The 115,118-nt window shown below is 44.5% G+C and overlaps 3 protein-coding genes across 5 annotated transcripts; all 3 read right to left on the reverse strand.

Moving 5' to 3' along the window:
- Positions 1 to 3,916: 3,916 nt before the first annotated feature.
- On the reverse strand, positions 3,917 to 55,004 carry CACNG2 (calcium voltage-gated channel auxiliary subunit gamma 2). The gene is made up of 4 exons (XM_041481641.1): positions 54,794 to 55,004; positions 8,707 to 8,790; positions 4,856 to 4,996; positions 3,917 to 4,452 (listed from the first exon to the last, which is right to left on the reverse strand). Exons 1-4 carry the CDS (start codon positions 55,002 to 55,004, stop codon positions 3,917 to 3,919), a joined length of 972 nt encoding a protein of 323 aa, XP_041337575.1.
- A 16,753-nt stretch (positions 55,005 to 71,757) lies between these two features.
- Positions 71,758 to 80,030, reverse strand: IFT27 (intraflagellar transport 27). Of its 2 annotated transcripts, none has more exons than XM_041481753.1 (8): positions 79,908 to 80,030; positions 76,247 to 76,326; positions 75,127 to 75,186; positions 74,418 to 74,477; positions 73,349 to 73,466; positions 72,925 to 73,034; positions 72,627 to 72,728; positions 71,758 to 72,007 (listed from the first exon to the last, which is right to left on the reverse strand). In XM_041481753.1, exons 1-7 carry the CDS (start codon positions 79,939 to 79,941, stop codon positions 72,630 to 72,632), a joined length of 561 nt encoding a protein of 186 aa, XP_041337687.1. In that variant the 5' UTR covers positions 79,942 to 80,030; the 3' UTR covers positions 71,758 to 72,007; positions 72,627 to 72,629. The 2 variants fall into 2 exon arrangements, with proteins under 2 accessions (XP_041337687.1, XP_041337688.1); XM_041481754.1 differs by lacking the exon at positions 79,908 to 80,030 and adding an exon at positions 79,531 to 79,648.
- An 11,027-nt stretch (positions 80,031 to 91,057) lies between these two features.
- PVALB (parvalbumin) lies at positions 91,058 to 114,639 on the reverse strand. 2 transcript variants are annotated; one of them, XM_041481482.1, is made up of 6 exons: positions 114,526 to 114,639; positions 113,453 to 113,697; positions 99,177 to 99,244; positions 97,039 to 97,171; positions 96,474 to 96,583; positions 91,058 to 91,276 (listed from the first exon to the last, which is right to left on the reverse strand). In XM_041481482.1, the coding sequence occupies exons 3-6, from the start codon at positions 99,235 to 99,237 to the stop codon at positions 91,248 to 91,250; spliced, it is 333 nt and encodes a 110-aa protein (XP_041337416.1). In that variant the 5' UTR covers positions 99,238 to 99,244; positions 113,453 to 113,697; positions 114,526 to 114,639; the 3' UTR covers positions 91,058 to 91,247. The 2 variants fall into 2 exon arrangements, with proteins under 2 accessions (XP_041337416.1, XP_041337418.1); XM_041481484.1 differs by lacking the exons at positions 113,453 to 113,697; positions 114,526 to 114,639 and adding an exon at positions 102,838 to 102,905.
- Between the last annotated feature and the right edge of the window lie 479 nt (positions 114,640 to 115,118).

The raw sequence follows: 115,118 nt of genomic DNA on the forward strand, positions 1-115,118 counted from the left end.
AGACAGGCTCCTGTCCTGCTTTGCTGCCTCTCCCCTCCCTGTGCCCTCCTTCTTGGAGAGGACGCTGCTGGGAGGGGTCCCTGGAGGAGGAGCAGAAATGGGTCGGCAGGTGCCCCCAATTACCTTGGCAGTGAAGCATCCTGCCAGCTGGAATGCTGGGGTGGCTGTTAGGTGCTACCAGGGGCCCAAAGAAGAGGGATGAGCTGGAGGAGGCTGTGCTAGAGGGGGTGCAGTGAGGGCCAGAGTGGGGAGCCACTGGTGCTGGCCAGGGGGTAGAGATGCTGTGCACAGGTATCAGCATGTATGAGGTGCAGGGACTGCAGTGCTGCGATTGCAGTGTGACCCAGCAGTGTCTGCTGGGACTCCTGGAGCCAGCTGTGCCTCCTTGCTGCTGCCAAATGAACTGCCCTGCTCTGACCTGCTCATTCAGCTCGAGGTCTCACTTGTCTGCTGTGGGTCACACACAGAAAAGCTTTGTCACTTAGGTGGCTGTCCTTCCACGTCATCCCTCTGAGCTAGAGGTCATGGAGTCTGATGGGGATTCTGGTCTGCTTCAGAAAGCCATGGAGGGTCTCACGGGAAGTGAGAACCCAGTGCAGGGTGAAGGGAAGCTCATTGGTGACACCCTTGCTGCCAATGGTGAGTGGGAGGTGAGGGGATGTGCCTGGTCCCCTTTGTGGGGATCTCGCCTCCCTGCTCTGCTGCCACCTTACCTGTTTCTGGGTCTGCATCTCCAGCTGTAAGTTATTCCCCCTCTCCAAGCTCCTACCTGAGCATTTCTACCAGGCACCCACTGCTAACCCAGCTACTGAGGAAATTGCCATGAATGGCTGAACAAAACCCCAAAACAATGCTGGAGTCTCTTTCTTTTTCCTTTTTGAGCCCTCCAGTGTGTATGAATTCTGACTTTGCTGGCAATTCTTGGCTTACCATGAAAGCCACTGTTTCCAGTAGGAATTGGAGCATCGGCCTTTGTGGTATCTTCACCCCAGGAAGAATGGAACAGGAGGGGAGATGCTGGAATCTAAAGAGGCTGGAGCAGGTGTTTTGGAGGGCAGCAGAGAAAGCCCACATATGTCTCGAGTTTACCCACACTTACTTAAAATAAAAAGTTGTGGCAAAACAGTCTCCTCTTGCCTCATCCATTCCTGTATCTTGAAGCAAGACCATCCTCTGAATTTCCAATGAGGACGAAATTGTCCACAGCAGTAGATTCTCTTGCTGGGTTTTGAGGTACTCTTCTGGCACTACAAATACCCCCCAATAAATCCACATAAACGAGGACCAAGTTATAAAAAAAAAATCTTTATTTCATGTACCAGGATTTTTTTTTTGTCATTTTCTCTTTTTAAAATTTTTTTCTTTTTAACAGTCTGAAAAAAACCCACAAAATAAAGAAAATGGAGGTTGGTTTCTTGTACTGGTTTGAGCTGGACATGAGCAACACCCTGGGGAAAATTCTTCCCTTCCAGCCCTTGCCTCCCGCCCACGCTCTCCCGGCGCCCTCCCGCACTCTGTCTCCCCTTCCCTCCAGGCCCCGGGGCGCGCTCAGCCCTGTGAATGCTCCCCAGCTCCGAGCAGTGTTGGGTGGGGATGGAAACCCCAACGCCACCTTCCCTCTACGCTGGAATCTGGGGAGCTGGCTTTAACTCATTCCTCGGGGGCACTGAAAAGGGGTGGATGTCCCCTGTGAAACCTTCTGAAAGGGCTGGGGGGCCACGGGCGGGGACGTCAGCAGTAGGGTGAGGGCTGAACACCCAGCCGAGGCGCTCGCATCCGCCTCTTGCCCCGTGATGCCGTTTCTGGGGGTGACCCCGTCCCTCTGCTGCCCCCCGCCCTACCCCAGAGCGGGGAAGGGGGGTGAGGTAGCAGCGGGTCGGGGGGAGCGGGGAGGATCTGGCTGCTTTAAAGCAGAACCCCCGCTGGGACCTGGAGCGGGGACTGCGCAGCTCCTAAAACTGGAGCAGCAGGAATGGGGACGGAAAAAAAGTCGAAAAGTGGGTCTGAGCTGCCGAAGGGCTCAGCGGCCCCATCCTGCGAACTCTCGGCTCTGTGCCTGCCCCGGGCGCTCCTGCTTTCGGGGGCAGCCCCGAAGGGGTCCTGTCCTCGCCCGGGGCCGGCCGGTGTCTGTGGGTGTCACAGAGGCACCCCATCACCCCTGCTGCCACCTCCCCTCCCGCCTCCATCGCCAGCGGCTCCCGTGGAGGCAGCTGCAGGATAAAGCTGGCACCCCGGTGCCCCTTCCCCGGTGCCAGCGAGGGAGGGGGCGGCAGCCAGGCCAGGGGGTCCGGGGGGCTGGGGGGACCCAGCTGGCCTGGCCTTGCTGCTGTGGAGGGGACCGCGGCAGTCGGGGGCCACCAGGAGAGGGCTGGGGAGGAGGACACAACGCGGTGGGCGTGGGGACACCCGCTAGCTTGGCGCCCTCCCCGGCAGAGCTCGGGCTCGGGGGTCGCTGCCATGGGGACTGGCGGTCAAGACCAGGCAGCTGTGGCCGGCTTTGGCTCACGGCCTGCTCGCTGTGCCCAGGCGAGGACGGCAGCGATTTCAGGGGGCAGCTGGGTGGCCTCACCGTGCCCCTGCATGGCTGCAGCCCTACTGATGTGATCTGGGCAGATTTGAGGGGTGCGTGGCCACCCTGGGGAGCCTCTGGAGCATTCACAGGGGAGCATGCGCCCGCCAGGGCAAGAGTGTGTGAGCATGGGCACACGTGTGCGTGAGTGCTGTCCCCCCCACAGCATCCCGTGTGTGTCCCCCCCACAGCATCATCACCCTGAAAGGATGGGAGCCCCAGCTGCCCTCTGCCAGCCCCCCTCACCCTCTGCCTGTGCCTCCCACACAGCTCCCTGCTGCCTCTTTCCTTTTTTTTTTTCACAGTTTAAAGCTGAAGAAAACAAAAATTAAAAGAAAAAAATACTATCTGTTCTTCTTGCAAGTAAATCCACTTATTATATTTACATTTATTTATAGCTGTTGATTTATTAAAAAATTGCCACTTTATTTTTTTATGAAACCTCTTTTGTCCTTTTTTTTTTTTTTTTTTTTTTTTTTTTTGTCTCTGCGTGTGTGTCTTTATTTACTGTGTCTGTTTGTTTTTTGCACTGTCACCGTTAACCCCAGGGTCCCCAGGGCTGGGGAAGTGGGGACCCCCCTGGGGACACTGTGGAGGGGTGACTCAGCATCAGCTCCTGCACTCCCTAGGGTCACTTGAAACCCCTATGGATCTGTGGAGGATGAGCGGATCCCCACGGATCCCAGGGGATGGAGTGGATCCCCATGAGTCTCGGGGGAACAGAGTGGGTCATGGCTAACTCCAGCACCCAGGATCCTCCATAACTGGCCCAAGGACACCGAAGTCACTGGCAGCCAAACCCCCATCCCCTGTCCCCCAAGAAGCCTGTGCTGGGTTAGAGGTAAGTGGGAAAGAAATTGTAAAATAAAAGAATAAAACCTCCCAAAATTAAAAAAGCTGCCTCCTCCTCCTCTTCCTCCCATTTGATTTATTGTCATTTGTTATTTCTTTGTTCCCTTTTATTTTTTTAATCTGTTTTTATTAAATGTTAAAATAATGGTACATGGGAAATCATGCATTTTCTTTTAAATTTATTTCTATTTTTTAAATCTCTTTCTCTCAGTTTTAAGGATTTTCTTTTTTTTCTTTTTTCTTTTGCTTTTTTTTTTTAAAGAATTTTTTTCACTGTTGTCTCTTTCCTCATGTTTCCTTTTCGTTTGTTTGTTTTTTTGTTCACTCGCTTGTTTGTCTGCTTATCTGCTTGTTCCTTCGTTGTTGTTGTTTTTTTTTTTTTTTTTTCAGTTTTCCCCCTGCTGCCCCCTGCCCCCTTCCACCCTCCCCACCCTTCAGCCCACCCCCGTCTCCTCCTGCCCGTTCCTGCCCCATTTTCAGCTCCTGGCGACGGCTTCATACCGGGGTGGTCCGGCGGTTGGCTGTGTTGGTGTGGATAGAGTCCTTGTTCTCTTTCTGGATACAGTTGTGAACCTGGAGGAAACTGTTATCCCTGTCAGAGTTGTAGGTGGCGGTGGGGGTGGTGGTTGCCTTCAGCGGGTCCCTGGTCAGGGTGTACATCGAGATCTCTGTTGATGGCAGGGTGTTGAACCCTTTGATCCCGACGGGAGAGGCATCCCTGGAGTGTGAAGGCTCGGTGGAGCGGGAGCTGGAGCGACTGCGTCTCTGATAGCGGTACCGGTAGCTGGGGATGCGGGTGATGGCGGAGGACTGGAGGTAGTCCGTGGCACGAGCGTTGGCACGCAGCTGTTTGTGCCGGTCTATGAACATGTGGACAGCCAGCACTCCCACCATCTCGGCTATAATGAAGGACAGGGCCCCGAAATAGAAGGACCAGCCGTAGGAGTAGCTGTTCTTCTTGGAGTCACTCTTGGAGGGGTCTCCAGCGTTGGCTGATATGTATACGATGATGCCAATTATATTACTCAGACCTGCAAGCCATCCGGCAGGGGAGAGAGAAGGAGATGTCAGGAAGGTCACAGATGGCAGTGGTGGGGGCTGTGGGGTTGCCTTGGGAAACTCAGGCAAAACCCTCCTTATGTGCCTGCCACTTCCCTGGACTGCATTCTTGGTCCCTGAGAGATGTCAGATGTTAGGGAAACTCTCCCACTGTCAGCTCCCAAGCAGGAGGAAAGCCCCTGCCTGCCTGCCTCTGCTGGGCGAGCAGGCAGGATGGAGAGGCATCCTTGTGATGCTGCTTTCAGCCCGAATAAGACTTATCAGGGCTGGGAAATGCACACACTCTTGCCTAGACAACCGTACCCCAATGTCCTGGCTAGGCAGCCCCCCAAACCCTGGAGCACGCGGGGCATCAGGCCCTGTGCACCCCTTTACCTGCAGACACGAAGAAGATGCCGGCACTAAGGATGATGTTGTGTCGGGTTTTGTAGAACTCGCTGGCTGCAATGCAGAGTCCACCCATGAAAAGCAGAATCACACTCAGGATCGGGAAAATACTAGAGGCTCTAACAGCCCCTGCAGAGGAGAGAAGGAGGGCGGGACAGAAAGAACAACAGAGGTGTGAGAGAAAGGAAAAAGGGGCATGGAAACGGCACCAGAGTGAGGGGACGGAGGCACGCGAGTACGTTTAGTGGGTGGGGGTGAAGGGGAGAGACAGAGGGCAGTGTGCAATAGGGGAGTAATTTAGGGAGAGATAAAGGCATTGGGGGATGGAGGGAAGGAGGGAGGGAGGGAGGGAGGGAGGGAGAGAGGGAGAGAGAAACAAAGTGTGTCAGAAAAAGAGAGTGGTCCAAAGCAACTCTCCCATGCCCTGGCCACTGCTGTTGCCGCAAAGCTGGTGGTTCAGTACGGGGAGGCAGAGGGGGATGTGGGGCTGGTGGCTGGGCTGGGAGTCTGCCTGCATTGTCTGTGCCCCCTCACACTGTTTTTTCCTCTGTTTTTGGAGGGACTGTGGGCTGGAGGGGGAGCCCAGGCACCATTCAGCTTCTCCTTCTGCAGAGCTCTGCCGCTCAAGCCTGCACTTCAAAGAACAGCAACCCAAATGCTTCCTGCAGAGCTGCTCAATCTTGAATCCTCCCAAAAGGGCATGAGCATCTCAAGGAGATTTTTTTTTTTTTTTTTAGGGCTGAGAAGGAGCTCGTGGTGCCATGCACTGCTCTGCAGCTGCAGTGAGGACTGAGAAGAAACAGTCCCAGCCCTGTGTGCTGAAATGTGGGGCTTAACCTAGTGATTAAATGACTGGGCTGCTTCCAGAGGGCAGTGATGGTTCGGATGTGCCAGCTCCCACACACGCACACTCTCCATCGGTCGATATGGGGAGAGCTCAGCCAGCAGAGGGCAATGGCATAGATGCACAGATGCACGTATATGCTCGTATGTGCATGCAAAACATACCCCAAAGCTTCTGGGGGCCTGACTCGCGTTCCCGCAGCGAAAGGCCAAGTCTGTGTGTACGCACACCCACACACACAGGCACGCACGCACACACCGCTCGTGGGCGGCTCGGTGGGAGCCAGCGCTCTGCCTGAGTCTGCGTTGCGAATATTCCTATTTTTTTTTTTAACTAGGAAGGCCTCTCTCCTCCCTTCACAAGAGAAAATAAGCTGTTAAAGTGTGAAATGAAGCCTTGCTTGATAAAGAAAGGTATCAGACGGGCTGGTGCAATTCTGCTTGTGGAGCAAAGATCTGGAAGGGGGGATGAAAGCTAATCCTTCCTTGCCTGCAAGAATGAACCCAATGAAGCAAATGCAGGGCTTTTTCCGAAGTGAGCAGAGTCCCCGCTTCAAAGACACTGTTGGCCTCTGGATCCTGCTAGGCACAAGCAATGAGCTCTTTGAAGGGGGCCTAGCCCACTGCTTGTGCATGGGGAATGCAGAAGGCAGGGAGGAACCACTCTTTCTTGCTTTCCAGCTCTGCCTGGCTGTGTTTCAGGGAACAGGATAACACTAATAAGCATCTTAATAGCTTCTGGAAAACAAAGTGGCATTTGACGATGGGAAGCTTAAATGGCAGGAAGCAAACGTCAAGCAGACACCCACTGTTGAGAGGCTTTCTAGGGGGATGCTTGGTCAGTCCTGCAACCTGGTCCTGACTACATCAGTTTTATCTGTGTCTTAATTCTGAAATTCATGTCTGTGGGGAAAACAAATTTGCTGACTGACATGGGAAGCTGCAGGTGTCATGTGATGGAGAAGGACAGCAGCCTTCCTCAGCCTTTCAGGAGGACCATGCCAGCATGAGAGGAGGAAAATATCATCCAGCCTTCCTGGCTCCAGAGCCTATGGCCTAAAGAAAAAGGGCTGGTGGCATATGATCCTTAAACTCACCTGTGTCTGCTAGCAAGGAAACACAGGAATGCTTCTGCTTCCTCTCTGATAACAGGCATTTGATTTCAAAAATCCTAAGACACCTTATGTGGATGGCTAGCAGAAATAATGGCTAAACCCTTCTAGCCAGGTCATGTACACTGCCCCATCACTGTCCTTGTCCCCTGAGGCATGAGGGAATTGCCTACTCTGATACAGATAAACAACTTCCTAGCTGTTCCTGATGGCATTGCCCATGCAGAGCACCCAGGGACTCCGGTTTGACAGAAGTCCTGGCAAGAAACTGTTCAGTGGGGTCCTTCTCCAGGCAGGTCTAAGCCAGCAGAAATCCCAGTTCCCTCAGGAATGACCCAAATAATCCTTTATTGACTTGCCAAATCCCTCTTTGAACCTGATTCTTTCTTAAAAAGGGCTCCACCCTGGGGACACTGTCAGGTCCTGACATTGGGCCAATTTTTGTCTTCAGATCTTGTTCTCTCTGAGGGAACAAACCCATCCTTCTTGTGATGTTTGGCCCCTTCCCCAGACTCTTTTTTCTGAAGTGCAATTGATGCTGCAAGCAGCCTCTTTGCTCCCAAGCAGCTCTGCAAAGGCTGATTTGCCCTCGGAGGCAGCCTGCAAACCTTTGGCATCCCGGTGCCAAACTGGATCAAACCTCTGTGTTCGGCTCTGCTGTTCAGGGGCCATGCAGCAATTAAGAGACCGGTGCTGCAGAAAGGCAGCTGAAAGAAGCAATCTCCCTCGGTTATTTACAATTTACAGTGGATGAAGGACTGTTTGAGAAACCAAGAGGAAGCAGCATAAGATCTGCCTCTTTTCACATACAAATGAGCCTCACAGATCCGAAATTATCTCTCTCATCCCTGCCGCAGGGCTGGGTTTCCACATCTGGCTTGGAGCACACCCGGATGACAAGGAGCTATTCTGAAAGACTCCCGGTCTTTGGAAGCCTCTGATGATTAACCTTGGAAGGTCAAAAGCACTTATCTCTAATTTCTGTTGGGAGAAGATCTCATGATGTCAAAAGATGTTGGGCTTGTGGAGGGAGGGCAGGATAGCAAGGTGGAGACCTAAGAGGAGTGTTCCCTGTTCAGCTGTGCTAAATGAAGAGTAAGCACCTGCCTCTGGGGTGGAAATGCTGGCTGGGGAGGGCAACCAGGCAGGGTAATGCATGATGTAGATCTGTCCTGCTGGCCAGGGTGCTTCTGTGCAAAGCAGTGTGAGCTTCACTCACGCATCTCAGGCTGGACTTGAAGCTCAGGCTAGGTTTCATTACAGACATGCCTTGTGCCTAGGGTTCAGCACCTCTCCTAGGGGCTCTGGCTGAGCACCAGTCTTTCCTTCAAAGGGCTCTGGCTGTCCTTATTCCTGCTGCCTGCTCCCATCACTAAAGCCAGCAAAGATCAGACCTGTAGGGTCCTCTGTAGGGAAGCGGTGTTTGGGGAAAGGTGAAGACAGCAATAAGAGCTCCTCAGACAAAATACAGCTAATTTCTTAAGTCTGGTGCCACTGGAGTATCAGATAAGGAAATATAAACTTTCTCTGCTTTAGGAGGACATGCACTCTCACACACACATGCTGCCCCAGCTAGGCCAGACTGACCTTAGGCCCAATCAGCAGCTTTTCAGTGGATTTGAATTAAGACTCTGATTTTATATCACAATTAATCGCTGCTAATAAAAAGAATGCCATTAGTTGTTACTGTGAGCTCAAATTTGCACTGTCTCATGGGTAGAGCCCCTGGGAGGTGAGACTGGAGTAATTTTTAGGGGGTGATGGGGCTCTGGGGTTTCCACTGAGCCTCACAGGTCCCACTGTCTCACCACCCTGTATTCAGAAAACAAAAGGTGCCCGACGCTAGCACCTATGAGCCATTGCACAAAGAGCCTGCGGACTTACGGAGGAAATATTCTGCTGTATCGGCTTCATAATCTGCATCCTCAGGGAAGTGATCGATTTGCTTACACAGACCTTTAAAATTCCCTAGGGAACAAGAGAAAAAAAGAACAAATGAGAACACCAAAACCTGCCTTGCAGGAACAGCTGCCCTCTGCATCACCTTTTGTGCCCGCCTGCCTTCCTGCCAGGCAGCATTCCCACTCGTGTGTGCATGCCCGGGAATGCCCGGGCCTCTCCTTGCACACTCGCACATGTATTTGCACAGGAATGTGGGTTTGCTGTCAGGACCCAGCCTGACGCCCAGCCAGCCCAGCACGCCTCCCTCCGCAGAGGAGAGCCCCAGAAGCTCCATGACTCCTGCCGCAGACAAGGGCAGAGCGCTGCCCGCCTCGGAGGGAGGCGGGATGGGAACGGGAGCCAGGCCAAGCACAGGTGTCAGCGTCCCCTCCCTCAGCATCGACAGGCGTAGCTGTGAGTTACATCATCAGACCTCAGTGTTTCCCCTGGCGTGGCCTGCCTGGATCCCAGCAGTGAGGGGATCAGGGCAGGATGATTAGGTGTGGGTTGCAAAAGTGTTTCTCTCAGCTGTGAATTTGCTGCCCTCTAACTCCGTGGGCAGGATACATCCTTTTGTTCTGGTTCGGTGTTAGAACAAAAGCCCTTAATGTACTTTCTCCGTATGACTGCTTGTTTCTGCGTACCTTTGTCAGGCCTGCTCTTGTGTCCTCTCACAGACTGAGGCTACAAGAAGCTCGGTGCAAGTGTGTGTATGCAGCTCGACAGCAAAACACCCTGGTGCTGGGGGAGCAAAATCTTCCACCATAAGTGAGGGAAGCTGGGCTGGACACATTTCCATCAGGCTGGTGTATGTACAGGGCCTTCTGCCAGTTTCAGTCATGGGGCACCCTTTTTCACACACTCCATGACCACCAAGACCATCCCAGCAGGGGGCCAGTGACACCTTCCAAGTCTTTTGTTAGCTGGGATATCTACCAGGCTCTTATTTTCATCACTCATATCTCCTCTTGACATCAGGAATACCACTCCAGAGAGGTACTCCTCAAGCTACATCATAATTTTCACCATGACCACTGATTAATTTGTATCTCAAATGATCAGGTTGTCCATTCTTGTACAGGGTTGACCATGTGACAGACAATTTCATTATGTCTCCTGGGGTTCCCACAAATTTTTTCTCCTACCCTCCATTCCATTTCCCTCTGGACACTTGCACTGACTAGCCATTAGCACAGAACTGATGGACACAGTCTATCCAGAAAGGAGAAATACATTGTCTGCATGAGGTGCGTGGGTAGGCATGGTCATCCCCTGGGCCTCCTCACCAGATGTCAGCAAACAAAGTGGCTCAGGCTCACTGATTCCTCAGCAGAAGCATTTGTAGCCCAAGTCTGAAAAGTGACAAATGCTGTGGCAACCTGGGTAAGCCTCCTGCCACCCTGACCCTGAACCCAGCTTCTGGACCAGCTGGGCATGAAGGGCAAGGGGAAAATGAAGCCACCACCCTTGCGGTTGTTGCCTCTGGGAAGAGCAAGAGAGCTCTTCCAGACCAAACCTACCCAGGCTGAGACCTGCAGTCACCATGTCGGGTCCCCAGGTCATGTTTAGAAGGTCCATTCCAGATGAACTTGAATGATCTTTCAGATATTTGTGAACACATGGAAGAAGGCCCAAGCTCAAAGGATTCTCCGTGAGTTGCTTCTTGAGGCCAGCCCTTGACGGATTTACCTTTGGGATGCTTTGGGAGGCAGTCCTGAGTAAATATCTGAGTAAATGGAAGGCAGGTAGGTGGGTTCCTTTAGGTCTACCCCCAAGTTTGGCTTCTTCTGCATCCATCTGGCTTGTGTCTGATGCCTCCAAGGTACCTATTGCATTTAGCTACTCATTCAAAGAGCTTGCATGAAGAGACTGGAGACAGCAGAGAGGAGTGTGTGTGCACATTAAGAGGTAAGTAATAGGATAATAAAGTAGGAACAAAGCCTCTCTGTGTAGCTCTGACATACTATTCCCACACTGAAACTGTGGTTTATGAAAGGTTATTAATCACCCCTCCTCAATCCAGTTACCTTGTTCAAAAAGTGTCTGCTTCTCAGCCATGGCTCTTCTGGAAGGAAAGCTTCATAGCCAAGTAAATTGCCTTGGCACACTTCCACCCTGCTACTTGCCCACTAAAATCCCTATGAGGCAGGCAGATACAGCATGAAGGGGGTCCTTTCCCTTGCTTGCCCCTCACTGCCTGGGGCCATCTGCCTGTGACAGATGAGCAGCTCCTCATCCTGATCCTTTGGCTGCTGTCGCTGCTGTACAGTGCATGTGAACACTGGCACACTCCGGGGCACTGGGGAGGTCTCCAGCTTCAGATTTCAGTTCCTTGCCCAGCAGATCCTGAACACTGAGTTCCTCCTGCCCGTACATGCTGGGGGAGCAGGTAGAACCTGCATACACCTCCCAGGTGATGTTCCTGGCACACAGCCGGAGCCTCCCAGTTGGAATCAGCCAGGGAGGGAAGACGCAGTGCATCTGGAAACCCCCTCACTGTGTGACATCCTTTCCCTGCTTCCTTTTTTCTCCCTCTCCCCCGCTCTGTTTCTTGCTGAATTTGAGGCTGATTAATTCCTATGTAAAGAATTGAGCTGCCTGGGAAGATGCTGCATCTGGTGCAGGCTGTCTTTTATATGGACTTGCGTGGGATAGCTGGTTAGAGGTTCAGCCGCTTAGGCAGGCTGAGGGGCTATGCAGGCTCTTTGAAAATCTGCTCCTGGTGCTCAGTGTCCCAAAGGCTTTGCTGACCTGGCTCCGCAGGGTACTTGGCCATTGGAGTGTCCAGCCTTGGCTTGCTTAAAATGCTGTGACATTGTGGAGCTGCCCTTCTCCACAGGCTCATATGCTGTGCCAGGTTGATTCCCCTCCCTGGATCAACCCTGCCAGGGTTCATGAGGGCAGTGTTGGTCCCACTTTAGCCCCTGCTTTGTCTGTGCTCAGCAGAGTGCTGTGGGTTTGGATGCTGACTGTTTGCCTGTGCTACCACACCCTCTCCTCCAATGCCTCTTAGCTCCTCTGGGCGATGGATGGGGAAAGGATGCAGAATTTAGGTCATTAATGCGCTAACTGGGAACATAAGAGAACAAGATTCAGTTTTTGCTCTGCCACAGGCGTGCTGTTCAAACCGCTTCTCTCTGCCTCAGAGTCCCACCCTGTAAAATGGGGGTGACAGCACTCCTCTGCCTGGTGCCGTACGGGGACGTGTTAAACAGGGCATGGTGTGGGTGTGCTGGTGCCAGCGGCTCCCAAAGTGCACAGAGTGAGTGAGTGATGGATGGCAGCGGTTCAGAACCTGCCTGGTGTGGGGAAGGCCTTGATGTCACTTCTTGTGCCAAGGTCACTCGGCAATTCTCTGACGGACATCTGTGGCCTGCTGAGATGGTACAGCAGCTTCCCTGGCACCTGTGCCGGTGGAAGCACAGAGGGGGGATGGAGCAGCTCAGCAGTGCTGCTGAGGTCTGACACAACAGCCTTTTCTTGTGCTGCACGTGTGGTCTGTGGAGCCAGAGATGGTGAGAGCTGTGTGCCACCCTACAGTTAATAGTCCTGAATGCCTGAGCAAGATCAAATCATTATGTGGGAGGGCATGTAGGGTCTGAGAACCCCCCAAGGAGGTAACAACAACATCTCCTCTCTACTTGAGTCCCTTTGTCCTTCACATTCTTCCCAACTCAAGGTATTTCATGCTGTGACCCCTGAAACAGGGCATGCATCTCTCTCTTCTCCTATATGCCTCTCTGAGACACTTAAACCACATGCTTCCACCTCCTCCCTGTAGCTCTCCCACTGCAGTTTGGGCACTCCCCTCATCCTTGCTCATGTTGACCCATCAGTTCTCCTATTTCTCAGTCCCTCTTATTCATGACAGCCACCTCCCTCTCTCTGATGTATTAGTGTGGGCATCCACTGAACAGCCTGCTTTGGGGTGTGCAGGCTGCAAAGAAGGCAGGGATGAGCATCAGCCTGTCTCAGGAAAGGAAGGCTGCAGATGCCCAGGTCCATGGAAAAGCACAGAGCAGTCTTCACATCCCTTGTGTGTTACTGGGAGTCATTAGGCAAGATCACCACTGTTTGCTTGTTGCCTGCCCCAGATTTGTAAAATGTAGTTTAGAAGAGCCAGGATTGGTGCAGTAGGCACCCCTCCAGTGCCTGGCCAAGGACAGAAGTTGCCCAGTGGGGTCATTAAGAGGAATCTCTCATACTGCCAAGAGGGACTAAATGTCTAAGATGAAATTCAACGTCAACTGTGTGTTCATCTCTGAGAGAGACCTCCTCCAGTGTGGCAGGACCATTGTTTGGGTATAAGCTGTCTATCCAGGACAGCTGGCAGCCGCCAGCCCTGCTGCAGCAATACTCAGACTGAGCTACCCCCAATGAGAACCTGGCTCCGTATTGTTGGTGATACAGTTTATTTTCGTGCCGCTTTGTGCAGCCCTCTCTCTTTCAGAAGTCTTGCTTGCCTGCAGAGTGCAATCCACTGCAAAATAGTAAGTTCCAAAGAATGAAAAGCTACTCCCTTCCTGCGAGGTAGGAACACTTTTAAATGGTCAGGACCATACATCTGAAAACTGCGAGCCAGAGGCAGAGGAAAAGACATCCAAAAGGAGAGAAGCAGACAAAGAGGGATGAGAACAGAAAGACCTGTTTTCCCAGAATGATTTGTGATATTTCCATTTATGGAGAAAAGCAATCCACTGAAAGCTTTCCTTCAGTCCCACTCTCTAATTTAGCAGAGGTTTTGGCATGATGGCTTAGAGAAATAAATAAAGGGGGCTGGATATAGCTGTTGCCTCTAAAAGCTGAGAAAGATGGTTTGGTGTTGGCCAAGGATTCAGTATCACTTTCTGTCACACGCTCCCCATATCATTTTAGGCAAGCCACTTACTCTACGCCCCACCCCCCCCCCCCCCCCCCCCCCCTCTTTATCCCATACTTCGGAAAAGAATCCCCCATCTCCTTTTTCTTTAACTCAGAATGGGATAATGTATTTCCCTGCCTCAGGAGAGTAGGCTGAGGATATTTGTATTCAAAATATGAAAGTGATCAGACACTGGATCATTTGGGCCAGATAATTCTTCCCACCATCTAGTTCAAATGTAACATGCTCATTTTTGATGTGACCTTCTGTGCATGAAGGCTGTGCAAACATGACAGTTCTTGGAAGTTCCCACTTGTGCTGCCTGCCCTAGGAGTAAACTTTGGTGCAGATTGAACTGTTTTTTATCTGCCCATGAAAGAGATATGAGAAATGGCACACAATGGGCAGGTAGTCAGACACAAACACAAACGTTTCTGCTCCAGGATTCTGTTTCTGAGCAGTGTCCCTTTGGTACCAGGTGGTGAAGTGGGGCTCAGAGCCAGCCTCTGGGCTACACAGACAAATTCCACAGCTACATAGCAAACTGCTGGCATGCCTTTCTTACTCACAAAAGGCTTCCAAACCAGGAGAAGAGATCTGCCATCCCTGTCAAAAATTGACACCAATGACACTGAGTTGTTAATGTCCAACCTGACATGACTGCAAGAGGAAGGAGTGAGGTTCATGGAGTGACAAAGAGCGCAGGAAAAGCCTTTTGAAGGCATTTTGATTGCTCTCCTCCCTTCCAAGAATGAAGCACTTGAGAGCACACATAATTTTGGGGGATTTGGAGCTGATGAAAAGTGTGGTGGCAGGGAAGACAGACAGTGCTTGTGGGCATCTGCTTTTACCCCCCTGTGCTGACACTCCCAAAAGAAATGGCCCTTTAAAAGGGCTCATTATCCCTCTCTGGGAATCTCTCCATAGATAGCACCTTACAAAAATTAGGCCATCTTTTCACCTGCCTCAGTATGCAGGTTACAGGGTGTAGGGCTAAACCAGCAAACAGAGCACAAGGGATGGTCATTCTGGGGCTGGAGCAGGTGCTGCTCTTGCAGCTCTGACCCTGCCCATTGGCAGGGGATGCTGTGCCAGGGTCAGACCTTTCTACCCAGCTGGGTAATTTTAAGACTGAAGAGTGCTCAGCTGTCACTGGGGACAAAGGGATTTTCCACTACAAGGTGAAGGTGAGTGGGGCAGTAAATGTGGTCTGCAGAGTTGACCCTGGGACAATAGCAGAGATCCCATGAGAACTACAGGACTACAGGCCATCAAAAATCTTGCCACCTTTCAGTCCAAATGCAATGCACCTGCTTTGATGTGGTCTTCTTCAATGCAAACATGCAGCAATGCATATGTTAAAAATCCCAAACAAAACCCTAGCAACATAACCAGTACGTGGCATACATAATTCTCTCCCTGGGGAGAGGATAAAAGAACAAACCACATGTGACTGATATCAAGCTCCATCACTTAATGTGCCAATGGAATTCATTCAGATATTGTGCTGAAGAAGCCTGTAAAAGAACTGGTGCAAAATAGAAATTGATCTTATAGTTATGAAAGCATATCTGCCCCTGCCTATGAGGTAGAACCATTATACCAGCTCTCCTCACCTTATTATTAATAATCATGTTTATTACAGCTGTTGCCAAGGATCAGATGACAAAGGGAGTTGCAGTAAAATGTTACAAACACTGTCTTACAGACCGCTGCTGCCTTGATGAGCATGGAGGAAGAGGTGTATCACAGCACATTAGCAATGACCAAAGCCACAGCAGTAGAACGGCCTAAAACAAACTGGTTCTGAGGAGATTAATTTATTCAGGAGGTGGCTGATAAATAGGGAAAGAAATGCAGACATAGATGGCAGAAATAAGTGGGAGAAGCCAGTATGGGGTAGCATTGAGGAGGAGATGAGATGGAAGGAGAGGGGTATAGAGAGCTGCCAGTGAGCACCAGGGAGATTAGTCCCATCCAAAACAATACCAGGCTCCTGTTCCACCTTTTTCAGCTTTTCTCCTCACTTACTCTCTGCAGCCATCCCTGAAAATCACCTGGCAAAGGAGAGGGGGCTAAGGACAGAAGGATCGTAGAATCATTTACATTGGAAAAGATGTCCAAGATCATCGAGTCCATCCTTTGACTGATCACCATTGTGCCAACTTAACCAAAGCACTAAGTGCCATGTCCAGTTGTTTTATGAACTCTTCCAAGGATGGGGACTCCACCACTTCCCTGGGCAGCCCCTTCCAACACTCAACCACCCTTTAGTGTGACGACCACACGTGCTGCTGGAGGTGGCTCAGGTCCCTCCTGCAGAGCCCCAGCCGTGTGGGAGTGCAGGAGAGCCCATCCCACCCTGGCATTGCCCGCATGGTGCCTTGCAGAGCTCTCCTGCAGCAGCCAAGGGGGCCTACGCTGTGCTAGGGCTGGACTCTGCAGTGCTGTCAGCCTGGAACCGCTTTGCATTTTTCCTTGGAGGTGGCAGCCTCCCCTCCTTCCCACCCTGCTCGATGCTGCTGCTGCTGCATGCTGCTAAGTAGCCCATAGACTCTGCCTCAGAGCTGGCTACAGCTATTCCATCGACGTGGGTGGAGATGCAGTGGTAGCAAAACCTATTATTAAGATTATATGAAGATTTCCATTTATAAACACCCTCTTTTTACAGGGTTGTAACTTTCAAAAATATCCTTGCTGTGGCTTGAAATTTCCTGTGCTTTGTCACAGGCAGAGAAGTGAGATTGGCTGGGAAAATTGGGCAAAGGCTCTTGAATGTGTTTTGGTGCAAACGCAAATCCAGCATGTTTGAGCTTTACAAACTGAAACATTGCAGGTGGCTGGATTTCAGGGTCTGCTAGAAATCTGTCCTAATAATAAAGGAAAAATCTCAACATAGCAATAATAAAAATCATTCAAAAAATCCTTTTTTGCAGACGCCCAGTACAAATGTCTCCCATGGTAGACAAATGCCTCTGTTTCCTAGACTTCACCAGAATCAAACCTGAACTGAATTTCTTCTGAAAATAGTACTTAAGACAAAAATGTATTAGGCCCATCTAAATCATTGAAAACTGTAAAACTGTGCTACTCCTAAAGTTTTATTTCTCACATTTGCCTTTGGCACTGACATTGAAAATAATTTTACATATACATATGTAACAAATGTGTGATTTCATTTATGTGTCAATGAAATAATTTAGTTTTTCTAATAATATTTGCCTGTGTGATTCAATAAATGAGTAAAGCATGAACAATATCTCTGGTTCCTCAGCAGAGAGATCAGAAACTATTTCTACTGCTGTTAGAGTGACTAGTGTCACTCTAGGAAGGAAAAATATATGTATCAGTTTTCAAGGTATATTAGCTGAGTTAGTAGAAGTACTGCCTTTGCCTTGCAAGAAGAGACAGAACTAGATTTGAAATGAGCTGGGAACCAGAAATAGAATTGAGGAAAAGGCTTGTAAGTGGTTGTGCTCAGATGTGGTAGCATGATGTTGGGTTTCAAATTCGAAGAACATAACTTTAGTGCTGGACCTGCTGTGGCAAAGAATGGAGAAATAAAAGCAGAAGCTGATCAGGATATGGAGAAAAGTCCAAGCAAAACAGGAAGGGCAAGTGAGAGAAATCAAGAAATTACAGATGATTAAAAAAAAATCTATCAATTTGTAACAAAACCATTTATATATATGTGTGTGTGTGTGTGTGTGTGTGTGTTTAACGAGTCAAATGTGACACTACAACTGTGAGTCGAATGAAAGGAAGGGTGATGCAATTATCTGCAGTGAGAGAGAAGTGATGTGCATAAGGTGTGGGAGGAGAGGAGATGCTCCATAGCTACCACAGGCAATCCCAATCCACGGCTGCACATCCAGGTGTGAGAGGAAGGAAGACACTAATGTAAGCCTGGATGGAAAGGGGTGAATGGGATGGAGGAAGTATTTAAGAGCTGGTTCTTCTGCTTTTTTTTTTTTCCCCTTTTCCCTATCATGGCAACAATATTGTAACTAGGACAGTTTTTGCATATAGGGTTACAACATCAAACTCTCAGAAATCAGAGCATGTAAACAACATCCTAGCTGGATGAGGACATAGGGACTGAACCATCTCGAATTTGGACTCAAAGACCCAGAGCTCAAATGGATTAATCTTTCCCCAGAAATATGTAGAGGAAAACCACAGGCTAGAAAATTTCTCGTTTAGTTCATCCTATTGTGTTGCATTTTTCTCCTCAGATGTAACCGTGTTGCTGATCTATGAGTGCATCAGAGGCCAGAGCCAGGCTCACCTTGTACAGTAAGTCACATTTTGGATCAGTGATGAGACTGTAACTCCAGTGGTCACTGGAAGTAACTGAGCACAGACATGGATTTATCGGCAAGAAAAGAGGGCAAACCAGCCCTCCTTACAGGTGAAAGGTGTCCTGCACAGCCTGGGATGAGCCACAAGCTGTGCATGCCTTGGTACAGTTATGAGCTGAGCCCCTAACTCAGCAGGAACCAGGGCTTAGCTATCCCCAAACTCCAAATCTTGAATCTTGCAATTGTAATGCTGTGTTCACAAGGCTTTTTGAATGCAATTTCCTTAGTCATTTTTAAATTATGAAGGAGGAGAAAAGGCACTTCAAATCTTTCATCTCCAACTCCACATTGCATTTGTCTCTGACATATCCAGCTGGATCTATAGGGAGACACTGTCCTCAGTTAAACTGGTGCAAATCTAGTGTGACTCTGAGCTGTTCCTTCAGCATTTAGGGCCACAACCAAGAGAGGAATCAGGCTTACAGCTGTTAATTAGCTTATGAAGTATGTGGTGTGCTTTAGGGTCCTTCAGAATGCAAAGCACTATATAGAAATTATTATTAGTTATTAATAACAAAAATACCCAAGAACCCCAGGGAAATAAGCCAAAGAATGGAACAAGTCAATGACAGAGGCAGCTTTTAATCCATCCTCCCTCTTCTGTGCCACTTAAGCTCTCCTCCCCCATCCCCTCGGAGGCTCAGACACATGGAGGAAGGGAGAGCCCACCATCACACATGTTTAGCAATTTGGCAGTCTCAGCAAGTCTCCTGTGTTCTCCCACACAACATCATCAGCCTGCAGTAGGAATTGTGAAATCTGTAGCAAAATTGACATTCAGCAGTAGAAATTTTGGGGAATAACAGTGTGTGGGAATTCCTCAGCTTGCCTCTCATGGAAAATTGCAATCCTGCCCAGTGGTCTTCAGGGCTTTTCATTTCATTTCATTGCCCTCCCTTCCTCTGGGAAAACGAAGGTAGGCACTGCTTGCTTTCTTTGAAGGTGAGAGATGAGACCCCCCTAGATGAGAACTGGGGGCCCATTTGCTGTTGCCTGAGTTGGAGCGAGTGGTTCCACCATAAATTCACAACCTCTTCTAGCCCTTCCAGCCCAGGAGATGATTGTGAAGTCTATTTCAGGTAAGGAAATAGAACAAGGGAAGGGCTGGACTTTCTCTAGTACTTTTTCACCCCAGGGAACCCAAAGCCCTTCGTGCAGCGCCGACAGAGGCCCCGCAGCGCGGTGGCTCTGCGGACGAGTGTGGCGGCCATTACGCGCTCACTGAGCGCGCACACTTGCCCTTGGAGAGCGCAGGCAGCTTTGCCCAGGCAGGGGATATTGGTTATCCCTGAGTCTGTTCAGGAAGTGCGCTGGGATTTTTGCTGTCCTTTCAGGCAGCCCACCAGAGATGGCCAGGAGGGAACTGGGCGTAGGATTTCCTTGGCAGAAAGCCCTGCTGACTGCAGCGCTTCAGGTTGAGCTGCAACGTGCAGGGCCGTGCACTCACGGAGCTTTTCTGCCCTGTGTCCTTTATGCCCTGGAACGCACCACCTACAAATTAGAAAATGAAAGCCCTGGGGAAGAGGTCAGGACTTTCCAATTTTGCAATTTCCTCTGGCAGTCACTACACTTCACCCTCCAGCACTGGTGTTTTGGGAGAAGCCTGACCCAGAACAGATACCCCGCTGTGCTCAGGGGAGCATGCTGGGATGAAGAGGATGTGAGTGTGCTGAAGGTCTTCAGGATGTTCACTCCTGATGAATCTAGTCCTGACCTGGACCTCACTCACAAAATTATCCAAAGCCTCCCAAATGTTCCTAAATCAAAAAGGAATAAGAAACGTGAGGGAAAACAGAGCAGGAAGAGCAGAGGACTGATTTGATGTATAGCAAGCCTCTTCCTACTGAGAGCTGAGGAGGAAGCCACTGGTCCTGAGCTAGCCACTTGCAGAAAGGCTTAGTCATGTCTTCAAGATGGGGACAGCCTCCATTGCAGTCCCTCCCCAGTCAGCGTGAATGCTGAATCCAACCATGGCTTAATATTGTTTCTTGCATTTCCCAGCTATGCTAGGATTCGGGATTTGAAGAATTGTATGGATTTGCACATATGGGTTCCAAAGCATTTTAGGCTCATAGCTCCCTGTGCTTATTTAGGTGCAATTGCTGGCAAGGCAAATATCCACAGTAACAACCAGACTGGTCTGTGAAAGTTGTAGGAAAGCATTGCTCTCTGTGCTGAAAGAGCCAGGACACAGAGTTTGCTTTGTTACATACATTATGCTTATTTTTCACTTGGGTCACTGGAGTTCAGAAAATGTTGGTAAACACAGCTTATATCCCACAGGGCCATGCAGGGTAGCTGTGAGTCTGATCAAATTACTTTAGCACAGCTATGCCAAGGCTCCCAATGTCTCCAAACAAGCTACTGCTGTTCTAACTTGCTGCTTTACTCATAATCCACACCAAACACTGGGTGTTAAACTGGATATTGCACAGATTTGATTTTAGGTCCCTTTCTATGCAGCTGAGCAAAAAACAAATGCCAAGCCTAGCAAGCTTTGTTGTTAGCTTTTAGAGGCTGCTATTAGAACATTAATAATTTTATTATTGTTATTTCCTCAGGGTTGCGGGTACCCTGGTGATTTACAAGAAAACAAAGAGATCTGGCCCTCTCCTTAAGCTCTTAGAACAAAAGTTAGACTTAAGCACAGCACTGGGCTTATTTAACAAGCAAACAGCGACAGCAGGGTGTTTGGAAAAGAGAGGTTTATAGCAGCACAGGATCATGAGACATTTAAGATTGTGTGCATGTGTATATCCTGTTAGTTTATGCTGGCTTTTAGAAAGAAAACCATAGAGGGGAAAGGTGTCCTAGAGGTAGGGATAATGCCCACAAGAAAAACAAGTGGAGGTCAGCGAGGGAAGGATGATTTGGAAAGGGGAGGCTGAAGGGAAGGCTGCAAAGGAGGAGTGTGAATCTACCTGTGGCACAGCCAGGGAAGGCATACGGGGGAGCAGGTACTGCTGCTCAGTCATAATAACTCTTTTGAAGCTTGACTGCAAGTCGTGCTGCTCCACCAATATTTTTTCATCCACTGAGCACACTAATTTATTGCAGAAGAGTCTGTAGGTGTGAGCTATGTGCTAAGGCTAATCTCTGAAGCGTTTTCAGCTACTCTACACGTAACATTACTCTTGCGTCCCAGGGAGGAGGCTATTCATAATGGAATAAAATTTACTCACAATACTAGACTGGGGAATATTATTTTTAATGTGATCTGGTCCAGTTACACTCAGTTAGAAACCTGAAAGGCCGTTTCAGGGTTTTGAATCATGTCCAAGCAGGTACCAAACCACCTTCTATGTCCTGGATTGTACTACCTGGAGACATATCCATCAGAGCTTCTTTACCAAATTGTACCTCTGTACTCCCCACCTACACCACACATGGAATAACGTAGGTCTCAGAACTGAAACTTCCCTGTTTTAAAGTCTTTAACATGAGAACTTGTCTCCTAAGACTGCCAAAACCCAAATCCCTTTCAATCCTGCCCACTTTTCCTTGGAAAATATTATCAGTTCTCCACTGGAATCACTGGTCTGAAGTACCAGCCCCTTTTTCAGTTTCTAATTTACTGCTATAGCTGCAGCAGTCTGTGAAGTAACAACAAAAGTTGTGCTGCATCTTAGATCTTAACCTCATTCTCTTACCTTTGAACTCAATTGCCAGACAAGAAAAGTGCCAAGATCAAAGAACGGCAGCATCTCAGCCTCACTGTGTGTTTGTCTCTCCACGAGTAAATCCCTTTTTTCTGTCTGTGCCACAGCCACTGCTGAAAGTCTTTCTTTCTTGAAGATGGTCAGCATTTTTCAATGAAAATTTCTCAGAGGGATGCAGGGACTTTGACCTGGTCACCTGAATCCCAGGGGAATAAAGTGAATACCTGAACTATTGGCTTACTGACAATTTCAGTGCATCTAACTTATGATTTTGGTTTAAACAAAAATAAGGCATAAAAAACGATGTTTTTCCCACCCCACTGTAGAACAGAAAGTTTTGTAAATCCAGAGCTCTGTGGGATGGGAAAGTAGTTGTCCATATTTTTCCAGCCTGGTCTCTGCATCTGCTTGACTTCTTGTCAGCTCCCACGCACCTTACTCAGCATTATGTTTGCAGCTCCTCTTTGGGTCCTGCTGGGACAGCCGTGGCTACTGAAGACACAGCTGGCCAGCTGTTCCTTGGGCACCACTTGGCCACTTTACTTACACTTGCCACACCTCAGTCTACCAGTCTGCTCCTTCAAAACTGACCTCTGAAACCCATTGTGCACCGAGACCTCTTGACTGGCATGGCCTTGGAAGGTGCTGGCCTTGGTTTTGCTGAGCCAACACTTAGAGTCATGTCAGCCGCAAACATGGAATTCAGTCTGTGCATTAGTCTCTGGTCCAAACATCCCTCATGGAGCCCCTTTAATTGAATGTCTAAATGAGTTTTGACCAAGCCGGAACCAAAACCATGCAGGTTTTCCTCTTGTTTCCTGTGTAACCTGACATAACAAATGGATTGTGCAAATGCCTCTTGAGAGCTGTCCTCCGCTCCTCCTGAAGGGCTCCTCTTTTTCTGTAGTGCACTTCACAGTGCACTGCAGAGCAGAGGCCATCGATACATCAAAGAGAGAATGAACAACTTTGCCTAACCCCGGGATCCTGTAACAGCCCCAGCACTGGAGATTCCCCTGCAGGGGGTGGGAGGGGTGTGGGTGTGGAGAGAAGAGAGAGCATATCCTGACAAGCTGGAAGCCTTGTGTATAGAATACCTGTGGAGACTGGCAGGGAAAGCAAGCAAGCAGGGACTGGATGCCTTCCAAGCATCAGAGCAAAACTGAGTCTCTCAGTGGAGGATGCTAAATTTTGACAACGGGAAAGAAACAGATAGACAAGGGGTGAGTGGGAGGGGAAAGCCTTTCCCTGATAATGCCGTCTGCTTGTAGCTTTAAGCATTATTATATATTTCCACATGCCATCATATGTACACAGCATTTTACTGGCAGCTAAACAGGCAGAATTTTGTCCCCAGGATTTTGCAATACAAAGATCCCAGCATGTGGGGCACTTGCAAGTGAGGATACCCAGCTCTTCAGAAGAGGCTCTCAGCAGCCATTAGGCAGCAGCTACAAGGCCTGGATCCTGCTCCTGATGAGGTCAGTGGGAAACAGTGGGGACAAGATTGGGCTTGAGACTTGCAGGATGAAATGAGGGAAGGAAGTGCCTGAGAAAGGTCACAGGCTGAGTTAACGGCATGTTCATATCTTGTTTGCTCCTGGCTTTAGCTGCGTGTCTCTGAATCATTCCTCATTCCAAAGATGTAATATAGTAAACAAAGTTAATAGTCAGAAGGGGCAAAGCTTGCCAAGGGCATAGGAGAAGTGGAAGTCATTAACACAGGGAGACTAACTGCAGTAAATGAGTCCTGAGGGCAGGCACGAGGGAGGTGAATAAGGTTGTGCGGTGGAAGGAGGGGAGAGGACAGCAGGGGAGGAGGAGCAGAGTCATTGCTGCAGGGCAGTGGAGGGGCTGGGGAGGGGCAGATGTGCTGAGTGAGCACCGAGTAGCATGGGAGAGGAGACAGGGAGCAAGCTCCAAGAGAGCCACGTGAGGCCTTGAAGATGAAATGAAAACTGAACTTTGATGTAGAAGGAGTCTGGAAGTCAGCACAGAGATTCAAGAAGAGGGAATGACACAAGTGGAACAGCAGGTAAGGAAAAGATAATGTCACTGCTGCATGCTGGGTGTTCTAGTGTGAGTATTAAACCTCCCCTACAGTCCTGCTGGGCCTCTCTGGCTCTGAGAATCGAGCGGGTTTGTGCTTTCATGATCTGGTCTAAACAGCTGGGTGAAACATTTTCCCTTTATTGCTTTTGCCTAATCAATCATCCGCACATCAGGAGTGTTCATTTGTAAGGGAGGCAGTGGCAGGGAGAGGGGTGTCTGAGTGGTGGGGTGGGTGCCACCGGAGCAGCAGAACAGTGCCACTGAGGGGCTGAGGATCTCCCATCACAGCCCACAAGCTGTGGGGTGCAGAGCATTTCTACAGAGAGAAAAGTTGTGGGATTTCCTCCAGTCTTATGACTTCCCCAAAAGTTGATCAAGGGGATAATACCAGCAGTAGAACATTTCCCACACTCTGCGGGTTCCAAAGATCAATACCACTGAGTCTGTTTTTTATTGCATCTCCCTAGGTCATGTCTTGTCAAGGGTGTTTCCTGCAGGACATAACGGCCAGAATATGCAAGAAACATTCCTGTTCCTGTGGCTTCTTCTGGGACAAGCTTCATCTCCCACCTCTGAAACATTGAGAAGGTTCTATGTGTTTTTTTTTAAAAAGAACACAGCTCATCTCTCCATTCTTTTTTGAAACAATTTTCTACATGTGAATTTGTTCTATTTTCTTACCTTCCATGATCTTTTAGACTTCTTAGTTTTTAGCTTATTGTTCCAACTCTGGTTACTTTCTTCCTGCTGTCCCTTCCTCTTTCTTCTCCTTCCCTCTTAACTAGTGGCATGCAGTTTCTCAACTGCAGTTTCCTGATCTCTGGGACTCAGTCCTAATAAGATCAACTTTTCCCACCCTACCCAGTGCTGCCTTGCTTAATTTGCACCAATCCCTGTTGTCTTAATTTCAGAATTACACTAAACCTTCGATTCCCTTCAAGCATTTTCCTCATATGCCTATTAGTGCTCATCTGCAGTTTGACTGGCTCCCTCCTTTCATCTCTCTGCCCATTATGGCAATACCTGCAATACCTGCAGTGCAGAATCTCCATTTCTGTCCAACACCATCTGCATTAAAAACCAAACCCAAACTTAAACAAAATCCATTACTTCAGGATCTTCTTCAGGATGCTTTAGCAAGTCTCTGATTCTCAATTGTTTGGGTTATACTTTCAGGACCAACAGTGTGAATCTGTCCTTCATATCTACCAGGAGGCTTAGAGCAGCTTATCAAGGATAGTCTTGCTATTCCTTCTCTGCCCTTCCTCCCTGTTCCTCTGACACCACTATTATTACCAGCACATCCATGTTGTCTTCACTTCCTAGCTCTTTTCCAGACAATATACTTTTCTCATCTTTCAATCACAGATTTCCCTGATTTATATAGTTCAGACTTAACAGCCCCCTTTCCTTAGCCTTTCTCATGCCTTTCCTCCTACTCTCTTTGCAGCCCTGAAAGCGTCTGACATAATTCAGTCGCTCAAGAAAACAACTACTTCTCTTGACCCTGGTACCTCTCATCATTTAGGCCTATCTCTTTACTCTGTCTTTTTACTTTACTCCAGTGTGTGTTTCCAGTAATTCCATAGCTTCTGGTACTCTGCTCAGCTCTTTGAAAAGAAGCCATTATCTGCTGTGTCCTCAGGCTCCTCCATCGACACCGCCGTTCCACTTAACAAGCACCCAGAGCCTTCTTATTCTTCATAGAGCACTTAAGAGAGTCACTCCCTGCTATCTCTCCTACACGACTGTCCTCATCCATTTTCACTCTAGGTTCATGCAGACTGCAGTGCAGGAATCTAATGATCTCCTCTTTGCTAATGATGCCTGGTCCCATTTCTTTTTTTACCTCTTGGCAGCCTTGTGAAATGGTTGCCCACTCCATCCGTCTCGAGGTATTCATTGTGATGAAGGTACTGTCGTTTCTTAGCAACTGCTCAACTTTCAAGTGGTTCTTCGGATGGGGATGCCTCTTCCGTGCTGGGATCCCTTCCCCAGGGATAAATGATGCTTTTAGTATTTCTTTTCTTATAAAAATTATAATCATACCTAACATTCATACTGCTTTTCACTCATAGAGCTCAAAGTATTTTGCAAAATCAGTAAGCATTGTTTTCTCCATTGTAAAGACAGAAAAGCTGAGTCACAGAGACACTAGGGCCAATATTTTCATGTGTTCATTCATTTTATGCATCTTCATTTCTGGGAACCCAGTCTGAAATAACTTAACCTAATTGCTTTGCTGTAGGACATGAAAGGGAGCAGTAGGTCTTGAGCACCTTTGAAAAATACAGAATAGAACAGTAGGGGCAAAATATCTCCGATGAGGCACAGAGAACTGAGTACCTATGAAAATGTAGTTGTATACCATCTGATCAAGACCACAAAGAGCTCCCTTACTTCTGACATCAGAGCCAGCGACCTCCATTCATGAGCCTACTGCTGCTTCAGGGTCTTCTTTCTGCCTTAAGTGGTGGAGAGATGTGATGGTGCAAAGCATCAGGGTATTTTAGAAGTTTCAGAGTAACTCTTCATGCTGTGACATATTCATACCTCCTCAGTTGTTTTTTTATTTTTTTTTTCTGCGAGGAAGGTAGAAAACAACCTTGTCCTAGAAGAACTGGTGGACTAGTAACTAGACTTAATATTGAAATGGTGGAAGCTGGTTCAAAATTCTTATCACCTAGCAAAAATTTCACCCTGAACTTCCCATATTCTAGATGGGTTCATTAAATATTTGGTTCTTCTGACTGCTTCTTCTCTCCTTCTGGCCAGCGAGTCCATTTCAGATCTAAGCAACCTTTTCCACTGAGACTAGAAAGTATGTTCCTGCAGAGTGTCAGCTTCAACAAACTGCCATTCACAGACAAAAAATGTGTTTCAGTAAAAAAATTCTGTGAGCTCTATTGGCCACGTTAATGTCAATAGTACTCAAATACTCAGTTTTATAACTGCATTGGCTTGTCTCTGCTTACCTGCAGCCTCTCTTGCCTAAGGAAGTTTCTGGATTCATATCAGCTTTTCTCAGTTAACTTGTTCATGGGTAGAATAGTTCCTCTTAATCTAAAATGCTTCAAATAATCAATATAACTTTTCTGTCCCTGTTTGAAACACATTCTGCGTTATGTTGTGTGATGGCTGATGAAGAACTCAACATGAGCCAACAGTGTGTGCTCTCAGCACAGAAAGCCAAAGGAATCCTGGGCTGCATCAACAGGAATGTGGCCAGCAGGGCAAGGGAGGGGATAGTTCCCCTCTAGTCTGCTCTTGTGACCCCACACCTGGAGTGCTGTGTAGGTTCTTGTGTCCCCAGCATAGGAAGAACACGGAACTTTTGGAGCAAGTCCAGAAGGTGGCCATGAAGTTGATGAAAGGACTGGAGCACTTTTCCTACAAAGACAGGCTGTGGAAGTTGAGGCTGTTCAGCCTGGAGAAGTTTGTGTGAAGACCTCATTCATTTTTTCAAATCTTTTTCCTTTATTTTCCAATCTGGTTTGTTCCAGTCTGTGCCATTACTCAAATTTCTCTGCTAGCAGGGGCTTTCTTAGTGTCCCACACTTCCAGTTGTTGACATGTCTTTTTCCAATACTGCTTCCTTTGCCTGGACTAACATTTCTCTCTCTGCTTTTTAAACTCTCTCTCTCTCTCTCTCTCTCTCTCTCTCTCTCTCTCTCCCTCTCTCTCCCCTTTCTTGATTTCAATTGATAACAGATTTGTTTTGCAATTGTTTTTTTAAACTTTTGTTCTGGGCTTTTCCACTGTGGACCCAAGCCAGACTGCACTTTTATAGCACTCAGTACAAAAGTTACAAAATATAGGATTGGTAAGTAATGTAAAACTGCAATTCCATGCATGATCAACAGAAAGTTGAATTTCTTTTGAAGAGCCTGGGAGATACCCACTTCCTCAAAACCATTAACAGTATCTCCCATGTGTTTAAAAATAATTATTGAAGGAACATAATAGCTTCCCTTAATTTGTTTGTTGATTGACTTTTTTTTGACAGCGCAAGGGCAATTCAACCTCTGACTTGTTTGCTAATCTGTTTCTGTCAGCATGGCTTTAAGTATATGAGATGTGAATTCTAGTTATTCTCTAACTGGAGACTTGTACTCAATGACTTTTATCCTATGCCATCAGCTGAAAATGGAAAATATTTGGGTTTCCAGTTCCCCCACAAAAGAAAGAATGTAACAAAAATGTGCCCAAAAACCCAGATGCTTTTGAAGCTTTTCCCTCCTACAAAAATTTCAAGTAACAATTTGGTAGTTGGTTATCTTTTTAGTAGTAGTGTCTCATCAGAGTGCATACTTTTTGGTTATAGAATCAACATTTGCTTTTTACAAACATGTTTGTGTAAACACTGCCATTTGAGGGAAAATCCATGCCGGTAAATATGTTTCTGGAACAGTCACAGAAGGCAGACAAATGGAGTGGGAGCACAATTGAAGCTAATTTGTTTAAAGTAAACTGAGTGATCGTACACAAATGTTTTGTGTGATATTTATTAAAACCTATGTTCTTGCCCATCAGATGACAACTATGTAATTTTTGCAAAGTAAAACAAGCATATGAGAGCCTAACCTGTCCCTTCAAATGGTAGGAGTTAACCAGCACTGGGAGATGTACCAGGCTGAGTTTTTGTTTAAAGGGAGTCTCAGAGGTTAGTCTTAAAATTCAGGTCTCACACACTTTTCACTCCAAATGCATGTATACACTCAGCCAAAGTTTGACTGCATCCACAGAATCCTTTTTTGATGAAGAAAATGTGACTGCAGAATCAATACTTTAAGGTTAATGACTGCTAGAGGGTATGAAAAACTCCCTTCTTTTGGTGGAAATATATCAGCTTTCTTAATTATTGGTCTGTCCAGCTATGTTTCTGTCCTTGGCTGCTACAGGAATGCTGCTGTTGTAACACAGGATAATCTTACAGGTGCTATTAAGGAGCACCACATCTCTGTCCTGTTTATTGGACAGCAAGGTGGAGGAGTCCAGCAGAAGTTAAGGTGGTTTAAACTGTGTGAGTTACATGCTGGCAGGACAGGGAGAAAGCTACATTACAGCAGCTCACACTGCTTTGGATTCACTCAGTTCAAGCTCTGAACGCAACCAAATATATACATTTTGCTGGCATTTTTATTAGTTATAGGCTTCCATCTTTTCCATCCAAGCTAGTGAAACAGCTTAGGTAGCTTGCTGGGTGAAAAGCCTTTGCTCCTGAGTGGGGAAGTCCTGGAATTATACCCTAGGTGTTTTATGCAGTGAAATGGCTGCAGCACAAAGTAGTGGCTGTGGATAAATAAAGCTGGTATTAGAAATTTATGTTGCAAATATCTGATGAACTGTTCAAAAGAGAGATGACAGAGATGACAGTGTTGTCACATCTAGCTCTGGATCAGTCATGCCACTGTACACCATTACATGCCTAACATAAAGATTGTAAGCCAGCTATGAACTGATGAGCAGCCCTGGGAATCACACGTATTCCAAAAGGAGCAAACCACCAAGCACTCATCGTGATGCATGCTGGTGAATATGAGCAAACAAATCTGGGCCTGTTTGCAGAGCCACATGACTGGGTTCCTCTGCCACACAGCATCAGGTTTGGAATACAGCATCTCTCTCTAACATGGCCCCATTTCCTGGCTGGCCTGAGAAGCCAGCTCCAGGCAAGTGGGATTAGCGACAGGCTGATACACACGCGTGCAACAAATCAAGGGAGGTGGCAGTAAAGAGGAGATGCTTGTGACCAATGCAGCCACTTCTGTGTCAAAGGGGGAAGCTTCTGATCATACAAGAGGCTCAGGCTGTTACCAGGGGTCTGTACAAAGCTGTTTGCAGCTTCTTGTCTGCAGCATCACTGTGCAGTACCCAGAGGTGCAGCCTTGCCGGGAGCTTGGAGTTTGGAATGGCTCCTCTGGCTGCAGGTGTGACTGCCCTGACCAGGCTGATCCAGTGGGCAGCCTAAAGCCTGTTTTGTGTGTTTGTCTAACGTGTATCACAGTAGGAGGTACTGCTTTATGAAATACAGTTTCTAATTGCAACCCAGGGTTTTCCAGACCAGTGGCATTGGCTGACAGACGTTCACGTGGTCCCAGATTGCCTTTTACTGTGTTTCTCATCCTCCCATTTATCCAATAGACCATTGAACTATTGAGCAGCTCTGGCTGACACATTTTTGCAGCTCTGAGACCTGCAGCACATGATCCTCAGTATATGGAAACTATGATCTCTTGTCACATTAAGGGAAAAAAAAGGATAGTTTTTGTGTGAAAACAGCTGAATTGGTTGGTGTTGCTCTTAAAACTTTCTGCCTACTTGTCAATGCATGATGAGTGTTGTATGATCCTTGAGCTGCTGTGCAATTTCCCAAGTAAAGGAGCCAAATAAATGGGATTTCAGAGGAATATTTTTTCTTTGTTCCTCCTGACAGGACATTATACCTCAGTGGAGGAGTTCAAATCTGGTAGCATCCATGCTGACCAGAGACAACTTCACTGCCCCTGTTCCAGGACTCTGGATGTGCTATGATATGGTGATTTATCCAGCCTAACCCTTTGCCAACAGTAAGCAGTAAGTTTCTGTTTCATGCTCAGAAGCCTCTAAGAGTTAGCTCACAAAGAGAAGTCCACCCATCCCCAGGACAGAGGGGAGTCCCCTGTGCATTTGACTTCAGGGACTAGAAACAGGGTGCGTGGGATTTCCCCAACTGGTGCAGAGAGGCATCAGACATGTTCCCATGGGTTCAGAGCCTTCAACTGGCACACAGTGAGCTCCCAAAGAGCTTAATTCTGCCGAGCACAATTTCCTACATCTCTTACACTCTGGCTACTCTCTTGTTGCTGCGGCAAGGTAGATGAAACACTGCTATCTGTTTTCTTGTGTGCACAACCTAGGAAAAGCCATACAAGGTACTTCCTCTGGCTTTCTTACAAGCATGTAAGCCCAAGTGGGGCTTACAATTTTTATTGATTTGAGATCCAGGATGGGCTATTTTCAGTTCTTGATCTGTACCTACTGAGAATTGCCAGAGTGAGGAGATGGGACAAGTCTCAAAGGTGTGATGCACAAACCACTAAGATGGAAGAATAAATTTTTAAAAACCCATATGTCTCTGGAACTTTGGGTATAGCTGTTCTTCAGTGATACATCACATTCACTCGGAGTTCTGCTGGGATGTGATATCCATGAAACCTGGCTGCAGCTGAGTAAAGCCCTGAACAAACTGGCCTGGCCTCACAGCTGACCTGGCTTTGAGCAGTAGCTTGGACTAGAGAACTTGTGAGGCTCCTTCCCACTTGAATGTTCCAATTATCCTATGATTCAAACTCAAACATCACACACAGATGTCTGACCAACCTTTTCTTTATCGATATCCCTTGCGCTGTGTCTGGAGAGTGTATATAAACAAGCACAACTGGAGGTGAAAGGCCATTGCAAAGCCTGTAAATAGAGTGATTCAATACATACACAACATGGTAATGACCAGACTACAAACACCTGTGGAACAACTCTAAAATTTCATTCTACCACAGGATCCAGCTGCTGAAATTTGTGTTATAACTAGAACTTACAAGGAGAAAAGGAATTGGATTGAAAAAAAAATACAGAGAAAACCAGACTTTCTCAAATCGGCAACATGTTGACAGAGTTCTGTCAGTGCAACATATATTAAAGTAAAAGAAGCTTCCATGCTAGTCTAAACAGAGGAAATGGGTAAGTGCCCCAGCAGATCCACCCCATTGGCTGATGGTGATGTTCTTCAAAACTGATTAAGTCTTTGAGAACATTTTAGGACAGAAGCCCAAGCTTACAGGCTAACCTAAGATTTATGATGCATTATTATTATTATTATTATTATTATTATTATTATTATTATTATTATTATTTCAAACTTAACAGGGAAACCAAATCAGAAAAAAACAACTGAAACGGAATTCTAACTCAGGCCAGGGATGTTTTATTCAGCTTGGGTTGACCATGGATCTCACCACATTTGAGAAGAGCAGGAAAACTGGAATCCCAGAATCCCAGTGAAGCAATCTCAACAGCCAAAAACCAATGCACTTCACTGCATGTTACTGTGTTCTGATGGGAAGTAAAAGAAACAGCTTGTAGCTTACATGAAAGTGCAGCAAGAATCCAGAATCTATAGACTTCTAAAACCACCATTAAGCCCCAGTTCTTCACCTATCCAGCCTGGGGCATAAACTTCCCTCAGAGGCATATTTCTGTGCATGCACTTGCTGTAGAGGACAGAATTGGGATTATCAGTTTTGTCCCTTCTCCAGTGGGGCTTGTACAAGTTCATTCCATTACTGCACTGATGAGACTGGTGCAAGCAATGAGGTCATGACTGCAGTTACCTTGGACCTTCAAGGGTCTCTGGGGAATCATAGCCCTTTTCTCCAGGAATGCAGCTGCACGCTTTCAACCTGCATTTATCTTACAAAGCAGCGTGTCTCCATTTGAAGTTCTGCACAACAGGATTCTTCATAATGGACTTGACAAATCTGGGGCAGTGCACAGAAACTCTCCCTTCAAGGGAACAGGTTCAGGTGCACTGACACTGATTTTCACTCTTCAGCAGATGGAAGGCTATTTAGAGGTGGAACACTGAAGATGGCATTATTTGCCAAGAGTTGCATTCTAGAGTTTAAAGGAAAGGATTTGTCAAAGAGAGAGGTTGTGCTGGTAAGAAGCTCCCAGACCACCCCAACTCCATTGCAATGGGAGGACTGAATGATCAGTGACCTTGAGCAGATGCTCCTCTAATGGGAGTAGACACCATTAGGAAGAATTTTTGTAGCTGTGGAATGTGTCCAATGAGAGATACGAGGTGTGTATAAGGAAATAATCTAAGACAAAACAAGGAAGTGTACAGCCATCCCAGCATCTGGAAAGAGGTAGCACTGGCTGACCTGACAGACTTGTTTGTATGTGCATGGCGAAACCTGAAGATGAGCTGCCAGGGATGGCTGAGCACATTCTCTCCCTGAGGATTTCTGGATGGGATTCTCAGACTGGGACCTGTCTCCCTGTGAACTCACTGAAGCATACACCAGTTCCAGACTGTGTTGTCATGCTCAGTAGCTTGTGGGAGAGGAATAGTGTAAAGACAGTTCTTGCCACGCTGGACTTAAGAGGTTACTCTGAGAAGTGGGGGCATGTCAGGATCTTCACTCCTCTGCTGCAGTGAGGGAAATGTCCCAGGCAGGAGCAGAGTCCCAGGGACAGGGGTGTATGACATACAGAATAAAGCTAAGGTGCTAAGATGACCGTATTTCAACTTCTGATGAATGGTGAAAGGAGAAGGATGAACAGGCTCTTCCTTTTTTTGTCCTATCATGCTGTCCTGTCCTCTAAGGCTGCTGAGGTATTGCTAACTCACTGTGTTTGAATCTGCTTGTTAACACTCCATGGAGTTAACAAGAGGAGTGAGAGCACATTTGGGAAAAGGTAGAAAGAGAGAGAGTATGGAAAAGATCTTGGAAGGAAAGCCAAGGACAAGCAGATACAGTCATGATGCTTTGGCTGGGACATATATTGAATAATACATCCGAGTTGCCCATAAAGTCAAGATTCTGGCAGAGGCTGGATCTGGATGCTAACTCAGCATTTGTGTGCCATGAAGAGAATACCATGGGGACTCAGTCCATTTTCCTCATTGAAATGATCAACTCAAGTGAATTAACTTGGTTTCCAACTCATCCAACCCTAATCATCTTCCTTTGAAGTTCTCCTTCCTAATTCATGCTGTAATTGTGCCCTATATAAAAACCCCAATGTGTCTCAAAGGCAGCTGGAATACAAACCACGGAAGGGATGTGGAGGCCTTTTATCCAAGACAAACCTACACTGAAAATTAATCCTGGTTTTGGACACAGTAATAGCTCTCAGATTAGAGAGACAGAAGAAGGTAGCATGGCTGGACTGCTGACTATGCCTCTGCTTGATGCCCTTGAAAGGGACTGATTCAGGGGACTTTGTTCACCCAGACTAAAATACTTGTTGAGTTGGAGGAAGGTAGAAGACCTTGTTCTGATGTTACATAAGCACATCATGTAAATTAAACTGAAGGATCAGTTGAACTCTGTAACTCTGAGCAAGCATAACTGTAGTGAAATAAAATTGTTACAAGAAGGAGTGAGAAGGGGTTTAGAGACTGACTTTTCTGTCATATCTCTTGGGAAGAAAATCTCAATGAAAGCCACCAGTATTAATGAAAGCCAATTGGAACTTGATAGGAATTATTTTGCTATTTTGTCAGCGTTGGTTGGAACACAGGGATTTAGGAAGATTTCCTTTGTAGAAGCACATCTAGGAACATTGTGCTGTCTCCTCTGAGCTGTGAGATGCACAAGCTTTGGGAATTTGTATTTCTCTCAGGATCTAGTTTGTATGCAGCTTTTCAGATTTTCATGGAAGACCAACAAACCCACATTACTGGCATCTGTTAACTGAATGAGAACACACAAGCCCAGACCCAAATCCTACCTACATGCCATGAAGGAACTAGGAGGATAGAAGGGGAATTCAGGTTGCCTGGAACTGCTGTGCCTCTTCTAAAAATTGTCCCCATAAACAAATACTTTATCACAGTGGGGTAAACTGCCAAATCCCAAAGAATGGGCTTCGAGAAATTCCTTCTCAGATTATTAAACAGGTCCTATCAAAGAAATGGCAAATGAGAAAGTGGCCTTTATTTTCCACAGTCATGATTGGTCTAGGGACTGGAGTGGTAAGGGGGCATGGTTAGTGGGGACCAGCACAACATAAATGGGGCCCAGAGAATGGAGCGTGCTACAGTTGAGTCATTTCCTAACTCTATTTACTGGTATTGCACTTGGCTCTGACCAGAGCACTTCATTGCTTTTTACTGGAAGCACACAAACATTCTGTCCCATTTGAAAGGAAGGAGAGGGAAGAGCTCAGCTGCAGCAAAGAATAGAGAAATCAGAGAGTGAGGGAGGGAGCTGCAAAGAAAAGAGCAGGTATAGTGCATGTCCGATGAGGTCCATCTGTTCCTCATTAACCAGATGTCTCCCACCCACCTCCTGAAGTGCCATTGACTGCGTATTGTCAGGACAAGAAGGGGATAACAATGCCACCATGGTGCAGACATTCATACACCAACAGGAGTCCTGCCATGCAGCCATCCCTCAGCCTCTGCTACCCTTCCAGATTGGATGCCAAGTTCCTCTTCTTCATAATCAGCTTTTAAACAGTTACATCCTCATAAAGCTTTTGCATTATAATTGCCATTTGTTTCATCCTGCTCTGAAAATGGCAAGTTATTTCAGCCCACTTTACCAGAATCAGACTGTACTTCCTGTAAGCGTGTCACGACTTCCTGCAGCATTTAAAAGAGAGAGCAGTGAATACTTCTTTAAAAAGTGGTTTCTACTTGCCAAACTTCATCATTTTAAGAGTCAGAGAGTCCTTGGATTCACACCTGTATCCAAAGTACAGCAGTAGATTTATGGACAATTCAACGTACTAAAGATTATTTAGAAATGCAGGAAGAAGTATAAATTACTTTCTCTATGTTGTTAGCCAAGGTTCATTTATAATAAGAGCCCATTGAATCATCCTTACTCCAAGGGTGATCTGTGCAGTGGTCCGTGTGTGGGCATGTCAGCCCACACAGGAAAACTCGGTCTTATTCTCTAGGCTGTATTCACAGCCTGCTCATGGCAAATCTTCCTTTACCTCCATATCCCTGATGAAAGCAAAGCACTCTGTCCTCAACCCTCTAAATCATTCCACAGCACAGCTCATAAATTGTAGTGTGCAAATGGAGCATCTGCTGAGCTGCAGCCACAGATAATGTGATGCTTCCACCTATTTTCCTTTGTAAAAGCATGCAGGCTATGCTGTGCACTGGGCCCCTGACTACGTATCAGCTAGAAAATAGCCGGTGTCTTAATCTTGTCATTTTGGTCCGAGCTCCTGCGCACCGAACTTGAATGGCTGGAGGAGATCTGGGTGTCCTCCAAAAGCAGTAGCTCTGAGCACTTGCCAGATGAGCAGCTGAAGGCCTCAAGAGCTTGTTGAGATAAATATCTGTACCTCTTTCAGAGTCATTTTACTTAGTGAGCCTGCAACACTGCTAGAATAGCACTAGGTTTAAATGCCTGTTGAACAGCTGGTGCTGAGCCTCATGTTGATGTGAGACCTCTGCATGAGCTGTGCACTCTCCTTGATGTCACGGTGTTATTACATTGCTGTCACTACGAGAGTAACTCCAGTGTGGATTCCTGCTCACTGTGAGGCAGAAGAGTCCTTCATACATCGACAGCAGTTGGTCCTTGAACCCTGGTGGGTGAAGACTGAGACTGCACGCAGGGGCGGTGGCATTGCTGAGCCCTGTGCATGTTGCAAAAAGCTGAACAAAGCCAGGTAAAGATGGAAAGGAATAAAGAAAGACTTGGTTGAGCAACAAAACAGGAAACTTCATCAAGAGACAAGAGAGAATGGATGGCAGAGAGGGGAGTGAATGTTTTTTTTTAAAGAGAAAAGGCTCATTTATTGAGGGGAATAACCACGAGAAGAAAAGACAAATTATGAGCTGGCATTGAAGGCAGGAGATCTTCCATTGAGTTAAAAGGAGAGAGAGCTGTTGGGGGGGACATTGTTTTTATTGTTTTTTTCATGATCTATTTTTCCTGAGAGGTGATGGGTTCAGACGTTATATGCAGATTTCACCTTTATCACAGATGTGTTACATCCAGCAGTGACCATAAGTGAAAGGGTGAGCTCATGCCTCATGGTAGGTTTCTGTGAAAGGCTGTACTTAAGCTACCTGGGGAAGTTGTGTGAGCCTGCAGGGAGAGGCAACTGCAGTAGGAGGTCAAGTTCTCAAGAAGGAATGGTCGATAGAGCTCTGTGCCCCTCAAACATCCCTGGAGATGCACAGTCAGGTGTAGTGCTTTTGTCTCTCTCTACGTTCCAGAGGCTAAAAGCACGCTGGAAACTCAGCAGCTGGATTCTGCAGCAGCAATCTGATTAGTGTCCAACAAATGGCTCCTAGCCAGGTTTGTGACAACCTGATCAATCAAATTCAGAAAATCCCTTTTTAGCTTCACAGCCGACATTGGGAAAGATCTGGGAACATGTTTGGGAATTGAAGGCACCTGCTGAATGTGAATGAGAAAGAAAAAAAACAGACAGGTGGATGGAGAAAGAAATGAATGGAGGTTCATGTGATGATTCCATGTGCTGGTGTTTGGAAGAAAGCAAGCCGCCTTAGATGCCAAATTATGCCCTTGCCTGCATCATGTGGCAAACATGAGACTGTGCTGTGATGGCAACTTAATGTGGATGCATTTCCATGTCTTGCTTTTGCAATAGGAAAACACACCTGAAAGTTTCTCCAGGTGAGTTACAACTGACATGGAAAGCCTGAAGAGAAAGCTGGGATCTAGCAAGACATGGGAAAACATACCCAGAGCGCCTGTTGTTGCTATTAAACACCATCTGTCATGGACCTACGCAGGAATTCAGTATTGGATTCTTCTTCCATCGCTTCTTCCATCCATTATTAAATGAAATAATCTACATCTTAGCCTCACATGCATCATTGCTGAATGTAAGAATTAGTAGTTCATGCTCACTTTTAGTAGCCATGGACTGGACCCAATGTGTCAACTTCATGACTTATTTTCCTGACACTGCCCAAGACTTAAACAACATTGATTTTATTTTTCTTTTTCTCCCTTACTGTTTTCTTCTCACTCAAAGCATTGCAGAATTGGTTTGTTTTTTTAATAAAACCTTTTTTAGGTGCCAAGTAAGCCTGCAACTGCAGCAAGAACAATACCCCAATGTTCTCTCTCTCCCCTTTGGTTCTAACAACCTCTGAGTATCCATCGAGCACTGCTTTGCAGAGGGAAAAAAGATAATAATGAATGACTTAAAATATCTCTGCTGAGGAAAATATGAGCTTGATTTCAGTTTCAGAGGGAATTACCTTTTTCCTGGCTCACTCACTGACTCTAATAGAAGACCAGCAGAGACCTCCTATGTTCAAAGTGTCTGGGAGCTTGAAAGAAGTACCGCAGAGTTTGAATTGGCTCTAATATGCTACTGATTGCTATCCATGACGTTTCCCTGGAGCTTTAGAGAACATCTGTGTACTTCACACTTGGAAAACAGTCAATATCCTTCCATGGTGTGATAGGCATTGGGGCCAGGTAAACAGCACTTTGGAAGGAAGGCGGAGTGATCTAATAGGGACTTATGGCTTGGTGAAAAGTGAGTTCAGCTCTGCTGCAGTCTTTGTGTATACTTGGCTAACCACTTGACCTTCCCATTTCTGAAATTTTCCACAAGTAGAATAGGCATGGGAGCATTTTCTTGTGCTCCAGACACACTGGGTGATGGAAAGCATCAAGGGGTGAAAAACACGTACTACCAGAATGGCTTCCATTGCTTTGAGCAGAGGACAGCAATTGCATGCATAGAAAGCACAAGTTGAAACCTCACCCAGCAGCACTGGTTTTGCTGCTGCAAACTGGGACCTTGCCTTCAGTAATTTATCTGCTAGCCTTTGTTTACCTGACCAGTGATGGCACTAGTGGGTTTGGAATGTCATCTTGATTCGCACCAGTAAAACTTTCATACCATGACCTGCCATTCCCTGTTCTAGAGGGACATGTGTGTCATGGAAAATAAATTTATTTTGAGGAGTTTAAAAATGTTATCGAGACAATTCTTACATTGCTTTTCTGCAAAAGTAAGCATCAATTACTTCTCAAATAACCACACACACCTCACATGAGGCCATAATGGTCCTTATAAAAATGCTAAAATAGTCTCTCTATGCATTAAAATGCCAACATTTTAAACTCATGCCATTCAAAGTGACTTCTGGAGGGAAGCTGTGGATTTCCAGCTTTCTCAGTGGTGTCTGAAGCAGGATGGTTTGTATGGGGGTTAAAGGTGGCTTTGTGCTGCATTTCTGTTTTTCTGATCACCAGACCAGAAGAGATTGGCTTAGTCTCTGATACAAACTGGAGTACCTCAAGGCTGTTGTAACATACACCTGACCAAATCCTAACTGAAAACAAGGGACCACTGTAGCAGGGGACTCCGGGAATGTGATGTCTTGTTCTGTTCATCCTTTTGCCACATCCCCTCACTGAGGGAAAGCTTTTGCATTTCTTGGCTGTGTGGGAGTTCCTGATAACAGGAATTTAAACGGCCAATGTGCAGCAATGTTAGCAAAGGGCAGGATCTGACTCCATGGAGTCAGGCAGCAACAGAATTAACTGAAACAGCATGATGCTTTCTGTCTGAAAAAAGGAAACCACTGCCTCAAGACTAGATCTTATTCGCTTTGGGCCTTGGGCAGGTGTTGTTTTGGAAGGCAAAATCACAAATGTCACAGTGTCTGCTTAAACTAATAAATGAGAAAAATGCACGTTTTCCAGGGAAGAGATACTTCAGCCATGAGAAGTGGCTTTAACCCAGTGCAGTAGAAGGCTACATAGCAAACCCTTCTCATCATTCCCCTGATGCACTCCAACAGGGCTCCCAATGAGTTCAAGAGATGGTATCTGAAGAACCCAGCATGACCTTGAAAAAACCTGTGTGACACAGCAGTACCTGATAGAACCAGTGCAAAATCCCCACGATAACCTAGCATGACCCACAAGACTGACCCTGTGACAACATTTGATTTATGGCAAATGACATGGATTTAATCACTCACTGGAGAATGCTGAATGACGCAGCACAGCGTTGCTCACTGTGGCTCTACTGAACTGGCACGCTCCAATTGGCTTTGGGAACACACCCATTGGGTGATTCATACAATTAAAGAGCTGCCAATCCTCCCAACACTAATGAAATGCATCTCTATTTTACTGGTAGCACTTTCTAGCAACCCATTTAGGCTTTTCTGCTGCTTTCATCACCCTAAGCTATGAGCACATCACAATTGATGGACAGCTGGTTTGCAGTTGAGGTTAAAAGGAAAATCTGGTTCCAAATAGGATGGAATTGAATAATTCATGAGTTTATAAGCAGAGTACAAATATTCTGTCAGATAATTAATTGCTATACTGACTTAGCATGGGTTGGATGTGGTACCCCCACCTTGGGAGTGGGACACATTAACATTAATCTAGGAATGCTAAGAACTGTGTGTTCTAAGTAAACCAGCATTACAAAATTGTTGTAGTATATAAACTATATCTCAAATGTGGTTTGAGATTTCCTGCAGACCGTGAGAAAGACACTGTAGTTCTCCACTGGAAGGAAAAGTAAAGATAGCTTCAAGGTGCACAGCAGGCTGCCTACTAAGATCACTGATGTATGAGCATACATCAGCCAGAGCAGGTGCATAGGGGTCAGTCCTCAAATTCATTCTAGTTGATTCAGCCCATTTAATAGCACAAAACAACAAATATTTTTGCTTACATTCCATCTGAAGATGCTCTGTATATAGAGGAAATCCTGGATTACATTAATAAAGGGACATGTGGAGTCTGCTTAAGACTTTTTTCTCTTCCTCTGTCATTCTGGACCAAGTATGACCCAGACATGCTGGAAGATTTAGTCTATCTAGGACAGCCAGTCGAGTCTGTCATAAAATAAACTAGTTCAATAGTATTCCCTCAAACCTTACAACAGACCTAAATTTCCTATTAGCCTCAGTTTCCCTTACTTCCTTTGGTTTAACACCTATGAGGATCCAGCTCACTTCCTTCCCTGCATGAAAATGAAATCTTCCCTTGCCGTAGGGTCTATGCTGATTCCTCACACATGTTTTGCTGCTGTACAATTAAAAACCAGATTCTCCCTCATTCACTCTCCCCATCCTCCTAATCTAATGCCTTGGTGTTATCCTGATAACAGCATGTAGAGATGTGAAAGGATCTGCCTCCCATCTTGTCATCTTCTCTCACATACCCGACCCAGTTCCCAGGGTCTGATTTTGTACAACTATGAACATTTAGTCTTGAAAATTGATCACTGGCCCAGAGGCTAGATGTTTGTTACCCGGAAAAAAAAGATGACGTTACAGTTATTTTAGGTCCTGAAAAGGGCAGGAAGTCCTACTACATTAGCACTGAACAGATCAAGAGTGGCTCAAGAGGGTCTTGGCAGGTTCAAAAAGTCATAACATTTGAAACCATGGTCCACATTTGATCACCTATCACCAATTTATCAATAGCTCAGTGATTAAAAACAAAGCTCTTTCACTTCATTAAACACATTCAGTGCCATTTGCTCTACATTCCAAATGGCTGAACTGATGTTCCAGTGCAGCCTATTTTTAGTCTTTCTGATTAGTTCATTATTTAGGAAAAGCTAATGACTGTGTATCTGTTGCTGAGATCTAATTCTTCATGTGGATCCCAAGGAAAAGAAGAGTTTCATATAGGTCTTAAGAATTTATTTGAATGTGGGTTTGACCACTGTCTCTGCTGTGGTGCAGCTCAGTGAAGTGATGAGCATGGAACTTTCCTCTCCTTGAGTCTTCTCCTTCATTTTTGTTATGGGAAGAAGCCCTGTAATACGTTATAACCCTTTTTTTCCCCCGAGAAAACTAAGATGTAGATTGACAAAACTAGCAGTCTCAGTGAGAATTAAACAAGATACTCAAAATAAGTGATCTCTTGGGTGTCTGAGTAAATCACCACCTCCAGATCAGATTTTATTTATTTTGAGAACAAACTATTTCTTTGCTGGTAAATCCTGCAGTTTTGTCATGAATCCAATGAATTTTTTTCTGGTAAGTGACAACCCTAGAGACAGAAGTGGCCCTGTATCCCCAGGGCAGATACCACATGGGCAAAAGCATTCCAGCATTGCCTCTTCAGCAAGCTTCAACCCTCATGTGAAAGGACAGGATCTGCAGGTCACATGGAGATTAGTCTCTGTGTCCTTCAGCCCTGCCTCCTAAAACTGCAAAGGAGAAATCCAGCTGTGATGGCATCTTCTGGCTCACGATTTCTCAAGCACTTGCACACACGTCTGGGCCAACGTATTTGGGGTTCTCAATTTCAGAACCCCAAATAACACAATCCACCTCCCACAGGGACAGAATGAGATAGGATCATTCATTTATTTCAGACCACCTGTGGTTACCAAGCATGGGGGAAAACCCCCCCAGTCACTTAGGTATGCCTCTTTGGGGATATGGGAATTAGATTTGGACTGAGAACTGAGCGAGGCTCTTACTACAAGTCCCCATGGCACAATGGAATGTGACCTTGCATGGGTTTTGGAATCGCACACGTGAGTAAGCACTGCATCCTGATGGCTCTCAGATGCACAGCTAATTTGCCTGTGCAGGCCACCATGCTTGAGTAGCCATTTGAACTTGAAATACCTAAGCTAGCTTGCTTAGAGTTATTTGGGAATCTCCTCCTGGCACTGCCTGGTGTTGGGCAGGTAGGGCCTGTTCTGCACTCTGCTCTGCCTGGAGAAGGAGATGAAGTTAGTTCTAGGTGTAATACCCTCTTAGTGATGTCAAAAGCAACAACACAGAAACAAGTTGTACACTTTTGCTGTCTTCTGCTTTGCTGCCTTTCATATGTCATTTGTCATCTTAGAGTGTCACTTTGATGTAGGGACAACAGTTTTGTGTGTGCACAGTGTCTAGCATAAAGGTGTTTCCACCCTATGTGAAGCATTTTTTGTGCAGCTTAATGGCACAATGGCAAAGAAAGGTAAAATTCTCAAATCTTCACCAAAGAACAGCAGCCAGAGAAGAGCTTTAAGTGTTAGTTCCTGTGCTTTACCAAAGATAATCTAGCCAGAACATGGGTTCTTTGCCATGAAAACTGTACCCAAAAACTCGAGAAGAAGGAAAAATTAATGTGCTTCCAGTATGAGACCAGCACAGAGCCTCAATATGTGAGGTGGCCATGCCTGCCTTTCTTGGCATCATGCAGTCAAGTCTAAAATGTCATGCTCCAACTAGTTTGTTTCTTCTTTTCTTTTTCAAACTTTACTGTATGGAGTCAAAACCACTGGTCACACTTTCCAAATTGCTGGAGGTCCAAGACTGGTTGGTGTATACAATTGATACTGCCCAGTCTTTCTATGTCTGAACCCTTCTTTCTCCCATGGACTGGGGCAGGAAGGAGCGAGAGGGAACGCTGTTAGAGGTGGTAGATGTTGGTATCAGCAGGTGAAAATCCATCCCATTCCAAAATTCAGAGAAGATGGATGAGGAGGTCTGTCTCTCCATCCATCAGCTCCAGCTGATACTCCTATTTCTCTCAGCAATTCAAACTTCTCCTACCTCTGAGTCCCAGGATTTCTTCTGACTCATCTTCCTCTTTCAGACCATGTATCCCAATTATCTCCTTCCAGCATGCACACTGCGTTCCTATTACCACCTTCCCTTGTCATGCTGTGGCCAAGTCCTGGGTCCTCTCTTGCCTAATGTTTCCTTCTGGCCAGCTGTGCTTTCCAGCTGTCACAGACCCTTCCAGCCCCAAACGTCCCTCCATTTCCAGGACACAGAGACGCTTTCCTCCACATCTGAGTCAGTTTATTCCCAGAAACAACCCATCCCTTCAGTTTCTGCAGAAGAATAAAAGTCCTCCCTGGTCCTGGTGCCTTTATATTGTCACAATGCTCTTTCTCACAGTCTTGCTTTGCTCTGAATGCTTTCCCCCTCACTGTTCCTGTAAATGTGGGCCAAGCTGTAATGATGCAGCACACAGAAAAACACCTTTCTCCTGTGATCTTAGACAGCCCCTGGAACTGATTCCTGGAAAGTCATTCTTGTCCTTTCTGAGTTGTTTTCCTGTGAACAGATGGACAAACTGATGGATGAAGAGGGGAAGAACAGAACAATGATTGAGAAAGAGTTGTGCAATGATTAGGTGCTCACCCAAAATTTAGAAAAATTGTCAGTCCCATGCATTTTCCTGTGCTGTGCTGCTGTTTGCATTGCAGTTCACTCATCAGGGTAGACATATTATTTTCTCTTTTGCTCCCTTTCCCAACAGCAAAGCAGCTGTGCTGCTCTGCTCTGCTCTTGGCAGTTGTTCCCTTTGAGGCTATTGAGTACAGTTCCAATGGAATCCTCAGCTAAAGGACACTGTGCAATGTTGAGCTCCAATTATCTCCAGCAGCAAGCCTGTTCACAGCTGCTCTGTTGCCCCAAACCCTTGCACTTCATGAGCGACCCTATCATCCTTCCAGGCTTCCTCCCAAATTCTCCTATTGAAATTTTTCCGTGTATTTTCTCTTCCTTGAAAGAAATACATGGCTCCTACTTTTGGAGACACATGGGCAGCAGGAGAAATTAAAACAACTCCATATCTGGAAGACTTAGTGGTCTAGCCCATTGTGCAATCCCCCCAAGCCTGGAAGATATGAAGGAACCAAAGCCTGGTTATTTCTTTAGGGAGCAGCTACATGTCTCCACTTCTGTTATTTCACAGGTCAACTTACAATTTCTCTCTGTGCTGCATACACTGAGATCATAGGGCTCCAGGCAGGCATTTTGAGGAATATCTGGGACAGAAGCTTCTACACCAAACTGTAGCATCCCCCATACCAAAAGCATGCACTGCAGTAGTGCTCGGAAGCAATTGGAGGAGAAAGGAGCCTGGAGATAGCTATTCCTGGACCTTTCCTCACTCCTGCCCAACCGCATTTCCACAGTGCACTGGGGATCTCAGTCTTTCACTCAACTGTTTCCACTGGACACCGGCTCCTCTTGCTGTCCCCAAAATACACTAAACCAGCTCTTCATCTTGTCTAAAATGTTCCTACTGTCTGTGGCCAATTAGGAATTCCCAAACACAGGGAAACCATCCATCCTGTGGTTGTTCAGTAAAACTTCATAGTGGCTCCAACCTATTCCCTGTACTTTTTGTCTCTGAATATTTGATTTTTGTCTCCCTCCCCCCTGCCGTCAGGCAGGATGACATTCTTTTCTGCTCAAGTCCTTTCAGGCGCTACTGATCTTGAAGCTCCCCAATTACAACCACTTTTCTTGCGATGGTGACACCTTAAGAGACAACAGCAGCTGCCTATAAAGGGCCTCTGCCATCTGTTTCCTCTGCTACTTCTTTGAGACAGCTCTAGTTATACACAGAAAAATATTTATCACAGTTCATTCACTCCTCACTCAAAAATGAGCAAGACAAAAATGCCTCCTTTCATGCTGCCCTTCAAAAACCCATGACCCTCAGCCAAAGGAAAAGGACAATGCTTGAATCTGAAACAAAGCAGCAGAAATTCTTGATGATCGATCCCTTGAGACCCTGTGCTCTGAAGGCAATTCTGGGGGGCATCTACATTTGGGAATGGCTCCTCATGGCTGTCTGAAAGGCAAAAGTCAAAATCAAACCACTTCATTTCAACCACCAATCTTTCATATCAATCATATCTGAAAGGAGATGCACGTGTGCACATGTGCACACATGCACATTTGAACAGACCTAGTTGTGAGTCCTTTTCCACCACCTCTCCAAAGAGGCTGAATGGGATGGCATCAAGGGAACTAGTTCCTACCCAGGAGGACTATGGGCTAGAAATGTAAAGGGAAACGTGGAAACATAATCAGGGGTTAGGACTGTGGGAGAAAAATGCAGACATGAGAGATGATGTGGAAAAAAGGGAAGAGATGAAGAAACTGTGAATTCTGAAGAAGAATGAAAAAGAGAATGAAGAAAAATGAAAACCAAGGGTGAAAAAAAAAATTGAACTAAGAAAGAAAAATATTATGCAACATCCTTAGGAGGAGATAAAGCTCCAGGAACAGGTTCTCAGAAATTTACTGTTTACAATGGACAGGTCACAGTAAAGTTGCAGAAGTCAGCAAATAGGGTTGGATGAAAAGTCATTTGATTCACAGTGATCTGTGATACTGAATTAATACAGCCATAAACCTGGGAAAAATTCAGTGTTCAAGCATGATCCATCTCACTGCAGTTACACTGGTGATATAAACAAGACCTGAAGAAAGAGAGAAGTTCCCTGAGTGATAGCAAATTTAAGAATGAAATGTTGTTATGAAGGAGTGGGAGGAGAAAAATAAAACCAGCACTAAAAAAAAATTATCATGTTCAGAAGGAGAATGAAAACTGAGAAATAGGAAGAGAAAAATCAGAAAGGGATAGAAAATCCAAGGAACGGAGGCGGATAGTGTTATTCTTTATTTGACAGAATGTATTCTTTATACAACAAGCTAAATCAGAAATTTATAGGTGTTTGCTTCTAGCAAAAACACACATCAGAAAAATCCCTACCCATGAATAGGATGACATTGCATTCTCAAGTTTTTGTATACCATCCTCATTTTCTGTTTTTCACAGCTAGAAGATAGGAGTATATGCTCTGGGGGAATAGGAAGTGCAGGATAAAGTCCATATGCTTCTCTGGGGAGTTATAGATTTGGTAGGAAGCTAGTATAAATACTTTAGTCGCCTGTGCCACAGAAACAGAAGTGGCTTTCACCTGTCCTGCAGGGCTTGGTATGAAAACTCTGACTGAGTAGTTTGGAATTTTATGGGAGAGCTTTTCTGTAACACAAGGAGAATAAATCAGTCTGGGAGACAGAAAGCTGTCAATAAAAAAGAGAGATTCAGATAAAGATAAAAATGCAGAAAGAAGAGAAAGAGAAATGTGAATGCCAGCAAGTTCATGGTCACCTCTGCCATTTTACACACTCACCCATTCAAGGTAAGGAATCTGTATGAGAATTTTTGCCCCACAGGAAGAGCAGCCAAGCTGAATTTTCCTAATGAGGGTGAAAGATGATGTAAATGGGAATAGTTAAAAAAGGAACTGCTGGACTTGGTGAACAGCTGGCATAAATAAATGCAGAATCTCATTACCTTTGGGGCTGTCGCACCCGTTCACGCTAGAAGTGAATTTAGCCCCTGGTTTGTTGGGTACATCACTGGCAGAGCGGGGACACGCGGTGACCTTGGGGGCATGGATGTTGAAAGCACTCACAGCCCTTCCTCAGCCTCGCTCTCCCTTTGCCCACACAGGCAGCGTAAGCAGCGTGCCTCCATCCGAGTCACCGAGGTTACATCAGAGCAACGAGGGGAGAATTGGGCTCCATCTCTTGTGCATAGAAACACTCCAGTATTGTACGTCATCAGATGCTAGTGCAGTAATCATTTCCACAGATACAAGAGGAAAGAGACAACCTTGTTTCTAATTTAGTTGTGATAGCATCAAAGAGACCCAAAGCCTATTGCTTTCTGGGAAGCAGGGACTTCAACAATAATAATTCTTTGCACATATATAGCACCTTCATTGCCAGCTACTTACTTTATACCCTGGGGTGTGAAGAAAAAAGACTCCACTTAATTCCATATGCTCTTAATTGCTCTCTATCCCAGATCCTTCCTAGCAAAATATGATAGAAATACCTAAACTCACTGTTAATTTGTCAAATTAGGGCAGTCATTCACACCAGCAGAAATGCAGGCCTAGTTTGCATCTTACATTGCAACTGCACAGCATAGCATCTAGAAACAAAAGAAATGCCAGACTAAGTAAATCTGAGTTCTGTTTAATCCCTGACAAATGTTTCAGGGAAGAGGCAAGAACCACATGGCAGTCAGATAGGGGATAGACTGCCCTTGTGAAACGTTATCCTCGTTTTTATGGCGACTGGCTTAATTGCTGAATTACAAAACACCCAAAATGCTGTTCACATCCATTAGGAGGATGCTTAATTTTCGTGAACTCTGTCGTAAATGCCCACTTGCTTGCTAAATGTTGTTAAAATCTTGGCCATGAGAGCTCCAGTGGCAGTGAGCTCCACAGCCCTGATATGCATCAAATGAGAAAGCTTTAACTGGGTCTCCTGTGACTCATGTCAGGTCCTCTTGTCTGTGTGTTACAAAATGGGGAAATCAAGAGCTACTGATCCACCTTCTCTACTCCATTCATTATTCAACACAATCCAGTCACTTTCCCTCTTGTTCACCTCCTTTTCCAGGCAAACATGCCTAGCCTTCATACACAACCTTCCTACTCTTCCTTGTCCCTGTCCCCCTTTTATGAACCCTATTCTGACTATGCAACACCCCACCCTTAGCTAGCCCTTGCTTCTGCACTCTCTGCTGTCCCCTTTGCTTTACTCCTTATGCTTGGGGACTTGCTCGTGGTGGGTTTTCTGTCTGCAGCCATGTGCTGCAATAGACCATTAACGGCAGTGTCCCCATTTCTAGCACCCAGTGAGTCGCCATGGTTCATGTAGAGCCCTGCATGGTACACAGTCCCCCTTTTCTCACCAGCCAGTGATATCCTCTGCCCCTGAGGTTCATTCAGGCAACCATGGGGCTTGGAGCCCCCAGCCCCATTCACCTCCCCACCTTAAGTATTCCTAAGAATCTCAGAGAAAACCATTCCCCTGAAGACAGTTCAAAAAGGACCACTGCTCGCTGAGACTCTTCTCCCTGACAACCAGAGATCCTTCACTGTAGTGCACAACAACTGCCCCAGGGTTATGGCTTGAGAGACCCTTATTTTTCATTTGGATCCTGGCCTGATCCATGTCTGAGGGTTGCCAGGGAGGGCATTTAGGGCTGCCATGAGCTCCTTCCAGCCCAGTTGCTGGCTGCACACAGATGAGCCAGCTCATCAGCTGAGCTGCCAGTGAGCCCTCCGGCCATGGGAGGTTGGAGGCAGCAAAGTGGAGGGAGGTTGGCTTGACCACAGGCAGTGAGCAATGAGGGGAGCAGAGGGAGGGGCTCCGCTCTCACCCCCCTCAGAGGTAGCTGGGCTGCTACTAAGGGGAGACAGTGACAGCAACTGGTGTCATACACTGCTTTGAGGAGGGGGCACTGACTGGAGAAAGGAGGAGGGGGACAGCCAGAAAGAGGCTGGAAAAGTGTTTATTTAGAGCACACAGGCAGCACAGCTCCAAAAGAATGGGGTCCTTTAGCTGGAGAGAAAGACAGGAGGAAATGATGGCAGGGAGAAGAGGAAAGAGGATAGAGAAATGTGACAGCAGGAGCAAAGGGGATGGAGAGGAGCAAGGACAAGATATTATAACAGAGGATAGGATAATATAAGATAGGATAATATAGGAGAGCAAGGGGGATGGGCCTCAGAGAACTTGGAGACAAACAGGGAGAAATAATGAAGGAGAAGATGCTTTTGAGAGAAAGCACAGAAGAGACATAAAGATGAAAGGGAAAAATAAAGAGGAAAAACAGGGGAGGGAAACGAGAACAAATTAAAATGGAGATGGATAGAATGAGTCAAAGATGGAGGGTGAGGAAAAAGCTGGGGTTATATAGGCAAGGGAAAAATAACTTTTAGGTGTATTGTATTTACATTACGTTCTGCATATATGTAACCAGTGGCTGCCTAACTGGGTGGCTGCTGCCTTGGATTGGGGGCTGAGCAGGGAGGGCATGAAGCAGGAACCCTGCTGTAACCCATTCCTCCGGCAGCAGCCCCCTGCTCTCCTTGAGAGCCCCCTTCCCCTGCAAGGGGGAAGGTTTCGTGCCTGCGAAAGGAAGGCAGCAGCACATCCCCTGACAACGAGTGCGATATGGAAGGGAGAAGCAGCGCAGAATGGAGCAGCGAGGGCTCCCCCTGGGATAAACCGGGTATGCTTGATTGGGAATCTGCTCTTAAAACAGGGGCAGGGGGCAGAGCCATCTGAGAGCCTGAAATGTTCCCTGCTCCCCCCAGCAACCGCCTCGCTACTGCTTTTAAATTAAATAAATATGGAGATTCTGCTGTCAAACCTCAGTGGTTCTCCTCCCCCAAAACTCTTGCTTAGATCATACCAAACCACAACCAAGTGAGACGGGGGCTCAGAGGGCTGCATGGGGAAAGGGATGGGTTAAAAGGAAAACATTAGATAGGAATAGCTCCTGGTCTCCCTGGCAAAGAGACATTTGTTCTATCTCTGTGTAATTTCTTTATACATTACTGCTGCCACACTGAACCTCCATGTCCCTCCCACTGCATTTCACTCTCACTCTTTTCGGCAAGGCAATTTCTGGTGCATTTCAGGACAGTATTAACCCTTTCCTCTTTCTCTGTCAGCAGCAAGATTCATAATTTAAAAGCAATTTAGAAGTCTGTTCTAGCAACTCACTAGTGAAGAACAGCATTTCCTTGTCAAATCTTATAAAGGAGCTGAGCTTGCAGGTTTCAGCCCCTCAAATCCCTGCCTTCTCTGTGACTTTGGTCAGGTGTGAATTAAGGTGAGAGGAGAACCAAACCCACCCAAGTCTGGGATCCTGAGTAATTCTTCCTCACCATCTGCCACCCCACTTTTTAAAATCCTTTGTCTTCTTCTTTACCCAAGGCCTGTCCAGCTCTGAATCCCGTTTTTCCCCGGCAGATGCAATGCCAGCAACAATCAGCTCTGTGCCTGGTCATTTCCTCCTGCTGCATCTCACAGCTGGGCTAGGATGCTCCTGGTGCTGAACTGTGAAGACATGGAGACCCTGATTTAATCTACTGCTACACCCACTGAATTTTCAGATAAGGCCTTGGATTAGGTCAGCAAGGATGAAAGGAAAAGACCCTTTGTAGATTTGTGGATCCTTAGAAGTAGGACAGCAGGCAATTCTGAGAGCGAAACTAGGGACACTGACAGGAAACAACGTCTGAAAGAAATAAAATCGTGAAAGGTAAGAGGGAAAACAGGGAAAAAAACCTACACATAAAAAGGATGTGAAAGGAAAGAGGTGCACCAGGAACAAACAGCAGTGGGAGAAGTCAGTGAGAGGAAGCGACGCAGCGCCAGAATCGTCTGGCAGAAGCTTGTCCACTCCTGTGCCCTGCCTCACTTTGCTGTCAGCTCTTCATTTTTGCAAACACTGAATCTGCACTTAGCTCTCATGCACTGTTCAGATATAACAAGCTGGAAAGGGAACAGATCAGCTCATTAATTCTCCTTGGGAAGGGTCTCTAGGCAGGAATTATTTTCTCCACCAACATCCATTCAATTACTTGCCTTCACACCAGTCAGATCTACAGGGATGTCTAATCCCATGTGCATCACTCATGCCTGCCTGCCCTGGACTCCTCTCTCCCGCCTTCTCAGTACAAAAGCCTCCCAGACCTATCAGTTTCTTAATAATAATGACAACATGACAAAACCAATAACCTACAGATACGAAATACATTTCATTTGCTTGCTTCATAAAACCCTGATAAGGCATCGTCCCTCACTTTTTGAGATCCTGTAGGAGATCTACAGGAGCTAATGAAAGAATTAGACAAGGCATCACTCATAATAAAAAGTGGTTTTAAAATATTCAGTGCCAAGAAGGAATTAGGCTGGAATATCTGCAGCCATTTCGAAGTTGTAAGAGGTGCAGCATCCATGTGGGGCATGAGCTTGCAGACCTCAATTGTTCAGTGTTCATGTGTGTTTTGTGCCTATACAGCTAAAGGGCTGAGAAAAAACATTTTTCTTGAAGGGCAGAGACTTTTGAATGGCCCAGAGACATATTTGGGCAACCCCAAAGTCTAAGAGAGAATCATCTGGAGGAAGATTAGGGAAAAAATCAGAAGCATGATCCACAGTAATGTGAACTGACACCACCTGTCTGCTTGAGTCCCACCATGGAGCAGGGGCTCACTGTAGGACACAAGAAAGGGGGGGAAGAAACCCCAGTAGAGGAAGAACTTCCCAAATTACACTCTTCTTTGAAGTAATTCAAAGATCTGAAAGTATTGACTGAAAGTCCATTGTAGGGAATTCAGACACAGGTTCTTACAGGGAATAGAATGACTGAAGAGAGGGAAACCCAGAAACTGAAAGCCTGGGAACCAAATTCTCCAAGAGGAGCTTGCAATTCTGACGACAATGTATCTGTGCATAGAGCCCAAGATAAGTACTCACATCCATTTTTGCTACTGGATCTCTTGGCCAAATAGAGAAAAGACAATTTAGTATGATAACTTGAACATGAGGTGTCCACCATCTCTGACAGCCTACAGTGTTGACTAATGCCAGCATTCCTCCACGTTTCTAGAAATGAAGACAACATTATCAGAGGCTTCCTACCAGTAGCAGATGGCAGTTTGAACTACTCCTTTGATTATTTTCTTGTTACAAAGCCTCCTGCCCTCCTCTTCACTACCTCCCCTCACTGTATAGACCTGCCCTGACATCTACCCCAGGGAGAAGAGTGTCTGCCCCACATCCTTTATCAGGTGCCTCTGCCACACCGTGGGCAGGCTGTGGGCAGTCCCAAGGTTTTTGTCCTTTTTACAGCCTCCTGAGACCAAGCTCTTCCCTCCATAAATCAACCCACTCTATGTATCATGGGGGAAAGGAGCCTTTGCTGCATCCTTCCCTTTCCTGTTCACCAGCAGAAATCTTTCACCAGGGAGAGGGAATCAACCAGGGACACTGTTCTGATTCCTTATGACAAGAAAGAAGATACCCCCTGACTAAGTTGATCAGACATGACAGTAAGAGCCCTGCCATTCAAGGGCTGGTGGGGATATTTGGCTGTGCTGTCCTGGGACCAAGGGAATGACAGCCACCACCCCAAGCAGGCTGTGGGGCTGTGGGAAGCCAAGCAAAGGCATCCCAGCAGTGGCAGAGCCAAACCTATGCTGTGCCATCTCACGAGGCAAATCCATGCTCAGGCCCTGCTCCCCTGCCCATGGGGATGGCTTTGCCTTCTGCTGAGAAGCTCTTGAAACCAAGTCTTATCCAAGTTTTAGTGCAACCTGTGCCTTCAGGCGAGGCACTCAGAGCTGGGCTCAGCTCCCCTGTGGTGCATTGCACCCTCCTACCCCACTTGCTGCTGCTGCCCAGCATTTGGGGGCTGGGGAATTGGGCCAGCCCGACCCTCATGCGTGTGGGGTGAGTGAGAGCACCCTGCCAGGGCCATGCAGGTTGTGCTCAGGCTGAATTTCATACTGTTCATGCAGGGCTATGGTTTTAGCCCACTGGAGAGAATCAGCAGGGAGGGCAGGGGACCTGGGCTGGCAGCGCAACATTGTGGGGGCTGGGGGCACTTCAAAGCTTTTAATTGGAAGCATCCTGGCACATTCTTTTGCCATGCAAGCCACTTCTCAACAGTGCCTGTGGGGTCCTGTCAGATGTAAAGGAGAAGGAGCCCTGAGCTCCTCCAATCTGACAAACCTCACCCGCCCCTTCCTCCTCCCCCTCAGACCGCGTCCCTCTGGGTACGGCTCTGTGGGCAGATAGACATGATCTGAATTCACTGCCTCTCCTGTCTGGGGTCCTCATACCTTCTATCTCAGCCCCAGCCTCCCTCCGCCCTCCAGCTTGGGGACATGGCTCAGGAAGGGAGTTCATCCCTGCAGCCTCTCTTCCCTGCATAGCTTTGCATTTGGGCTTTTTTTTTTCTCCCCCTCTCTCTCTCTCATTAATTTTTAATTAAGGAGATGTCTCCTTCCCTGGTTGTAATGAATATCTGTGTGAAAGGCTTTTCATTTTTTATTAATATATAACTCTATGTATTTATCTATTTGCAGGAAATCTGTGAGTGTATGTGAGCAAGTGTGTTTAAAACATCCCCCATTAATTTACTGCTATTGATTTTCTGGCGTGGATACAGCATATAGTATTCAGCATAGAGCTCCTCTGCAGGATATGTTAAAAGGCAGCAGTTTGGGTTGACAAAGGGCACTAAATGCAGTATGCGTCAAATAGACCATCGCTCAATGAAGTCACTTAGCTATTCAAAACATGTCCAGCCATCACTCAACCATTTGCACCAAGAACGGGGGGGAAATTCATGCTTCTTCCTGGATACAACCATTTCCAAACAGCAGCTTTAGCTTTCTTTGGTGAGAGACATCAAAACATACATAGTTTATATCCCCCTTCCCCCTGCCTTCCACCTCTCGGTGCCGGGTTAAGAAAATAATTTCTGCGCTACCCACTTGCCATTCTCTCCCAACAGGGAGCTCCAGGCACACCCAGCTCCGGTGGACACCGGCAGGCACCGATCTTATCCCTGGATGTCCATGAACCCCTGGCAGCCCACCGTCCAGCTGGGAGCTGATTCACAAACAGGGCTTTCACAACGGGCTGTAATGTGCGCTCCTGTTCTCTCACTCTCTCCTCACTATGTGTGTAACATAAACCGTGCATTTACATCGGTTGCCCCTCTCCCTCCAGCACAGGCTGAAGACCACCTCCCCAGCCCACACGTACGCCAATAGCAGTACTCAGCAACACATATTTAAAAGCGAATCACTGGCCCCTCTTTTCTTTCCCTCTCCCTTTAGAACGTCTGATTCCAGAAGTTGGCTGCAGTGGTGTCTCTTCTGTCATCAGACGTGTCACTGAGTTGCTGTTCAGTTTCACCACATCAGACTTCAGCTGATTTCTCCATTCAAAGACTTGTTTATTTTAAGCCTTTACCATAAACCTTAAATCCCCCCCCCCCCAAACAAAACCCACCTCCCAACAACAAACAAACTGGAGAAAAACCCCAGCCCCGAACCAAACCAATCAGTGGCCAACTAGACCCCTCTGCATCCAGCCCAGTGAGATGTGGTTGCCTACAGACATTACAAAATGCTCTGAACTCTGTTTGAGATGACTGGTATGTATGAGACATTTTGGACAGAACACGGTTGCTTCCCTTTCTCTCTTTTTCCTTCCTAAAGTGAACTAAATTGCATCCAAAGTGCTTTGCAATCACCTCCTCCCCACATTGCCCCTCACTCACAGTCTTGTCTTTGCAAATAACCCTTTTGCAAAGAGAGCAATTATTTCACTCTCTGATTGCAGCCGGAGCACAGCAATAACACAGCATTTTGGCATTGCTTACCCAGGCAATACAAACAAGCTGAAGACAGGCAGACTGCACAGTTGCTTTTTGAAAGGATCTCTCGGTGGTTTTGTAACACACACATTATTCTAGTTGGAGGGAGGAAGTGAATTTTTGGAGAAGGTGGGAGCGGGGAGGGTGGGAAAGAAGGAAAATGGAACAGAACAGTGAATGTTTTGCCTGTCTTCTTGCCTCTGTGCTCTGAGTAACTGAGCCCACCACTCTCAATCCACCGTGAAAGGAATGAAGTGAGAAAATGGTGGAATGTGGAGGGATTTATTGGGGGGAGGAGGGAGAAACGTGGGGTGGTGGGAGAGGAAGGGGTGTGGGGGGGTGTGGAGGTCCAGAATCAAATACCTTCTAGGCAGCAGGTTCTCCATAATCCAGAATGGGTCATGACTTCCTCGTTCTTTTTGCTGGTTTCGTTCTCACTGACAGTTTTAGTCTTGCAAACCCCTCTGGAGTAAAGCCAGTAGTCGGTCCCCACAGCTATGGTCATCAGGCTGAAGGCAGCGAAAGCACCAACGGTGGTTAAAAGCATCTGAACACCTCTGTCAAAGAGCCCCATAATTCTTCATTATACAAATACCCAACCGCCTTCTGATTCTTGGGGTGTGTGTGTTTAATAAAATAAAAGAATAATAATTCCGACTAATAATATAATGGGTATAGAGAGAGAGATAGATATCAAAAAAGGGAGGTAAGAAAGCCCACGGAAAAGAGTGTAAATTAGAAAGACCACACGGGAAGAGGCTTGCCTTTTAAATCGGAAACGTTCTGGTTGAAATATAAAAAAAGGAAAAAGGAAAAAGAAAAAAAGAAGAGAGAAAAGAACCAAGAAAAACCAAACAAATAAAGAGAGAACCCCCCCCAAAATGAGACGCCTTAATCCCTTTTTCTAAAATTCTGGTCTCCAGTTTCCATATGTAATGGCTAATTTGGAGATGGCTTCCACAGTGAACAGGGGAGCAGCAGCAGCATCCTCAACACAATCTCTCATTATCTGGACCTAGACAGTTAGAGACTGTAAGAGCAGAGATGCAACCTTCAGTCTTCTTGCTTAGCTCTGCAGCCTGCGCCATGAAAATCCTTTTCCTTCCCAGATATCTTCCTTGGGTTTTTATTTTTTTTTTTTCCCGGCAGCGGCAATCGCTCCAATCCTCTCTCACTTTTTCTTGCTTGCTTCTCCTTCCTTTTGCTCGCTCCTACCACCAAGCCAGAGTGCCCAGTATACTGTAAGCCCTTGATTTCAGCTGAACAGGTGCCGAGGTCTTGCCTCCCATGGCTTTTCCGCACAGCCGCGGCGCTCGCTCCCGGCGGAGGTGGGCGAGGACAGAGGGGGGCTCCTGGAAGGGGGGGTTGGGGAGGGGGAGGAGGGGGACAGGCGCGGCGCCCCTCCCGGGCGGGGGTCGCGAAGCGGAGCCCGGCTGCGGCACCCCCTGCCCCGCGGCGGCCCCCGGCGACTCCCGGGCCCCGCTACTGCATCAAGCCGGCGGCGGCGGCGTTGGCGGCGCGGCGCTGGACGGCTCCCCCGCGGCAGCGGCGCGCTCCCGGGCCGCCGGTGCTGCAGGACAGCTCCCCGGGCGGCGGTGCGGGCGGAGCGCTCCGCGGCCCGCGGTGCTGAAGGACAGCTCCCTGCCCGCGCCGCCCGCCCTGCCCGCGCCGCCCGCGCCCCAGCATCCGCGGGCGGCAGCCTCCCTCCTCCTCCGCCCCGCTCCGCTCTGCGCGGGCAGGCACAGGCAGCAGGCAGGCAGCGAGGGGCGGGGGGGCAGCCTGCCCCCGCCCTGCGCCTCGCCCGCCGCTGCCGGCACCGGCAAGGGTCGCTTCCCCGCGGCCGCCGCGGAGCCCCGGGGAAGACGGCGCTGGGTCTCTCCCTCGCTTACCGGCTTTTCCCCCCCACGGCCGCCCCCCAGCTCAGCCTCCTTCGCATCCCCGCCGTAGGTACCCGGAGCTGCGAGTGCGACCCGCACACCGCAGTTAGACCCGCACAAAACTTCAGTCAGCCGTTTCTCTCCCCAGGAGGCGGGTGAAATGTAACGTGGAAGGGTAATTTAAAAATAAGCATGTATTTATGCTCTTATTGCTGTTGTTATGATTTTTAAGTGCTTGCTCTTCACTCTTCTCGGGTTTGCTGCAAGTTGCATATGTCTTGGTGTTGCTCGTTTTCTGTCCCTCTGCCTCCCCCTGACCAGTGCTGTGTGGATCCCCGTGTTCTTACTTTGTCTTTGGGGATTTCACTGAAATCCCAATGCCTGCGCCAAGAAGCAGACATTTTGGGAAGATTCTTCATGAGAAAGGACGATTTATGATAATTAGTATCATTTTGTTAAGGAAAGACACCACCAAAATTGAATACCTCCACCCCCTCAGCCCTGGGAAAGCAATCCACCTTTCACATCCTCATTTTACACAGAAAGATGCATGAGCTGAATGGATGCAGACTGAAATCTATCACTGCTTAAGTTTTCTGTGTCAGACACAACCTGATAGTACAGGGAACACATACAAAATTGTGCAATACTGACATCTAAGTATGTCATAATCCTCTCTCTTTTCCTCAGCAGTATCATTACACCAGGTTAATTACATTAGTCACCTCCTGGTTCTATACATGTAGCTGCTCATTAATGCAACAATCATGAAGAAAAGAAATAATCTAATTCTTGATGCTACCGATTTTGTTTCTCTCTGATCAGATTCATTGTTCAGTGAAAAATTAGACCAGAAGATCTGCTTTAGGTTCACTGCTGCTCTATGCGGGGGAGCAGCGCTGGGGGAAGGGGGTGCTGGGAAGTTGAACCAGTTGGAGAGCTTCAGCCATGCTGCAATTTCATAACTCCAGTTACCTCTTCTCCCCTACTCCCTCTCTGGGTGCAGACTGGGACTGCCTTTCTGGGACAATCTGTCCCAGGACTCATAGACATAAAGGGCTCTATAGCAAGCAGTCAGGGGGCCACTGGCTGCCCTACAGACCCTGGGTCATTTCCCCCATTTGGAGGGCACAATTCAGGCTGCTCTCACAGCTGAGACTGAGGTAGAGGTGTTTACCAGCAAGGACTCATGGTGTCCAGCATCAGCCATATGCAAATCACCACTAGCAGGCAGAAGAGGCCCCAGGGAAGGCAGAAAAAGGGAGAGATCATAGAAGACAGTTCAGGTTGAGATCACTGAAATATTCCTTGTGGACAAACATAGTACCTAGTTTATCTGGGGGAATCCTAGCCTTGCCTTCTGCTACTGGAGCTGGTGGAGCTTTTGGTACCCTGGAGCTGCTGAACAGCTGGGGATGAACAAGGGAGCAGGTGCATATTGTACTCTGCATTTTTAGTACTCTGAGTACAGCCTGCTGCAAGAATGTGGAGGATGGTAGTTTGTGGACAGGTTCTCTGAACTGTTGTCCTTGCTGCAAAGGAACTTGAGAGGCAGAGGGATGTGGAGAGCCTCCACATCCCTCCATAATCTCCATCAGCTGGTGGGAGATTATGGCTCTATAAGGGATGGCCTGTGCAGAGGAGGCTCCATGAGGCTCTTAGCTTGGAAAGCTAGGGAAGATCATCCAAGGACCTCTCCTCCCCTTATATATCTCCTGAAAGAAGGAAGGGGCCTTGAAGAGGAAGGCATAAGTGAAGAATAAATAATTCTTGGGGCTCTGAGCATTTTGTTTTTGTGTTAGTGCCTGTTCCTTTCCAACCTCACCCCAATATTCGACTCTTCTCATTCTTCAAAGAAAGATAGAAAGCCTGAGTCAGGATTCTGAAAGATTCTGAAGAAGAAAAATCTTCATTTGGCTATTCTTGCACTTAAATCCGTCAGGCACAAACATCTCATGTGTGGACAAGAAAACCACTCTGGAAATCTGGACCTCATACTTCCAAGGAAGGCTGGCTCATCAATTACTCTGTACTCTCAAATAGCAACAAGAGAAGGCCATGTTCTCCCCAAAGAAATTGCCAGTGTAAGAAGGCCACATTTGCAGGGTGGCACTTTCTATAATTTCTGGCTAACAGAATTCAGACCTATGAGTGCTCAATACATCTCAGGCTCAGAATTAAACATGGCTTCCTGCCTCACACTTCCCAGTTTCCAGAAATAATTCTCTTCCTGCTACCCTACTTATATACTCTTAGACCATTCACAATAATCCCTCTACAGTTCTAAATGCCACAGGAGAAGAATGGAACAAAGGCAATGCAAATGCCAGACTGTCCTGTGTGACTGCTTGTGCTGTGGTTAGATGTTGTGCTGAGATTTTGTCTTTCCTACAAAGAAATCATTAAAAGTTATAATACAAAACAAGAATACAGAATAAAACCACTGTGGCAGATTTTTACAACAGTTGCATCTTCTGAATAGTGCAACACAGAATGACATCTATAGAAGAGTAAGGAGAGAGAAATTAATAGTCTGGAGGAAATAGAGAGATTTTAAATTACATTTTAAATTACTTGAAATGAGAAGCTGATGAGACAGGGAGCCACAGGAAGTCTGCTTCCAATGGCAAACCAAGAGTGCTGCTATTTGTGGAGAGAAGGGGCAGTGCTGTAGGAAAAAAAGGGGCACGAGAAAAATGCAGGAAGCGAGATGAAGGGCACAAAGTCGGAAGCAACTCCATGGGATGGTAATGAGACTGCATAGTGTTTGTGGATTGAGTGCTGCAGTGGAGCTCTTTGGCACATAGGATAAAATCAAACAGCAATAGTGTATAAAAATTGGATCTAGGAATCTTCATCCTGGGGAGGTCAACTGAGAAGGAGCTGTTGTAATGAGCTGTAAAAGAGATAGAGTTGGTGCAGCTGCATTTGCAGGCAGAGCAGAAGTGTTAATAGGGAAATGCACTAGCAGAGGAGATGTTAGAAAAAATAAACTGGGGTTAGGGTGATGATCATAGAACTGGAAGCCAATGGGGCTGAGAAGAGAGAAATGAGATATGGTGTATAAAGAGAATTAAAATGTAAGATATTTTACTGGGGAAGAAAAAAGTCATGAATCTGTATCATTAGAAAAGCAGAGGGGGTGATCAGAGCAGTCATTACTGCCATCCAAAGCAGAGGGTCCCAAAGCACTTAAGAAACATTATTCACACCATAGCTGCATACTGGTGGTTTTCTTAGACCAGTTCAACAAACTAGAAAGTCATGGAAAGAAGACTTGTGGGTTTTGCCAGAGACTTGCAGGTGAAGGAGCTAGAGATGGAGATGATAGACATAAGGAGATAAATGCAGATGGAAAAAGCCTTCCTGGGCTTCTCTTCTTATCTTCAGGTTCATGTAACTTAAAGATAAATAACACAGTTTAAACATCAGACAATCAGTACTACAGCAAAGTCATCTCTAATGTAGCCCTGTGACCAGAAATTAAAGAAGAAGGGAGATACAGGATATGGAGGTATATCAATTAAAATTAGCAGATTTCCATGCAAAATTGGTGTGGGTTCTGCCCTGAAAGTGCCTAAAAAAACTCTTGTGATAGACAGGAATGGACTCTGGCAGGCACCAAGTATGAGATTTTAAAGCTGCCATACAGAAGTGCCTCAGTTTCTCACTTATGTCCTCTCCCAAGCTACATCTTGTACAAACGGTTCATTTAGCCTCACAACACCCCCACAAAGTAACATGCTCATTAGTTTGCAGAGGCACTGAAAAATCCAGAACGTGTTCCTAAAGCACACCAAAGTGAAAGTGTTTGTGCTGATTTTGGTGGGATCTGGGTGCTGTTATGAATGAATTGGGTACCCAAGATAAGTGTTTCAGATTGAGTCTCGAAGCTACAACTCCTGTGCTTTCCATGTGAGACTCCTTTTTCCCTTTTTCTTACACACATTTTCTTCCATTGAGTGGTATATTTGAAGATGGTTGGGAAACAAAAAGTGTCCTCTCATGAGCTCTGAGGGTTGATTTCTGCAAAAAAGGAATGCCTTCCTTCTCTACTCAGAAGAGATAGTTGGAGAAGACAGAGATACCAGAATGAATTTTCCGCCATGATGAGTTGCTGCAATGTGAACTGTTTTGCCTCCCTTTCTCTTTCCATGCTGTGCTAAGGTTTGTATGTACAGCAGCCTCCTAATCAATAGAAATAGAAAAAAATCAATACCTGCAACCCATTAGCTCTAACAGAGGGCAGGCTGCTAACAAGTCATTCTAGCTGGAATTCTAGTATTTGGTAAAGCACTCTCAGTGAGCATATATGCATATGTATATATATATGTATATATATATATATATACACACACACACACAAACCGAATATGACGAGCAGAGAATATAAGTTGTGAGAACATTCCCCCTCCCACCAGCCCGTCTATCCCTATGTATTTACATAAGTATGCTAAACTAAAGACACTCTTCCCCACTCAGATGCTGTGCCTCATACTTATCCTCTCCAGAACACACACATTTCTACACTTAATCTATAATCCCAGACTACCTTCCTGTTGGACTATCTTGAGTATAAATAAATACATGCCTCTACACTCCCTTACACCTGCATTAACCATATACCATAGAAATCCAGCTTGAGACCCACTTATTCACAAGCATACAGCCACTGTTTCTCCTTTGCTGTATCCCTAGATCCTTCATGGAAATTCTCTTTTTAGTTCACATCCATATCCAAAGCCAGGCACAGACAGTTCCCACTGACATCTACATACATCCAACACTGAAAGCATATTTCAGGCAACAAAAAGTTTTTGGCACAGGTTTTGTAATCAGAATCTGCTCTAGGGCCTAAGTCACAGGAAAGAGTCTCCAGAATGGATCGGAGAGGCAAAGGGTTTCACTGCCCTTTGTGCCTGAAATATGGGCACCAATAACTGTGTTGCCCCCAGTAAAGCCTTTGTTCATTTATCCACTGACTGTAACTAGATTAGACCATCACTCCTGATTTGTCTCTCATGAAATGGGTGGTTTCTCCTGGTCAGCTTCAGAAAGTCCAAATTAAAAGCAGTCGTCATTTCTTGACAAACAGTTTTATGAAACTCCCCCGAGGAAATGTACATGGGCTGTGGTTTTGTTCTTAAAGAAAATAAAAAAAAAAAAAAAGCGCGTTTCCATACAAACACAGTAACCAGAGAATAAGTGAAAAAAGAGAAAGGCCTTACTTTTTTCTAAGGGTTTTCAGAATCTTCTTGGAAGCATCAGTGCAATGATAAATGCTGAGGTAAAGGTGAGGCATACAGTGAGGATGGTTTGTGTTGACACTGATCGATATCCTGGGATATCAGTCTTCCTTTCAGTGTAAAGGGCACAGGTGGGGACAGACAAGAGGATCTTGTGCAGCCACATCTATTCAGTATCATCAATTAAAGCCACAATCCAGCCCTAATATGAGCTTTTGCCATCTAGACCTCTGCAGCCACAGAGGTGTCACTGGGGCTTCCTCTATGGACAGACTTGGTCTCCTAGGTTTGGTGGTACTGACACAGAGGGTACTGCAAGACACCTATGCAAACTTTCCTTTTTTCTTCTGTCAGATAGTTTTGGGTATCGGGGCAGGAATATTGGTCATCTAACTTCTCTGGTGCTCAGTTAGTATATCAGGGTTAAAAGGATTCTTGAAGGAACATCCCAAGAAAAGGAAGAGAAATGATTAGTGTCTAGGATAGGCTATTTCGCCCCTCTGAATTTTCAGAGGGACAAATCAAGAGCAGCACATAGCACCTATTCAGGAGTTCAGTGAGTTGGCATTCTAAGACAATTTAGAATCAGCATATCCCACTGATGCCAGAAAGAGGCTACCAATTAATTTTAATGTGAGAAGGATTTACTTCTGTAGTCCCACATAGTCAGGGAGGCATCCCATGAGGTGTAAAAGTACCTAAGACACTGTTTCTGAGCAAGTCAGCTGATACATCGTGACCACAGAGCTCTTGTATTGTATGCATTCTTAGGATTTACCACTGTAATGGTTTAGGACCCCTTAAGTGAATTCCTATAGAGGAAGTAGGTTAAACACATCAGATTAAGCCAGTCAGATGCTAGACTGGAACATTATGGCGATGCATAGAAGAGTACTCCATGGATAGAAATTGTCAAGAGGTGGTATTCTCTGCCTTGGGAATAAAGGCCTACTTTAAAAAAAAGGAAGCAAAACACATAAGTCTATTTAGGCTTCTAACTCCATGTTTAGGCAGTGAGGAACTGTCCTGATTTTCAGTTGTGCTAAGGAGTCAGCATCTCATGTCAAATTTAGAGGGGCCCCAAACACCTCTGAAAGTCCAGATTTCTGTTTTGATATTTTAATGTCATTCAACATAATAGCTTTGATCTCATAAACCAACAAATTTCTTAATAGAAATTAAATCAAAAATTCCAAGGCCAAATGGTGGGTTCATCAGTATTTGATGCTTTCAGTCATTCACTGCAGCTACTGACCACTTTTGAAAATTTCTGGGCATGATCAGAAAGCAGCATTTATTTATATGGTGGAAAATCACGGGAAGTGAAAGCCTACTGCAGAGCAAAACAATTCCCAGCAGTGCACTTGGTTCATACAGCTTCCCCAGACCATGCTCAGGGCCTTGATGATGCCTCTCTGCCACTATGTGGGTTTCTCTGGCAGCTGACCCCAGCAGAGGCTGACCAAGCATCCAGCCCATCCTCCAAGGGTGTGGAATTATGGTTCTCCTTTGTGCTTCTCTAATTCATTTGCTTGGTTGTTGTCCTCTTTAACACAGTGAGCTAATCTGGCAGAGGACACACATGGAAGCATCTCTGAGCCATGCTCTGCAGTCCATGGCAGAGACATGGGAACATACACAGGAGTAGGCAGCTCAGAGCAGGAGAAAGGCTGTTTTTTCCCTGGGTAACGGGGGCGGCTGGGAGATGAGCAATCCCCTACGCAGAGCTGGTCCTCCTCCCATGCTCATCACTACTGCATTCTCTGACAGGACCCTTTTCCTGTGTCTGTTAGACAAAAATATTTATTTGCCATCTTTCCACTAGCCAGTCTGAAATGACAAAACACCTCTCTATTTCACAGACCACTGGGACTCTTCTCTGCAACTGACCTATATTGGTTATAAGCTTCATTTGTTCTGGCCTGCACTCCTCTCTCTTCTCTCACATGGAGCACATGCACTGCTCCTCCCCCTCAAACAAACACCTTTACACATCCAAGGACATTGTAAAAATAAAATTATCACAACCTGGCCCTCCGGGAACCTCGGTTTTACAGTTTGTCCCACTCTGATGCCAACAGAATTCACAACCCAGTTCAAGAGAGACAGACAGTGAGTGAGAGAAAGCAGGCAGACAGGCACAGACAGAAGGAGATGGAGGAATTGGGGAGAGAGAAAAGGAGCAGAAGGAAAGAAACAGGGCTGCTAGTCTAGAACACAATGGAGAAAGGGGAATGGAGTTATAGGGACAATAAAAAAATTAAAATTATAGAAAATTGAAGGAAGAGAGAAAGAAGTAGATGGAAGAAAAGCAGAGGAAAGTACAGAAGAGAAAAGAAATGGTCAGAGGGAAGAGGGGGAGGTCAAGCCAGGCAGCAAAGCAAAGTGGTGTCTGTGAAACAAGGCAGAAGGAATAAGAAGGTGCTTGTGAATCTGGGCACTACTTTTTCATGTCTCCTTTTCTATTATGAGCACACTGTGAGGAAAAGGGCAAGAGGAAAGGGAAAGGAGGATAAATAAATACCTGAGCTGCCATCTTAAACAGTTCATTCTAATAGTCAAGCAGATATGCTTGAAATAGGCAGTCCACAGGTTGCAAACACTCAGGTACCAAGTGCAGTTCAGCAGGTAGGAAACTGTCTGCACTAGCATAGTGGCATTTACATTCCTGGGTCCACTGGGTCTCTCTGTGCACTGGCAGCGAGCCCTGAATGCATAAAAATGCTTCTGTTTAGTATTGGGGAATTGTGCTCTGATGGCTGCCCTGCGTCCTCTTTCAGGTTCCAATAAGAAAACCTCAGCCCCAAACACAAGAATGCAGTTACTCTCCCTTCTTTTTATACAAATCCCTTCCTCCCCACTGCCTGATGCCAGCTCGTTTGCATGCCAAAGGTTCATATCTATCTAGCATTGTTCTTTTGCTGCTCTGCTTTCACTCTCCTCTTTCCTTATGGCTCCCCTTCCTCACTCCCATTCATTCAGCTCACCCTTACACAGCCCTGTATAAACACACACACACAGAATTTATCTCCACCTCTGTAGTTATCCACTTATCTATGAGTGTAGTACCTGGTTGGCATGCATCTCTCTCCCACAGACAATCCATTGATTTCCACACCACAACCCTGCTAAATCTGCCTGTCTTTCCTTCCTTCACAGCCTATCTCTTGCTGCACCCCAGCCACTCTGTTTCTTTGTCTCTCCCAGTTCTGTATGTTTTTCCCTCTCTTCAATCCATTCTTCCTTCTCCCCAACTCCACCCATCTGTCTGTCTGTCCCTCCTTCCCACAGTTCTCTCCAGCTGATACACGTACCCCAGTGTCTCTCTCCCTTTCTCCCCCTGCCACATTTCATTTCTTTGTGTCTCCTGCACACCCAGGCCCACACTTGCTCTCTCCCATACTGAGAGGAGGCAGCAGCAAAGAATTTGCTGCTGACCGCTGCATTGCTAGGAGGCAAACACATGGCCAGCCTTGTGCAGGCCAGTTTCTGCCTGAGTGCCCCAAGTCACATATCTCCAGCATCATCTCTAGCACTGGGAAAACAGATGGTAAAATAAATGAGCGCAGTCTGATAAAAGGAGGAAAGGGTGCCTGCCTCAGATGCTCCTCACCAGCACAGAGATACACATCCAACATAGGCACAGCCCTCTCATTCCTATACCAGTCCAGCTTTGTGCCAGAACTAACCAGCTGAACAGGGCACAAGCTCTTCCCTAGCACCAGATGGAGAGGGGTAGGAGAGGGTGGTACTAGAAAGAATGACCAGTGACTATTTTTCTGACCACAGCTTCTAATCCTGGAAAGCAAAGTACATGGGAGGAAATAAGCAGTCTTAAGATCATGGGGAGGGCTGGTATCATGGGAGTGTAGCAGAATTGTGGGGACATATAAGACCTCCACATGCAGAGACAGGAGGAAAAAAGCAAGAGGCATGGACAGGGAAAGGAATCGGGTATCAAAACATCTGTGGACCAAGATGGCATTCAGGGATCACTTTTATCTCAGTGAAGAGGGAAAGCCAACCTACTGGCTATCTTAGCTGTGAGAATCATCAAGAGCAACAACGTACTCTGCAGAAGGGAAATAGCTCCATACCTCAAAAGGGACAGAAACCAGAGGGCAGGGTTTGCATTACTCTGCTTTTGCTCGTACCAGAACCATCCTCCTGCTCTTATCCAGTTCCACAATACTGTCCAAGAATGCTCCTTTAGCTCCTCTACTACCTCCCCAGATACCTCCACCCAGTGACTTGCAGCATCCTTTCCTCTGCCTTTACCTGTTAGAAGAAACCCATACTTGTTACCATTTCCAAACCCACCAGAATTCCTTCCTAACATTTTCACATTCATTGCAGCTCCTCTTTGCTGACAACAGTACTGAAAAGCATTATCTTAACCCTGCAAGACATCTTTCCTAGATACTCTGTTCTGCTGTGCCTACAAGCTGATTTTATGCTTGATGCTTCAACTGTAACCTGAATCTCAACACTTCCAGTTTTACAGTCCTTAAACTGAAGCCACCCAACATCACAAAAATGAAGTCCTAGAATTGGCCCACAATGGCCACACATAACTGTTAGACTAAGAGAGAGCACTGCTTCCCAGGAATCAAAATGAATTAGCAAAAGCAGAGAAGGGAAACCAACACAGAAAATATTCCTTCCATCCCTTCTGCTGTATGAACTGATTGCGAAGTTCCTGTTGTGAGATATCGATGCTCGTGTAGTAGTGGGCATTTCTGCCTGGTCAGATGGAGGTGCAGGCTCTCTTTCCATTTCCTGAATGTATTCATGATGCAGCATCACAATTAAGCATAAATGTATGTGTTGTTGCCCATTTTCCCCCTCCTGCCCCTTCCCCTCCCCCNTCCCCCCCCCCCAAAAAAAAGGGTTTAAGCAGAAAGGTCATGATAATTTTTGACAAAGGAAAATAGAGATAGCAGATACAGCAGTGGAATTAATTTGTGTTTTAAATGTGTTTATGAAGATGTGTGGGTACCAATAGTAGATATCTATTTCCCTTCACTAAGAATGCCCTCAGAAGAGCTGTACTCAAATACGAATTTCCAACATCTCTTCACACTCTTCCATCCTGATAGTCTGATAGTGCCCTCAGCATACCTACTCTATTTTTTCTGCTCTCACCTAGGTACGCTGTCTCCAGCCACTGCTGCTCACAGCATCACAGCTTGCTGTGCTTATCTCCCCACACTACTCCTAGGTTTATCATTCTGGATCCTTGCTACTGCCCTTTCAAATTCCAGTGTCAACCCTGTCACACAGACTTTAACTCTTCCTGCCTTGTTCTAATGCAGGCCCTACATCTTAAACCTAAACTGAGGGCTACCAGTGGCTTTCCTCATCATGGCTCTGATTCCCCCTGTCTGCCCTTGGCCCTGAGAGCTTGGCCCTGAAAATCTCCTTTCAGTTATTTATTCTTACCACTTGCCCTTCCACCTGCAAAGTCATCCAGCTCTACCCTGTATCCTCATTTTCCCTCAGTGGCTCATGCAAAAATTACTTTTCCTCCCACTTTACTTCCATACAGCATTCTAAAAGACAGGAAAAGCCTCAGGTTTTCCCATCCCTAAATCCCACCCTCCCAATCTGCCTCAGCAAATCCCTTGGGTTCTTCATGAAGGAATACAGACCTACATATTTCCTACATATTCCTGTTCCCTTAGTGCTCCTGCATTTTCCCCTGTCTGGGACACAAAAGTCAGTCACTTCTGCATTTATATCCTTTTCCTCACAGTCCATAACTGGCAGCCCTCATATTGGCTATTTTTCTAGTACTTGTACAGAAAGATCACAGACTCCACATCTCTCCAATTGATGTATATCTGGCTGGAGGGAAACTCATCAAACTGACCCCATCCCTGACCCCAGCTTGACACGTAGGGTCTGTCACATTTCCTGTTTAAACATTTCCAGATTAAATTTCAGAGACCAGGAAAGGGAACAATTCTAGGCTTCTCTTGACAAACAGCCCTAGGGGAGGAAATACGTGAAGCCATGACAGATAAACCAAAGATCTCCAAGGAGTAAAAAAACCCTACCAAAAATTCCCACCAAAACCCCAGGTCAGATGGAGAACAGCCAGTGTCTGGCAAAGTTACACTGCAGCAAGCTCTGAAGAGCCCAGATGAGGCTCCCAGGACTCAGATGGTAGTCTCCTGCCAGGAAATGACACCCTAGACTGAGCAACATCCCCATCTCTCAGATGATTTCGACAGGGAGTCACAACAGCTGAAGAGCCCTGAAAAGATGCAAGACTTTCTTCTTCCTCCCTCCCCCAAGCATTGTTGTTCTGGGTCAACAGAACCAAGGGCAACCGGCACAGAAGACATTGTTCTCCAGGCAAAATGACAGCAGGAGGAGGAAATAGGACACAAGTAGAGAGATGATGTGCCCCTAGGCTGAAAGAGATGTTGTGGAGGCCAACATAGCCCTTGAAGTGCTCCTGCTCTCACTGCACCTTTGCTGCAGAAGGTCCGAGAAGTCCCTCAGCCCTAGGTTCCATAGAGTACCATCTGCAAGATGGAAAAATTACTTGTTAAGAGCAAGCAGAGGTGGATATTGTCCACCAAGGAGCAGATGCGAGATAGGAAAAGGACTGAGAATGCAAGGGGAGAGAGGCGTCCCATCACGCAGGTGCCAATAATAGGGATGTCTTCCTGCCACTTGCAAATAATCTGACATTGTGCTGCTGACTTTGTGTAGGCAGATGAGACCACAACTGCAAGCAACTGCCACCTGAACATCAGAGATACAGTAACTATTAAAAACAGAGCACAGCCTTGAGTTGCGTAAGGACCCCCACAGATCTGCATAAGCACCAGCAAAAGCAGTTGCTGCCTCCAGAAGAGAAATGCAGTGTTTTCCCTGCTGTCAGCACCTGCGTCAGGCTCCCAGTTTCTCTTGAGATACAGCTCTTAATTGGGATAGATTGTACGTTTTCTGCCCAGCTCCCAGTTTAATTGCTAGTTTATGACTTAGCCTGTTTTGTGCTTTCCACGCTACTTCTTTCCTCACTTAATCTAACAGAATTATAGAAAGTATTGCTGGGAGGACCTCAGGAGGCCACACAGTTTATCCTTCTGCCCCAAGGCAGTATTTCATTTTCAACAACATCATGTGTCTTTTGCTATCAGGTCAGATTGGTCCAAGATGTATAGTGGGTAAAGAAATGAAGCTTACCCAGGGGAGTCAATTGGCATAAAAGACTAAATCCAGCTCTTCAAGTCACTGAAGTTATATCAGAAATAACCCTAGTCCAAATGGTGTCATTTATCAGATCAGTCTTTTAAAAGATGCCCTTTCTTAGGTTTAAAGTCTTTAAAATGAACAAATCTCTAGAAGAAACTGTTTTGACAGTCCCATTTCAGTATATTTAATGCTTCATTATGAACAGCAGTGACCACTCCATTGTTAAGACTTAACAGATCTTATCACGGTGTGATCAGCTTTGAAACTCCTATTAATTCCCACAATAAAACCTGATCTTTCTCGAATTTTACATCCTGAATTTCACTCCGCAGTAGACTATGTCTGGCAAGACAAAACAAAACCATTAAAGCATCTTTAACATGACAACTTTACATAAATGAATTTCAGAATGTCAGACAGCTTCTTAAGGTATTTTATTTCAAGACAATTTGACTAAAAATTCCACTTTTGTTTCTTTTTGTCTATTAATCTAAGAAGAAATGTCTTGCAGCCTTGGGAATAGATAATGCAGAAATTAGAAGGATAAAAAAAAATCAGCTGGTGATGTATCAAGCTAGTAAAGCAGGGCACAAGTATAACAGAGATTCTGTCCAGACCCATGAGGACCAAAGGAAAGGTAAGGAGGGACTCCAGGGAGGAAAGAAATGGTTTTGTCTAATCAAACAAGCAAGCAGGAAAAAGGACTATTTATCTATTAAAACCAGTTAAAGGCCTGTTGGTTTCTTTCCTCTTCTTTTGATATTTCAGTTCTGGTTGAGCTGGGTCTTTCCTGTGTTGTAACACTCATGCTGAGCACCTGCAGCACTGCACAGCTGGACAAAGCAGGGGAGCTGTAAGAAGACAACAAGCTTCCTGGTCAGCAGACAGGCTTTCTGTCTTCCTCCCACTGTTCTCCACAGCATCTGTAATTCAGACTGATGCTAAGCCTATAAGCAGCAAATACTCATCCTCACTCTACAGATGTGACTGCCACAGTTAGAAAACAGGTAGGAGACACTTAATAATGGCTCCAGACTCTTACTCATCCTGCTGGTCCAGCTCACTTACTCACCACCCTGAACTCCTTCACAGAGACAAAACTATTTCCCACAACTTTCCCATGTTTGGCTCCCATGTTTTCTACCCCCTCTTCACTCCTAGTCCCTACAACCAAGGTCACAATTAAGCCAGGAAAATAGCAACAACCACCACTTGCATCAGGCTGGTATTATGCAGCACATTAGCCAGGAAGGACAATATATTATGCTGTTAAAATATATTTGAAAGGGTTGAGATTGTTATGGTCAAACACACTATTTTGAAGGACATTAAACTGTGTCCATACTAGTGCCTGAAATAGTCCTATAAAAAGCAAGTTGGACAACGTGCTTTAGACATGACTTCTTTTCTAATTGTGGTTGTGGCCTGTGGAAGAGGGAAAGGGGCAGTGGGTGAATCCCTACTGTTAGCTAATTAGATCATACATTTCCTCTCTCAGGCAATACATCTTTCTCTGCATGGGCTGCATTTTTCTTCACTGACTTCTCAAAAGCAGCTTCCCTATAAATCACAAATCGCCACTGCAAGCATTCCCTTAATGAGCTCCTCCAGCTTTTGCATTTATTTTATAAAACAGTCTTCACCAATCTTCATCTTACAGGCACATTTAGAGTGTTTATTTGAAGTTATGGGAGGTCCTTCAGGTGCAGAGAGATAGACTCCCTGGTTTAAGATTGCACAGAATTCATTTTATTACCTATTCCCAAGACATTCTTCCCCCTAGATACACCATGTCACAGGTGACATATACATCTGGTATGTTATTTTCAATATGAAAAAATACGTATCTTGTTTTGTGATCACATCATCAATAGAACCAAGGGGAAATGAGATACCAAATAAAAAAACCCCTTCTTTAGTTCTTTAACTGGATCAGCACAGCATCCAAAATAGCTTTTATTCTTACTAGTCAGAGTAAGAATAAAAGGTGTAGATACCAGCACCTGCAAGCGTGTATGCGGCCTATGTAAATCAACAGAAAACACCCAGGATTAACAAGACAACCCACGCAAGATATAAATGCCAGTAATGCTAATTGGGTTAAAAAAGAGTGAGCCTTCTAGTTACCCTAAGTCCATAGAGGACTCCTTCCTACTTTGGAGAAAACAGAAGCTTTCCCAGCTTGTTCTGTCATTTTTGAGTTGGCTTTTAGCAAAAGAACCTCTTGTTTTTACTTCTTATAGATTGAGCTCCTACTCATCCTCTTTAACTGGTATTCATGCTCCCTAGCGAGTTCTCAGCATCAACACACTGTTGCCAGTGAAATGAGGCCAGTGCTTCTCCAGATTCTTGAAGTGCTTCATAAAGGCTGCTACAACATCTGCAGCCATATTTCTTACGTTCAATTTAATGTACTTTTCCTAGCACTGGGCATAAAAATGATTATAAACCACATGTATAGAAGTCCTGAAACACAGATTCCTGAAAAGACTGCCTGAAAAATGCAGTGCTCAGTCTCTACAAAACTCAGCTTCCCTTGCCCAAGGGAGTCTACCATAATTGGGTAGATAATGGTTAAATTTTTGAAATTCTTGGTGTTAGGCTCAGTTACAAGGCAGCACCTTACCACAGATGCTTTTGCATACTGCATTAGCAAAGGGTCTTACACATGGAACATCAGTACTCCACACAATAGAGCAACTCTCTCCAGGCTTTCACCCTTTCTAATACGAAACTTCTAGCCAGACACAGCTGAGTCAGAGTAACTTAGCCAGGCTGTCTTTCATTTCCTTAGTCCTGTTTCCACTAGCAACATCAGAACCGTGGTCTTTTATCTGAAATTCAATGACAAGCAGAGAGACTTTAATAAGAGGACTCTGATTTTGAGATGGAGAACTGAACCTAATCAGAACGGTATTGCCAAATTCAGCTGACGAAAATGACACAACAATATGTAAGATGATAAAGACATGAAGAAGAAAAGGTAATTTTTTTGGTAAGTTTTAGATTAATCTTTAGAATAGAAAAGGTATTCTTGCAATTTCACTCCATTTTGCAGCTAAGCCAATTTGGATGTGCCTGCAGGAAGCCCTTCCTGCTCACTTCAAGGGAGGTGGCAGCCTCTGGAGAACTCCTGTGACCTGGGACCAGCAGAGGGCACTGCGTCACCAAGTGACAGCGGTTGGACGCGACACAGCTCCCACCAGGCAGGGACAGTGAGCCAGGCCGAAGGAAAGAAACAGATTCTGGAAATTAGAAACATGCATTAGTCACCAGCATATCAATCCTACAGCTGATAAAGGCAACACTTAAAACTGGCGTCCAGCTCTGGGCGCTCCTGGAAACACACCTAAATCCATCTCTGCCTCCACACACCTCATCTCCAGGTGTTGATTTTAAGGCAATAAGCCTCCTCCTGAAAATGCTTTTCAAGAGGTAGGGCCAAATCGGTCCTGACCTGCAGTGTATGTACCAAGGCTGGTTTAAGTCGAAAAACATCCTGTCAGCTTCCTCTCTCCTTTTCCAAACCTCTAAATCCCTGCTTGTAGCAGCAGGAAGTCTGTTCAGACAAAAAGATACTAAAGCAAAGAGCTGGCAATTTCCATTCTGTCCTCCCCTTTTACTCTCCGCCTCCCCCAACCTAGCAGACTTTCAATGAGCAGAGAACCAAGCTAGAGGACATGAAAGGAATGCTGAGGTAGCAGCTTCAGAAGAGTGTCTTTCTACTTGCCTATTTCTAGTTTATTTTGAATTACCAGAGGATGACCATGAAGTAGCAAATAGCTCATATTTTTTCTTCTCTCTGTATTCAGTCCAGCAGGATTCTCAGTACTAGAAGAAGCTTAGAGGATAAATAAATCATACCAGTCAGGCTAGTGAGTGAAAAGTTTCCACTTTCTCTTTGTACAGTTGGTGGAATAACTTTGCCAGGATGTGGAAAGGGGCCTCAAAATTTTTCATTTCCTTCTGCAAAGAAACAAGAAAGTTGTCAATTGCAGATGGAATAAGCATTTTACTATTTCTGCTCTGTTTCACCAAAGAAGGATTAAAACTGAGTTAGATGACAAACAAGGTGAAGAGAGTCCCCAGTTATCTTTCTCTGCCTGAAAGACAACTTTACAAGCACCCCCTTGAACAGATGGTGAAAGGAGCAGATACTCACCACTGACATCTCACAGTATTCCAGGCCATGTTTCTCAGCCCACTCCTGTGCTTGTTCCTGCTCCACAACTCGACGATCAGCTAGGTCTGTTTTATTCCCCACTAAGACACCTACAGAAAAAAAGACATGAAAGGAAAAAAAAAAACCCCAGCTCATCAATGCTGACTTGTAACCCATAAATACTGCACTATTTGTAGAAGTAACTGAAGAGGTTGTAGGCATGGTGAATAGTCTATAACTAACTAAAAAAGATTCCAAAAAGTAAACATATTCAAGCCTTATCTGCTTTTTGATAAAAGCAAAGGAGTTGGAAGAAGCCATGTCTGCCCCTGACTTAAAATAAGTGCTCTATTCCACAGCTCAGCAGAAACAACTGATGTCATACAAGAGGGGAGCAGATAACAAGAATCACACCCACTCTTACCTGGGATGTGCATCCCAACTGCTTGAGCCCTCAGCTTCTCCAACCATTTGTTACAGTTGTCGAAGGATTGCTCATTAGTGACATCATACACGAGGCACAGGACGTTGGGTTGCTCCCACTGCACAGCAAGAAAGGAACACTGTCAGCTCTAATGAAACTGATGCGGTCAACAGCCAGGCTGTAAATGTGGCAAACACAGCTGCTAGGATGAAAATAAAAAGCCTAACACCCAGGAATCTTATGCCCTGGCTAAGGTTTCACATTTCAATTGACCCAACTAAATCACTGACATTGGGAGAGGTGGTCTTTGCTTTCCTCCCTAGTCCTGCTTGTGCAGCCCTGCCCCTTTACTTGTATCAGCTCTGGCACTCATCTGATCCCCAGGGAAGCTGATTTTTCATGTTGAATCAGCACAAAATTAATCCTAGGAAAAAAGTAGAAAGGTTTTCTTCCAGTTCAAGAAGCTGAGCCAGCTTCTACAGAAGACCCTTGCAAACCAGATCTAGTGCAAGTGTAAAAGTGGAATTGCTTTTGTAGACTATGAACCATTAGGCTGACGTAGCCATCTTATGAAAGCTTATATCAATTAACTGATTCTGCTTCTCAAAATGAGATAACACAGTAGAGAACTGTACAGGGAAGGTCACAAATATTTGAAGGAAAAAACCCAAGGGCAGGATTATGCTCAAGGACAAGAATGAATCCTGTTGGATCAAACACATCACTGTAACACAAAAAAAAACCTCTCACTGTTGAAGTTGCAGCAAAACAGATGTTTTTCTAAGAAATAAAAAAAAAAAACTTTAAACAACAGTACACAGAAATTCTCAGTTAAAGTTTCCGATTTCTTTTGTAAGAAAACTGCCTATCTGCTTTCCTTTCTCTGGAAAGTATTTCTTCTAGTACTTACACAAGTTTTAGAGAGGTAGAACAGGATGCGTTGGCAACTGAGGTAATTGCTCCCATTTACACTAAAGACAAAGTTTGCTACATCTGCCAGACTGGGGAGCTCAGATCTTCAAAGCAAAAGCACTTCTTTGGAAGAAGAGGACTGTTACATAAGACTTACCAGTTTCTCCAGCATTTCAGAAAATAGATCTTTCCCTGCAGAGTCAAAAATGAAGAATTCCTGAAAGCGGAAACAAAAAGAAGGCTCTTGCCAAGAAAAATGCAGTGCAGGGAAAGGTTTTGGAAGTAAATACTGCAACTTGTAACTCCAACATTTTATTCAGTACAGCAGTGTCATGTCCCAAACTCCCTGCACTGAGAAAACTCCAGATAATATGAGAAAATAAGTAGCCATTTTTCAAGTATAAGCAGTAAAAGTGTTACTTCCAAGGCCTCAAGCCTAGTTTCCATCCCTACTGTAAAGAGAATATGTGGAGTGGGACAGTAACCTCTACTATCTATACCAAATTTTATATATTCCATTAATGGGAGTATAGGGCATTAAGGAGAAATAACAGATGAGCTTTGGCTTCTGTAGATCCAAGAACCACGAACTAAACCTGAGTGCCCTAAAGGACAGAACAGATTCTCAACAAAGCTGGCAATAACTTTGGTTTAAAATGTGTTGGATACAAATATATGAAAATTATATTTTTAAGACTAAACTAACCCTGGAGTATCAGCAGTTATACATGATCAGCCTCATTTCCTTAATGCAACTTAATCGTTCTATGAACATGAATAGTGATCTTCCACCAGAATGAGACTCATGTGGGGCTTGAGCTCTGGGTGTCTCTTTTTGACCCAATTTATGTCACAGAAAAACTCACCACACTATCACTTGTCTCTGGAACTGATACAGCTTTCACCAACAGTTCTATGCCCGCTGTCTGTCAAGAAGAATCAGGAAAATGAGGATCAGGAGAGTTTTTAAGAGCCTGTCCATCTGCATACCAACCGTGCATTGGATTGAGGCAATTCTTGTGAATCATTACAATTTCATCAAACACAGACCGCTGGAAACTCAGCAATACTCCTCCTAGCTCTGGTAACCTAATCTTACCAATATGTCAAAGACTCATAGATTTGCTCAGCTGGGGGAAAAAGGAGGAGAACCAAAGAGATTTGCTTATATACAGCTCAGAGTATTAGCTGAAGTCTGCAGGTCTACGTTCACTCTCACGCTGCTGCTCTAACACATGCCTTAGAACGTTTTGCACTAACCATGTGATGAGCTAACATATGGGACTGAGATTATTTGTGCTTCTTCCACCTTTTATCTCATTCTGCTTTGTAGCTCATTTGTTTGTTCTATTTCTATCCTTAAATTCTCGTTTCCATCTTTATTTCAATGAATAAACATATTTTAGGGGTTTTTTTCTCCACAATCATATTTTCCTTTTTTTACTTTACTTATATTTACTTTTATTTTTATCCTGCTTCTGATTAGTCATCACCATTGATTCTTACACTGAAAGACTGCAAACTGTATCCTCTTCATCTGGGAACAGTTTCTGCAGATTATAATTATCTTGGGGCTATGCAGCACATCTTGGTGTTTGCACAGTGATAAGCGCACTGTCCACATCCACATTTAATAGTTGGAATTAAAAGCTTTCTCCTTCAGCAGTGCTTTTTCATAGAGTAGTCCCTAAAGGCGGGAGTTCTCTAACACCACAAAACCTTGTGAAAACATTGGTTCAGTAGGAACATCACAAGATTAACTAAATTATTCTGCCTTAAGTTTCAACACCAGCACCTACATAATGCACACTTACAGAATGTTAAATGCTTTCTCTTCAGAATCTAGGGTGCAAGAAAGAAAACCCTCTAAGATCCCACCTTGAATGCCTCAACTTAAAATCATATTTATTTTGTTCTAGGCCTCTCAGTTTTCCTACTCATCTTAGAAAAAATTTAGACAGTGGTCTGAGCCTGTTGTATGCTTACCAGTGTGTAGTTCTTCTGAAAATGAGCCCCATCACTGCGAAACATCTGGGCTAAAGCACTCTTACCCACAGCTGGATCTCCTGCAAAACCAAAAGCATAAAATATTTTTGTTTCATACTAGAGAATCTTATATTTTCTCAGTTCTGATACTATCATATGTTGTAAGAGCCCGGATGCTCTAACTCTGAATACAGGCAATTTAACTGTCACATGAAGCACAAAACCATCTAAAAGGTAATACCCACATAAGGAAATGAATATTGCCATTATGCATACTGGTGGCTGACATGATTTCTGAACTATGCACAACAGCAAAGGACTGCCAGATTAGGCTTGAATTGCTGTTTGTTCTAAAATTCATTCTAAAGCCCTTACCTAAGATTAAAATTTCGTGGATATGTTATCATGTAGAGAAAATTGCAATGTGAAAAGGGACTGGGCTTCCTAGGAGCTTCTTCTCCTTAGGTTATCCATCTTCCCAGACTCAAATCCTTGTTATATACTGAGACAAAGCTGCTTAAGCTGGTAACATTCCTCAACAAACTCTTCTTGCTGACCCTGCTAAGAGAGCAACTCTTGCTGACTCAAAGCTGCTGGTGGCTCATTAGTGGCATCCTGGGCATAACAGAAGCAAACGTCAGAGAGAAAGCACATGGCTGGAGAGAAGAGCCTGCTGACTCATCCCTGTATGGAGGGAAAAGCAAGGGGCTTTGGTTTTTGCTCTTCTACAGCCAAGGCTTTCTGATATGGCTTGCATAATACTCCAGGCAAACCTGACAGGTGCCTGCTTTGGCCTGCTCTTACAAAACTGTGAGATCCAAAGCAATCACAGGATCACAGAACAGAATATGCTGAGTTGGAAGGGACCCACAAGGATCACTGGGTCCAACTCCTGGCCCTGCACAGGACCATCCCCAAGAGTCACACCATGTACCAAGAATATTGCCCAAATGCAACTCTGTCAGGCTTGGTGCTGCGACCACTTCCCTGGGGAGGTGTTATAGAGCCCAAACACCCTGTGGGTGAAGAACCTTTTTCTAATATCCAACCTAAACCTCCTCTGACACAACTTCAGGCCATTTCCTCAGGCTCTGCAGAACTCACATATGCCCATATTACTACATGAAAAAGATGATAAATCATAGCCCTTTATAAACAATGACTTAATGCTTCCAAAGAGCTTATAATTTCTCCACATAATGTCTTGCTAGCCTGGATAGTTAACAGGACAGGCGCCAGTAATTAAATACCTCAGTGGTTCAAGCTTTACCCTCAAAGGCACGCTCATAAACAACCGAGCCTGGAATACAAGTCTTTCACATTACGTTGTTAATAAATAAAGCCAGAAAGGAAGTATTTTACATTAAGTTGTTAATAAATAAACCAAGAAAGGGGTATATTTTTGACTCCATTACAGCTTCCTAATGGTGTTTTGAAGGAAATTGGTAAAGCTCTCTGCTCATATACTATTACAGTGCAGGAAGGGTGTTTTGGATAGTGACAATTACCCCTGGATGCATTAACCAAATGTAGTTCTTGTTTAAACATTTTTAGCATGCTTGCTTACTTTGAGCTGAGTTGGGCTCACAATATTTAGACAGGAAAATCTGGTAAGTCAGCTTGTTTGTTCTCTGATCAGTTCAAGCCTGTGCGGAAGACAACACTCTGTTCTGAGTGGAAGCTATTCTGTATTTCAATAGACAATTAGATCTGTCTTTGTAAAATGAGATAGAGAGGCACACATTGCTCCAAACTGTGCAGGCATCAGCCAGCACAAATTCTTAACTAATGCATCGCCTTTCTTTCACTTGACAGCCCCAGGTGTTCTTTCCCTCTTTTTATTCTTTGCCATCCTCTTTAGCCCATCACACCAGTACACTTCCTCAAAGTAAATTTCCTTGCCGTTTTCAGTTTAGTCTCATGTGCCAGTAGTGCATCTCACAGTATATATCCTATCCATATTTCAGTTATTCTGCCAGAATCTGCAGAGTCTTTCAAAAATGCCTGCTACTGCCAGCTGTCTCTCTACAATGAAAACCTTTGTGTAGTGTCTCCATAGTAAGCTCAGACAACAGATTTTTTTACTTTGTGCCTGTAAATGACCCTTGAGATAACACAGGAATCATCTTCTATTGTCAGTTCAACAGTCTCTGTTTTGCTAACAAGAGCCCTTTTCCCCTGTTCTCTTTGACCTTGGTGTAGCTCCCAGTTCTGTGTCACTGGCTCTTCATAACCATCTCCTTAGGTCCACAAGAGCTCCCAGTTCCATTTCTGATGGGTTTGTTCCTATCTATGTATTTGTATTTTCTTGTTCCCTTTAGGTTGTTGTGGTTACCTATATCTTAGGTCCCTTTCACTACAGGTTTTTTTTTTCTGCAACAGAGAATCTATTTTGCCTAATAGATTAGGTCTGCTTAATTAATTTATTATTTTTAATAATACATGGATATTACTGTAGCACATAGGGGAATGACACATAGGACAGGACATTCCTGTTCTTTGTGCTGTGAACAGAATTGAACAGACCACTCCAGAACCAATAAGGACATAAACAAGTCATCTAAAGAAAACCTATGTGATTTTTAAATGGTCATGGAATTGGCCTTTGGTAACACTAAACAACAAAACTGGATAGACTTCAGCAAAGCCAGTATATTGTGAGCAGGAAACTTCCAAACTGGAAATGATGCCTACGTTTCAAGTGTAGATGTCAGACAAGATGGTTGGTTCACAGCAGTAGAGCCACAAAGGAGATCAATTCTGTTGCCTTTGCCAAAGACCACATCTGGCTTTGTGTGAGTTGATGGTCAGCTACTTCTGAGGTCAAAAGGCAAACATTTTATTCTGGATGAAATATTTTGAAACAAAAATTAAACCTGGGAGTTGACTGCACACAAAGATTTGATGGATTTGTGCTTTAGGCTGAGGCTGCACAGAGCTTCAATGTAGAGGGAGGAGAAAAAATTAAAAGTTTTTTCACAAAGTGTTAACAGCCAGCTGTACTCACTTACAACATCTCCATAATCCATCCTGACTAGATAAACTGGTGTCTTCACCTCATTTTTTTCTCAGGTTAGCCTCTAAATTGTTTGGGGAAAAAGATGCCACTGTGAAGTGCTCATCCTTCTACTCTTTGTTTAGGCTTTACCTTTCTATCATACTCTCAGAATCATCCTCATTTCTGACAAGAAGTTTTCAGGTCAGCCCAAAGCAAGACTCCAAATGAGGCAGGACTCAGCTGCCCACCCTGCTCCTTTCACGCCTTCTCCAATCTCTGCGCCCACCTTTCCACGCTGCAGAAGTACTCTTTTTTTGGTTTGGGTTTTTTTTTTCCTCTTTTTCAGATCCTGTCCTTGGATTTCAGCCGATCCAAGCACACCTCCCAGCCTCGCTGGGCGCTGCTCGACTCCACGTGGCAGGCGGGGGCGGGTACCGCGTGCTAGTAACACACACGACTCCCACTGTTCCCGTCCCCAGGCAGCCGAGGTCTTCCCTCCTCTCCCATCGCCTCTTTCCCCACCTCTTCTCCGGCGGGGCGGCCCTCCACGAGGGGCTGTGGGAAGCCGGGCCGCCTGCGCTGCCGGCCTCGCCCGACCCCACGGCGCCCGCTCTACTCCCGTGTGGGCAGCGGGGCGGATGGGAGCGGGCGGGCCACACTCACCTGCCAGCAGGCACTTGGCAGCGAGCTTCACCATCGCGCGGGCCGGGGCAGGCGGCGGCGGCGGGGCAGCCACCGCGCCCAACCGAGGCCTTGGCAACCGCGTGGCCCTGGCAACCGAGAGACCACCCGCCCATCCCCATTGGCTGCGAGCCCCGCTCATCAAGGCCATCCACAGTTATTACTGGTTCTCTCGTTTCTCCCCGCCCACTAGCCGTGCTGTCAATCAAAGCAGACGCCCCGCCCCTCCCGGTGGCGCTGCGGCGGTACGGGAGCGGCGTAGGGGAATTCTACCTGGCAACTAAAGACGTCATCGAGAGCCGGCTTGTTATTGGGTAGAACATAGGCGGCCTGCACCACGGGGCTGAAATGACCCTCAGGGGGCACGGCAGAAAATGATAGAAGTTAGGGGCAAGGAACTGCGGCAGCCCCAAGGCGGGAAGAGGCGAGCGGGGGGAGACGCCTGCACTTCCTGCCCGTGAACCCGCGGAACGCGATGTTCCGTGCGGAAGGGCCCCGGCTCCGTGCGCCTTGCTGCGCATGCGCGCGGCGGGAGCGCGGCCTGGCCCCGGCCCGCGCGTTCCTCGCACCCGGCCCCGGTGTTTGGGCCCCGCTTCCCTCAGGGCTCGGGCGGAGCGGGAGCTGCCCCGGCGGCTTTAAAGTCGGCCACGAAGCCGGGTCAGCGCGGCGGGAACGGGCGGTCTGTGAGGCCGCTGTCGCCCTGTGGGAGTGGAGCTGCGCTCCGCTGGCCGCGTCAGCAGCTGATCCGCTCTCCTTTGCTCCGGTGCACACTTTTCCTTGTGTTTGGCCGTGTTAGTGTACTCACGGAGGAAGTTCTCTTGCTTGCTGATTTCTTAGTTGCTTTCTCCTTCCCCCCCCCCCCCCCCCCCGCCGTTTTTGTTAATTTTTGTAGCCTTTCACGCTGCAGTAGATTAATTTATTTGGGTTTTTTTCATATTTTAAAAATATTTCTACTAAGCTCTCCCTGGGCTGCTATTAAACTATTTCTATGCCCTATTATTAGTCTTTGAACTGATTTTCTCTCTTCCTTAAGCAGTCCAAGTGAGTGGATTTGGGTGGCAGCCGAAAAAGGAGACCACAAAGCTTCCTGGGTTTCCCCTCCTTGCAACCTCTTTGAAAGATCTGTGCCACCAGAAAGCATGCCATTAATAGCAATCCATACCTTTTTTAGGGTATAAACGTTGCTTGGCTGCACTTGGGATTATTTATTCTGGAACACAGAATGTGCCTACTGTGGGAAGCAGTGAGTAAGCTTGGGAAGAACAGAATAATCAGTAATGCATCTGAATTTGGGTTATAACACTGGACATTCCAAGGGTCGAAAATAAAGTTTTCCTAGTTTTATTTTAATGTCAACATTTTATTTTAATGTGACTGCTTAGAAGGCAGCTCTTGTACCTTTTCTGGGATAAATTGTCTTTGACATGTCTAGCCAGGCAAGCAAATAACATAAAATCAGTGAGAACCTATAGCTGAATCAAAGGACTCTTCTATATGCCCATAAAATAACATTGTTTCTGTGATAAAAACGTGAAGGGGACTTGACTAGCCTGAGTGGGCAGACTTCAATTGCAGATGATGACTTGTAAAACATAGTGATGGAGCCACTACTGTTCCTTTAAAAAGGGAAAGAAGAATTAATCCCAGGTCTCATTATTATTTTCCCTGTTTTCCATCCCCAAATCTTCCTTCACATAAAACAGATGTGGGATATTGATGTTCTCCATCTCTTATGTCTAAATAGCTTAACTCCTCTTTCATCTTTCCTGCCTTCCACTCCATCCTCTGAGAAATTCACTTGTCTCTGCGTCATTCCATTTTTGCAATCTTTGCATTATCCTTTGTTGTCTGTTTGTAATATTGCCCCAGTTTACAGACAGGTCTCCAAGCGAAGGCTTTGAGGCTCCATTATGATATGCTTGAGGTTTATTGGTCGTGGCTGCAGTGTGGTGGTATCCATCAGCAGTTACTGAGGTCACAAACATCCCTGGCATTTTACACTGGGATCACTGCAATGGAAAGCATGGATTATGTTGGAAGTGAGATTTTCATTGCTACTGAAAATTTTTGCTTGGAATCTGGATATCTCCTTCCTGCTTGCTGCTTTCATATTGGCACCCTGTTCCTTTATCCCATTCCCTCATTTCCTACCTCTGCATGCATGTGTGCACAGAACTCTTAATGGATTTGTATCCTCTCTATTTCTTCTGTCCTTTTACCCCACAATATATTTTTTTACCTAATCTATCTTTTCCTCTGCCTGACTTCTCACAGGTATAAGCTGTTCCCCTACCAGCGTTGACAGTGATAGATTAAGGATGGAATTACTTATCTGCACCTTGTAATCCAAACAGAATCGCAGTCTGCTGTTAGCAGTCCACAGGGGTTGCTGCTGAATAAATTGGAATGCTGGTAGCTGTGCTCGCTGAAGCTTCTCTCATCTTGAATACGTGAGAAAGAGGGGAAGAGGAACCCTGTGGATTTAAACAAAAGGAAAACACCAACAACAGAGGGTGATGCCCTTACCCTAGAGAAGTGTTTATTAGGTTCAATCCTGTATTTAGCAACTAAGGAGGTATAGAACACTCTTTTCATTCACCCATTTAATTTTTCCCTCAAATGAAACAAGATTATTTTGAATGGGAAGTGCCCGTTCTCTCTTGTGAGCTGGAAAAGTTTCCCTGACGGCCACAAGACCTTGAAATTTGAAGTCACATTCCCTTAGGTGGTGGTCACAAACCAGCAGCCAAACTGCACGTGTGTCTGTGTGTCGTGTGTGGCTTGCATTTCATCCTGCTGCAGAAGGCAGCTATGGTGGAACTGCATCTCCAGCAGGAGTGGCAAGGAATTTCAGACACCAGGTAAGGCTCTACAGTGGGAAGGGATTAAACTGAGGTCGTGTAGTTCTTTAGACTGAGATATGGTTGGTGTTCCAGATTCTGTCAGGCACTGCATAGGTCACTTCATTATCTTCTTCACAGAGCATACCTGTTAAAAAGTGATTTTTTTCTGAGGCAGAATTCACTAATATTACCAGGGCTCGTTTTCGCAGTTGTTCATCCATCGATGCAAACATTCTGGATGTGTTCAGAACTGAGCAGGTTACAGCCTGTAACTTGAACCTGCTGCCTGATGAAAGCTACTGAGGAAGAACTGTAGCTTTCTTTGGAGCAGGCAGTGCTTCTCAGGAAGGCATTAATGTTGAGGAAAGCGAATTAGTAGGTCTTTCTGTAAGAAATCTCTTAAATACAAAGTATTTCATCAGTTCTTTTTCAAATCTTATGTTACTAAAAAGAAACAGTATGACAAAATGGTTTCAGAAGTATCTTGTGAATGAATATTCAGAGTTTATGCAGCTATTTAAATCCGCATAGATTCTTATAGGATTGACTATGAATGTTTACTGGTATGTCTGGAGAGCTGTGAAAACTGCAAGAAAGGATGTGTAAATTTTATTGTAGATTTCCATTCTTTACACTTCCCCCAAGTGGTAGAATAAATAGATACTCCATCTATTTTGAGGGCTACTTCATTTGGCATCCCCCAAACCCAGCTTTTATTTCTCTTCAGAGTGGGGCTATTAGCACAGAAGTGAGAATTTGGATGCTTTCTCTAGCTCTGTTGATAACACCATTATAGTTCAGGTCTTCAGATTTTGCTCTTTTGTAGTGGGGGCTGACGCACAGATCTGAGGGCTTTTTGGCTGAGTCGGTGCACTGAAATGTAAGATGATTACAAAATGGTTGAATCAGCCAAAGGATTTGTTGGCAGCTACACAGCCCTTCTGACTGATCTGGCATATCTGCCATTTGTTTCTGATCTACTCCGTTGGGAGAGTGGAAGTTAGAAAGGGATGGCAGTTGTGGCATCAATGGAAAGTGGTAAATTACTAAATGTAGGGTAGGTACATCTACAACTCGGTTCGAGTATGCTAATTGTAACTGTTATGTCCTCTCTTCTGATGAATATGAAAGGAGGGAGAGATTTCTCAAGCATGCATTCAAATCCACAAGGATGAAGATAAAGAGAATTTCTGGAGAGTAATTATTCTGCATATGTCTGGAAAAATTCCAGCTCGAATCTTTATTTTCTTGTTCATGCACATGGGAGCTTGAAAAAGTGCTGGGAAGAAGCCCTGAAATCCTTATTTAATTTTTAATAATACTCCCCAAAGCAGTAGCTAGTGGGCTGTTGATCAGGTAGCCGGAACATCACACAGAAAGTTGTCTGGACCTCTGCACGGGGCGGTGTCTGTGCCAGGCTGAGGGCTTGCTGTGGCCGTGTGTGCAGCCCCAGCTGCGAGCGCTGTCACTGGAGCCATCGCCGTGCTCTCCTGCACAGCGGGATCGGATGCTGGGGAGGGAGCACCGACTGTGCTCCTGCATCCTAGGGAAGGGGTTAATCTGTCAAACAGAGAGCACATGAATATGTGACAGCTTTAAACGAGCTACCCACAATTCCAGCATGCCAGTCATTATGTGCTGATGATGACTATGATAGCAGCTGGGGATCTTTTTTTGGATCTTTAGCTGCTGTCTGCTTAGAAGGCAGATGCTAGGCTTTCACTAATGCTATACCTTATGCTAAAAACTGCAAGACAGATTGCATTCAAATAATGAGATTTATTAAAAAATATAAGTTAATATTTGGGTTTATATCCTGTTTTTTTAGGCTTTGAATGTTCAAAGTTTTTTCTGCAAGCATGACAGCTAGAATTTTTTTCCCTTTGCTGAAAACTAAGATTCAACCATGTGACTCCAGAACTTGGAGGTTTAATGGAGGAAGGAGAAGAGAAATATTTGAGACTCCTAATTAAAATTTCAAAAGTTTACAACATTCTGTTTTCTATTCTCTTCCCTTTGTAACAGGCTAAATTTTTGGGCACCAACTTTTTCACCTTAATGATGTCCTTTTTTTTCAAGGTCAATTTATTATAATGTATTTATATTATAATAAAATATCTTCCGCTCCAGGCTTTTCAAATCCTCTCTCTAATCATGTCAGTACTTCCTGCTCTGGATTTCCTTTTCCTGAGACCCTGAATTTCAATGTTGTTCACCCTCTGACCTCTGTCTCAGAGCTCTCTACCCATTTGCTTCCTGCTTCTGAAGAAAGGCTCCTGCTCCCACCTTCCCAGTAGCTGCTCACACCAACTACTTTCTTCCCATTTGTGGCTGAGCCTTGCTGGTCAAAATCTTTGTAGACTTTCTTCCTACAGATGTAGGGTCTTGATTCCTGCTTCTGATGAAGCCTTAAACTTCTGGGCTACGCAGTGAACTGATAAAAATTCTGAGGGAGAAGGATTCAGAGCTTGTAAAAATAGGATAAAAAATTACGTGGGAGCCTTTCATTGTTACTTGTTCAATGCTTTGTATTCAACAGACTAGATGGAATCTCAGGTTAATTTTGACCTATCAGACCTTCACTGCGAGATAATTTAAGTTCTATTGTATCAGTTACCTTTTGAGCATTCAAAATGAAGATGCTTTTGAACACTAGGATTCTCAACAGCCCAAAAAAGATAGAGACTCATGAAGTCTATGGTTGAATGTCTCTTAAGACTCGGCTTTGCTAAGAAGGCTCTCACGTGTGACCAAGGAAGTTAATATATGCAGAGAGAACAGAAAAACACTGGCTCTAGTAATGGAGGTTGTTACAGAACATAATTGAACACTGACTGCAGCAAAGCTAAAAGGAGACTTGCATTACAATGACAAAAAATCTTTATTTTTTCCCCTAACCTCTGATTTCAGCTGTCTGACTAAGAGCAGGTGCTGGGCAATAGCTCAATTTCAATAGCCCATTGCAGCTGAAAGAGTAGATGCAATTGTGCTGTATCCAGCAAAACTGAAAATTGCTTTAAAGGAGAGGAATGCAAATGTTTTTAAGACAGAAAATCTTCATTCATCTGCAGAACGAAGCATAAAATTAGCACAGCCTCATAATTTTTATTCCTCTTTATAAAGCAGTACTAACTGTGAGATAATTTGCTATTTCTTATGTACTTTAGTATCTTTCTAGTGATACATTTTTAAAAGTGCATTGCATTTTGAATGCACAGGGAGTAGAATTTGTTAACAATTAAAATGTTATAATTTAAAAATCCTACCAGACAATGTTTCCAAAACCTGAAAATGTCTCTGAACCATTTGGATTTTCAGCAATCCTTGGACCTTCCCCCCAGTAATCAATGGTTAAGCCTGTGACCTCTGGTCTTGCACCCCTCATGACCTGTCTGGAGTCATAGAATGGTTTGTGCAGTGAGGGACCTTAAAGATCATCCCATTCCAGCCCCAATGCCGCTAGACCAGGTTGCTCCAAGCCCCATCCAGCCTGGCCTTGAACACTTCCAGGAATGGAATGTCTATGGCTTCTCTGGGCAACCTGTTTCAGTAAAGAATTTTTCCCTAATGTCTGATCTAAATGCGCATTAATAGATAATTACCATGTTTTTACCACCTGAAGGCCTGAGTTAATGCCAGTGTTGTGCTACTGTAATACCAGTGAAACCAACTATATTTCTGTGCATAAACCTCACAAAGCATCTCCTGGAGTTAAAAACTGTTGTGGCAATATGAGTTGAACAAGCTGATTCAGGCACTGACAAGATCCCTTCGCTTAGATGTTCCTGGCTGGGAGACTGAATGAATTTATGAAAGAAATACCTTTTCTAGCTGCATGTTCCATAGGCTTATTAGCATAGGTCTTCCTGTTAGTTCCATGGGCCTTTCAGTATTTATATTTGGATCATCTGATCCTTTTACTGTGGTAACTTATGCAGTTCTTTCTGTTTTTCTGGTGGCTGGAGAAGGGACTCTAGCATTCATATTTATATTGACTTCTGTCTTTAAAGGTGCATCAACCTTTGTTAAGCTTTGCGCTTTATTGACCGGAAAAGCACTAACCAGAAATGTACTTCCTCCCTTGTGAAGTAATTATCCCACATTAGAAGATCCTACAGTCTGAAAAGTTTTGAAGATTGATCTGTTCTGCAGACAGGTAACCCTGTTTAGACACATTTGGCTTCACTTTCCTGTGTTTAGGAGAAATGTAATTTTAAATGTCTGAGCCCTAGCGAGTGTTGGGTTTTCTAAAGGGATTTCTTTGGGAAAGGGAATCAGCTAAAATCCTTGCTGAGAATGAAGAAGCAGGAGCTCTGGTTCAAGCCCATGTTAGCAATGAGAGTCCAGGAATTAGAGGAGTTATTTAATCACCAGCCTGTACTAAAGCCAGTGCTCTTCTCTCTGTGTTAGCCATGGCTCCTGAGTGGGGTTATAACTCTCTCACTTGAAGCTGCTTGATAAATAAAAGAATGGGTTATCTATCAGCCAGCCATTTAAATCTCAGTCTAGGATTTTAGTGTCAAATGAAGTTATTTTGTACCTTATGCTCATTAATAAAAATTCTGTGGGCTAATTTGTGACTTCAGTGAATCTTTAGGCACAATTTTGATGTTATTTTGTCAAGGCAAGACTTGTTGCAAATATTGTGCAATACTGCAGTTTGTAATTCCATAACAATATTAACTCTGTTTTGAACAGAATATTGTTAATGTTTAGCTACTGTAGCACAGAGGCTCTGCTAAAACTGTGTGTGTTGCAGGAAAGGGAAACATGAACTGCATTACCAGTCTTCAAAAATATTTAGTTTAGTTAGAAAAGGCAAAAGAAGCAAACAAACAAACTTTGCACTGATAAAATGAAGGAAGTGTGGAAGCAATCTTAGGACATTAGGCAGTGTTGATCTCGGGACTTGGTGGATAGACTGTAAATATAAATCCTAGCTCAGCTTCTGCAAGGCGAACAGGTGTTATGGCCTCCAGTCCATTGATTCCCAAAATAAGACATGTGGAAAACTGCTGATCCATGAAACTCCATTAAGAGCTTGGCAGGACCCTTAAAGCATAAACAATTATGCATTTGTTGGTTAAGGATTTAGTAATGGTAAATGGTGATTGGAGAAATATTAAGAGTTGGTGACAGTCTGCTAATGCAAACTCTTTAAATGCTAATGTCATTTGTCAGGAAGTGATGGTTCAGCTATGACTTGAGGATTTGGCTCTTCTTCCTCTTGAATTGTAGCTCAGAGCAAGCAATTTCTTCTCCAGCAATACAAAATGCCAGTATGAACAAGTAGTGCCTATTTTTTTAATTTGTTATTCAATTGTGTCTCATTGCAAACCATTGGATATGAATCTATGTAAAGGATATGTACTAATTATTTAAAAATTTGTCTTCAACAGGACGGCTGAAATCTTTGTTTTGTCTTTTATCGCTTCTACTGTATTACAACAGAAGAAAATTATGGAACACTTACTGTTCAGGGCAAAGAAGATTTAAGATGGCAATTAAGAAATTTAAGGTAAATGTTTCTTGGAGAAATGTAATTTTGCTCCTTTGCTTATGCATCTGAAAATTAAAACATCTTTCTTCATGAAAGAGTAAATTGCAGGGTAGTGTGGATTTTTTTGTATTTGTCAAGCATACTGTTACCCACACTGTGCAGAAAGCCTGATTAAATTTTGTAGCAAATTGTGCTTTCTTCAGGCTTTATAGTGGTTTCTGTGACAGTCTCAAAGACATTATAGCAAGAGCAATATGAGAATGAATAACTTAATATTTTGTACATGAAATGTTTTGGTTTATATTTTATTGTAACTTCAAATTTTGCATTTGTTTGCTGTATTTGGAGTCATGTCTAGATAACGAAAAGGAAAATTAGAATTTTTTTAAAATTTGAAACGAAACAATTGAAGATTTGGAGAAGATTTGGGAGAAATTTGTGTGGGAAAATAAGAGTCTAACAAAAACATTGAAGATCCAGCAGTGAAAGGAAAGTAGTAGTTTGATGGCAATTGATAAAACAGTCATTTTGTTTCTGGGCAAAGCTTTACTTATATTACACTTGTATTTGAGTTTTTCTTTTCTTCTGTGATAGATGCATATTGAAATTTGAACTTCTAATTTAAAATACAGTCGGGGGAAAAAAAGTGTGTTTAAATAGAGTTTTTGAGAATTCAGAGTATAGGATCTCAGAATACAGGATCTGAGTATACCAGTTGCATATTTGAATAAACCAATCAAATGCAGGTGTAGAATATCTTGTACTGTCAACATGAAAAGTAGAGGTAATATTTTGGCGGTCTCTCTACCCACTGTAATTTTTTCAGTTTGAAAATAAAGGATATTTCCTTTCACCTTCTCCATTACTATATGACTGAAAATTTCAGGCCAAATTAGGCACTCAGTGTTCCTTGCTCCTGAGCGACTGAGGTAACAACATGAAGAAAGACTGAAGCAGGCATCCTAGTGGTATTCAGACTTTTATGCTAGTGAAAAATATTGCCACTGATGTTGCTGTAACTTGATTTATTTCATGTAATCTGCTATCATTAATTTTTTAGACTCATTAGTGACTTTATTTGCTGTTTGTTCTATTGGTTTTTTTTTTTTTTTTTTTTTTTTTTTTTTTTTTTTTTTTTTTTTTTTGCTAAAGCCCTGGACAAAATCTCAGCTTTCGTGCCATCCAGTGAAGCATTAAAATACAAATCCTTGCAGATTCAGAGAATAGAAAGGGACTATAAAGGGGTTTGTGTATACAGCGACTTTTATGTCGGTTCTCATATTCCCTGGACCTTCATTGTTGCTGCTGCGGCAGCGGGGTGCCGGACGCCTTTTCGGTAGCCCTGTGTGCTCCTGTAATGAGGCTGTATTGCCACGCGAGGTCAGCAGCTGCCGAGAAAAAGCAGGAAATAAATTCGCTCCAGTGCCATCCGTTTTCATTTGCTTTATTTAGAATACTTAAAAATCAATACATCCTTCAGAACCGTATATACAGTGTGCAAAACCAAAGGATTTCTTTTGAACGCACAGCATCTTCAGCAAAAAGTCTTCCTCGCGAGTTACCACAGAGTGAGGATCTAAAATGGCTTTAGGAACGTTTATTGGTTTCCCGAGTAGCACTGGGTAATCGCTGTGGCAGAGGATGGTATTCTGTACAGTGTGATGATGACAGGGTTTCAGCCTTATCTTGTTGTCTCCGCTAAATTGGTGATAATAAATCGAAATTGAATAAGGTATTATTCCTGCAGGGAATAGTTTGGAATACAGAAATGGAAAATACACTTCCTTTTTACTGCAGTAATAATCAGCATTCTGTCAAGATGTGGGGGAGATGTTGTCTGAAAGGATGTTCCCCTGCTTTTGTCTTTGCTTTAAAAGCAAAACTCCTCCCAACAACACAGGTAAAGAATATAAGCTTGTTGCCAAAGTTACTGAATAGGATTTGGGAAATAAGTATTGAGCTCTGTCATAGGCTTACTGTTGGCTAATCATTTCCTTAACATAAGTCTCAGTTTCCTATATGTAACTCCAAAGAAGATATATATTTACATGGTAAAGTTTTAGAATAAATTTTTTTTATGGGATTTTCTGATTTACTGTTTTTACAGTGGGATTATCAACTGCAGCATCACACCTGAATCTTGGTGTTCTGTTTCCTGAAATTCATATTGGTATTTCTTGTGAGTATGCCATTCTTCCTGTCCTAGATAGTTGTGTAACATTGCTAGTAAACATACCCTGTGTTTCCGAAGTGACTGCTTTTTAATAGTTTATGAAGTTATCTTCATGTATGATTGGCACCAACTGACATTCCTGTCAAACCTTTTATCCAAAAATCCCCCTGCACTGGGCAAATTTAACAAATGATACAGATGACGATCAATTTACTGATCACCAAAATGCAGCAGGGAAGATTAGTTTAAATATTAGGAAATACTTTTTCGCTATAACACTGATTAAGTTGAAAGGAGGAACTGCCAAATGAAGTTGGGTAATTGCCATCACTAGAGGTTTTCCATCACTAGAGATTTTCCAGGCTATGAGTATGCATCCATTTAGCAGGGATGGCTTAAAAATAATGCAGTCAGTTTTGCCACACTTGAGGACTTGGGCTGAATGACTCATTATATGCATGTTTTATCCGAAATAATTTTTTAAATTTCTTCCTACTTTACTCTGACTAGGGATAAAGCAGCAGGGATGTCAGCAAAAAAAACGAGTAACATTTTCTCTCAGCATGTGCCAAGCCTACATGAAATAAGAAACAAGTTGTAGTGAGAGAGAAGAAAGCCCAGATTGATGTGACCTTTATTATTTTAACAGTGTCTTTCAGCACAATTACAGAGTTGCAGGATTGCAGAGAACAGAGCTGGAGTATAAAATAACATAAATAAATAGAACAGGAGCCAAAGCAGTCAGCAGGAGGTGGTTGGAATTGGGCAGTGAAGGATGGGTGAAGGGTTTGCATTGGTCAAAGCCTTTATGATTCAGCCACCATAGTTGCAAATTCTGGAGAAAGGAAAGAATTTTAAAAAATATTTTAAAAAACAAAATTTAAAGAAGGAGGAAGCATATTACAATGAATACAGAGTCACTGGTGTAGCCAAAACATCACAATAACAGAAGAGCAAAGAAATCCAAGTTAATTAAAGGGAAAGTATGATTTGGGAAATCTTATAGTGAAATGAAAGGATTTTTTGAGAGTGAGGGAAAAATGCTATACATGCCAGACTGTAAGACTTCCACCACTATTCATCTGAAGAACTTGATTAGTTCTCTGTTGTTTCTTTGTAAATCTCAGTGGGATGAAGGCAAGAACTAGAAATTTAATCTTGCAGTGAGATAAATTTCTTTTATATCAAGAGTTTGGCAAAGAGAATCATTAATGAGTCTTTCAAAGTATTTGTGTTCCATCTTATAATTATATTGCATTTAAACTCAATTTTGTAATTGTAAATTGAGTGAAAATGACAGATTACAAAAGCAGAAGGCTGATACCAACCTATATAGCAATTTTAACTGTGTTGTAAGAATGAGAAAAATTCCTGTGGTGTCAGAGAACCAGGATTTTACCCTGTGGCTTATATTAGTGGTACATCCATAATATTTACATAAACGTATCTATCTGCAGTTTGGGGTTATTCTATGCTTTAGTATATATACTGCCTTTCAGCAGGGAGATAAAGCATGGAAAAGGCACATTTGTATCCTGGTGAATGGCTGACTGGTTATAATTCCTAACTCCATCTAACCTTGGAAGAGTTACACATGAGAATACCTTGCACAGTTGTATGTGCCTCAGAGCACTGAAAATGACAGACTGGAGGGAATCCCAAGAAGAGCAACAAAGACGATAAAGGGATTAGAGGGTATGCAGAGAGAGTGGTTTATGGGTTTAACATAAATCAGCTGAGAGGAAAATGACAAATAGGGGAGGGAGTTGTCTGTAAAGGCTCAATAAAAAATTACTGAAGTTTGACAAAATGAAGAGTAAATTCTGGCAACTGAAAAAGATAGAAGATTAGGCATTTTAAAGAATATTCTGATGTTCAGTTGAAAAATGCTAAACTCTAAACAAGTGAGATCTTAATTGACTGTTGTGTGCAAACAGCACTTTGACGGCATATCCAAAAAATATGTTGCCAAATGCAGACAAACCAGAGTGAGAAATAAAAATCAGAGGGTTTAAATTGATTCCAAATTTATCCATCGTTTTGAAAGATGTAAATCCAAATTAGGATTAGTGATGCAGATTACTTAACACAAAACATGTATAAATCCTGTACATGGTGGGTACGTAGATTGAAAATGTTGCAAACTGAATTTAAGAGATAAAGTGCTTGTGCTAAAAACCCCAACTATTCTGGGCGGAAAAGGAGAAAGGCCATGATTATTAAATCTTTGTGTGCATAAGTCCTGCAGAGAGAAACATGAACTGCAATGGATCAAACCTTTCCAAAAGGGAAAACTAACTGTGCATATACAAGTTGTCATACTTATTACAGCTAAATTAAATACCTTTTATGATAATTTGTATCTACTGAATCTATTTGGAAAAGGTTATTCAGACTTGCAGCCAAATATTTTCTATAATACATTTTGATAGTGCTATTATCACTTAATAGCAATATATTTTACAGGTACTTTGTGTTAGCCAGCAAACCATAAAGTACTCATTCTTGAGTAATTGCAACAATTTCACTTTTCCCAGGATTTTCAATGCATTTTAAATATTTCAAAAATGTTCCAGTTGAATAATCTTCTAAATTAGTTCACTACTCGTTTTTGTATGAAGGTTAGTCCAACCACAGGTGGCCTGTAGAAGCATTGTTACAAAGTGTACTCATATATGCGAAACTTCTGAGATAAGGCAGGGTATATCAGTCCCTTGTAAATGGTTATTGTCCCTGGCCTGTTAGTGGGGGAATCCTAGTGATTTACTACATCCTTGTTTCCAGTTGTAGTTACCCTTCCAAACAAAATTTTTGCACAAATGGTGGCTTTAAATTGCATGGATTTAGACCATTTTGTCATGTAAAATAATTTACTAGCTGTTTTGTGTCAAAGCTCTGACTTAAAAGGAGAGGACACTGTGTTCAGTACAGTTTAGTACTGTATACCAGCCTAATGCATGCCCTCTAGTATTTTACTGAAATGACAGACATGATTACAGAGGACATGTTGTAGGCTAGTGATTTCTCTCATCAGATTGTGTTTTTTACATTTTCTTTACAACAGCAAATCTGTTTAGGAGACTTTATACGTAATGACTTATGCTAGTTTATTTTAGAAGATAGAAGAGGACAAAGCAGGATAAGAAAAGAAGGAATTCCTTTTTTTTTAATTTTTTTATTTTTTTTTTATTTTTATGGCTTTCACCTGGCAAGGTCATGACTTAATAGTTGTAATTTTGCATGTTTAATGTCGCATTTTTACAACATTCTGATTTACAGGAATAAAAAAATTGGATTTGTGTTGCCCACAGTGCATGATCTTTGAAAGTTCTCTAGGTGCTTTCTCAAGTCTATTAATATCAAGAAACTAAAAGGCATGATATTCATGCCAATACACAAAATAGATTTTAAAAAACATTATGACTAGAAATTTTCATATTTTTTTCTCATCTTTCTTATAAATATTTTTCTGAAGCTAGTAGAGCTGCTTCAGCACCATTTTTCAGCCTGAGCTAGAAGCTAAGGTTGCTTGTGTTATGAGGTAACCTGGCCTTGACCTACAGTTTTTTTCAGATTCATCATCTTCAGACCACATTGGTGGAATGTGGATGGGGTTTGACACTGCACAGAAGATGATCATGTCTTACAGGAACTGGCTGCAATTTTCAGCTCTTTGAAACTGCTTCATCAGCCACAAGTTCAAACCGTGGGACAGGAGGTAAACTGCTGCAACTCTTTCAGACCTGAATGGTCTTGCAGGAATGAGAAAAGGTTTAAAGAAGAATCAAAATTCAAAAGAGAAAATTTGTAATGTCAGACCCCAGCTAGAAGAAGGCTGTTTGTGTTGGGATTAATGTTTGTGATGATACCTCTGAGCTAGTTGTCTCTGCGGTTTTAAAAATCCCTAAAGATCAGTTCTTACAACATACTGTGGGCTCCTGAGGGACAGCATTCAAGGGCCATCAAGAGAATTAACATTAACCCCTGTGGAAGGCTGCTTGTGTGCAATCGTTTAGTGATTTAGGAAGCTGATGTTTGAAACAAGGGGTAGAAGTGATGCCTGACAATTCAGCTGCAGGCAAACAAAATTGGTTTGCAACAGAAATACAGCATCGCAATACTGCATATGAATGGGATGTACATTTGTGACTTTACATTCTATTTACATATATAGTTATATTCTTGAATTGGATTTGTGGGCCAAAGGAAAAGCTGGGAAGTATCTGTCCTCCTTGTCCTTTGGTCACAGTCTCAGGTGTTAACTTTTGTATGTATTTCAAGCCTTTCTGGTGCAAAAATTGGCTGTTAAACTCAATTTAAGAAATGGAAAAGAAACTGGTAGTGTTGTATGGTAGGGATATGGTCAGAAGAATCAAAAGAAAAAAGCACATCATTCTCTTCTCATTATCAAGTGTAAACACAGAGTATTTCCATTTCAAAGTTAGGGAACAGTAAAAGCTGCAGAAGAAAGAGATAAGGAGAAGAGGCATTTCATATTGCTTTATTACAATGTACTGGGTTTCAGGCACTGTTTCAAAGAAAAAGTTATTGTAGTCTTAAATATGAAGGTTAATGCTGTATTTTCTTGTACAAGCCAAAATCGTTATGCAATATTGTTCCTTTATTCTAATTAAGACTAGTTTTGATTTGCAGCCCTCTGGAATAGCTGAAAATTTATCTAATATGAGGCTGGTGGATCAGCTGTAAGCTTACTTACCTGAATTAAGTTTTCTTTTGAAAAACTTGCCCAGTGATTTTAGTACTACTATCACTAATTTTAGGATGTATAAAGAAGACCTGTATAATAAAGAATATGAAGTTTCAAGAAATGACACCCATGCTGGATTCAGCAGCACTGCTGAAGTTTAGCAGGAGCTTTGCTTAAACCATAATATAGTCATGAATGGAGAAATTAAGAAGCTTTGGTCTAGGAATGTGGCCATAGTCACTGATATGCCAGTGTGCATCTCCCGACTGATACGTCAGTGGCTGATTTTGTGTGTTTTCTTCTAAGCTGGCAGACTGTGTTAGTTAACTTTGCTTTTTATTTCTCTTTTAATTTACTTTTTTTTTTTTTTTTTTTTTTGGCGATAACATTTTTTTAAAATCGCAGAGATTAGGTAACACAGAGATTTGAGAGGGTTTAGGTATTTTTTAGATTTCAACTTATGATATGGCTTATTGATATGTCAAACCCCTAGCAATTGCCTGCTCTCTAGGTGATTTAGTACTCTGGCCACAAACTTCTATCTCCTGCAATGAGGAAAGCTTTAGTTTAGAATTGCATCTCTTCTTGTCTCCTTCAGTGTGTTTCATTCACTCTCACCACCAAAAAAAGAGAAAAAAGGAGAAATTTTGTGTGTGGGCTAAGCTGATTCATCCCAAGGGGGAATAGAAAACAGCACTAGCTTTCTAAGCAATGCTGTGAGAGGAAAAGTTGTTCTTTTCTTATATTTCTCATAGTCAGTAAAAGGGACTGACAAGCTTTCTTAGGTGTGAAGACCCACGTAAACACTAGCATAAGCTGGATAGACTGTTATTGTATAGAAATTCTGGAGCAAAACGGGTGTACTTTGAATTTTAAGAGCATCGCTTTGCTAAGTCATGCACTACTTTCCTGCTAACTAAACATCAAGCAGAAATGCTAGCGCTCAGCTTTTATTCTTTCCAAGCTTTATAGTCAAGCCTCGGTCTCTGAACTCGCAGTGTCCTGATCCTCACTCCACTGATATCAACAAATTACAATAATTGAAGTAAAGTTTGGCTGGGTACTTAGTCCTGTGCTGCGGAGTGCCCGACCCACAGCCGGGTTTTGTGAGCTCCTGCCCCCTCTAGTGTCACAACTCGGCTTCTTTTCCTCTAAGGCTTCCGAGCGAGGTACAGCAAATGGAGCAGGACTTGGCATTTCATTAAACCCAAATTGTGCCCTTCAGAAGGTCACAGCCACCAGTGATTCCTAGGTGTCCTCAGTTCTTGTGTGTAAGGGAAATATTTAGTTGTTACTGTCAAAGTTTACTCCTCTAATTACATACCATCAGCGCCAATTTTACCATCACCGTCCTTATCTCCAGCAGCCAGAAGAGCCTTCGTTTCTTTGTCTGATAGGTCTCTTCCTTCTGGGGTAAAGCCCTTCAGGACAAACCTAAGGAGGAGGCATAGAAAATAAAGGAAGGTTTGCTTGGAGGTTTTTTGTTTGTTTGTTTGTTTTTGGTTTGGGTTTGGTTTTTGCCCACTGAACAATTACACTTCATATCTATTTGTACCACTTATTTGAGAGACAAGTTAGAATCCAGCTTTGTGTCTTCTGTTGTTGACCTCCTTTAACATTCAGAAGCACCTTACTCTGAAACTGCATTTGGCTGAAGAACTACTTGTAAGGTATTGACCATTCATGTTTCAGGGATCCTGCAATCCAAGTGGCAACTAGCTATCTCCAACACTCTTTAGATCATGCGCTCAGCAAACAACTGGCATAGCACACAAATACTAGTCAAGAGGTTCAGCTATATGTTACTGCCTAGAGTCTTGTAAAAATCACCCCCAGGAAATTAGACTCTTGAGGCGGGGATATTTGAGAAATGATGTAACTTTACTTACTTCAATTCTTCCTCTTCAATGAAGCCGCTCTGATCTTTATCAAGAATATGGAAAACTTTCTTCACATCTTCTGGGCTCTTCTTTTTCAATCCTACCATCTCGAAAAACTTTTTGTAGTTAAAAGATTCAGCCGCTATAAGAGATGAAAAACAGAGAACTGCTTAGAAAAGTCATTGAAACACGCACACCAACACATACCCGTGGTTTTCTTCCATGCTGCTGTTTTTCTTGCCCTGGGAGGAACAGTGGAGCCCAGCTGTGATAGGAGGTGGGTGTACTCAGTGCAATCGTCCGTGCTTCACAGGTGCTAATGGAAATAAACGAAGGGGCAGAGAGGCAATGGTCTCAATTTTGCAGATGAAGAGCTGAGCTACAGAAGGATGAGAGTTGCCCAAGGTCACAGGAGAAGTCTGTAACAGACTTGTGAGCTTTGGGATCTAAGGTCTAATGTGCTTGGTCTCATTTCAGTGCCTTAAAGCTGGGGTGGTTTTTTTTTTTTTTTTTTTTTTTTTTTTGTTTTGTTTTGTTTTCTGTTTTTTTTGGCTAAGTTTTACACTAGAACAGACATCTGAGAGCAGACTCTGTTAGATAGCTGTCACTTTTTGACATTTCCACCCCTGGAAAAAAAGAAAAAACCCAAATCAAAAATGCTCTTGCTCAAGCATTGGCGAGAAGTGTTTCAGAGCACTGTTTGTTTTGTTGGGTTTTTGTTTTTTTTTTTTTCTTTTTGTTTTCCTGGAGACTTACTAGAAATCAGTGTTCCATTTCAACCGCTAAAGGAATGTGCAATCGTGGTGTGTAAGCTCAGACACTGCAAGGGAGTGCTGCACGGCGCGCTGCCTGCAAGACCTTGTGAGGAGCTGTCTCCGGGGAGGAAAAAAACAAACAACCCAGAGCCCTTGAAATCGGAACCGAGTTTACCTGTTCCACCTCCTTTGTCCTTTCACCGCACCCGCTTTTGTCCCACCCAGGCAGCCTAACAACTGTGATGTGGATTGGAAATACCATACAGTGACCTCCAAAACGTGCGGTGGACTTTTTTCCCCCCTTCCTCATGCATTCTTATTCCCGCCGCGTTAAATTTTCTCATTACATAAAATTAAGGAGGCTCAGTCTTCCGTGATCTGCCTGAGATCTGTCATTAGCTGCTGTTAATTGCATCTGCTCCGGGACTTGGGGATGGTCATAGAACAATGGAAGCTAATGACTAAAACAGCTGCTGGATCCAGCAAAGCAATTTGTCGCTCCCTCTGACTCTCCGGCTTCTGCGCTGAGCCGGGCTCAGCGGGTCTTGCTCTTCTGTCTGTTCGGGAAGGTCATCGCACAGAGCGGGACAGACAGAGGCGGCTCCCCGGGATGGTGCGGTCAGCCAGGTAGTTTGGGGGAGGGGGGGAAAACCTGCATCCCGGAGTACGATTTCTGGCTTTCTTTGAGAGCAACCTTAACTACCTGAATCTCTGTAAACACGAAGAGGGTTTGCTGTCAGTTTTGGGGGTCGCGATGAATGAGAGGGGTAGGGAACATCTGATACCCGGAGGAGTCTGACAGGGAAGTGTGGACCACTGCAGCCATTCGACCTGCAGGGAGCCCCTGCAGTCGAGCAGTGCACCCGCACCCGTGCTCTACTCTTGCCTTCTGTCCATCCCGAAAAGCAAAGCCCGCCCGGGGATTCTGCACAGAGAGTACAGAGTGGTTTCTTATATCCTTGAAACGGGAAACAGCAGCTCTGTAACATCTGAAACTAAATTTTAGGAATGAGTGGGAAGCTGCTGACATCCACTGCTGACTTCTCTATCCCACACCAAGATATAATGCAGCTTGGTTCGCCGAGGGGTTTGTTCCTTTTGAAAGTATCATCTCGGTAGAAGCAAAGTCTCTCCGCAGTTACTGCTTACTTTCCCTAAAAATAAATATTTCACCTCTGTAATGTGCAGGACAACTTTGCTGAGGATGCAGACTTGTACTTCATAAACCTGTCAGAAGCATTCATTGAACATCTGAAAACATTCTCATTTGAAATTTTGTCTAGCTAGTTCCTCTAATCTTCCCATAGCTGAAATAAATGCATAGCTATCCTAACCTGAAGAGATGAAAGGAGGAAAAGAGAGAAGAAAAAAAAATAGAAAAAAAGCACTCACCTGAAAAGGCTCCCACAGCCTTCTTGATATCCTCAGCGCTGAGCAAGTCAGTCATAGCCATCCTGCAACTGTTTGAACAGGGAAGCAAGTGCGAAAAGATTAAAAAGTGCTTTTCTCATCATTTCTGCTCATATGACCAAAGCTGCAGTGCTGTGTGGGGATGGCACACCGGGAAAGGCTGGACCTGTGCCAGCTCTATAGCTCTGCGTGGATAAGTGCTGTGGGCTGTCGCTCTCCAGTTTGCAGAGCACCAAGTAGTCCACAGACACAAGGGTTCAGCTAAAGAGAGGGCACGGGGGATGCCTTTGTGGGGACTGGGGTGGGAGAGGACGCAGGTGGGGGTCGCTCCCTGGGAGGCTGGAGCCTAAGCCTTACTGGAGCAGTGCCAGAGGCTGCTGTGATACCGGCTGGAGAAAGAGTTTTGCCAAGGTCAAGTCCTCGGGTGCAGTGGACAAACTAGTGGTGCAGAGCAGAGCCTTTTCCTTTAGTAAGTCAGAATGAGCTTTACCAGTTATATTCGGTGATGAGTAAGGAACTGCAGCATATGCCAAGCTTCAAGCTGCTCTTGAGGTCGGGAAGCAAATGTAATGTAGCTTTTGAACATTTGCCTTATCGTTCAACCACTTTAAACATCTCCCCCTTCTCCCTTCCCCCTCCCCTTCACACACATATTCCTTTTAGACCTTTTTTCTTTCAGGCCAGTCCATATTAAGCATCTTCCTCACTGAATTAATTATCACATCCCAGCGAATCCTACAGATCCCGTTTGTAATGCACAATATGCTGCAGAATCTTCTGCGACAGGGTATGGCAAAACGAGATGCGAGGTGACAACGCACTCGTGAGGAGCTCCTGTGCCGTAGTGGGTTTCTCAGGCAGGACCGGGCACTTCCCATTAGCATCAAAAACAAGAAAGCATTTAGGATTTGTAATGTGTTTTCTAGGGTAATTTTTTTTTTTTTCCTCCAAGAATCTGTGCCCATTTTTCATATAAAATATGGCAAGTAGTCCAACTTGCTCTCAGAGTTTGGGCAGGAGCCATTAGGCTGAGGTAGCCAAGGTTGGTGCCCAGTAGTAGGGCAGATCTCTGCAGGAGTATTGGCATCGCTGCTCCAGGAGAGACGGGGGAGGACAGAGTGGTGGCAGCGACATCCCCGGGCGCGATCGACGGGTACGGCCCGGTCCCGCCGCCACAATCACACCTCTCGTCTGAATGGGGCCGCCGGAGAGCAGCCTCGAAAAGGGGGCGGCTTCTGCAGAACCTCGGGTTGTGCTGTCAATAATTGCTCGGAGCCTTTTAAAAGTACGAGCTCCGTCCTTTTTTTTTTTTTTTCTCTCCATGGCCCAAGTTCAGCTGTAATGGGTAAGTCATTACCAGGACACTGAATGCAGGACTGAGCAGGAGGTGACATTGGGGTCCCATCACCTTTTTCTTTCTTCTCCTTTTCTTTCCTAAAGGTCGTCTCTTCATTATGGAGGGGACTGACGTTTTTCTCTCGTTGGAACTTCCCCCCCAGCCTCCCTTTTTCGTGTATTTCCCGAGATGCAAGAGATGCTTAGTTTTCTCCAAGGACAAACAAGGAGATCGATGGTGGAGCCAAGTCCCTCTTCCCTAGGCTGAACACATCCTTCTCTGCTCTACAGGAAAAAGGGAGCTGAGCGCTGGGATCCTGTACCGAGATAAAACAGCAGGCCCCAGAACAGTTCTGCACACCTTCTCGCACGGGTCATTCTCCCTCAGCAGCCCCCGTTCTTTTGGAGCTGGGAGGTGGAAGGGTGCAGTAAAGACAGCACTTGGGGCACTGGAGTCTCTTGCTTTAGCGGAGTTCAGGGTTAGGACCCTATTGTTAGTCCGTTTTAAACGTAGGATGGGTGCAGACCCATCAATTTGCAGCTATTTGCCAGAGATCAGTGTGCCGTATCTTATGAAACTGACGTCCCTTTACCTTTCCTTAACTGAGGGAAGAGAGGATAATCTCTTCTTGTTGACAGTGCAGACACCGCCGGCCCAGTGCTACATCGCCCTCTGCTTTCCCTGCTTTGCTGCGTGCGGCATCGGTGTGGTCTGCAAAGGAGTTGGGCCTCAGTCTCCGAAGGTTTTTCCCCTTTCTTACGAATCTTTTGCAAACCCGTTGTTGAGCCACGGAGCTTCCTTTCAGGTCCCTACAAACAGGAACGCACCTGCCCACCCGCCGGTGAAGATGCTCTGCTAGCGGGTGACTCGTGTTTCGGTGCTAACCCCGCTCTGCTGACGAGGCAGAGCGCATTTGGACGGCTGCCCTCGGGGGTAACTCGAGCCCGTGGCTGGCAGAGGCGATGCGCAGCGCTGCCTGCTGTGCTGGCAGACGCCGATCAGGTTAACTAGCCTCATGCCAAGCAAACCGGCCAGAGGCGCATTCCCTGTCTGTGTCCTGGGGATGGGAGCCGGGCGGCTCCCTCCGCATCCCCAACGATGCGCGAACTGCCCCGCTTTCCCTCCGTCATCGGATCTGTCAGCCCTCTACGGCCTAATCGTGCTGTGGAGGCGAAAAGTGAGAGGTGTCAGAAAAATGAGGCTTCAGATCAGGTGGAGCCATCTGTAGAGCGTAAATAACATTTCCCCCAGCTCAGAAGCCGTTTCTACCCTCCACAGCCAGAAAGGTGAAAGCAGCGACACAGGGTTTGCGAAGCGCACAGCTGGGACCTGACATGGAGGAGCGGCTGAGGCCCAGCTCCAGCTTCAGCAGTGTCTCTCTTTAAGGACAGCTAGCAAATTTCCAGAAGCTTTTAACCCCCAACCTGTAGTCAAAACTGTTATTCTAATAAAAAAGGTGTTTCACGAGTTGACAGTTTCTCACTCGACCCTTCATCTTTTTCTCATCATCCCTGCGAGATGAATGACGCGTTTTCCTTTGTCTCTGAGATTTTGCCAATTTTCCTGCCCGAACTATTTGCAAAATCCACTCCGTGAATTTCCAAGTTGTCTGCACCAAAACTTTTGTGTAGATCAACTCCGCATTCCACCAGCACCAGAATGATGATATTGTTACCAAGTAAACGACCAAATAAATCAAGTAGAAATCAGCCCACCCTTGCCAAAAGCAAACCAGGGAGAATTTCCTGAACAGCACGAAGCCCTCACACCAAGAACTGAAGAAGAAAGACGGCGGTCCTTTGCAAAAAGGGTGAGACATTTCCTTTAGCTTCCTAGTGAGCACACCAAAGACAGCAATTTCATCCCATCGCTTACAGTCATCTGTGCAGCAAGAGAGGTGCCATTTCTAGACGTGTTCTGGATCTTGTTTTTTTGTCTTTGGTTCACAGCTGGCTATTTCAGTACAACTTCTTCGGGAGTCCTTGCTCGTGTTCTCGTTCACTTCCTTCCCTTTCCCAGTTTTGTCATTTCCACCTTCTCTCCTACTTTTCTCCTCATTCCCCTTCAATGAGTTCACCTATTTACTCCTTTTAATGATCTATTCTTCTCATTTGGAGTCTTCTTTGCGGGAAGCCTTTCCTCAGTGTTTGAGAGATTTGCATCTCTTTGTTTCCGGGCTTTTGTTTATGGAAAGGGGAATGATGCCGGAGTGATAGAAGATACCTTATTTGCGAAGATCCTGCTTCTTGCCCGGAGCTGGTGAATCCACGTTTGCTGTGGAAATTTGAGCATTTTCTTGCTACTTACCTCTTGGATCTCTTGTAAGCACGCTTGAAAAGATGTTAGATAGGGAGGTGGTCAAAAAGAGATGAAACTCGGGGTAGGAACCCCACTTATATAATCTCTGTCGCTCTTTCTATTTTCGGCAGGTGATACCCACTCCTCACTGGTATCAGATATTCAGGGGTTTTGTTGGTGGTGTCACATTTATCTTTCCCTTAACTAATAGAGGACCGCTATTAATAATCCTTGGCGCTTACCTTCCCCTGGCTGTGAAAACCCATTACATTGGCAAACTGATGGTCCACATGAAACTTGAATGTTAAGGGGAAAGGCATGCAGTATAAGTGAGCTGTTAAGGGACAAATAGGCAAATTACATCGATGAAAATGCCATTGAGACCTATTTTCCATTGTGTAATCCATCTAGGGACACTTTTCCTGATATTTAATGTTTTTCTGGCAAGAGAAAACGTTTTACAAAGGACCATGAATCATACATCAGATGAAAGTGGCGTCGGGGAGATCACGATGCATTAGGAAGTTCAGTTCAAGAGATGGGACTCTGCTCACGAAGGGAATAGAAAGATGTAGCTCCCTCATTGGCGTGAGGGAAAACAAAGATGGGCTCTGGAGTTTGCCCTTTTCTTTCATCAGCCTTGACAGATACTACTTGAAACAAAACAGAACAGCTCTAAATTGCTTCCTGCACCTGAAACTACAACATTCAGCTTTACCACTTGGCCTTGAAGGAAGTCAGATTTTTTTTTTTTTTTTTCCTGCAGGCAACAACAAACTCAATTGTGTAATTCTGATTGCTCATACTTACAGAGGCATGCAAAATCTGCATCCAGGGCCCCACTGGGCAAGGTGCTGTAGAAGTCTAAAAAATTTACGACCTGAGCTTTCGCGGGAGAGACAGGGAATTATAAATTAAGAAATCCTATATATACAACCACAATACATTGACTGTAATGTTTCCAGCATATAAATTCTCTTTATGCTGAGTTGCCTGTTCCAGGGAAAGACACCTTTGAAGACACTTGTATTTTTACTCTGTCAAGCAATAATAACAACAATAAAAATGCCTATTAAATGTATTTGCCATTCTGTAATCCATTTGGGGATGTGTTTCTTGATATTTAATGTTTTTCTGCCAAGGGAAAACATTTTTATAAAGGATGATGCACTACATTTATCTGTAGTACATTTATGAGTAAAATAAAAAAAAGTTTTTTTATGTTTCAGCACTCAAACCCAACATTTCTTAGGTTAAAAGCAACCAAGGTTTTGTGATACAATGGAAATTATCTTTTGGGAAAGGGAGGTGCTGCAAAAGTGAGCTCAGATTTTTCTAGCTTGATTAATTGATCCTAGAAGTGAGGAAAGATAATTGAGGTATGTATAGGGTAGGAATATTTAAAAATATTTCTCTACTGCCCGTATAATTTAGATGCTGAGTTCTGTGATAAATTGGAAGTACTTCATCAGCTTTAGATAATTTCTAAAGAGGCAGCTTTATTGAATCAAACATGACAAAGGTTACTTCAATCATTTGTCTTCTCTTACTTTTTTTTTTTTTTTTTTCCTATTACATTTCCTGTAGTGGTTTTTGAGTTTTCGGTGTGCTGCAGCAGTATGGAAAGCAATACTACTGCTTTTCAGCAGCGTTGTTAATTTCTCACAAACACTGTGTCCATACCCTAGCTCAGAGCAGGTGATAATTGCAGTGTGAAGTAGCTGGCTCTTGTGGGTCCAGATGTTTCAAGCAATGGGTCATTTCCTTTGGAATAGTAAAAGTCATGTATACTGTTTGCTAAATTCAGTCATGTGGGGTTTGCATCATCCTTTCCCATATTATAAACCCTTGGTGTAGTACCAAGGTTAGATTCTGGTTTAGAGATACCAGTATCTCATGGTTGTTAGCTGCATGCTTCATTTCCATTTGGTAGCTGCCAGAACAACTTTTTTACCTTCCTTTGGCAGCCTAGAGAGGGTAAGGATTGTAGGACTGTCGTTTTGGCTAATGGACTGTGACTTCTATCTCTGTCTGTTCCACTGGAATGACTGCTGCATTTGTCCACTGGTGAAAGGAGAGCAAGTGCAGGGCCAGTCATTGTGATTCCTCTGTGTAGTTCAGCCATGTGAAAGCAATCCTGATTAGTGGAAATCCTTTCTTATCCTTTTAGTTAGTTCCTACTAAGTCTTATTTACAAAGAGAGAACAGATTTTTGACACACTGGGCATGTAGTGAGGCCTTTGTTACATGTCAAGTATTTAATTAATTAAAAGGGGGTTTGTTGTTGGCTTTGTTTTTTTTTTTTTTTCTTGGTAAGAAGAATACAATCAAAACCTGACACATCTAGGTTATTCGTACAAATCTTCCTGAAGCTGGAAGGTGTGGAGAGTTGTGGCTCGCTGTGATTCTGAGATTTCACCTACATGAAATGGTAGAATTTAGGGAGGAAGTTTGTGTTACTGCACTTGTCAGTTTTGGTAATGTGGTTGCATATTTACTATCATCTCAATCAGGTTCATTCACAAAAAGATTAGAGCTGGGTTTCCCCTTTAGGATACATATACAGTAAGGAGTTGGGGATGCTCATCCATTACAATTTATTTTTCCTACCATGCATAAATAACTGCAATCTGAATAATAAGGTGCTCCAGGTCCCTATCAGCCAATGTAACCAAAATTTGGGATGGTATAATCATAGCACTAGCACAGCACCTTAAAACAGGAAGCTTGGCCTGCTGCCATCTCCTGTGTCTGCTGTGTATTGTGACAAGCAACTTCAGTCTTCAAGGATAGCAGCCAGCCATCTTTTGCTCCCCACAGATTTTTCTTATTTGTTAAAGATGTAAGAGAATCACAAAATCATTAAAGTTGGAAAAGGCCTCCAAGATCATGAAGTCCAAGCTTTGACTGAACTCTACCAGTTCTAAGTGCTACATCCAGTTGTTTCTTGAGCACTTCCTAGGATGGTTACTCCCCCACTTTCCTGAGCAGCCCATTCCAATGCTTAACCACCCTATCAGGGATGAAATTCTTCCAGATGACCAACCTGAACCTTCAGTCTGCCAAGGATGTTGTGATGATGAGCGCTTTTATGAGTTGGAGAGGAAAATGGGCAAATTCATGGAAGAGAGGTCCACTGAAAGTTATCAAACTCCTACAGGCCACATCCATCTTGTGAGTTCCTGAGCAAAATGGTTGTGATTTGGGATAGGATTAGGGGAAGGTGTAATCTGACTGCCTTGTGATTACATTCCTCCAAACACTTTTATCTATGTCCACTGTCACTGTTTAACTACTGAAAGTGTCCTTTATTTTGTATATACTAATTTTAATCTCTTCTTCAATGGCCTGTTCTTGGCTATGCCTGAGGGAAGTCTGTATTCCTAGGATCAAAGCTCAGTGGTTCCATTTTTACTGTTTTTTTCCATTCCTCTGATAATTGTCTCAAAAGCTGAAGATAGCAAATAGCTGCAAGAGATACCCTAGAGGTAAGAAATAGGTCACTACTACTCCATGCTACCAGTGGGCTTTGGGGATCCCCAGCTTGTATTGCAAATGGTGTGGAAAAGAAAGTGAAATGTCTCACCCAAAGGGGATAATACAAATAAAAACCCGGAGATAGGTGTAAACCCCTGGTGAGAGTTCGGCTCAAATTACCAAACGAGAAAAAAAGCAAGTGCTGAAAGAGTAGGTCTGTGTATCATAACACCTCCTAGCAACTTCAAATGGATATTTACAGCACGAAAAAAAGCTGTTAGTCCCAGTGGGAAACACTGACCCCAAGGTTAAGGGAATGGAAACAGTTGGTTTTCTTTACAACAGACACTTGTGGGTATCAGACATTTGTCATAATTGACACTCTGGTGGTGTTCACACTGGGATGGATAAGCCCCATGTAATTATTACCACAGGGGTTATATTCCAGAAAAACTAGCACAGCAGAAGGATGGTTTCATTACTTATTCCTACTTATACTAGGCTGCTGGTAGGAGAACAGTCAAAGTATTTAGATCAGGGTAAACAGCTTTTGGGGAAATTGGACTTTAGTTTTAGCAGCTGGGTTCCTATGGCAACCCAAATTTTGATAGCCATTCTTTGATTAATCTGTTGGGTTTTTTTCTTTTTTTTATTATTTTCTTCCTTTTTTTCCCCTTTCTTTTTCCTTGTCTTTTTTCCCTTTTTTACAAAAAAATTAATGCACTTGTAATTAATTTCAGAGATGTTAGTGCCCAGTGAGTTGGATTTAAAAGTCAAAGGTTTGTAAAGGAGTCATGTCTTTCTGGGTTAACAGCAAGTGGGAAGAATTTTATAGCTGTGATGCTCAAATGGCCAGTTGGGGCTTTGCTGCCAACATTCCAAGTTTAAATTGATAGACAAAGAAGTCTATAATTATTACCAGAACAGGAGCACTTTTGTGTTAGCTGTTTATTTATTGTTAATATTTAATTAGAAAACAGTTCTTCCATTTACACAATTGGTAAATGAGATGTCGTCTTAAGTTAAAGTGATGATTTGAATCCAGCTAAGGTGAATGACAGTAAATAAAGGCATTAATCTGAAATGCTCTTTCAGTCACTCTGATGAAATGAGTTGAACAGCATCAGTATAGTTGTTGATAAACAAATACACACAAAATTATCTTATTTGCACTAAATGAGTATCTCCATGTTATTCATGGCCTGAATCTGACCCAAACGCTGAATTCTCCTGTGCTTTCACTTCTCTATATCTTTAGGTTGCCTAAATGAAAGGCTACAGGAAGGAAATCTCTGCCCTTGCTACCAGTTCTAAACTTCTTAAGAGAATGGACAGACATTCAAGTGTTAGCTTGTCCAGCAGTACTCACCTGGGATCCCCTCAGGTAAATGTCAAACTGAAAATTTGAGTTAATCTCTTGTAAAATCCTTATCCTCTATGTTCAGGAGAAAAAAATATTAAAGAAAGAGTCACAGGTGTATTCCTAAGGGAAGTATATTTTCCCTGCCCAACTTCTTACAATTTCCTTTTAGATATTCCTTCTGATAATTATCACATTGTTAATAATTTTATGCAGGGGATTTCTTTATTTTCCTATGAAAGTGAAAAAGTTTAGTCCTACTACTTTAAAAATCATTTGCAAAAAGTAAATAGATTTATTGGACTAACCATTTTTATAGAAACTTATGGGTTTTTTTATACTTTGCCCATCTGAATTGATCCTCATTATGGGCATACTTTTTTTTGCTTGGATGTCTGTATTGTTTCTCCTTCCCCAAAAGGTTCATGGTGGCAATCTCTTGCAGAAATCATCCTGTTGCAGGGCCTTTTTGAATTCCTGCTTTTGAAACTTTGTATATATTCCTTGTCTAGGTAAAATAAGTGTTGTAATCTAGAAGCAGAGCATCAATGCATTTGGTAGAGATGCATCAGCACTTTAGGCTCAGGCTTTGGTATTTTGATGGTTGTTTTTAAGAGGCAATAGCTTTCCAAGCCTTTTGAGTTTTGATCTCACTGGGACACAGAAACTTCTGTCTTGAAGAAGAATGAGATATTTAAAAAAATTGATCACTACTAACTTGCTTGTGGATGATGCAGAGACTTGCAAGACAAGTCCTGTGCTGGCTGGCAGCATTTTGCCTCTGAAATTTATAATCTCAGTTCTTTTTCTGCATTTCTGTTGACAATTCTGCTCTGTAATTTGTGAAGGGAAAAGCAAATATCAGGGCATACTAAAAACCTTGTTGGTCTCAGAGTAGTGTACTTCCATGTGTTCTGTTGATATGCCCTGGCTGCCTAGGGACTTATTTTTCGAACACTTTCTCCTGTTAAAGGGCAGACAACAGAAAGACCAACAAATCAACTGTTTATATGAAACTACACAGTATAGTGGAACAAGAAATTGCATGTTACATCCTGTCATGGGGTGGTATCTTCCAAAGTGGACCATCCTTTTCTTTTTTGTTGCTCTAGGTCTTGATGGTGAGAACTATAGCTTGTGACAGCAGTTTCACTTGCGTGGAGCAAAGAGATCATTCCTTTCACACAGAGGATTTGTTTGTTACTTGACCTCTTCTTTGCTACCATATTCACCCTGTTTATTGCACAGAACGTTGTCTCTTTTCAGTTGGGCTTCTTTTACTCTTTCTTAATAGATCTAGATTTGTTCCAATTATTAATATTATTCATAAGCCTGTATTCATAAGCATATTGTAAAAATGCTTAAAGCTGTGTTCACAAGAGACAGGGGGAGGAGTGGGGCTCTTCCTTCTCCCAGGAGAGCGAAAGTTTGCTCATGCCCCGTGAGGGAATGACAGATGATTTCTCTCTCAGGTTATACATGCTCTAAATCCTTGCCACTGTTTTTCTCCAGCAATGAGGAGACAGATGCTACTGTAACAGCACAGAACTTGCGCAAATCCCTTACAAAGACCTTTATTACTGCTATGAGTAAAACCAAGTGACTTGCTTAACCTTTCATACTATTTTAAGATGAGCTTACGTTTCTGAAGGATGTATTTGATTGCCTTTCATGGTTTTGGATAGTTTTCTGTTGATTTTTTTTCCTTTTCTTTTAGTGTGATATGGGAGGATGAAGGTGTGATAAAATGCCTGTTTCTGTGAGCTGTTGTGTTGGTATTTGTTAACCTGACTTTTTTGTGATGTGCCCAATTCCCTTTCTAGCAGTTTCTAGTAGCCATGGGAATAAAGACAGCAGAAATCACACTTTTCACACACAATTTCTCTCCTGAAAAAACCCCAAAACTGGTGGAAGGGATAGACAAATGATTTTGTGAACAAATCTTTGATTTGACCTCAGGGTAAATGCGATCACAGAGTCACACAGAATAATGAGGTTGGAAGAGACCTCTAAGATCATCGAGTCCAACCTATGCCCTAGCACCTCAACTAGATTATAGGACCAAGTGCCATGTCCAGTCTTTTATAAAACATATCCAGAGATGGTGATTCTACCACCTCCCTGGGAAGAGCATTCCAGTACTTTATTATTCTTTCAGTGAAATTTTTTTTTCCTAATATCCAACCTATACCTTCCCTGATGTAGCTTGAGACTGTGTCCTCTGGTTCTGTTAGTTGCTGCCCGGTGGAAGAGACTGACCCCCACCTGTCTACAGCTTCCCTTCAGGAAGTTGTAGAGAGCAATAAGGTCACCTCTAAGCCTCCTCTTCTCCAGGCTAAACAACCCCAGTTCCTTCAAACGTTCCTCACAGGGCTTGTGTTCCAAGCCCCTCACCAGCCTTGTTGCCCTCCTCTGGACATGCGCAAGCATCTCAACGTCCTTCCCAAACTGAGGGGACAGAACTGGACACAGCACTCAAGATGCAGTCTCACCAGTGCCATGTACAGGGGAAGAATGATCTCCCTGCTCCTGCTGTCCACACTATTCCTAATGCAGGCCAGGATGCTGTTCGCCTTCTTGGCCACCAAGGCACACTGCTAGCTCATGTTCAACTGGCTGTCGACCATCACCCCCAGGTTCTTTTCCGCCTGAACACTGTCCAGCCACACTGTCCCCAGCTTGTAATGTTTTAGGGGATTTTTGTGGCCAAAATGTAGAACTCAGCACTTAGACTTATTAAACTTCATGCTGTTGGACTCTGCCCATCCATCCAACTGATCTCAGTCTCTCTGTAGGGCCATCCTTCCTTCCAAGAGATCAACAAAAGCTCCTGGCTTAGTGTTGTCTGCAAATTTACTAACGAAGGACTCAATGCCCTAATCCATGTCGTCTATAAAAATATTAACTAGTACTGGTCCCAGTACAGACCCCTGAGGGACACCACTGGTGACTGGCTGCCAGCTGGATGCAGCACCATCCACCATCATTCTCTGGGCCCAGCCATCCAGCTAGTTCCCAACCCAGCAAAGAGTGCTCCTGTCCAAGCTGTGGGCTGCCAGCTTCTCCAGGAATATGCTGTGGGACACAGTATCAAAGGCCTTGCTGAAGGCACAGTATCCACAGCCTTTCCTGCATCCACCAGGCGGGTTACCTGGTCACAGAAGGAGACCAGGTTGGTCAGACATGACCTACCCTTCATAAACCCATGCTGACTGGGTCTGATACCCTGGCCATCCTGTAAGTGCTGTGTGATAGCACTCAATATGAACTGCTCCATTATCTTATCTGGTACTGAGGTCAGGCTGACTGGCCTGTAATTACCAGGATCCTCCCTCCTACCTTTTTTGTAAACGGGTGTCACATTGGCCAGTTTCCAATCATCTGGAACCTCTCCAGTGAGCCACGACTCTTGATAAATGATGGAGAGCGGCTTCACAAGCTCATCTGCCAGGTCCCTCATCACCCTAGGATGGATCCCATCTGGTCCCATTGATTTATAAATATCCAAGTGTCCCAGCAGTTCTCTGACTGCCTCTTCTTGGATAACAAGAGGGCCATTCTGCTCCCTGGCACCACCTACCAACCCCTGAGGACAGTTGTCTTGAGGACAAGCTGTCTTACCACTAAAGACTGAGGCGAAGAAGGCATTAAGCATTTCCGCCTTTTCCTCGTCATTAATTACTAGGTTGCCTGCCTCATCCAATAAGGAACAGAGGTTGGTTTTACCCTTCCTTTTACCATTAATATATTTGTAAAAACATTTTTTTATTATTTTTAACAGAAGTTGCCAAGTTAAGTTCAAACTGAGCTTTGGCCTCCCTAATTTTTTTTTCTACATGCCCTAGCAGCTTCCTTAAACACTTCCTGAGAAATCAGTCCCTCCTTTAAAAGATGATACATCTTTTTTTTATTTCTAAGTTCCTTCAAAACCTCATTGCTCATCCAGACTGGACGTTTGCTTCGTCGACTCCTCTTTTGGCACGCAGGGACAGTCTGTTCCTGTGCCCTCAAGATCTCTGCTTTGAAGCACATCCATCTCTCCTGGACTCCTTTGTTTTCAAGGGCTGTTTCCCAAGGAACTCTCTGAATAAATCTCTTAAATAAGCTGAAGTCTGCCCTCCGGAAGTCCAGTGTAGAGATCTTATTGATATTCCTCCTTATTTCACCAGTTATCGAGAATTCTATAATTTCATAATCACTGTGCTCCAAGCGGCCTCCAACCTCCACATCACCCACCAGTCCATCTCTATTTGTGAACAACAGGTTCCCTAACATAGTCCCTCCCCTGGTGGCCTCTCCCACCAGTTGTGACAAAAAGTTATCCACCACACACTCTAAAACTCTCTAGACTGCCATTTTTCTGCTGTATTAAGTTCCCAGCAGCTGTCTGGTACGTTGAAGTCACCTACCAGAACAAGGGCTGATGATCCTGAAACATTGTTCAGTTGCTTATAGAATAAGTTGCCCACCTCTTCATCCTGGTTGGGTGGTCGATAGCAGACTCCCAGTAGGATATCAGCCTTGTTGGACTTCCCCTTAATTCTTACCCATAGGGACTCAACTTCATAGTCATTAGTTTCAATACCTATGATGTCCAAAACCTCCCTAATGTAAAGGGCCACCCCTCCACCTCTTCTCCCTTTTCTGTCTCTTCTGAAGAGCTTGTAGCCATCCAGCGCAGTGCTCCAACTATGTGAGTCATCTCACCATGTTTCTGTGATGGCGACCACATCATAGTTCTGCTGTTGCACTATGGCTTCCAGCTCTTCCTGTTTGTTACCCAATCTCATCACTGCCATCCGCAGTATCAGCAGTGGGTAATAATCAGAGGGCTGAATCAGCCCAGGAAGTCTCTCAGTGATATTTCATACCCGGGCCCCAGGGAGGCAGCAGACTTCTCTGTGGGATGGGTCCAGTTGACATATGGGGACCTCTGTTCCCCTCAGAAGGGAATCACCCACTACGATTACCCTTCTTTTCTTCTTGATGTTAGAGGTGGTGATCTGTCTTACAGATGAGTCATAATTGGGAGGCTCACTGGGGAGATAATTTTCTTCTAAATCATCTGACTGGCTCTCTAGATCCAGTGCCTCATACCTATTCTGAAGTGGCACCTGGGTAGGGGTCAGGGGGCGGGAGGGATTTTTGTTATTACCTCCCTGAGCAGGAATGCATTTCCACTCCCCTTCCTCTACCAGGTGCCCCTCTATTGCCTGAGAGTGAGAGGCATATGAGTCCTCTGACTCTTGGTGGGCCTCCCTTAAAGATGTAAGGGCTGAACTCCACCAATCTATTTCCCTTTCACTATCCCTGATACTTCTTAATCTTTCAACTTCCTCCCTAAGCTCGGCCACCAACAAAAGCAGATTGTTCACCTGTTCACATCGTAGGCAGGCCTCCTCCACAACACCCCCTGAAACCACTGATAAGCTCAAACACTCCAACAGGAATGGGTCTGTACAGAAACATCCTTTTTGGAGGGCTCCACTTGGTCACATACACTTGTACCAACCACAGATTTTGACCAGGTTAAAACCCAAAATCAAGCAGAAAGCCCAAAATCAAGCAACCAATAAAAACGCCTCAAACAACACACAGCACACCTAACTAGCAAGAAAACCTGTAACCCTACCTGCTTGCCCTGCCTGTGTGAACTGCTGTCACCATGCTCCTGTTGGCCACACTCCAGGCTGCTGTGCTCCCTGGAGGCCTCTTATAACGAGTCACTCAGGAATGAAGGAAGCTCCGCCTCCTGCTCCTGAATGGCTCACAATGCAAGCAACTCACCTGGAAGCTGCCCCTCCTGCTCCTGAATGGCTCACAATATGAAGTCTTGGGAGAGGAAGTTTGTTTTTATTTCACCAGTTTGATGTAACCTTGTTTGCAAGAATTGCTTTTACATCCAGAGAGCTGCAGTTTCAACTCAGATGTCTTTTGGGGGTCTGAGCATCTTCTACAGTTGTCATTGAAACTCTTGAGGTGTTTTTAATGGAGATTTCACCATGGTCCTCTTCTAGAGCTTTTCTCAGGAACTGCAATGTGATGAGGATCAGTTAGTAGCACTGAATAATTGTTTTGCAGAGAGAAGGCCAATTGATTAAGAGTTTCATTGACACCATAAATCTATGTGAGTACTGACCTCTTGTTAGATATCAGTGACTGTTGAAAACTACTGATGTTTTAGATTGTAATCTAAAGGCAAAACCAGGTAAAAGATTTGTCTCTTATACTGTTTCTTCTTAAGCATACGTATTTATGCACGTGCTTTTTTATTGTTTATAAGAAAGAGTACATGCTGGACAGTCATATCATGTTTTGTTTTATGGTTTTGTTTTGAGAGATTTTTGTTGTTGTGATGTTTGTTTTGTTTTTGTGTGTGTGTGTGTATGTAAGGATACGTAATTGTCCGTCTTCTGACATAGAAGAAGAACCACAGATGAATACAGTTCTGGAATGAGGAATTATCATATATTGTCACCAAAACTAGCTAAGTATTGACATACAAAGTTTTAAAACACTGTGTATTTTATTACTCACTAAGACTGGGAGAAATATCTGTTCTGGTAAGTACTTGAGTATGTGAGACTTGAGTACTCGAGTATGTCTCACATGAGTATGTGAGACAAGCAAAGAAGGCAATGATTGATTGTGTGAGGATGAAAGCTGGGGAATGGAAACATGCATGCTGAGAGAAAGAGATGTAGATAAATACCTTTTCACTGTGGGTGCCAGCTGGAACAGATGCCTCAAGCATGCATTCAGCCTTAACCTAAGGGGGTGTGTGTATACATTTCTCCTCCCTACATAATCAACACTTGTAGAAGAAAGTATGTACCTATGTGAAAAAGGCAAGTACATACCTGATGTAGAGTTAAGTGAAAAGTTGTTTCAATAGCTGAGTTCTTGCTCTTATAAAATCAGGGAAATTGTGGTCATCTTGAAAAATATGTAGAAGCTTTGAGGAACCTGTAGAGAAAAACATAAGCTCTCCTACGTTTTGCTAAGTGGAACATTTGGAACTTTCTGCTCCCCTATGAGAAGTGCATCTGATACACTGTACAGGGATTTCAAAGTTTAATTTAGCTTAACTCTTGGCTGCAAACAACTGCTGATAAATTTAGTTGGGGGATTAGGGAAGACTAATAGCTCCTTAAAAGGAGCCTGAAGATGAGACAGCAAAACAAAAACATCTGCTAGACTCTCCCTTAGAATGGTAGCACACCATATACTCATATTTTAGAGAAATAAATAGGTAGGTTTTGGGCAAGAAGTGATTTTTGTAGATATAGACACTTGGAGAAAGAAAGCCAAACGTGTGTTTAAAGGAGTTGTTCCCTTTCTGAAGTGAAAGAGGGGTATCTTGACTGGAATCAGTAGTAAATAGCAAACACCCTTCTCCTGTGGTTCTACATAGTTTGCTAGACCTTTAAAAATAGCCATTGTTAACTTCTTT

Source organism: Pyrgilauda ruficollis, unplaced genomic scaffold (assembly GCF_017590135.1).
Source record: "Pyrgilauda ruficollis isolate IOZ18807 unplaced genomic scaffold, ASM1759013v1 scaffold56, whole genome shotgun sequence".
NCBI lineage: Eukaryota > Metazoa > Chordata > Aves > Passeriformes > Passeridae > Pyrgilauda > Pyrgilauda ruficollis.

Bases quoted from the DNA above. Each gene is read 5' to 3' on its own strand.
- CACNG2 (XM_041481641.1), bottom strand. From the start codon at position 55,004: ATGGGGCTCTTTGACAGAGGTGTTCAGATGCTTTTAACCACCGTTGGT. The intron at 8,791-54,793 runs GTATTTGATTCT...CTTGTTCCCTAG, and splicing joins GAGAACCTGCTGCCTAGAAG to GGAATTTTAAAGGTCTGTGT. The intron at 4,453-4,855 runs GTAAAGGGGTGC...GATGGCTTGCAG, and splicing joins CATCTTCTTCGTGTCTGCAG to GTCTGAGTAATATAATTGGC.
- IFT27 (XM_041481753.1), bottom strand. From the start codon at position 79,941: ATGGTGAAGCTCGCTGCCAAGTGCCTGCTGGCAG. The intron at 73,035-73,348 runs GTAAGAGTGGGT...TTTTTTCTGTAG, and splicing joins AGTTGGGATGCACATCCCAG to GTGTCTTAGTGGGGAATAAA. The intron at 72,729-72,924 runs GTGAGTATCTGC...GTTTCTTTGCAG, and splicing joins AATACTGTGAGATGTCAGTG to AAGGAAATGAAAAATTTTGA.
- PVALB (XM_041481482.1), bottom strand. From the start codon at position 99,237: ATGGCTATGACTGACTTGCTCAGCGCTGAGGATATCAAGAAGGCTGTG. The intron at 97,172-99,176 runs GTGAGTGCTTTT...CATCTCTTATAG, and splicing joins GGCTGTGGGAGCCTTTTCAG to CGGCTGAATCTTTTAACTAC. The intron at 96,584-97,038 runs GTAAGTAAAGTT...CCTCCTCCTTAG, and splicing joins ATTGAAGAGGAAGAATTGAA to GTTTGTCCTGAAGGGCTTTA.